This window comes from Lissotriton helveticus, chromosome 4_1 (genome assembly GCF_964261635.1).
Source record: "Lissotriton helveticus chromosome 4_1, aLisHel1.1, whole genome shotgun sequence".
NCBI lineage: Eukaryota > Metazoa > Chordata > Amphibia > Caudata > Salamandridae > Lissotriton > Lissotriton helveticus.
This window is the reverse complement of record NC_136063.1, coordinates 356259796-356403974: the sequence shown is the minus strand read 5'-3', so window position 1 is coordinate 356403974 and position 144179 is coordinate 356259796.

Here is a 144179-nt window from a genome sequence, read left to right as displayed (position 1 = left end):
ATGATGGTCAAGATAGTTAGAATAGCTTAAGCCTAGACTCTATCTGTAAGTGCTATGCTCTCTCTTAAGTTACAAGCATATAAACAGGCTGCGTAAAACTAATTGAAAGCAGCAGTGCAAAGTAAAGAAAACTCCTTCAGGCATTACTTTTGATTAGAAAAAATAGTAGGCGAGCAGCCGTATGCTCCTCATTAGTTGCTTATTCACCCAAACAATCCAAATATCGATTCATCCTTTCATTCTAATTTACCCATAGCCACCATGTTTAAGCTTGATGTTATCCTATCCAGTCTTAAACCAACATATCCAATACATTATCCACACATGCAATACAAAGCAACCCTTTCTTCAAACCATCTCTTTTCCCATCCACCGCGCACCCTTTAACCCACCCACCCTTTCGCTCATATACCATTTCCTTTCTTTTAAGTTACCTTCCGTTCTTTCATGTCTCTCTCAAAACATCAAAGCTCTTTATGTGAGATTTTGCTGCATTGCAGATAGAAGAGGCCTTAATAATAACTCAACCACTGATGTGGCTGGTAAACCTGGGGGTGTTTCACTTTAGAGTTATTTTTTAATGATGACGAGTGACGCCATGGCAATAGCTAGTGAGCATTGTAATTGCAAGTAATTATGTGACTTACCAGTGCCACTTCTTCTTCTTCTTCTCCCCCTCCAACCGACCAGACACTGTCTCCTCCTGCAGCAGCACTGGAGCCCGCAACACTGATTTTCTGTGTGGCTTGAATAAAATATTACACATAATTTGGATCCCAGATAAGCAACTCCAAATACAACTGCAGTGCAGCACTACAGTGCATATAGCAAATCAGTATCTTCCAAATATCACCCCTGGCATTTGACTGGTTGGGTCAGAAAGTTAGAAAAGCCAGGCGTGGAATAATGGTCAATGAAAGACATATGGTGCTGGTTGGCAAATGCAGCCTGAGTGGTATCTCATACCTTTTTTCCAGCCTTGAACTGTGTTAGAGCTAGGCATCAGCAGGAAAAGGTACGTCTTCTCAACAAACATACATGTTGTTTTTATTTAAAAAACTGACTTACTTGAGCCTGCTATCTGAATCTTCACAGACCACGATAGACAGCACCAACATTCCAATACACCAAGACCCAACCCTAAGAAGTCTCCAACAATCATAAAGGACATACTGGGATCAGCAGAGCCCTTGGCGCTGGTGGTTGAAGCCAGCTGACCAGCTTGTCCTGGACCCTCCGAATTATCCCTTTTCTTGCCCTTGGGTGATGATGAAAGAAATTAAGAACATATATCAAAATAGATTAGTGATTCGTTTAATATGCTCCACAAATTCTTTTATGAAAAGCAAGTGCAGTCGCTAAAACAGATCACCTATAGTACTATTAGCTTTGACTTGAGTCTATCAACTGTAGTTTAATCCATATTCCAAATCTCCTAAACAAAAACTACATTTGGAAGTAATGCCTTTCAAAGAATGATCTTTGATTCTATCTATTCACATTTCTCAACACCCTTGATGAGCCAACTAAGTCTCCCTTTTTTGCAATGCATAGATGCATCCTGCACATCATCACTGTGAACTCAGTTAAGTAGCCTGCAGAACACAACCACAAAAAATAGTTAATAATCACGTGCCCTGGAATCTCAAGGCCTAGCAGGTTGAGCGGGTCCTGTTCACGGTCCAAAATGTCAGCCCAACGGTGCTTCAGCTACTGGGCAGTGTGTTGAACATGACTGGTGTGCCGCACACACCGGCGTACCAACCCCCAGTGCCGCTGACTCTCCTGAAGGGTGTACCCGCTACCGCGTCTGCTGTCTGCAGCCAGCATAGAGGAGAGGCGGCGCTGCACACAAAAAACTAGTGCTGCCACCTCTTCCTCTCCAAAGATTGCCCAAGCCTGCACACCTGGGTAGTGGTGCTGCCCCTCTGCCATGGCGCTGGGTGGGAAAATAATAAGAAGGAAAAGGAAGGGAAAGTAAAGAAGAAAGAAATAAGGAAAGAAGGGGAAATAAACTAAGTCAAAAAGTAACAAAAATGCGAAAAACTTTACGCAAAAACATAAATAACACAAACACAAAGACACACAAACACAAAGGCACACTATTATAAAAAATGAATATTCGGTGTAGAAAAGTAATAAAGGAGGATTACAAAGATTATGGACTGATTAATATTTAGGCCCAGCACTCTAACAGACAGCAGGAAAACAAAATTTGTGCGCCTATAAGCACTGTTTGGTGCTGTCTGTGCACTGTTTAGAACATGAGCACACTTAAGAACTGCACAGTGTAGTTCACATGTGGTTTTGGAGCGTGCAGACACCCTCCGCATTTACAACGCAACACGAACAGGCGTGCCAACAAACTCAGTCCAAAAGCCGACCTCCGCGAGTTTTTTTTACACTGGCGAATTCCGCGTAGTAGGACTCAGCGAATTCTGACCCTCATTACTGTTAATGCAAGAGGTTTTCCCCACTCACTCCTTTGATTTTGCATTCATTTGTATGCAATGCCTGAGAAGCTTAACCTTGGATCCTAAACTAATTGCCTCCACACAAATGTCCATACTAGAACTCACCATTTGATCGAAGATGTAATATGATCTGTGGAATACGTATGTTTGTCACTGATAATTGTCATTTGCCTGCTTAACATCATATACATGCACTCAATACTTATTTTCTCATGATTATGACTTAACAGCTGGCTGCAGTTTCCTTTATACTGTACCTAGCAAGATATGCAAGATATGCTGTAACCAGAATCTCTTCACAAATATTAAAACCTCAATGAAGAATATTTAAATGAAATCCAGGGGCAATGGGAAGCAATAACATATATTCATGGGAGAACAGAAAAGGAAAAAACTGAGTTCTTATTTGGTAGATATATTCCCAAAAGATAGAAATTTAAACATAGACATTGGTATACAATTTGAAGATAATTTGTATTCCAAGGAGAGAGATGGGTTGCCATAAACTATCTATTATTCTTTTTTCATGCAGGCAATATGTGGCCATCTATAAAGGTTAAGGGGAGAGGACATCAAGAAAAATATCTGATGGTGATTCCATACCACTATTACTCCAAAGTCTTTTGTCAGAAAGCAGAATGCATTAGTGCATCCAGTATGGCCTTTGTGCAGAAAGGAATCCCTTTCACACAATAATTCCCACACTCACCATAGCATGAGAGATTTGCAGGCATTGTGCTCATCTACTGCTTAATGGAAGGATACCATTTATGTGGATCACTTTCATTTAAATATTTTACGGGGTTGTTGAATGTGGCTATGATAAAAAGCAGGAAAGCCTAGTGGCAGAAGAGTATGATGGGAGCAGGTAGAAAAAAGTAACAAGGTAGAAATAAAGTATAAAGCACCGCAAGTGAAAGAACCTGCCATGGTTAGAAAAACAAGCAGCTGGCCTGACAGCATGCATTGTAGAAAATAGGTTAACTTGGTAGCCTGGACAAGCATAGACAATAGGTCCTGCTTTTGGAACCTTGTAAGTGTTTAGCCATGCAGCACATACATACATGGTGTGGCCAATCGCAGACTGACACACACTTCCGTAGGCCAAAACTGAGGAGTGTAGAATTGGGGAGAAATGGCTTTTCTGCGAAATGATGATGATGCAAGAGGAATTGTGCTGGGCAAGAAAAGGACCCGATAAAAACAAGTCGTCATTAATATCTATGGCTTATTTAAACAAATAAGAACAACAGTAACATCACATGCCTTGCATTCTCTTAGGATCCTCATAGCCTCAGGCTGCATCCATTATTAGTAAAAAAAAACAAGAGCTTAATTGCAATTGTATTTATATAACACTTAATACATCTGACGATGTGTCGAAGTGCTTTTCAACGATTAGCACAGCACTCTGGAACCCAAAAAAGGATTAGTGGAGAATTACTATAGAGAAGCATGAGTTGATTTGCGCGGTGGACTTGTGAGTCTGTTAGTTGAAAAGGATAATAAAGAGATAGAAGAGAGAAGAGTCTAGAAAGTGTAGATGAGGTAAAACAAAATAGAACTGGTAGAACCCAACATGCCAGAGGGAAGATGGGAGGCAGGAGTACTGACAAGAAGTCATTAAAGAAGGTGTATATGTGAATCACACACAGATAGTTACCCACAGTGCTTTCCCGTTAGTCCTTGTAACAGATAAAACATTGAAATCAGACACACTAATTTACCCAAACCCTTATCTTCACGTCTGGTAAACAGCCACAATGAATACTTTGCCTGATCAGTTTAATTCCAGCCAATCCCAACAAGTGCTAAACCAAACTCAGATTTACTCTGTCAAGAGCAAAAGTAAAATGAACTCTGTACAATCTATATATAATGGCATCCCAATTTTAAGTAAAACCCAAGTCTCAATCCTCTTTAATTTTATAAGAGCCTTTCTTATAGCCAGTTACACCATACTTTTTGCCATGCTTTTTGACAATTGTTCTTTGACTGCCTAAGCTGGTAACTTAGCTCAAGGGTTAATGCCCCTGCTGGAGAAACCAGTGAAGTACATGCATGTCACAAATTTGAATTACAATGGGACTGATTCAGCCTCAGTGCTGCAATAGAGGAAGACCTATCCAAGCTCCTGAAGTTATTGTGGAGCGAAATCTGCAATGTAGGTCAGCCCCAGAGAGGACTACTGCATAGCTGTCAAGGTTCCAGATTGCATATGTGTGACATAGTTGTAGTGTATTTGTAAGTGACATTTAACATCCAAATGTGTGACACCTATAGTGACACTCCCTCACACGCAAAATCAAGCAATGAAGTCCATGGAAACACGTAAATATTATAAATTACACCCATTTGAGCAAAGAGAAACTCTAATATTTTGAAACTGCTGCAAGGGAGCTGGAATGCAAGGGAACTAACCTATTGCCATTTTAAGCTCATCGTACTGTAAAGCAACTGTGTAACCATGATATTAAACAATACATTTTTCAGAGACAGTACTTTAAAAGAAAAGAAAAGACACACAGTTAAATACAAAAAAATACTTACTGGATGTAAGAGAATGTCACTTCCATAATAAAATAAGCAATGTACTATGAAAGTTATATGTACAATTAAGACCGAGTAAAACACCTTCCTAACCGGACAAAACTATCAATGTCAAACAGCACAGTGATAGACAACACTGACTCACTTTTTCAGAGCTGGCATTAGAGCACGTGGTGTCCAGTGCAACAATCTTTTTTTGCCCCCTCCGCCTGTAACCTCCTTCATCACAGATTCCCTTATTGCCAGTCTATAACAGTGCCCCTCATGTCTCCATAGCACCTGTCTCACACACATACTTAATTTGTTTTATAGTGCTGCTTATACCTGTGCGGGGTGTCACAGCACTATATATCACATCTGCGCTATACAGACAAGATCAATTATTCATAGGTAATTTATTCTAGGAAATGTTATATAAAACATTGAGGATTAGGGTGTGGAAATTACGCTATCCGTACAAGAAGTCAGTATATTTTAGTAATGTTTGGTCTGGAGAAGCAGAATCTCAGGGCCTCATTTACAAAAAATGATGCAGCATGACACCGAAAGCTATTTTGATGCACCGAGCTGCTTCATTTCACAAGCACAGGGATGCGTCATATTAACAACAATATGACACATCAGTATGCTTTCCCCTGCGCTGGCACAACTAGCTGCTAATCACCAGCACAGGCACCGGTGCATGATTTTGCAGGTGCCTGTGTTGCTGGGACGATTGTTTTCGTGCAGGAAGGAACACCTTTCTCCACAAAAACAATAATTGATGCCATTTTCCTCTTTCTATGCATGCTGCACAATGCAGCACGCATAGACAGGGCAAGAAACAAGGGGAATTAAAAGTATTTTGCCCTTGCACCACTCCTACACCTCTCCTGGGGAGATGTACGATTCTGATGCATTCCCAGGTTTACAAAACTTTGTAAATCTAGAAATGTGTCAGGTTCCATGGATGTTGCATGAGAACACCCACAGAAAAACCCATGGAACACCCAATTCAAGCTGAGTAATGTGTGAAAGGGGCCCATATTTAAAAGGCCATGAAAAGTCATGCAGCGTGACTTTAAGTCGCCTTGTATACATGGGCAGGCACACTGTGACACACCAGTGGCGCAGTGGCCTTATCTCTGTGTCAAATGCAGTTACCCAAAGAATTGTCCACATAACGTGGGAGGAGTTTGAGGTGGGGAATGGCTACTAATGCTACACGCAGCGTGGGAGCGGGCACTCTAGCTCTCGTGCCGCTACCTTGCGGACTGTTGTTTTTAGCGCTCAAGATCATTTTTAGACATTTTAGAACTGTCACGGAAATTATTTTGTATGTGTATTTTGGGTGAATAACAACTTAAAATACCTTTGGTCACATCCTTTCAGTGGCACTGGCTCCCTCACACTCTCCCTCGCACACCCCTTGGCTGTGGCCAATCACGCCGAACCGGGGAGTATTTTGAGGCGGGGAACGGCTACTAATGCTACACGCAGCATGGGAGTGCAGCGACCGCACGCAGTGGGTGCACCAAAGGCAAGCCCATCTGCGCCCGTCCGTGCCAGGACGGGCCCAGGGGCCAAAACATTTTGCCCAAATCACCACTTACTCATCTGAGGAACTCAGGAATCTCCATCAGGCGGCTCTCATGCTCTGCGCTGTTGTCTGCACACGTCTCAAGCACACAGGAATCCTCCAAGCACTGAGATCATTCCAAGAGATCCTGTACACTATTCCTCGCCAGTGTCAGGCACCGACTCCTGCCCATGTTGAAAAAACTGCACTACGCACACTCTACCTCAACACTCGCTCTCTTGTCAAGCACCAGTTAGACATTCTCTTACTCCTACTGTCGGACAAACCTGACATTTTCTGCGTCATGGAGACATGGTTAAATCTTGACTTCACCCCTGACATACTGGCTGCTCTTCCTCAGGACTATTATATCCTATATTTAAACCGGCAACCAGGAAAAGTGCGTGGTAGAGTAGCCGCAATCATCCATAAAGATCACAAATTCACATCCATGTCCTCCCTAAATCTCCCCGCAGTAGACAACATGGTCATTAAGCTTGACTCCAGCACAGGGCCACTAATCTGCGTCCTGATATACAGACCTCCGCAACATATGCCATTATTCCCCCTCTCATTGAGCGAACCATTAGCCAATCTTGCTACGGATTATTCAAAAATACTTTTATTAGGTGACCTTAACTACTGGTGCAACGACTAACTTGGCGGGCCCCATTCTTTTGAACTGACTGAACTACTATCTAACCTCAACTTCACCCACCACATCTTCTCAGGCTACACACATCAAAGGTCAACCACTGGACCAGGTATGGACCACTAACCTCACGGTCTCCACACCCACAATCTCATGGTGTATCTGGTCTGACCACCATCTAATAAAATTTACGGTTTCAATTCCCATCTGCAGTAAGACCCCCACGGTCAAAGGGGGCATGATCAGGAAATGGAGAACTCTCAATAAACAGGAATTCCAGGACAGCCTAGCCAGCTTCACCCCCGCATTTGATCTAGATGTGGATCTCTTTGAAGCCAACATTTCAGCCTGGCTATTAGCAGCCAGCAAGAAATATGCCCCGCTTAAAAAACTCAAACTTGCATGCCGTTCTGAAGCTCAGAAATGATTCTCCTCTGAGCTAAGAGCTCTAAAACTGGCTCTCCCACAAAAAGAGAGTAAAAGGAGACTCACCTACACCCCTGAAGGAAACATCATTACCTGATTGCCTGTAAAGATTATAAATAAGCCATTATTTCAGCGAAGGCCGCCTACTTCTCAGCTAGAATCACAAACTCCAATAATAGATCGAAGGATATCTTTGCTATAGTCAATGAGCTATCCAAAGCATTCAAGGACGCAGTCATGGTCCCCCTTCTAAAGAAACCGGGAGCTGTCCCTCAGAACTTATCCAACTATAGGCCCATCTCCCTGCTCCCCTACTTTGGCTAAGGTCCTTGAAGCTCATGTGGCAATATGCTTGTCCAACTTTATCGAGCAGTCTGAATACTTAGACCCTCACTAAGTAAGGTTCCGCCCTGCTGACTCTACAGAGACAGTGATCCTAGCTGTACTGGATGCCGTACGAGAAAACTCTGATAAAGGCATCCCTCAGGCCCTGGTCCTCCTAGATCTCTTGGCCGCATTTGACACGGTCGACCATGTCATCTTAATGGACCATGTCAAACAGGCCGGCATCCAGGGCTCAGCTCTTGGCTGGATTCTGTCTTTCCTCAATGGCCGCACCCAAGCGGTACGCCTAGCCCCATTCACTGCACCTAAGCTAACCACTACATGGGGGTCCCTCATGGATCCTCACTTTCCCCCTTGCTGTTCAACTGGTATCTTCTATCCCTGATTCAGTCCTTGAAGGAACGAAAGACTACCACCTTAAATTTTGCGGCTGACCTATAGCTCATCTCCACTATAGACACCTCCCCTGAAACAGTCCTGGAATGCCAGGGTACCATGCTCCACATCTGCCAGTGGATGGACCAAAACCATCTGAAATTGAATCCCAGCAAGACCGAGCTAGTCCTGAATGGGAACAATCAAATCCTCTGGGGCTAACATAATTGGCCAGAAGCAATTGGCTCCCCCCATCCCATCGATCTCGGTCAAGAGTTTAGGGGTAATCATTAACAATGACCTATCTCTAAAAACCCAAGTAGGCACAGTGGTCTACACCTGCTTCTTTTAGTTACGCAGGATCAGGAAGATCAGCTGCATGCCCTTCACTCGACATTGATACAGGTCGTGATAGCCTTGGTACTATCACACCTAGATTATGCCATTTCTATATACCTTGGCCTACCACTCTTCCTTAGTAAACGGCTCCAGCTAGTCCAGAAACAGGTGGCGAGACTGATCCATCAGAAACCCAGATGGCAACCTGCCAGACCTTGCTAAAAAAACTCCACTGGCTCCCAATCCCCCAACATACAGCCTTCAAGACGGCCTGTATCATCTTCAAGTCTCTCCACGGCCAGAGCCCCAAATTTATCAAACGCCTCCTACCTAGGTACATCCCTTCCCGCAGCCTTCGATCTGCCAACCTTCAACTTCTGACCACCCCCTCCTTTAAGCTACAACATCAGGGTGGAAGCAGGACTTTAGAACTCCCTTCCACTAGAGATCCGATCTTGTACCAACCTCCTGAGCTTTAGGAAAATGCTCAAAAATGGCTGTTTACACAGGCCCATGCCTAAAACTTCCAATCGTTCCAGCACACGCTAGAGCCAGCACCATGAAACCTCCCGGTGAATGTGCACTTTACAGGAAATTGATAACATAACATAATATAGCATAAAATAGTATTTAGTGAAATGCAGAAAACATGTTCTTTGCAGCAGGAACATTAACCCACTGTGCTGCTGGTGAGTCAAAACTTGCAATAGACAAAACATATATCTCTTTTCATTTGGAACATTAGTCACCATCTCTGCTTTGACTTACCGAAGGAGTCACTAACAGTGCTGGGTAAATCCTGCTTGCTTCCTCAGGCTGGTAGCTGCACCTGCAGTCTCTGGAGTCATTCACTGCAGACAGCTAATCTGACAGTGTTGGGATGTGCTGGAGACAGGAGTAAGTCACCAGTCTGTGGAAGACAGACTGGCACAGTGAAAGAGATGAAGCTGACACAACTGCAGTTATAAATTGAAATCAAGGTGAGAAGGCATGGCGTGGCACACTGTCTTCAGAGTTCTGCCCTGCACCTTTAGACACTGGTGCCTGCTATCAGCATGAAAGGCACAGCCCAGGGGATCCCTCAAAAGCAGGGGAGTTCAGCACCTTATGATGGTCATGGAGGTCCTTTATTACTAATTCTGCCAATGGTAGCAGCAATTTGTAGGGGACCGGGCTAGCTGCATCAAGAATTTGTAAAGAAAACATCCTGTTGCCGCGCAGCTCGCACTTACCAGAGCCTTTTAGTGACAGTCAAAGACTGCCACTGTGCCTGTCTACAATTTCGGTGGCTGTCAAAGTTAGTGAGGGGCGTCGGACGGGACTGCCGTCCTTTAGAGTGCAGTGAAGTCCTGTTTGACCTGAAGAGTACCCTTGGATCGGCCACTCCAGTCACCTGCCCAGCTGGTGAAACTATGATATCTGAAGACTGGCACACCAAGTGGGCCAAGAGACAGCATCCGTTGATTCATGATGGCATAGACAGAATCTGTATTTGTGTGCCTGAGGCTGAGGCTATATATAACAGCAGATTTGTTATTTCAACAGTGTACTGTCCCTTACGAAAATATAGTATCAAAAAGTAAGTTCAATAAGTCACCATAACAAGCTTTACAGAAATAAGAAGGCGGGAGGTTACTTGTCCTGCTATTCCACTCTTAACAAATGGCTTCGCATACACCAGTCAGTCCAGAAATCTAATGCTCCTCGATTATTCATGTTGGTGTGTAGATTGCTTCCTGTGGACTTGATATTACCTCATCTAATGCCTGGTGTGTGGATGTTGTGAGGGCTGGCAGATAGGGGCCCTGAAGGAGAGACCTAGGATCCAATGCTCTTTAATTTAAAGTCAAAGTGCTTGTTCTACCATTCTGTGTAATGAATGAAATGACCTTCCCATGTGCTCACTGGTGGGGCTCAGGGAAACAAATGGGAGGAAGGGATTATGGGTGGGTGCATGGTAGAAGGGTGACTCAGTGAGGGAAATAGAGATGAAACCCCCAATAATGCAGATTGTCTTGGGGAGAGGATGTGGTATAACATCCAGAGCTGCCAACTTTGTTTGGTCTCAACGTCAGCAGCATTTCAGCACAGATGAGCCATGAAAAAAAGGTGCGCCAAAAGTAACAGAAAAGAATAGAAGCTAACTCCCACATGTCATAGGGCCACCCACATGGGAGGGAACCAAGCACCCAAAGGAGGGACAAATGCAACTCATTCACCAATAAAAAGCCAGCATTCCTGAATGGCATATAAAAGAACAAATGTAAATTGATGGGTGTGCTTGAAGCCCAAATAAGTTATACAGCATGTCTTGCAGACAGTAGATGCGTGCTGGCCAGTCTCAACCTAAATATTATCTCTAGCATCCTATAGTGCATGCATAGACTGACAACACTGTAGGCATATATGTTTGCACAATGAATATACACACACTAGCAGACGTAAGCACAACACTCACAGGCCAACAGGCAGCATGACTACATGCATCATAGAAGCATTGCATAAATATATGTGCTTCTCTTTGTCTGCCTGTGTAACTGTGTTCCATGTGTGTATATTCTCTTTGTACCTATATGTTCTTTTAGAGTTGGAATGCGAACCTTGTCAGCTTTGTTATTACCATTTGATTATTTGTTTTGCATACATACGATAATTTATTAGACATGTTTATTATTTATAAAAAGTTATCCTTCTAAATTAATAAATAATTTCCAACACAATCTACCTCTTTCTAATTATATTTGAAGTGCTTGAAAGATTTTCACTTTATAAAATTGTTTTATTCTGCCTTCAAGCCTCACAAGTCACTGCTTCTGTTACAGAAATGTCATGATGTTGTTCAGCTATTCCCCAAGCTCAGGAAAAAGGCATCCTGCTAATAACAAAAGATGATTAATTTTGCATTGAAGTGGCCAGGAACTTAAAAGGCAGATACTTATTCATGAGCTCATTTCCCAAAATGAACAATAAATAGAAGTGATAAAATATGCTTAGGTGTTTATAAAAAGCAGCATTTGTTCATTGATGGCTGATTTTAGGTGTAGAATGTATAGCCGTGAACAATTAAATTGAAATATTTAAAACACTAATTAGCAGGAAAATAATAGAAGTATAGTTTGGCTAAAACAATAGAAAAATAACAAGAAACATTGAAGAAAATAGTACTTACTAAACTTGCTATATTTAAAGGAAAATGAAATCATGGCTATAAACTCAATTAAAATAGTTAAAAGAGTATGTGTGCCCTAAAAGGAATCATGGAAGGAGAGAGGGACCAAAAGAGGGGAGGGGTGGTGGAAGAGAACCTTGGGAAAGTAATAAATTAGTAGGTGAGGGTAGTGGGTCTCTGGAATCGCAATTTAAATATTGCAATATGAGTGACAAGAAGAGGGAAGGTAGTGAAAGACAAATGAGTTTGTTTCAAAACTTGTAAAAAAAAAAGCAATTGAGAGAACACATTTTCAAAATTAATGACATGGACGTCTTCAAAAAATTATGTTATAAGCAGCTCTATGCTCTGCTGTGCATTCGTTTTACGTTTTTTCCACCGCTAAACAAGTTAGGCGCTCGTAAGTAAATCAGGAAAAAGAGTTTGTGTCGATTTGCGTCCCTTTTGTGATGCAAACATTGTGTAAATCTTAGTAAATTTCTCCCTTTCAGTTTAACATACTTTAATTTACAGTTTGGCAGATGGAACACTCCATCACAAACGTAAGGGATGTCCTGTCCAATGAATTTCTAGTGCTATTTACTATAATACAACTGTAATATCAGTGGACGCGATATCCCACCCATCAGGTCCACGCAGGTTGATGTCATTCAGGATGATTTACTGTAGTTAGTTACAGGATTTGTAGATCAGATAGATAAGACCAGTACAGGTCCTGAACTAGCTCCACCAGGAGCAGACAGCATGCTGTTCAGCCCATTCTTAACTGCGGCTTTTCTTCACAGACTCTCAACATTCCATAATAAATCATCACAGTAACATTCTGCTGGCTGAGCATGTGGTGGAAAATGGTATACATAAACATGAACAGGAAACTAGGATATTACATATCCCACTTTCTTATATAACAAAAACAAATAAGATGGAAACTGAAAAGAGAGAACCATAAATGAGAAAAGAAAAATAGGAATTAACGATGCAAAGAAGAGAACAACAAGGAGAGAACAAAAAGAAAAAGTGGGAGTAAAAAAGGAGGAGGCGACAGATAAAGAAACAGATAAATGCAACCCATCTTCCCTTCTATAAATAAAACAGCAAAGGATGAAAAGACACAGCAAAAGAAAACAAAAAGAAAAAGAATAGACGTGAAAGCACCAATCACTACCCCAAAACACACCTACTGGCCAGGCAGACATGCGAAGAGGCAAAGCATAGAACAACACAACAGAACACTGGACTACATCGATACACACACACCGTGATGAGGGAAGAGCAACCAGAAGAGGAAGAAAGAACCCAAAAGACACACTACGGTTAGGGAAAGACAGAGAAGAAAGAAAAACTATCAACAAGAAACAAGAATCCACAGATGAAAAAGGGAAAAGACATCACAAGGAGAACTGAAAAGTGAAAAAACAAAGAAGATGAGAGAAAAACACCATAAGATCACTCATACATTCCCGTTATAAAATTAACATTGTAGTATAATATAAACCTAACAATGCATTGCAAAATTGACAATAATATTATAATAAAAAATTTACGTTGAGTCAAATGGGACTGGAACCCACAAGACAGACTCTAAATAAGACTAAAGACGTAACCAACGTATGTGAAAATGGGAGGACTATAACACAAGACCAACCCTACCAAGAGGAAAAGGGGTCAAAATTATTACGAACGGGACTCAAACCCATGAAATGATAGCCCTTGTAAAAATAACTTCATGTAGAAAACACAGTGCAGTGTAGTAATGGGACTAAAACCCATATGACCCAAGTGAGAACTATGGGGCAAGAACAACTGACCTAGTCTAAAACAAAAAGGAAGTAAGATATAAATAAGAAATGTAAATGGGTAGTAACCCATAACCAGTCCCTTAGGATAGAGCTGGTTATATAATGCAAAAGTACTAAAACCCATGCATAGATACCCTGAAAGAGGGTAGGAACCATAAGTAGCTCTTGAAGACAAAAGTATGTTGAGCAATGGGACGTACAGTAAGACATGGGACTGAAACTCATTCGCAGCGTAACACGTACAGTAAGGACATGGGACTGAAACGCATTTGTAGTGTGACACGTACAGTGAAAACATGGGACTGAAACCCATTTGTAGAGTGACACGTACAATTAAGACATGGCACTGAAACCCATTTGTAGCATGACACACACAGTCAGGATATCGGACTAGAACCCATTGTAACATGAAACATACAGGGAGGATATAGTACTGAAACCCATTCCAACGTGAAAGGGAACAACAAGCCTTAAGCCAACCCTCATGTAAGGGATAACTGTGAATGCCACCCACGAAAACACATGGCACCCCAAATGTATGTAAGCATAAATCATGACATCGTTAATCATGGCATCACAAAAAATGAACATTACTTTCATAAATATGCAAAAACATAGCCGATAAAAGTACAATTAAAAACTGTGCCCCACGCCAGTCAGCGACCTCTCACCCAAGTTCTACACGACAAAAAAAACCCACCCTTGTTGAAAGGGAAGAAATGGTAAGCAATCCTAACTGGAAAAATACTGTAAATAGTAAGCATGACACATAAGTGCAAAAGTAAAACCTATGCAATAGACTAAAACAATTTCCACAATATATGCACTTATAAACAGCCCCAAACAATGTAGCTCCAGACACAGTACATTGCAAATTGGAGCTTTGAGCTTCCAACCTGAGACTTACTAACTCCATAAGCACGGGCAGTAAAAGAACATGGTATGCCTGTCTCCGGGATAGTGTGTGACACATTTTTATTAAAACAGCAAACAAATTTCACAGCAAAGATCAGTGTGATGCCAGCCAAAGAGAAGAACAAAAATCAACTGCCATTCACCACTGAAACTCCAGAGCGCGTCGTGTGGCCTCTGTGCGTCGAACCAAGTCCTCAAAAATCATAGTATGACCCTATTGTGCAGCAGAAAACGTGGAAACAAATTAGTGTCAGGACGCAGGACATCTCTTCGCACCGCAACTTGCTGCCTTTCTGCCTAACAGAAACCGTTAAAGCACAGTTGGCATAAGTCAGTGATAACAAAAAAGAGCAGAAGTAGCCTACCTCAAAATGGCGGCACGTCGTCAACGTTGTGCTGTATGGCTCAAGGCACGTTTGAGCACCAAAGCGGTGAAAAAAATAGCTGAACTGCCACGAACGTTACGGCTGAAAGCTCCTTGATTGAGAAAGAAGTGCGTCACTGAAAGAGCCAAGCATGACCCCATGTTGAAGGTAAGAGAGCTTGCGCAATCCAATTTAAAAAGCACTGCTGCCGTTGAACTGTAATCCTGGTTTCACCATGGTGAAGGCTGTTTTATTAAAAATTCTCAGAGAAGAAACAATCAACTGTTGCCATAAATAACTGCTCATAGTTTATCAAAAGTACCTCAGCTGCCCATCCATATGCTGCCAATATGTCAGCATGAGAAACACTTCCTTCTTCGCTGACCTCTATGGGCCATCTCAATAAAGAAGCATGTGTCTGGAGATCACAGGAAACCCCAAGTTTAAAGCAGTACGAGACAAAGCAGCATTATGTCCAGCACACAACACCCAAAAGGAAAGGCAATGTCTAAGGGTGCATAGTGGTCCCAGTAAAGAGGGCCTCCAGCACAGCTCATCTGATTCTTTAATTGCTGTTTATTTTCTAGGGCAGTGTACAAAATGGCAATGGCAACCGTGTCAAATTCATATGTCGATGTCTGGAGAGTAGACGCCCTACACAACATGGGCAGCTCTTTAATGTTGCACTTTTCCAGACCCCTTAGCCACGTAAGCAGAGGTGAAACTTCTGTCCCAACATGGTTGGAGTCAGGATCAATACAACGTTTTATCACAGTTGCAGTAGGCATATGAAATTGAGCAGAGACACTGCAGCTCTTGTAAAAGGGAAGCAGAAACAACAAGAACAACAAAAACTGGCACACGTGGGTTGTGGGCTTCTGATGGCAAGGTCACTGGTGGGGCTATGGGGTCCCAGTTTGCTTGTGATACGTAGCTGTTCGATTAAAGAAGTTATTTTACCTTGACGTTTTTCCAGGTTTGAAATCTGTGTAGATAATATTTCCAGGTTCACAGGTTCAGGGTGCCAGAGTCTTAGTTCTAATCGTAGTTTGTAATTTCTTGTTGCTTCTTTTCAAAATCTTGACTTCTTGAACAATGACTTCTTTTGTTGAGCACGTAGAACAAGGGTAAGTCTCCAGATCTTAGCCATAAAATTGTAGTAATCAGGTCCACGCCGGTTGATGTCTTTCAGGATGATTTATTGTAGTTAGTTACAGGATTTGTAGATCAGATAGATAAGACCAGTAAAGGTCCTGATTTAGCTCCACCAGGAGCAGCCAGCATGCTGCTCAGCCCATTCTCAACTGTGGCTTTTCTTCACAGTCTCCCACATTCCGTAATTCATCATCACTGTAACATTCCACTGGCTGAGCATATGGTGAAAAAAGGTATACATAAACATTAACAGGAAACTAGAATACTACACTCTTAAGTGCGAAAACCTATAATTACCCCTGGTATCAAAATATCCTGAACAAATATGAGCAGGGAGTTTCTCACTCAGCTAATTGTGAAGAATCTGAAAGAATAGAGGGAAAAGAGTTTCCCTTGGTCCACATCTAGACACCTCTTGACTTGCACCTTCCTTTTGCTCTCATGATGGCATTGATCGTAGTGACTGTACTCCGGTCTAATCATTATGGCTTGACATACACTGAAGACCTGAAAATCACTGGTATTTTAGAGATGGACTACTCATTCCTCCACCCTAAATGGATAAAACATTCACCTTTTGCTGCTGTTTACTATTCGATTTTGAACCTTTGTGTCATTTTGCCTCATCCCGCATCCTACTATAACCCCCCTTTTCTATCCTAATGCCATTTCTATTTTGTGGATGTTGATTACTAATGGCGATATTAAGGTATTTCACTTGTTTCTGTAATGAGTTTACACTTAGTTGTCCTGACAGCAATTTGTTCCTTCCCTCGGTCTTTCAGTTTAGGTAATATATCCTCAATGTTGCACATGCTCTCGAGTATTATTAGTAGGACATTTTTCATCTTCAAATAGCCTACCTTACATTTAAACTCTTCTGTCAGATAATGGAAGGGCACTATTTATGAAACTGAATTACTTAAGATTGATCACCCTTTATCAGCATCCTTTTACCAGTGGCAACTTCTACCCATGCTCACTAGGTTTTCCTACACTCCACTTAAACAACTCACATTTTTGAACAATGAACTCTTCACATTCAATATTAAAATAAAAGCATAGTTGCACATCTTCTCAATAAATAAGAAAAGATAATTGTACAATCTATTCTCGAACTACAATATTATATCAAGATTTCCTTTATTCCAATATCAGATGAGAAAATTATAAATACAAAGTCAAAAGCATCACTTGATTAAAGCGGCACAGCCAACGCGATTCGTCCATGAAGCGGACTTCTTCAGGGCATTACATTTTTCACAATTATGAGGGATGGTAAACAGGCAAAAGTGTAGATCCAAGCGCAAGGTGTCCTGGAATCAACTATACGGTACGGGGTGCGCAAAAGCTAACAGTCACATCCGATCACGTGCCTTCTATATGTGAAGGACAAAGAATCATCATTATTTAGGCCCGCAGTCAGAAATGCGCTATCAGGCAAACTTTCCAGTGATCATCAAAGTAACAGGCAATGTAGCCGACGAACGGAATAAGGAAGTGATAGTTGATTCCGCTGTGGACAGCCTATATTTGGACTCTCATGACTGAACCTCTGCTGTCCAGGACACCTTGCGTTTGGATCTACACTTTTGCCTGTTTACCATCCCTCATGATTGGGAAAAATGTAATGCCCTGAAGAAGTGTGCTTCATGGACGAAACGTGTCGGCTGTGCCGCTTTCATCAAGTGATGCTTTTGACTTTGTATTTATCATTTTCTCATCCGATATTGGAATAAAGGAAATCTTGATATAATATTGTAGTTCGAGAATACATTGTACAATTATCTTTTCTTGTTTATTGAGAAGTGGTGCACCTGTGCTTTTATTTTAAAATTGTAGAGTTCCGTCAGGAATAACATTGTGACAATGGGTGTGATACGGTGTACACACATATCCCCATGAGTATATATGAGGTTTAAATTAATGGAGGGATATCGACTCAGGTGATGTCTTGTGTAGGGTTCCACTGTTAGGCGTTTTTGTTACATCTTCACAGTCAATAACCTGTAGTGAATTTGTTTGACTTAATACGTATTCTGTTGCCCACTCATTTGACTTGACTTATTTAGTCTGTTCTGAGTGGCTGAATTTAATTTCCCAATAAACAGTATTTATTTTTAATTTTATTTTTAATTTAGACATTTTAAACAAAAGTAGTCAAATTCATACTACATTAAGTAATTTAATTACCAAGAGTTAAAAAGAAGAGAAAATGGTAACAACAGAAACAAGATTTCTGGTTGATAGAGGAAGAGGGACAGAAACCAAAAGATTGATAACAATAATCATTTAATAAAGCCTAAAATAATGATAATTACAGCTGGACCTAACCAGCCCACTGAAGTCTAGTTAATATTTTCTCAAATTTCTTGACTGAGCGCAAACCCCGGACTTTAGCGACTGCTCGTTCTCACTCATATATTTGCCGTAACAATGCCCACTACTCACTGGCCTCAGATGGATAGGGATCGAACCAGGCCCGTACTATGCATAATGAGACACTAACAATTGCAATTGTAACTAGAGCACTGAGATGTCCATTCAACCCCCCTTTATACCCTAAGAGAAGATCTTTTTTTTTCAGTCACATCCAAGCCGATCTGTAAACGTTTGGATATCATCTCCCCACTATGTTTTGATCAGAGGACATTTAACGAGCATATAGGATAGATCGACAGGTACATAGTGACACTTTGGGCAAAATGACTTATCCGAGGCTAGGGTCCGCGACCACTGACAGATGCAACTAAGTGTATAATATCTCATATATATAGTTTTGAATTGTTATAACTTGAGATTGACTGGACTGACACCATTGATCGATCTAGTACCACCAGAGCCTCCTGAATCTCAGTAACAGGTGCTACAGTTGCTAAGAGTTATGTCTACTTTTAAGCTATACTCTGACATCATCTGAGACATACAAAAGTCATTTCTGATATACTTACTAATAGTTACTGTATTCAGTAATGAGTATTGAGTACAGAGAGGTGAGAATTCCAGGTGGATCATAGTCAATAGTCAGGTTAGAGATACACTCTAAGTAATCCCTTTCTTGAAGATACTTAAAAAAAGGTATGTTGTAGTCCGTACTCTTCCAGCAATGAGGTGAAGGTCCTAAGTTCTTGAGAATCATATAACTTCCCAAGCTTATAGAACCCCTTTTGTTGCCAAGCCTTTCCAACCCCATGGTGAAAAATACCTGGGAGTTTAGGATTATACCATAGGGGAATATATTCATGTAAAGTAGGCAACAAGTACCTAAAGCTTATCTTCAGCCAAATCAGGGCTATGTCTCTGACTACCTTAAACCCTACCCTTTTAAAGTAGTTAGGATCTGTCATTTGTTGGAGTGTAAGTCGGATATCTAGACCAATAGCTAACTGATAATCAAGCATAGCAATGCTAGCCTCAATTCCTGTCAGAAACCTCGGTATCCCATCAGAAAATGACGCCCCAAAATATAATGTAAAGTATGGTAGATTACTGCCCCCCTGCCTGTACTGAAGTTTGAGAAACTTGATAGCAAGACATGCTTTCTTATATCCCCAAATAAAACTGGCAATAATGCCCTCAAGCCATTAAAAAAAAAAATCCGGGACACGAAGAGGTATGGCACAAAGTAAATATAAAAATGTAGGTAATATATTAATCTTGGTGCCATTACACTGCCCCAAGATACTAAGAGGTAATAGAGATAATTTTGCAGCTACATTTTTCAACAAAGGCTCTGAGTTAAGTGACATAATCTCTTCCTTAGATCCATTTTCCCGGACACGCAAATAAGAGCCATCTGTACAACTACTGGCGACTGAATTAGTGATTAAAAGTTCAATATAATCTGTGTTTTAGACAGATTAAGCTTGTACCCAGAGAAAGAGTCAATGATTCCACTTCCCTTGATATACTCTGCAATAATGACAGAAGGTTAGTGGCAAATATTGCAATGTCTTCAGCATAAGCCATGGCTTTTAACTCTACTTAATTCAAATTTACTGATTGCATGCTGTGATTACATAAGAGATGCCTATTATATGGATCAATATATAGAGTGAATAATATAGGAGATAATAGTCATCCCTGATGTGTGCCTCTATATGTAAAAAATTGAGAAGAAGTGATTCCCCCAACAATAACCTTAGCAGTGGGATTTGTATATAGCTCCTGAATCATTGCAATATCCTGGATACCAAGCCCAAATGTTTCCATTATTTCCCACAGTGCTTCCCAAGTAACTAGCTTGAAAGCTTTTGCAGCATCTAGCATGATCATGCTGATTTGCTCTTTCAACTACCCTGCCACATCAAATGCTTTTATCACCATAGTAATGTGAGATCTGCCTCTTTGAGCCCGTTCCAGACTGACCAGGGTCAGGGCCAGAAATGCTGCCCATTTTCACATTTAGCAATACCCAGCCCACACCATCCACATCCATAAACGTATGGTACTTATGGATCTATACATTTATCACTTTCTTCTAATTTAGCATTTCCAATGCACTACCCTATTCCTCAGCCTATACATCTATCAATATATCCTCTAGATCTACTCTCATTTATCCCAAACCCCATGCCACTACTATGATCCCCAAAATAACCCTTTCCTGACTCTCTCCTACTCTACCCCTTCTTGTATCATCTGACAATCTCTTTCTACTATACCTATCCCCAAAACAAACCTTTCTAAACTCGTACCTCTGACTCCTTACCTCCAAAACTATTTTTTGCTCATCCAAAAACCTCCTCCTTCTGCTAAGACCTAAAAAAAAAATTAAAAAAATCCTTCACTCTTTTATCCCTCCTCTATCCTTTTCAATCAAAATTAATAGGCTAACATGTTCACTTCTCAAATTCCATCTTCAACTATACTAATTCACCAAAAATCATTTATGGGTTCCAGAGTGGCATACTTCAACACCCCATCAGGGGTAACAAGTGGTATATGAAAGCAAACTTTTCTTCCCCTTTTATCCTTCTGCTATCCTTCTCACTCCAAATAATTGACTAATATCCACCACTGAGATTACTTTCATATTTCACCATACTAATTCACCACTAATCCTTTATGGGCATCCGGAGTAGCGTGATTCAACAACCAATCAGGGGTAACAAGCGCTATGTAAATACAAACCTTTTTTCCTCCTCTATCCTTCTGCTTTCATTCCAAATCCAAATAACTGACTAACCTATCCACCATTTAAAATGTACTTGCATGTTTCACTATACTAAATCAACACTAATCCTCTATGGGTCCTGGAGTAACGTGCTACTTGCCGAAAAGCGCTTTGACACCTCGTCAGGGGTAGTAAGCGCTATATAAATGGAATTACAATACAATACAATTAATAGATGCAGCGGGAATGTAAATTGATGGCGGGTCATACACCGCTCCTCTGTGCAAAGGACCATCAAAATAATCGGGTTACCTCTGCTGGTATTTTATGCTGTGCTTTTATGGATATTTATATACGAATAAAGATTTATTCAATTGAATTGAATTGATAGGGTTATGATCAGAAGTGATCTTCGAGCAAACCTCTACATGAGCATCTTTCACTAACGGTTGCCGAACAAAGATCATGTCTAAGCAAGAATAATGCTTATGAGTGTTTGAATAGTACGTGTACCCAGGTTCGGCGGGATGCAATATTCTCCATGTGTCTACTAATCTATTTCACAACAAAAGGTAGGTAGTAGTGTTCCCTAAAAGAGAAGCGTCCGCACATTCGTTAACCAATATGTAAAGATTGACGTAATATAAATGTGAGATATATGTATTATACACAACAATTTTAGTATGGTTGCTAGATTCGCCCTAAAAACACCTACTACCCAACGGTGTTAACCGCACACAAAGTGTGCATCAATCCAAGGAAAAAGAAAGGGCATTGACAGCACATCACTTATTACACTCTAGTCATAAACATATATGTCATATTCATGGCATGCGTAACCCCATTCAGTTCAAATGTAGAAAAGTCTCCAACAACATTAATCAAAAATATAAGAATCCAGGATATATAACAGTCTTGTTCTTTGATAGTCTTTTTATTCCAAAAAAATCAAATTTCTTCATTAAAAGCTCCCAGCACACAACTTGCCGACACGTGTTTCGTCTTAACAAAAATACTTTTTCAAGGCATAGAGAGTTTGTATACCACAGATATCTGGACAGTAATAAGGACCCAGCCTGGTCTCATCTACAATGAAAAATTCAACGGTCGCTCCCTGTAGCTGCGATCTCACGTGTTCAGTAGTATGTCAATAGGACTTAATTAGTAGGACAAGTATAATCCAATTAAATGATCCGTAATGAAAGAAAACAAACTCCTTTTCTCAAATTCAGATCTGCGAAACAACCAATAGTACCCAGAAGTTACCTGGATTTCTACTCAAGTGCGTCATAGAAATCATCCCATTTGACAAGTACGAAAAGGACAAGGTCAAACCATGATAAGCATTGGCCTCCTGGCCAGCACAACCCGCAGACGTATCGCGTTCTTCCGAAACCGTCTACTAATCTATGTACGCGTGTAAGGTTAAAAATAGATGCCCGAGTTTTAACCATTCTCACCTGTGCTCTAGAATTTGTAGTATAAATATTATATTCCAATATGCAATTGAAATCCCCATTACTATTAACTGACCCCTATACTGGAGTATCTCCAGGCTTAATTGATAAAAAATACTAGAATCATCAGTATTTGGGCCACACACTACACATATAGTAGACTTATACCCCATAAATGTCAGCTGGGAAATGGTCCACCTTCCCTTGGAGCCTTCTGTACTTTTCAACAAATTGACCTTCAAGTGTTTAAGCTTCATTATAGCCACTCCCCAAACTGAAATTGATTGTAAAATATATACTAAGATATCATACACCAACTGGTTGATCAAGGCCTGATGCTTATAAGCAAGATGTATTTCAATTACCCCAACATATGTGGTTTAAAAACTTTAATTTCTTCTTTAACTAATAAATTTTTCTTGACCTGATTAAGACCTGCAGCATTCCAACACATATATTTTACCGTAGCTATTCTTACTTACAGTTATATGATGCAAACGTCCCTCCAAACTTTTACATGCTAATTGCCACAAGTTTTCATCTTTCAAAATATATTTCACTGCTACATTCGAATACCATAGACTCAAGTCTTCCCTCCACACCTCTTTACAATCAAGGCATTCCTGCCTTTTGAACCCCTCCCACATCAATCCACAACAACTCTTTATAAAGGAATCAGCTCCTCTATGACTGTCCATGAAATGACAGCGTATTGGGAGCCCCCCTGAGGGACTCCCCTACAATCAACTCCATTGTAGCAAAAAAGAAAAAAAGGAAGAGTTAAAGGATAATAAAAATGTACTTAAATAATGAACTAGAAAAAGAAAGATAAGCAGAGGAGAGAGAAACAGCATTAGGAGTCCAACTTAGAGAAAATCACGAATGTATTTGTGAAGCGCTAGGTTTCCATTGAATTAAGGCAAACATAGCCTTCTGTTCAGTATGAAAGAACTGAGATCACCCATCTTTAATGACTTCAATAACTTTAATGACTTTAAGATGCACCGGTTCTTGTAGAAAGACCAATGCCCCAACAGCCTTCCAAGTATCCATTACTTGATGAAGCCTCCAGCGCCTATCCACCGTAGTTTTACCGAAGTCCAACAGTACAAAGGTAGATAAGGATCCAGCAGCAATTGGTGTAGCAGGTCAAGCCTTCAACAAAATGGCCTTGTGTAACAAAAAAATCCCAATAAATATAAATATGGGCCATGGATGTTAGGTTTTTGCCTGGACCCTTTAATGAAGAGAGGCACTCTGTGAGCTGATTGAATATGTGAATCCCAGTCCCAGTCTGCCAGATCTGGTAAAGCCTGCCGTAATAGATTTACAAAAAAGCCCTGCAATCCTCCCCTTCCTTTTCTTCTGTTGCACTGAAGATCCGTAGATTGTTACATCTTTGCCTCTTCTCCATGTCTTCCGTTTTGCTCTGATTCAGTACAAATTGTCCCTCCTGCATCTTGGTCAATTTTCTTTCTCAGTCTCTGCAAAGTTCAGTCATTTCTGAAGACAGTATTGCAACCTTACTGGATACCTTTTTTTTTTTTTATTCTTTTTATTGGCATTTTCAAGACATAACATGTCCGAAATAAACAAACATACAGACCATCATGCTACTGCATCCCGCACCCAAGAACCGCTACTCTTTGTATGCGTAGTACAGACACGATACCACCCATTACCAATAAGCAGACGAAAACAGTAAATAGAAAACAGTGCAATACATCATTAATCCAGTGGGTTAGTGCACAAATATTCAACCAAGTATGTCCAGTAATCTCGTGGGCGCGATCCTGCCGGTAGTTCCTCTTTGTAGGTGGTGAGTGTGTCATGACAGTAGGCCATGTCGCGAAGCCACTGGCGAGTTCTACGTGTGTTTTTACTATCCCAACATAGTGAGACTCTACACTTAGCCAGAAGCAAAGCAATCATACAATACATGCGTTTTAAAGCCCGAACATTGCATAATAGCCCCAGAAGACAGGTGCGGCTAGAGCAAAGAATTGACACTCCTATCATGTCACTCAATATTTGTGTAACTTTTACCCAATAGTCCTGTATTAGCAAACAGCTCCAAGCAAGATGCCAATTCCACACCGTTTACATCTCGCATCTGGACGAAGCCCATATTTGTGGAGCCTAGCCGGTGTATAGTAAGTTTGGTGCAGATATTTGCAATGTAGTATTCTTAAATTACCGTTAGGTGTTAACATTTCCGTTAGAGAACAAGCCACTCTCCACTCCTCCTCTGTAAGGGGAGTGTTGAGCGCCTCATTCCAACTTGTCCATGCCTTGTGTGTCGTGTCAGCTATTTCCTCTTGGATTGTGGTGTAGAGTCGTGATATTAGTCGTTTGTTACAAGAGGAGGTTATTATCAGTTGAAGAGCTTGCAACTTTCGGCGGTTCTGCCGGATATGTAGGGTAATGCTGTTTGGTCGCTCCCTGGATTCTATGGTATGTGAAACGGAAGAGTAGAGTTTGGTTGCTAATATAATCCAAATCCTTTAATTGCTGAAACATCCCATTTGTATAAAGATCACCCATCGTGGCAATCCCTACATGCCTTAACAGTCCCATTCCCACCTTTTCTTGTGTTACAGATAGATTTGGGTGGTGATGTAATGAAAGGGCAGGGGCATACAGTGGTAATTTATTTGTCAATCTACCTATGTGACACCATGCAGTGTTGGTTGTGTCTATCGTTTTGATATATTTGGCATGCAATGGAGGCCTGTGATGAGTTATTATGGCAGTCAAGGGGACAGGTAACACGTCACCTTCTTCTATTGCTGCATGCGTAAGGTAGGTCTTTGGATGATACCAGTGGTGTGCGTACTGCGCTTGTGCACATAAATAATAGAGAAAGAAATCAGGAACTTTGAAACCACCTCGGGAATATGGCAGGGTTAGAACTCGCAATTCAATTCTAGCTTGCTTTCCGGCCCAGATAAGTTTGGTCACTAATGATGATATTCGACGGAAGACTTCCGACAGGGGCGTAATGGGAATGTTGTTAAAGAGATACAGGAATGTTGGCAGTACCACCATTTTTACAATCGCTAACCTGTCAGCCAGAGACAGGGGTAATTGGATCCAGCGATCAATTTTATCAGTGATAGTGCTAATTGCCTGCCCATAGTTCGTACAGATGACAATTTCCGGGTCCCGATGGTACCACACCCCTAAGTACCGCACTGGGTCGGATTGCCACTCCAGAGGAAACTCTGGGGTGTGCGGGTGCATGGAATCTGTAAGGGGGATAACAATAGATTTGTCCCAATTATTTGGAGGCCATAATGTCTCCTGAATTTGATATATTCCCTCAAGAGGGGGGTTAAATGAATTTCCAGGTCACACACATATAGTAACATATCATCCGTGTACATTGAGATATGTAAAGGTCGCTGTGGGAATTGCAAAGCAGAATAGTGATGACCCTGCCTGATCTTACAAGCTAAACGTTGGAGCGCCAATGCAAATAATAATGGGGATAATGGACATCCCTGCCTTGTCCCACGTGCTATGGTTATACTGTCCGAGATATAATTATTAATGTGAATACGGGCCACAGGCTTTGTGTATAACAACTGAACCCATTGCAAAAAGACGGGGGGAAACCCATCCTCTTAAGTACTGTCATGACATAAGGCCATTGTATTGAATTGAAGGCCTTGGCCGCATCCAACATAACTGCTGCTGCTCTGGTAGTAGGTACTAGGTAGTGAGAAAGGGCAATCAGCATCCGTGTATTGTGTGCTGTTGGCCTCGTTGGTATGAATCCCGACTGGTCCGGCAGGAGCAGGTTAGTCACAAGGTGCTGCAATCTTACTGCCAGCAGCTTGACCAATATTTTAGAGTCCACATTTAGGAGTGACAGCGGCCTATAGGATTCACAGTATTCGGTATTCTTTGCGGGTTTTAAGAGGGCGACCAATACAGCTTCGCGTATGGTTGGAGGGAGGGTTCCTTTGTCAAAAGCGTCACCATACATAGCCACTAGGTGAGGTGCTAGTAAATCTGCAAAGGTCTTATAAAACTCACCAGTGAACCCGTTCGGGCCTGGAGCCTTCCCATTGGGAAGTGATTTAATAATTTCTGTGACTTCTTCTAGCGTGATTGGTAGGGAGAGAAACTCCTGTGGGTATCTGAGAGCCAGGCGATGGCCACATCCTCTAGATACTTCAGAATCTCATCTGGGGGCGCAGTGTTACGTGATTCATATAATGCACCACATGTTTTCATGAACTCTTGCAATATGACATGTGCAGTGGTCTGCACTGTCCCAGTTTTGTCTTGAACCTGCAAGACCGTTTGTGGGGCGCGGCCTTAACAGATTTTAAATGCCAACATACTCCCCGGTCTGCCGCCCTCATCAAAGGCTCTGGCCCTATCCCGTTTTGACCTGTATCGTAGTTCATCTTCAGCTAGAGATTGATATTCAAACATGACCGTCCTAATGTCTCCCAGTCTCTGTGGATTCTGTGTCAGTTCATAGTCACGCTCTAAGGATTTCAACTGATTCTCACATTGAGACAATTGTCGGCGAATATCTTATAAAGTACCTGCAGGGGTACTGATACAGACGCCACACAGCGTGGCTTTAAAAGCCTCCCACAGCAAGCATGGGTCATCGGTGGAGGGTTCATTTAACAGGAAGAAGTCTGAAATGGCCGTGGTAATCGCGTCTGTATATGCCGAGTCGGATAATGCTTTGGCATTAAAGCGCCAACTATAAGGGGGCGGTATGTAATGCGATATCGTAACAGTCAGAAGTACGGGGTTGTGACCTGACATTGTCCGCGGGAGGTGTTTGATAGTATTAGTCCAAAGCAGAGCATCTTCTGTACCCAACCAATAATCGATTCGGGACCAGCTATTATGCGCCACTGATGTGTGTGTTGCTTCCCTACATGTTGGATGTTGAGTCCGCCAGATGTCATGCACCTGCATATCCGACATACGGTCGATCATTTTGGACATAGCTTTCCTGTGTGGTTCTGTAGTAGAGCCCGACATGTTGAGACAGTCATTGAAAACTAAATTAAGGTCCCCTCCCCATAGCAATGTTCTATCTGCCATATTATGTAGTTTCTGCCATATCTCATGGTAGAATTCGGGGGCTTCCACGTTCGGACCATATGTGTTTATAAGTACCATCCTCTACCCACAAAGGTTGCCTACAACAAGGACATACCTCCCCAACGGGTCTACCATGATAGTGTCAACAGTGACATTCATACCCTTTTTAATAAAAATGGTAACCAACCTGGAGTATGAGGAATATGTTGAACTGTGAAGAGTTTCAGCCCAATTGTGACCCAATTTGTAACCAGAACGTGGGGCGATGTGTGTTTCTTGAAGCAATTTGCAGACGGTCAAAATAAGCAAACATGTGACGATTTTGTTTTAGGATTATTAAGTCCCCGTATATTCCAGGTAAGGAAATTTAGAGACACGGGTCTCACTTTATCGTGAACCATGGTACCACTTAGGTGACATATCCCAGTACCACATTGTAGCCAGTAACTGCACCACCCTATGGAAAAATAATATGTTTTTAGTAGCACCTGTCATGTATTGTATAGCATCTGTATCCTGGAGTGCGGTGCTGCATCTCAAGCACTTCGGTCTGCAGAACAGTTTCCTACCCTCACCCACACAACCCCCACCCACTTTAGCATCCCAAACATGCCAAAGACAAATCCTCTCATAAAATCCCAAATAAACCTTGAACAATCTGGGGAACCCCCGCTTGAAGGTCCGCCATTGGCACACAACACCATCCACAGTAGTGGATGTGGTCAGGTTGACAATATGAATGCAGTATTAAAGTGATCAAACATTAAATGAAATGACTTGGCTAGAATTCAAACAATTTGTGTAAATGCACATATTGTGACCGCAGTCGGCCCTCTTCATATGCTTATTGTTACAATTACAGTAAGTAGGTCCCATATGGTCCAATAACCCATGACAGGCTGCTCAATACTCACAGGCAGCCACTGTGCGTCTCTGGCAATACGCCCATAACTCATGCCATAGTGAGCTCCTTCAGTTTCCACTCCCTTTCAATCGCAAACCGTGTCCAAAACCCTCAAGACTCAATACAGTTCGCACAAGGTATACCTCAAAGCAGGACAGAGTTACAGTCAACAATAAGTTCAACCCCAGACCTCTAAACATGCAGGGACCGCACCACCACATACTTCACCTGATATCTTGGGTTCCCTTCCATAGCTGAAAGATACACCAGGGAAATGAAACCCGTGAGTGAGAGTCAGAGAGGTCTCCTCTTCAACAGCTGGAATACTGCCCACTCCACCCCACCTCAGGACTATTGGAAGGACAGTGCAGCACAGAGCCAGACTGCGATGCGCAGATGTCACGTTTCAATGTCAGTTCCACAAAGTGTAGGCTAATCCTGCCGGAACCTCTCGGCCCATCCAAACCATGCACCACGTTGATGTCCTATTCGGGTTCCTGGGGTTGTTCACCACGCCTATTGTCCCTGCGTTTTGAGGTTAGCTTCTTGATGAATTCCTGAGCAGACTGTAGAATTGTCGATCGTCCTTCCCACGTTACCTTCAGCCTAGCGGCATAAAGCATTGCATATTCCCCTTTGAGCTCCCGCAGTTTTGATTTAGCCTGGGAGAATTCCCTGCGAGCCTGTTGGACGCCATAGTAAAATCAGGGTAGAATTCCAACTTGTTACCTTGGTACGTTACTTGCTGCTTCTCCCTGGCCAACCTCAATGCAGTATCTCTGTCCCTATAGTTTAAGATTCGAGCTATAATGGGATGTGGGGCTGCCCCCGGAGGTGGACGTGGTGCAAGGGACCGATGCACACACTCCACGATGAGGACTGCTGAGAAGTGTTCTGCTCCAAAAACGGACCGATGCATCTCCTCCACGTACGTCTCGAGCTGGCCAGTATTTGTAGACTCTGGAACGCCTGCTATTCGGATGTTATTCCGGCGCGACCTGGCTTTTAAGTCCTCAGCCTTACGCTTTATAACATCTAACACCTTTTCCATGCCAGTGCATTTGCTGGCAGTGGCATGTGCTTCATCTTCTACAGTTGCGATACGGGTCTCTGCGTTGTCCAATCGCTCGCCTTGTTTATCCAATTTTGCAGCCATACTATCCACTCGCTGGGTGAGGTGGTCCAACATCCCATTGATGTCCTGCAAGCTTGACTGACTTGATTTAAGGACAGCCTACAGCACTCCACCAACTGGCGAGTCCGCCTCTAACTCAGTATCCGAGTGAGATGCCGCTCCCCTTGGTTGCTTTTTTGATTCAAAAGTGAGTTTTGGCTGCTGTTTATCCAGTTTGCCCATGTTGCCACTGTTTGCTGCAGTTGAAATAGAGCAGCCGCCAATTTATAGTGCACTGTTCAAATAATAGCTATGTAACAGAGGGCCCAGACCTGCCCCACTATGCTCCGTGTTATGATTAGGTGTGTGCAAGTGCACATGTGATAAGGGCAAAGAGCAAAACACAGTTAGAGACGCTGAATCAATTAATAAGGTTATTGGTCTCCTGGGAGCAGCGCCACTATATTTTAAAATGATAGCATAGCGTTATTAATGATAGGAGGGTGCAAAACCGCCCTCCACTTCTACGGCCTGCGCAGGAGAAGTCCTCCCTCATCCATGTATCCCAGGGGTGAACAGCTGTGCGGATAGATTATCACAGGTGGCAACCAACATCGATCTCTGAAGCAAGCCCAACGCAATTAATGTCCATCACGAGGACTCTGCCCCAGTTGCTGCCTCCATTTTATGAGCTGGCAATGTCGAGAGCAGAGCGCTTCAAGGTGCCAGCGCGCTAATGTATTCCTAATATTCTGCCTTTTATTATCAATGGAATGCAGTCATGGCATGGACATGTTAGAGCACTTTTTATACTCCACAGTAGCGTTGCCGCAGATCAGCCAGAAGTCTCCTTAACGGCAGATGGTTAATTTTGTGCACGGAGGGAGATATACCCCGACAATCTCCGCAACCTCGTTGCTGTACCGCTATGGTCCCCCTGCTGCGTCCGCTCAGTCAGCGCGCTGCACTCCGATCCCAGTACTCCCGCCCTCCTCCGCTTACCACGACATCTCCTTCGCTCTTCCGGCACCAGGTGGATGATTACCGGTCAGTCCTCCTCATTAGCTGCAGTCAGGTACTAATCGGGGATTAAGGCGAATCGCCGGCACAGCCCCGCGCAGATGTGATTTCTCCGACCTGGCGCAGCCAGCCACGGCCCACCTACGACCCGTCAGACAGCACTGCGGAGAGCCGTTACCTGACGGCTGCCATGTTGTGGACCACGATATCAGGGCCGTTCATAATAAGAGTCCATTACAGCGTTGTCCGCATCACGCTTCCACTTGCAACTGCTCTCCCGCTGGGCACCGCTACTTCCAATGCTCGAATCAGCCAGACGTCATCAGGATACCAAGCTGCTAGCGCTCCATTAATGACGATTCTTTCACCTGACCAGCGGAGCTGTCCTAGCAGGCAGCCATCTCGCAGTGCGCCCTCTAGCGCCCCACCTTACTGGATACTTTGATTAGTGATTGCAGTCTTGCTGCTGCAGGAGTTTAAGAACAGTAGCCAGTGAGGGTTTTTTCACTTCCATAGTTATTGACTGACTATTTGACCCGGATATTGCGAGAGGCCAGGCAAGCTCTCCCCCAGAAGCCAGATTTTCCATTCAATCCTGAGCTCATATTGTCGACTGGACCAAGATTGATACTGAAAATTGAAGACTGATCAATATTCAGAGCCACAGGTTCTGGAGGCTCGAGAGGTACTGGACAATCGTGAAACTATAGCCTTATCTTCGCCCTTAGCTGTCACCCATTTCTGCAGGGGGCTATCCTTAGCATCTCCTTTTAGGTGAGTTAGTACCGAAAATATCTTGATCAATGTCATGCCCTCCATTCTTTTTTTTGCATCCTTGAGTTTTCTATGTCTTAGCTTTATTCTGCTTTCTGCTTGCATTCTCTTCTCCCTTATCCTCCTAATGTAGCTCAGGCTGTATTGATATTTTCACTTCACCCGACTATATATCTGATCCCATCTCCAATATGTCTGAGGGTTTTTGCTGTTCCTCCAGAGTGAGACATCAATGTTATTGTGATAGTTTCTACGGCTTCCTTCTGACCTCCACTGCTACCATTCACAGGCTGCACCAGGGTAAGTATTTTACCTATGCTGGGTGTGATAGATAATCCAGAATCTGCTTGTCCTCCACCTAGAGACCAACTCGACAAAGAAATCCCCCCAGACTCAGCCCGCCAGACTCAGCCATTGTTCTCTGATCCTTGTCAGTCACACTTTCAAGGTCCTCCAGAGTAACATCTGAGGTGAGTCGGGAAGGAAGATGGGAGATTGACTGCTGCAGGAAGCCCTCCAAGGGTCACACCTATTTCTAAAAAACTTCTACAGTTTTCTAGAAAATGGTCCGATGCAGATTTATGTACTTTGTGATGGACTAGTACCAGTGTTTTACTAACTGCTGTCTCCCTACATGATGTGGAGTCAGTTGCTTTTTAGCCGAAGAAGCCAGCTGCTGAAGCTTCGCGCAGCCAGGTGGTGGAGTGGCTCTGGCTTAGGGTAATTGGACTCAGTTGACTAGAGCCCCTTGATACTTTTGCTTCCATGGCTCCTAGTAGAGGCCTGGTGCTGCATGGAGGACACCACAGCCTGCAGATCAGTGATGTTGCCAAAGTTGCTCCCATTCCTGATGTGCATAGTGGAGGGCACTCTATCCAAGGACACAGCACGGCCAGGCTTAGCTCCCGTGTTGGGAAGCCAATCTACAGGCTTCTCCACTCTGGGAAAGTCTGAGAGTTCCTACCTATACCTGGAGATGACCCGGCAGCGTTGATCGACGTGCTTCAGACGCCGGAGGAGATGCCTCACATAAATTAACAGTAGTAAAACCCCAAATCCCTGCTATTTTGATCACATCAATTAATTTTCTAGCTGTCATATCTGTACTTCGATGATGCATTTTGTTAATATGATTATACAAATGAGCTTGTTCAAAACTACCTCACATTTTTTTTATTATTAAAACCTTTATTTTTGTATTTTCATAACAACAGACAACACAGCGGTACATAACTCAATTTCAGTTCTTATACATAATGATTGGAATCATCATCCAACATAACATATTGCAGACCTGTGCATCTCCATCTTCAAGTTACAATTATGGCAGTATACAATTTGACCCTGATTTTCAGTGATAAATATTATGCTCTATAACAGTAGAATGTAGGAAAGCCTACACACAGCCTGTCTCCCTTACTCTTTTAACATATCTCTTTTCAACTGTGTTTAGATATATGTCTTTAGCACAGTTGCGACTCAGAAAGGTACCCCTTTCCCCATTCTCAAGCATAACACACCATTTCCAATACTATCTGAGGTGAGGGCCTTACAGCTTTCGGTGGGCAGCTATTGCATTTCCCTTTATTTACATGCATTCAAGTAGGTGATCAGTGGATCCCATAGGTCCCGAGGGAAAGAAGAAGGTGGCAATAGTTCAGCGTATGTGTTGAACTGGTCCCTGCTATGTATTAAATTATTAACTCAATCTTTGAATTTGGGGGAACGCTCCCTTCCCCATCTATAGGCAACTCTCCTCTTTGCCAGCAGCAGGCCCAATGCTATGAACTTTCTGTGAAGCGAGGGAGTTCCTCTGTATACCCAAATATTGCAACTATGAGTGACAGGGGGAGTCGACTATCCACCATCTCGACTGTAGCCTCTATTACATCTCTCCAGTATTTCTGTATTGATTCACACTGCCATGATAAGTGCAGGAAGCCGGCGCCTTCTTGGCAATATCTATCGCAGCGGTCGTCTTCCCTTAATTTGTATCTATGTAGGCGTTCAGGTGTGCAATATGTTCTTTGTATGATTTATGTGCGCATGATTGCAAAAAGGTCAATTATGGCATCCAACTTCTCGTTCCCCCTCTGCTGTGTATATATGGGAGAAGGTTCACCCCAGTTTTCAGGCGCATGGGTGTGAAAACGTCCAACACAGCACCCAACGTGCTGATCCGGTCGCCGCTCCCCTGCTGTGCCCGTCTCAGGGGGAATGTGCAACTGTCGTGTTGGGGTTGGGCCAGCCGCTCAGCACCTCCTGGGCCTTCTGTGGTAGTGACGGCAATTGGCGGATCGGTCTCCCCAGGTGATGGCGATCGTTACCTTAGGCAGTCGCCATTTTCCTAGTCGCCACCCTCTCCTTAGACAGATTGCCTCTCAGCAGAATCAGAGTCAGATTTTGGGGCCAGCAATCTATAAGCACAAACTTGCTCTTCAGATCGGTATGTAGATTTATACAGCTTTTATCTGGTATCAGATGTTTTCTGGATTATCTCTCTGGGCCGCAAGAGCCTCACCAAAGTGGGGCCAAGTTGCTGGCTTGCTCTCTAGCTCCCTCAACTACCACGCATTCTTTGTAATTTTCAATTTTTCCAGTTTCTCATCATAAGCTCATATCTGCTGTCCACCTCTACTTTGAATACTTGCATCACAAGTGTCACATAACTGTACTTCAATCTGAGTTTTGGCAAGTGACACAAAAATTAAGCAATTCTTAGAAGTTTGAGCAATTACTATCCCTCACTTTTTTTGTTTTGTTTAATATACTCATCTGTAATGTAAACATTTGAACCCTCATTCATTAAAACAATCGCAAAGTACATATTACAGCACTTCCAACCTCCCTAGCTAGGCTTCTGCTACGGGATTACTAACAATCTGAGCTTTTACACAGTGGCTGCTTTCTGTTCACATTTTCAAATCTGTTCTTTTCTCCTCTGATTGTCCTATTCTCCCAAAATGATGACCTCTTTGGTTTCCCAAATTCTGCCACCCTTCTTGATTGAGACAGTAGTCATATCCTAGTGTTCTTTTTATCTGCTAATTTAGTTCCAAATGTGACATCTCCATGGTGACTTACATCATTTTACGCAATTGCGATTCTCCTGATACTATGACCAGAGAATCTGGATTTCATTAAAGACACAGAGGCTAACATTATGCATTATTCTTTTAATGCAACTTCAAGCAGCCATTTTGAAGCTATGCATCATGAAGCAAATATCTAGAATAGAATGCTTATGTCTCTTTTAACCTCTTCAGCGCTCATGACAAGGTCAGCTGGTCATGAGCTGCGGCGCTCCGGTGCTCATGACGAGCTGAGCTCGTCATGACCGCGCCCGTTACTTGGAACGCTCGCACGCTGGGCTGATTCCCCTGCTGTGCTGAACGGTCCATTGGAACGGGCGCGGTCATGACGAGCTCAGCTCGTCATGAGCACCGGAGTTCCGTGGCTCATGACGGGCTAACCTCATCATGAGCATGGGGGCGCTGTACACGCCCCTCTGCCCCCCAGCACAGCGGGGGAATCCTGCCAGCGGCGAAGGGGTTAAATGCGATGAAAACAAAGTTCAACTATAAACAAACCAAATGAACTTCTTCTAGTATTAATTGGTAAATTCCATGTGAACAATATCACAATGCTGAAGCTTGTTTGGAGGGAAGAGAAGGCAGTCTTGAATCTTCAGTGGTAAGTTCCTATGGGTGGATCTTTGTAGAGGAACCATTTAAGTTGATTTATCTGAAAAAGGACAAAGTATCAACATTTGCACTATTAAGCCCAATGTAAAAGGGAGAATATTAAGCAGTGCATTATTAAAAACATTATACAAAGAAAAAACTGAATTGTTTCTTCATTTCGTCATTTCAACTTTTTATTTTTTTTATTTTTTAACTCTAATCTTCAAATTAAGGCATTATAAATACCTTATTAACATATTAAAAGTGTCCACTTCTGGAAGGGAAGGGTTGGTATAATGTTAGCCCCGTGTCTTTCATGAAATCCAGGTTCTCTGGTCATAGTAATAGGAGAATTGCAATTTAATTACAAGACCAGAGGATACCATTTTGCATGTTGGTAGTCTAGCAAAACTAAATCAGACATGTGTTCAACAGGTTTACAGTAGTGTTTCGCAAAGGTATAGGAACTGGACCAGTCGGCCACCTTAAGAATATCATCTTACTTACATCCTTTCCAAAAAGATTGGCTGGGCATTGCACCTCCTAATGAATGTGCTTGAAATCTCTGGAGGTCAATGCCTGCCAGTTGCATAACTAGTTTAACCCATCTAGCAAATAGAGGTAGAGGAGATGGGTTTGAAGGGTTTAACAAATAAAATAGGAAGCTGGTTTACACCAGCAGTGCAATGTTTTTCATCCTTACATCATACTCCTTCATACAATCTACCACACACAATTTTTTGCAAGCATCAAATTTTGGGTGAAAAATCATATCAATTTTCGGTCTCTTGATAATTTCAAATCTGACACCGAAGGCATCATAAGATCTATTAGTTATTTATAATGCCTTAATGGCCAATACTGTCTGATAGGATATTAGGCATAGGAGAGAGGCTAGTTTGATGGAGAGTTGTTTTTATTATTTAGCAGACTGTTTTTATGCCAGTTACAAAATAGGTCAAACAATAATTTCACATTCCATAGTGTTTCGTTTTTACGTTTAGGAGGTCTTTTAAGGCAAATGATTTTCATAATTCTACATATTATTGAGTTTTTCTCTATAGTTCTTCCATTTAAAAGGGAGTGACCCAGTGAAATATCTGATTGATAGCAGTTAATTGATCTATAGGTAAGGCCTCTTTCAAATAGTTCAACAAGAAAGTTTGCTACATGCACAATAGGAGCCTCCATAGAATCCAGGTTCCTTTCCAAGCACCAACAAACCGATCTTTTCCAGATGCCGTTGTATCTATAGTGTGTGTACCTTGGGCCCAAGATTATTGGAGGAGAGAAGAAGCCTGTGCCAAACGTTCAGTGATTTCATGGGCTCTCCTGACACTTTCCAGGCAAGAGGGTTCAAAGTCCCGCTCTGGAGTAGGAGATGTTCCAAACCGTCTATGTGTCTTATGAGACCTCGTGAAGCTGGGAGTAGAAAGGTCAGTGATTTCATGGCCTCTTCTGACACTTTCCAGGCAGAAGGTTCAAAGTCCCACTCTGGAGTAGGGGGTGTTCCACACCGTTTATTTTTTTTAGGAGGCCTTTTGAAGCTGGGAGCAGAAAGAGAATTTAGTAAGCTAATTACAAGGTTGTTGGAAACCAATGTTGGGATGGCCAGAAGGGTGGTATTAGGATTATTGAACAGTGTTCCTTTCTCAACTTCTGTAGGATGTGCATTATCATTGCAAAGGGGGGAAAAGCATATCCTTGAATCCCTTTCCAAGGTTGAAGAAAGGCATTCACTTCCAGAGCAGATGAGTCTGGTATCCAGCTGAAGTAATTATATAGTTGGGACATCAGTCTGCTCACAAAGAGATCTACTTCTAAGGGACCCCAAAGGTGATCTAGTCTTTTGAAGATGTTCACGTTCAGTTTACAGTCGGTGTGATCCACAAGGAATCTGGAATTCCGATCGGCAAAAAAATAAATTTTGCCTGCAACATATTCTACTCTTAATGATTTTTTTGTTTTCCAGGTAGTACATCCATAGCTTTTTAGCTAGGTTGGAGAGGTATGGCGACTTGGTGCGCCAAGGGTATTGTCTTTAGGCTACGAATGACATCTTGTCCATCTTGAGAATGACTGATCAGCCCTGAAGGGATTGCTTGACACTTATTAGGGCGTGGAGCCCAGCGATCAACTCCAAAAACATTATGTGGTGTGTACTCTCCAAATAGGACCATAAGCCTCTCATGTTCTGATTCTGAAAGCAGGCACCCACTCCATGAAGGCTCACATCTGTTTCCAGGACAAATTATGGGGAAATGCCAAATATGGCTTTGCCATTCCATACGTCCAAATTTTCTAACCACCAGGTCAGCTCTGTCTTTGCTTCTGTATCTAGACAAATGTTGTCTCCGTACCATAGACCAGAACAAAATGCCCTGCTCTTCAGTCTTTGGAGGGCCCAATAGTGTAACGGACTCAGGAAAATAGCTTGAATGGAGGTTGAGAGGAGGCCCTGGAGTCTGGCTAGTTCTCTTAAGATTAACAGGTCTTGGTTATCTTTTTCGGAGGGAGTAACAGCATAAACTTCACTGTATTGACTGTGAAGCCCATAAACTCTAGTGACCTTGAGGGAGTCATGATTGATTTTTCTCTGTTTATTATGCAACCTGCACTCGATAGCAAACTTACTGTAGTATTCAAGACTTTCAGTATTTGAGAGTGGTTTTGAGACATGAGGAGAATAACATTTAGGTAAATTATAAGGCTAATTCTTCTCTCTCTCTCAAAACTGAAGCGATGGCCCTCATAACCATGGTGAAGCACCAGGGGGCAGTGGATAGACTGAAGGGAAGAGCTTGGAACTGGTACCAGTGATTGTTCCAAGAAAATTGGAGGAAGGACTGGGATTCAATCAATCAATCAAGCGTTTGTTAAGCATGGCTACTCACCCTTAGGGGTCTCAAGGTGTTGGGGGTGGGGTTGCAGGCTCCGGTCCATCAAGGAGGCGGTCTGTCGAAGAGCAAGGTCTTGAGGCCTCTTGCGAAGATGGGAAGGGATGTTGTCTGTCTGAGGTGGAGCGAAAGGGCGTTCCAGGCCTTGGTAACGAGGAAGGAGAAGGAGCAGCCACCCAATCTGTTTTTTGTGGTGTGTGGGACCACGGCGTAGGACAACTTGGCTGATTGTAGGGTCCTTTGGGGTAGGTGGAATTTGAGTTGGCTGTTAAGGTATGCTGGCCCGGTGTCGTGGATGGACTTGTGTGTGAGGGTGAGCATCTTGAAGGTGACCCTTGCCTCAATGGGGAGCCAGTGGAATGTGCGAAGGTGCTGGGAGATGTGGCAGTGTTTCGGCAGGTTGAGGACCAGTCTTTCGGCAGTGTTTGGATGTTCTGTAGCTTGGTGGTGAGGTTTTTGTTTATTTCAGCGTAGAGTGCGTTGCCGTTTTCAAGTCTTCTTGTCACGAGGGCGTGAGTGACGGTCTTTCTGTGCTCGAAGGGGATCCATTTGAAGGTCTTACGTTGGAGGTGGAGGGTGTGGAAGCATGAGGATTCTAGCACCATTGAATTTGTAAAGAAGGCGTCCTTTAGGTCTAGTTTCACTGACCAGTCTTTTTCCAAAAGCATGTCCATGAGGAGATGGATACCTTCCATCTTGAAATGTCTGTAGGTAAGAGATTTGTTCAGTTCTCGGCGATTTATTACAGATCTCCAGCCTTTGTCCTTCTTCTCCTCCAGGAAAATATTGCTCAGGAAATTAATACATTCCCACAGGACCTCTGCAATTGCCCTCAACATGGAGTTACCTTCCTCTGCCACAATTGTCTTTTGTTCTTAGGTCAGGTTTAACACTTTGGGTGTTGTAAGTTGTATTGGTTTTTCTATGAAATATATTTTGAAACCCTGAAGAGTTTCTAGAACTCACAGGTATTGAGTAATTTGTTCCAATGTGTGAAAGAAGTGTTTTAGCCAAACACCCACTTTCCCTCTTAAAAGGGAAGGATGAGGTGAGTTGTTACTTACTTTAAGTGTTGGAGGAGTTTTGACCTCTAGCTCTTAAGCCTCTTGAACGAAAGAGTATTCCTCTCTGAGGATAGAAGAAGGGGTTCATGTGGTAGGGCTGACCAAAACCCCATTGTCTGAGGAAGGGCATTTGTTAGGGATGGCCAGCAGAGCTACCCCTTCTGCCAGCCCTGGCAAACACACTAGGATTAAAAATTCTGCGCATGTTAGATTGTGCCTTATCCAGCACAGTGAAGGTTGCCACATATTTCCCTAGGCTCTTAATCATGTCTTCCCCAAAAACAAGTCTATTGAGGTTGACGGAGGGTTCCTTTTTGACCGTATCACAAAGCTTAGGGTCTATTTTGGGTAAGACAACTTTCCTTCGTTCAGTATTAATTGTGGCATTGGTATTCCCGAGAAAGATTAGTGTCGTCTGGCTCCATCCCATCAGTAAGTCGAGGTTTGGGGAAGAGCCATTAATGTGGCTATCTTCGATTACATCAACCATTCTGCACAAGGGACCTAGCATGTCAAGCATGCAGTTCTGGAAAGTCTTGAGAGAGAACTCCATGCCCTTCCTAGGGTCCCTGTCTAGTTTGAATGGAACTTAATAAGTTCTGGTTTTAAGTTTGGAGTGTGGCAAATTTTGTCTTGGACCTCTGAAAGAGTAAAATCTGGGTCGTTCTCGGCTAGATCTAAATCTAGGATATATTCGTCCATAGGCTCAATTGCTCCTTGATCAAGGTCAACTAATTTGGGATCAGATAGAGTACTTTCGTAGTGTGTGCAGCTTGGGGCATCCTGGTAATTTGTGTCGCTAAGGATGCCTCTGGCCTTTAGGGCACATAGGCCTCCCTTAGAGTTTGAGGTGCTTAGTCCTCCTTTAGAGTGTGAGGAGCGTAAGCCTTCAAATAGGATTGAGGAGCTTGGACTTCCCAGTGTGCTCAATGGACTCACCCTTTCTATATTATTGTTTTTTCTTGACCTTTAGCCCCCGTATTTAGTAAAATTGTCAATATGTGCTCCTTGGAGTGCAGAGGAGTTGTTTCCCTCAGATAGGGATATTTTGCCCCCAAAAATGTGGCTGATGGTTTCTCTCATGCATGAACGCATTTATTTTTATATTAATTTTTTAATAAGCTCCTCATTAGCGTTGGGAGTGTGACCGAGGCTTGGGAATCCTCTGAGTTCTAGTGAGTTCCCAAAGGGGTAACTCCTTACTAACTTGGTACCCAAGGGGTTAACACCTAACTAACTTAAATAGCAAGGAGCTTGCCAAATTATAAATATTAATTATCCCAAAGAATAGAAACACTTGTCTGTTGGGAACTGGGGCTGGTAGAAACAGTTGCCAGCCCCTGGTTGATAGGCAATGTTAAATATCAGGTAAAGTGGCAAGCAGGATTTTAATTTGCCAAAAATGTGTCGTGAGAGTGAGGAGAGACTCAGCTGTTCGCTTGTATACCAACCGTCAATATACATGGAGACGGGACAGCGCAAGTGATCAGCTGTTCCTTTGTGCGTTGCTAGTCAACACGACTGCCACTCGGAAAGATTCTCTTGTTTTTTTTCCCTTTTTTATTTTGTAATTTATTTGTACTGGAGGCCTCACAGGGCCTCAGCAACCAGCGTGATGCGTGTGCAGTGCACGTCACATCATGGTTGCTAAGAGTTTTTCATTCTATACAGGGGAGTTTCTTCGTCGGAAAAAACCCTGAGTCCGGAGTGAGCCGGCAAGCTCCCAAAGTCAGCTTCTACCAGCGAGGCCGGACTCAGAGGAGTTTCCTCGACGGAGGAGGAAAAAACTGAGTCCGGATGGAGCCGGCAGGCTCCCAAAGCCAGCAATTATCAGCAGGCCCCCATCTCCATAAATTGGAGCACCCAACAGGGCCACATTGCACAAACAAAAATGCTACGCAAAATAGAAAAGAAAACACGTCGAATGAACAAACGTGCAAAAAAAAGAAGAGGGGAAAAGGTGTCCCAGAATAGTGGCTTGACATGGCCGTAGAAGCAACGGTCGGCACGCGAAAATGGGCAAAACAGCATAACAATCAGCAATAGCAACAGTACTATACAGATAAAAGCGGCAGGCCATGCAACCAAATAAAAAGGTAACTATAAGTATCAACAAAACATGCAAAAACAAAACAGCTTAAAAATATCAATCTAGAAGTCAGTATCAGAGATTAAGCTAGTAGAATATATCTGCTTGAAACCGCATTTAAAAGAGGCAGATCCATCTAGGCATGTCTCCATTGTAACACATAAGCATTCTATTCTAGATCTTTGCTTTATGATGTATAACTTCAAAATGGCTGCTTGAAGTTGCATTAAAAGAATAATGCATAATGGTAGCCTCCGGTCTTGTAATTAAATTCCTTTTTCATGCCACCTTTACTCTTTTCTGAATGGGCCACCATAGGAATCGTTAAAAATCCAAGGTCCAGAATGCTAACACATTTAAAGTGAAATTATTTTAATGGCCATGGTATTTTCTTCTCAAGTGTAGTTACATGTAAATAATATCAGGGATTGGAAACAATATAAAACAAAATAATATGTAACACAAAAGATGACATTCATCGTAAATGACAGTTGTGACAGGAAGAGAACTGCCATCATCAAAGGGGTTTTAGGCCCATTTGCGACCGCAATAAAAGTGTGGCCAATGTACCAACCCTATTTTGCGAGTCGCTAAACAATTAGTGACTCGCAAAATAGTGACTCGCTATTAGGAAGGGGCGTGTCTAGGGCGTCACTTCCTAAAAGCGTGTCCAGAACCCATGTATAAATGTTTCGCAACCGCAATTGGGGTCACAAAACAATCGCAGTTTACCACCCTTTTAAGAAGGATGGTATGGCACTCACAAATGGGAAGGGGTCCCCAGGAGACCCCTTCCCTTTGGGAATGCATGCACAAATATTTTTTAATATGCCTTTAAAAAGTGAAATTGAAAAGTTTCATGTTAATTTTTTTAATGCGTCCCATTTTCCTTTAAGGAAAACGGGCTGCATTTAAAAAAAAAAAACGGCTTAATTAAAAAGCAGTCCCAGACATTATGGTCTGCTGTCCCCAGCAGGCCACCATCCATGGGCCTGCTAGCCATTCCCAATGGGTTCGCAAATTGCGACAGCCTCATTAATATTCATGAGGCATGCAATTTGCGCCCCATTGGGAATCGCAAGCAGTGTCTCAGACACTGATGTACATAGTATTTTGTCTCACAAAATTGCGATTCGCAATTTGTTGCAATATGCGAGTTGCAAAATGTTATTACCATACATCTGTCCCCTGGTCCTCTGATCATGCAGTGTTCAACCATTCCATCATAGAGGACTGTCTTAGATCCATGTCTGCATTTCAAAGGAAAGCTCTTAAATTGAAAAGCCTATCACTACTTGAGGAATCAAGGCTATCCATAGAGATTATGAAACCTTCTTCCTTGAAGAACCAGATTGATTCTGACCAGCTCCAATATGCAATTATATTTAGTTAACGTGCACACTCCACGCCACCCATTTGTGCTGACCCGATTTTGGCTGGACATCTTCTCATTTAACCAGTTTTCGTGCCATCAATAACTAGTTACATGACCCTCTGAAATGCCCATGTGATAATATTCCTATGCAGAGTACCATTCATATTCTTTTTTTTGCAAATTCTGTTCAGCCCGAGAAAATGTTTTATTAAGCCTTTGGTGAAACAACTTGGATTTGTACAATGTCAACCAGCCTTTATTTTTCTGCAAACACTTCTGAATTTGTATATATGTGCTGCATTGTCTAATTTTCTTTGGCTGTCATAAGATGTAGTAGGCAGCTGAAGAAACCTTTTTGATTAGGAGTGGTTGTCTGTTTTTATCTACGCTTGTTTTTAGTCTTGTGTTTTTATTATCTTTTAACTGATTTTTTACCATGATATTGTTATATTTTTGTAGGTTTTAGGAAACACTGCCTGATTTTGAATAAAACTTATTTTTACTTGACTTGACTTGGCTCTACCCTCTACACCTTAGGATAAGCTATGTTTTAAAATATGTCTAAAGCTGCTCAAATTACCCAATTCTTATTTTTGTATATATATCAGAGCCCTTATCAATCCTATTTTTATCTCTATACGCTCTCCCTCCTCCTCATCCCTTTGTTGGTCCTGTTCTTCTCCCGGGTCTCTTCTTCATTTGCTTTACTACTGTCCCAATGTTTTTAAATTTTGGGAAACAATTTGGTTAAAATGTTTAAAGAACTTTCACTGTAATATTCAATTATCAATTCATAATGTTTTTCACCAGATTTTGATTCTGTCTCTCCTAAACCTCTGTTGTTTGATCTCTTTGTTGCTATTGTGTTTAAGGTGATTCTTTCTTGTCGGAAAGATAATTCCAAACTATCTATGTCGACTTGGTGGAATTTCATTTGTCATAAACGTAGAATAGCTAATGTCTCTAATCTCTTGTTGTATCAGAAAATCAAATCCGATGGACTATGGTTTCCTTTCACCACATATATTTCCTCTAACTCACTAGTCTCCTAACCCCCCTTTCTTTTTTCTTTTCTCCCTATTTTTCTTTTTCATCTCTCTGATTTTCCTTGCTTTTGTCCTGTATAAAACATTCCTGTTATTTTATTTCTTCTCTTGCATTGTTATATTTCTCAATTTGAATAGTGTTATTACTTTGTAAAGTTAATAAATATTGTACACTATTGCTGTTATATTTGATTGTTTGACATTTTTTATGTTCTTGATTCTTCAATAAAACTTATTAAAGAAAAATAATCCTTGACTTTATCCCAGTTGAACAAAGGCATCTCACTTTAAGTAGGCTCCCAAAAATATGTCATAAAGCTACAGGTGGTCTAAAATTCGGTTACAAGGAACCTATACAAGATCCCTAAATTCTCCTCTGATAAGGAGGCCATGGCTTTGCTACATTGGCTTCAGATTGAAGAGAGGATACCGTTAAAAATACTCTGCTTGGCACATAGAGGCCTTAACTTTAAGGGCTCCCCCTTTATCAGGGCACTTCTGACACCCTAGCTGCCTTCCAGGAATCTAAGGCCCGCCACAGGATGGCTCCTGAAAGTGCCCAGAATTGAAAAAATCCAGATGACATGGCTCTTCTTCCATTAATTCCTTCCTACAGTCATTCACCCTACGCTAATTTCTCTCCAGAACTGGGAAGCCTTAAGGTTGCCATGCACTTTAAAAATCTGAATAATAATAACACTAATAATTAGATTCACCCTCGACTTGAAAATCCCTCTCAAAGAATACAGTGCCAAGAAGACCAAAACTGCTGTGTTCCAACTCTCCTACAAATTTGAAACATTTTCTCACTAGAGAAGACTTCAGATGTCGACCTGGGCATAATTTTCGTCACAGTCAAATAGTTTGGCATAACCTCAGGACATTTGTAGTGCAAAAATGTCATGTAATGTCTGTGATTATGCCACTATGCCACCTTGCATAAATGAAATGAATGTTAGGGGAAAGGTCCGCTCACTGAAGCACTGAAAAAGGGCAATTAGCACGTGACAACCATACTATTGACTCAAAGGTGAGAAGCATTTATTTACCAGGATGTTAGAAATTGTACTTCTAATTGGCAGAGGTATGCACCCAGTCCAAGCAGGAACCAAATTCCTAGCCAGAGATAACTGGCATAGAGCAGTCAGGCTTAATTTAAGGGTCTATGTGTAAAGTATTTGTGCAACACTTCAATGGTAACACACTGAAAACACCTCCACACATATTTAGAACAATAGGGAATATTTAGAAGAGTAAATTATGACCAAATGACAAAAATTCAATAAGTAGTTTGAAAGTTAAGAAGTTTTAAAGAATAAACCAAAAATATTGCTTAGAAGTCAATAGTGCTAAACGTTTACTTGAGATCACGTTAGATAACAGCAGATCCAAAGTTCAGGCTGACCGAGATGGAGGGCAGGCTAGATACAGGACTCAGATAGGTCCTGCTGATAAAGAAGACAACCTTGGATGGAGCAAAGCGGCGCAGACTCGAGAAGCCACAGTGTCATCGTCAATCTCATGGATAGAGGCAAAGCATAAGTGCTAATCTGCGCAGTCAATTGAAGCTTCGGACTCGAACCCCTTATGTCGTGCCACACTGTCGTTCTGTGTTGAGAAGCGCAGTCTGATGTGGGGATGTTGTCGATTAGCTCCTGAGTCAGCTTCCAAGAGCATTGCATCTGTTCTAATCCGTGCAAAGTCATCCCTGAGTGAGATGGGTCCAGTCTCTGTCATCAGCAGTGCAGAGATCAGCAGGGTGCAGGGCAGCTCAAATCCAAGTTACCAGAGAGTGATCAGAGGTTATAATGTAGTGTGTACTTAGTTTACCCTGACTACAGTGGTGGCTTCTGCCTGGCCTGCATGCATACCTCAGCCAACCAGGAATCGGATTTCTAACATCAGTTACCACAATTTAGGGAGAAATCACAAGCTCTTTAGCACTGATTAGCAGTGGTAAAAAGGCACAGGCTCCTAAAGTCAACAAAAATGAATTCAGCAAAAAGTGGGAGGGTGAAGGCAAAACGTTTGGGGGTGACCCTAGAAAAAAGGCCATTTCCAGCACATGATGATGCCGTTTATTCGTGACTTGGTTATACCAGCGCGTTTTTGCCTAGACGATGTCTCCACGCCAGTACGCTCTTCACTTTTCTGAAAATTGGCAAGAATAATGAAAGTGAGCTTTTTTACTGAATAAAACTGGTCGTGAGAAAAAGGACCACTCATAGTAACGTCCTGCTTACAAAACGCTGATTATCCAGACCAGCAAAGACTGTCACTGCAAGTCATTTTTTATCTATTTCGTTGATCCTGAAGTCAGAAAGGATTTTGAAGAAGGGGTCATAGCTACATTAGTCCTGAAGATGGTCTGAAGAATTATTCCATACAAGACCGAAACGTTGACCACAAAGTCCATTTCCTTGTCTGCTTTTCATTATTCATGTGATCTATATTTCGGCAAAATAGGAGTCACTTGTCTTTTTATTTGCACTCGTTTGGAATTTTTACACAAATGAATTATAGGAATAAGTTTGTATTTTCTTGTTCATTTGTTTGCGTTAAGATTAATTCTCATTTGTACCCTATGAATTTTCTTTGTCTTGAAATCAATATAAAAGAAAATACTTTTTCATATAAAAATTTCCCGTGTTGCTTTCCTTTTATTGTCTTCTTAAGTAGCGTTACAATAAATGTTTCAGACACCAATTTAATTGGAACAGATTTATATAGGTATTCAAAAAAACAATCTGTGATCTGTGATAAATACCTTTAAGCAAATTCCCTTGATGGCACTTTTTTATAGTTACTTTATTTCCAGCACATGGCAACTGATAAAAAACTTGAAAGATCATTATGCGTCTTTTTTATCCAAGTGGACTGTTCGGGTAACGCATAAATGCAAAACTTTTTTTTTTTAAAGATATTTTGATTTATACATAGGAGGTTCCTTAGATAGTGAGGCTGGCTACTGTGCAGACAGTATCAAGTTCCTTTTCTGTCCTGAAGGCTTCTCCCTGCGATTTGTCTAGCGCTTGGTCATTTTGGGTTTGGAATCAGAGGGGATCTTTTGTCTGCAATCTATGCTTCATCATCAGCCCATAGAAATTGTAATCTGTACTTTGGTGAAAATCAAATAAGTTGAGCCCAGTTCTTTACAAAACGTGTATGCACACATGTACCACTGTTTTTGATCTTCTTTTTCTTTTAATCTTATTTGCTTACTGATGATTTCTAGAATTTACTTCACAGATGATACAGGCAGGCCCGTGGAAAGATGGGTGGAAATAAAGCTTTGGAGACTTAAGCATGGATTTTGTTTTAATGGTTATTTGTATTCCTTTCACATGAACCGAAGAAAATAACATTATCTCCTGTTATACATTGAGTTGTCTTCACTTCTTAGAGCGTTATGCATTTTATCCTTTTGTTTTTTTTCTCTTTTCTAGCTTTTGCTGGTTTCCACCACCTACATCCTTTAGGGTAAAACAGATGGAATACATGCCCACATAAGTTTATATTTTCTGGTTGAAGTAATTTTCTCTATCTCTACATTTTTGGCCTTTGCTTTGATTTGTGTTTCCTCTTCCCTGTCACATCCTTATGTGTCACTCTCTACAGTGTTGTCACTAGTTTCTCCGGTGTGCTATGTTTATAACAAAAAGAAACCCGGTAGGTAGAAAAGAGGAAAACACTTGAGTTACTCAAAGACCAACTGGGTGTATATAATTGAAAGGAAACAGTCATGATCTGTATTCAACAGTTGTCAATACACTGTTAATGAAACAGATTTTATATACTTCCTTTCATTTATACTACTTAAGTTCTTGTAGCCCAATTATAATCAAGGAAGAGGAAAGCCTTGCAGGCTGTCACCTCTGTAATCAAATCATTCACCCAGGATTCCATAGTGCTCTGGGACTGCAGCAGGATATAACGTGTTGGCTGGAGATTTACAACACACTTCTGACCAGGCATCTCCCTCAACACTGTCCTGATCCTCAGGGTCCTCCGCTTCACGTCTCTTGTCATCTTTTAGTTCCTCTTGAGGGTATTCTCTGGCCAGTTTCGCCATATCCTCCCCCTTTTCTTCATTTCAATCTTCATTCCTCATTCTCACTCCTACTTCCCACTCATCACTTCCTTTCTTCATTTTATATTGATTATGCCTTCTACCATTCTCTGCCAAAGAAAGTTTGTCATAAGTTTGAATTTCCTTCATGTTTACATCACAACCCCTTTGCCTCCGATGTTCATTTCACTTGTCCTTCTTTTTTTTCAGATCTATTCTTTAGGCCAGTGTTTTTTCTCTTCTACTTTGTCATATCTCACCTCCCTTACTTTCTTTCTTCTTAGAAGAAATAGATCTTGTGGGTAACTGGTCAAAAATATCAATATGTCTGTTCTGTTTTTTCATCTATGAGAAGAGAAAGAACAAACAGGACTGCAGGGCTAAAATCTATCTTAGCACTTGGGTGTAATTCCCTTTACTTTCATGCCATCCATTTCACTTAAATATATCATTTAGAATCCCTTTCTTCAAGATAGTATTTTAAGTATTGATTGCCCACTTGATAGTAATGCACTCCAATTCTACCATGGAATAAATCTGTTATTTCTGTGAATATACAATAGGGGTCTCTTTTTGATCTCCTTGTGATGAGACTAACCTGACACCTGCTCTTGAGCTATCCGTTTGTATTACAAAGTGTTTTTTAAAGTTAGGGGAATGTAAAACTGATTCTGGTTATGTTAGATCTGTTTTCTTTAGGGTGGTATTTCCCCCAACTTTGCGCCTTCCTTCTTCATTTGTTCTAACCTCATTCTAGCTGAACTTAGGACTCTGAGCACTTACCACTGCAAAACAGTGCTAAAGTGCATGTGATCTCTCCTCTAAACATGGTAATGTTGGCTTTTATCCAATTGCAGATGAGAAGACGATGAAGCCCTTGTAAAGAGAAAAGAGGAAAGAAAAAAGACGCCTCAAATGAAGGAGAACACAACAAGATGCCAAGAACATAAAACTGATGTAAATGATTCCGGATTTCGTTCTAAGCATCGCCATCTCGGTCACCTGTACTGTCCTATTTTTCACTTGTCCTGCCCTGAGGAAGACCTTCGACCAATACTGATTGTGGGTCGAAACGCGTTGGCTTTTTTATCTGGAGGCCAAGAGTAACAAGATTGAATTGATACAATACATGATGTAATGCATGCGCCTAAATAAATAGGCACAGCTGGAGAACTGTGTATACACATATTCTGACCCCCATAAGAACTTAAAGAAAATTCATACTGAGGACTTGAAGATATAGGTCCCAGTTCACTTAAAAAGATAATCGGACTGATAAGTTCTGATGATTTAGTTTGTGGTTGATGAATATGTGCATTAAGTACAGCAGATCCATTAGTGTACAATGTTTGTTGATTTGTCCTTTTGCTTTATTCAATTTGTTCTTTGTGAATATTTTAGTATTGGGAAGTGCACTGTGTATATATATATCTCTGTTTGTTTACACTGTCAATGTAAATATCACTAATTATCCAGAGGTGTGTGTCTTAAACTATTTTCAGAAAAAGGGAAAAAAACATTTCTTGTTTAAAAAAACAATAAAAAAAAACAATAAAAACGAACAAATAAGTAACTTTTCTCAGATTCAATAAATGTAACTTCCAAGTTAATTTGAAGTTTTGTCTGATTATTAGTTGGAGAGGTAATTTGTATATTGATGGCTTTTACCCAATAAGCATATTTAATTTACTTGTAAGTCCCTCCTAAAGTGGCACTATATGTACCCAGGGCCAGTAAATTAAATTCTACTAGTGGGCTTGCAGCACTGATTGTAACACCCACTTTAGTAGCCCTTTGGGGATTCCTCAGGCCAGCTATAACAGAGCCGACTCCATCATCGCACCCAAACTTCGGGACATCAACAACTCCTTCATATCCGCCACCTTCCCGGAGAGCTGGAAGCATGCACAGATCAGCGCCCTCCTGAAGAAACCCACCACAGACCCCTCAGATCTGAAGAACTTCTGCCCCATCTCGCTCCTCCCCTTCCCTGCAAAAGTCATCGAGAAAACTGTCAACAAACAGCTGACAGACTTCCTGGAGACGAACAGCTTCCTCGACCCATCGCAGTCCGGATTCCGAGCGAATCACAGCACCGAGACCGCCCTCATGGCGGCCACCAACGACATCCGGACCCTGCTGGACAACGGAGAAACCGCCGCCCTCATCCTGCTCGACCTTTCGGCTGCGTTCGACACGGTCTGCCACCGCACCCTGACAACCCGACTCCGCCACGCCAGGATCCAAGGAAAGGCCCTGGAATGGATCACCTCCTTCCTCTCCGACAGAACCCAAAGAGTCCGTCTCCCCCCCTTCCTCGCAGAAGCCACCAAGATCATCTGCAGCGTACCTCAAGGCTCCTCGCTCAGCCCCACCCTCTTCAATGTCTACATGAGCCCCCTCGCGGCCATCGCACGCAAGCACAACCTCAACATCATCTCCTACGCCGACGATACCCAACTGATCCACTCCCTCACCAATGACCCCACCTCCGCCAGAGCCAGCTTCCAGGACGGAATGAAAGACATCGCAGACTGGATGAAGCTCAGCCGCCTGAAACTGAACTCCTGGTGGCCCCCTGCTCTGGGCCCCCCACCCAAGCCCACAGACCACGCACGCAACCTGGGCTTCATCCTTGACTCCTCCCTCACGATGGCCAGGCAAGTTAACGCCGTTACCTCCTCCTGCTTCAACACACTCCACATGCTCCGTAAGATCTTCCGCTGGATCCCCACTGGACCCAGGAAAACGGTCAACCAGGCCCTCGTCACCAGCCGTCTGGACTACGGGAACGCCCTCTACGCTGGGACCACCGCCAAACTACAGAAAAGACTCCAGCGCATCCAGAACACCTCAGCACGACTCGTCTTGGACATCCCCTGACACAGCCACATCTCTGCCCACCTGAGCGACCTGCACTGGCTCCCCGTCAGCAAGAGGATCACGTTCAGACTCCTCACCCACGCACACAAGGCTCTCCACGACTTGGGCCCCGAATACCTCAACAACCGCCTCACGTTCTACACGCCAACCCGCCAGCTCTGCTCTGCCAGCCTTGCCCTCGCCACCGTCCCACGGATCCGCAGAACCATCACCGGAGGAAGATCCTTCACCTACCTTGCGGCCAAGACCTGGAACACCCTCCCCACCCACCTACGACTCACCCAGGACCATCTCTCCTTCAGTTAGCAACTCAATACCTGGCTTTTCGAGCAGTAGCAGCCCCCTCCACCGCCTTGAGACCCTACCGGGTGAGTAGCGCGGTTTACAAATACTCTTGATTGATTGTGTGTACAGTCTAAACTGCTATTTTGACCTGGCAAAATAAACCTTTTACCAGGCTCAAGCCTTCCCTTTTATACATAGGCCCCCACTAGCGTAGGCCCTGGGTAGCCCATAGTGCAGGGTGCAGTGTGTTTAAAAGGTAAGACATGTACTTTTAAGTTTTAAATGTCCTGGTAGTGAAACAATCTTAAATATATTTTTCCCTACAGCAAGCCCTGGCACTCCTGTATGATAACATTAGAGTTACTTTATTACGCTTTTTAAGGGTAATTTCCAAATCGGAAAAGATAACCAGTTTATGTTTGGTGTTTTTGGAATTGAGGTCAAACACCCTATTTATTGGTGAAGTTGGGCTTTCTATCACAATTTTAAAAATGCTGCCTTTAGCATGTTGGCATTTTTCTACTCTTAGACTTTTGTGTCTATAGCCTGCCCTGGGTCACATCTCTGGGCGTAACTGACAGTTAGACTTGGTGAATTTCTATGAGACAGCCACACAATAGAGGAAATGTTTTTGGAATTGAGGTCAAACACCCTATTTATTGGTGAAGTTGGGCTTTGTATCACAATTTTAAAAATGCTGCTTTTAGCATGTTGGCATTTTTCTACTCTTAGACTTTTGTGTCTACAGCCTGCCCTGGATCACATCTCTGGGCGTAACTGACAGTTAGACTTTGTGAATTTCTATGAGACAGCCACACAATAGAGGAAATGTTTTTGGAATTGAGGTCAAACACCCTATTTATTGGTGAAGTTGGGCTTTCTATCACAATTTTAAAAATGCTGCCTTTAGCATGTTGGCATTTTTCTACTCTTAGACTTTTGTGTCTATAGCCTGCCCTGGGTCACATCTCTGGGCGTAACTGACAGTTAGACTTTGTGAATTTCTATGAGACAGCCACACAATAGAGGAAATGTTTTTGGAATTGAGGTCAAACACCCTATTTATTGGTGAAGTTGGGCTTTGTATCACAATTTTAAAAATGCTGCTTTTAGCATGTTGGCATTTTTCTACTCTTAGACTTTTGTGTCTACAGCCTGCCCTGGATCACATCTCTGGGCGTAACTGACAGTTAGACTTTGTGAATTTCTATGAGACAGCCACACAATAGAGGAAATGTTTTTGGAATTGAGGTCAAACACCCTATTTATTGGTGAAGTTGGGCTTTCTATCACAATTTTAAAAATGCTGCCTTTAGCATGTTGGCATTTTTCTACTCTTAGACTTTTGTGTCTATAGCCTGCCCTGGGTCACATCTCTGGGCGTAACTGACAGTTAGACTTTGTGAATTTCTATGAGACAGCCACACAATAGAGGAAATGTTTTTGGAATTGAGGTCAAACACCCTATTTATTGGTGAAGTTGGGCTTTGTATCACAATTTTAAAAATGCTGCTTTTAGCATGTTGGCATTTTTCTACTCTTAGACTTTTGTGTCTACAGCCTGCCCTGGATCACATCTCTGGGCGTAACTGACAGTTAGACTTTGTGAATTTCTATGAGACAGCCACACAATAGAGGAAATGTTTTTGGAATTGAGGTCAAACACCCTATTTATTGGTGAAGTTGGGCTTTGTATCACAATTTTAAAAATGCTGCTTTTAGCATGTTCTAAGTACACAAATTGCCAGCCAAACACTTACTCAAATCCTCTATTTTTGAGGGAACAAACCATAAGAGACTTCCTGGTTCGTTCGGGTATATCACTCAAACCCTTTTATTATTTATTTATTTTTTGTCTTTTTTTTAAAGTATTGATGTATGAAAGGGACACCTTATCGTTTGTACACCTTATATACAATTATTTACAATTCGCGATTATTTACAACACAAACACATACACATACACATAACTAGTTGTATTATACAAAGTGAATTGCTCTGATATATATACACTCAAATATTCATACTATGAAGAAAAAATCATCCGTAATTCCATAAAGACCAGAGTCAAAAGTATAAACTTGATGACAATCATAAATCAATGAACTACAGCTGAATGTAGGCAGTTGAAATAAGGAAAAATAGACTCCAAATTAATTCATTCAGTCCATTCAACCAATAAATGGCTAATCTTTTTACTACAAGTAGGTCAAAAACCACGTTACAACATGGCTGCCAAACTAAGTGAATGAGAGCTTTCTTTAGTGACCCCACTCTAAGATGGCCGCCAAGTAAGTAGCTGTAAGTAGGTCCAAAGCCATGTTACAACATGGCTGCCAAACTAAGTGAATGAGAGCTAGATGCCGAGTCACAGCTTTTTCAAGTAAGTCTAGAGCTAACATGGGTTCAATTTGCCACTAATTTTGCAGTAGCCCCTGATACCTAATAAAACGCTGTCATTTCCTCTAGGGAAAGCGAGCGCAAACAATAAGGATTGAGGAAAGCGGTGCCCACATGGTCAGAAAGCGTTTACCGCTGCAACCGATTAGAACACGAACAGCCCAAGCGAGGAATCCCTCAGAGCAGGTATGCCGAGTAGAGTTACGAGTGCCATACTCTCTCCGTCTGTGCATAAAAAGCGCGTAAAACGTTATTCTCATTATTTTCAGGCTGTAATACAAGACTGAAAATTAACTCCCATTTGGTGGAAACGTAGGATCACGAGCATGATCCAGTAAGGTATGTTAATAACATATGTGCCCCATTCTGGTCTTAAAAAGTGAGCAAGAACAGGTCATGATACCTGCGTTTGTTTTTAGATCCCGAAAAGAAAAGAAACTCAGTCAGAACTAATACCTTACCCTTGACCGGCGGCTGCTGGTTCAACAGGTAATATGAGGAATCCGAGTTAAATGTAGTTGGAAGCTAAACAACTGTCAAAAATGTAGCTAAAATAAGTCTTATTTTATACACTTGCAGATATCCCGTATTAAGACAGAGCCCTGATGAGAATCCGTAGAGTTGACATACCGGATTCGAAACGCGTGGCGTAAAAAGATTAGCCATTTATTGGTTGAATGGACTGAATGAATTAATTTGGAGTCTATTTTTCCTTATTTGAACTGCCTACATTCAGCTGTAGTTCATTGATTTATGATTGTCATCAAGTTTATACTTTTGACTCTGGTCTTTATGGAATTACGGATGATTTTTTCTTCATAGTATGAATATTTGAGTGTATATATATCAGAGCAATTCACTTTGTATAATACAACTAGTTATGTGTATGTGTATGTGTTTGTGTTGTAAATAATCGCGAATTGTAAATAATTGTATATAAGGTGTACAAACGATAAGGTGTCCCTTTCATACATCAATACTTTAAAAAAAAGACAAAAAATAAATAAATAATAAAAGGGTTTGAGTGATATACCCGAACGAACCAGGAAGTCTCTTATGGTTTGTTCCCTCAAAAATAGAGGATTTGAGTAAGTGTGTGGCTGGCAATTTGTGTACTTAGAATTTATATTAATGGTCCAGCTAGCCCCACGTCCCTGGACCTGACTCCCCCATTCTTCAAGCTTTTAGCATGTTGGCATTTTTCTACTCTTAGACTTTTGACTTTTGTGTCTGTAGCCTGCCCTGGGTCACATCTCTGGGCGTAACTGACAGTTAGACTTTGTGAATTTCTATGAGACAGCCACACAATAAAGGAAATACGTGGGCCTGAGTGGGTACTTTACTGACTAAATGAGAGGGCAAAACTGAGCACAGCCCCAATTCTACCTGAATAGCCTATGCTCTGCCTTCACAAAAAGGGCCTAAAGACCCTGCGTTATTATCACTTCAGCCAGCTAGAAGGCAGGGCAGGGGAGTCAAGAAATTCCATTTGTTTCAAAGCCACTATCTAGAAGCTTAACCCATCGCCCAGAACCAGGGTATAAAAGAAGGACCTTAGACACCAAGTCTCCAGTACACTTCTAGACCTGTGATTTCTCTGCCAGGAAGAAGGCCTACGGCCCTGCTCTAAGGATTGCTACTTCCTACTCTGGTGGACTTTTGCTCTGAGGGAACTGCTGCTCTGCTGTGCTGACCTGTAGAAGTGAGTGATGAAATCAGCTTCTCCAGTGGAGTTCACTGAGTTTTGTTACTCCACTTGGAGCACCGGTGGAACAGATTTTACCGGCAAGCTCTCATCCCTAGATTCCATGTGCACAGTTTACAAATGTCAGATGAACAAATACAATGAATGAAACTGGGCTGAGCTGTTCTGGATTGCACCACAACACTATAAGTCAATAGCCCCTCAAAAGGCACATTGAGTATGGAAAAGTAGAGCCAATGGTGAACCACTGTGTATAACTCTGGATTTGTGGATAATACAATAAGGTACAGCATTTTTCACGCGACAAGGTGTCGCTCAATCTAAATAGTAAGTGACTGACTGCTGACACAGAATACACACGATCACCTGACTGGAGAAACAATATTTACATTTTCTGGTAAACCAGGAAGTGAATTGCTCTCGGTAGGACGGGAGAAGCCGCTCTGGGGAACCGCTGACCTTTGAGGTGGCAGAGCAGAGTGAAATCCAGGAGTGAAGTTTCCCCAAAATATGGAAGTTAGAGGACGGGATGAGGTGACCAAGGTAAGAGAAGGGAACTGATAGCCTAACACATGCATAGATATAAACAAATACAAATAATTTTTCTTAAATGAATCAGTGATATTTTTTATCTCCTTTGATATTTTGTTATTTCTTCACTTGAGTCGTAGGTCTAGCTATTTTTCAGCCATATTTCAGAGACAATTCTGTGATTTATCTGCAACCAGCCTCTGAGAGGACCTAAATGGGGTTTTGCTGATATAGTCCCAGATCACGTGTGTATAACATATGGATTTATCCAGGATATTATTGAGCGATTTTCCACGTGATCACAGGGAAAGTAGATACTCAGTCATCCCTCTGTGTATATACATTTTTTGCAGGGGATTCTGCTGCCATTCTTCCCGTACCTATATTTGTTATTATGATTGTTTTGCATTTATTTTTGAGCACTTGAGCACCATTATTGCATATATTAATTTTATAAACACAAGAGAGGCACCATTGGGAAGAATGCAGACTCAATATATCATACTGGTTGAGTTTTCAGTGTGGACTATGATGATAGGAATGAGCATTCAGCTATATGTCATCTTCATTTAATAGGAACTGAAATTTGTATCAGTTTTGAAATTGAAAGATATCTTATTCCAGCGTATTTGCACAGCGATTGTTGTACTAGTATTATGACCCATCTCAACGTATTTGCAGATCCGTATTTGCACTAAAAACCAGGACTTTTCCGGATGAATTGGTTGCACAACAAGCATGTGTTTTTTAACGTTTTCATACCTATAGAGTCTTTCGTTCATTGAATCGCATTTACTTACAAATGTCCTGCATGCAATTTAAAATAAAGTTTTTTATTTGCATTTGATGTATATATAATGTTTTATAACAAGGCACCTAGGGCCAGATGTAGGAGAGCAAATACCGGTCGGTAACGGCCGATTTCGGCCGTTACCGACCGGTATTTAGGAATTGTCATGTAGGGGCCATTATTTTACAGAATCGGTAAATTTACCGATTCGGTAAATTTACTGATTCTGTAAAATACCTTCACAGCCCATAGGAATCAATAGGAAATACCGATTCGGTATTTACCGAATCGGTAAATACCGAATGTTACCGATTCGGTATTTCTATTTAAAAAAATACCTACATCTCCCAGCTTCATATTTACCGATTCATAAATACCGAATCGGTAAAATTTGGTATTTATGAGTCGGTAAATGTCCCTCACCTACATCTGGCCCCTAGCACTTTATATACGTATGCATTTGGACATCGCATTATGTAAAATGCATAGACTCATTTGCATTGGAGCGTGAATACCAATTGCATGTGCTGATTTCTCTCTTAATAATGAGATTTATTGGTCATTATGCATGTTATACAGTTGTATTAATACATTTGGAGTCAAATCGCATTTTAACTAAGTTTTACGTTGTGAAGATAGACTAAAAAGAAGAAGTCTGCTTACTTACAGTATTGTTTCCATGTCCATGATGTTAATTGACGTACCTGGGTGGCGCCAAATGTGTGTTTAAAATTGCATGTTTATGCTTCCCGTTTGTTGAGTGAACAAGGACACAGCCCAGTGAGGCAAGCACCGTTCCATCACAGCAAATTAAATAAAAATAAAAATCTTGCATCGGCTATTTTTGTGTCTGTGATCCCGTTTGTGCGAGGAGGCACTAGAGAAAAGAGGATTGGATAAACAAATACCTATACACAACTGTTAGGGGTGCAATATTTGAGTGTTGTTCAGCTAGTGGTCTGCATCTGTGATCAAGCATGCCCCATCCTTGGTGGAGGTGCCTCTCTTAGGGTTTTGCAATTGGGTAAGAAGTGGAAAGAAATGACTCTACCTGGATGTCCCCTTATATATGTATTGTAGCCTTGCTAACTCAACCCACTTGTGGAATTCTGCAGAATTAGGCTGAGTTATTCAGTTACTCGATCAAATTTTGTGGAGTAAAACTCCGCGAGCTCTTCCCACCACTACTGACCTGCTGCCTGCTGCCATCTTGTCTGGGGAAGAAGAAATGGGTCTGCAATTTCATCTTGAACACAGGACCCTGGAGAGACTAAAAGGGCTAGTATTCTGTCCGCATGAACTGATCCTTGGGGACATAAAAGGCTACCCAACTGCTCCTGGACCCCTCTATAGTGCATTCCTGACTGCCCAAGTGGTGCCTAGCAAGTCCTGAACCCATGGTGTGGCTCACAGGCTGGTTAAATGAAACTTTTGGGCTCTTCCTGACTACAAATGGGTCAGTTTGCACCAAGACTGTGCTGTTATCACTCAAATCCACCGTGAGCTGCCTCCAGCCCAGCTCTTCACACAAAATGCTTCGATTGCCCACAGACAACCACCAATACGAAGCACTAGCCTACCCATCCACAATACCCAGCTTACTCCTCATGCCACACCGACCTCCACCCACAATGCTCCTCTTGCTCCGCAAGGCCCTCTCCAATGTGAACACAGCTCGTGGCACAAAACCTGAGAAGGTAAATATTCAGTTGGACTAATCTGGGACTGTATTCGACCGGCGCTCCATTGTGGTCTGCTTGAACTTTTGAGTTTGACACGCTCTAGCTCAACTTGATAGCCACAGTTGGTGCTTTCTCCTTTTAGATGTTAATTTACATCTATAAAATTCATAACTTCTGTTGGAGTTTTGTCATGTTGGTCTTGTTTTATGCATTAGAATAAGCTCTATGTTTTTAACCAGTTGTGGAATCTTTTGTGTGGTGTTTTCGCTGCTTTACTCTATGAAGGGCAGCGCAAATACTTCAAACATTGCCTCCGAGTTAAGCCTGACTGCTCTGTGCAAAGTTATCAAGGGGTTGATGTTGTGTTTGCATTCTTAAATGTACTGTTGTTTCTTTCTTGTGCATGTGCCAGTTAAGTCACTGCTAGAATATGGAATGTTATACATGTCATGATACTGTGCATCATTTGTAAAGGACAGTTGTTCCTGAGATGCTGAACTTGCTGGATGACATGCATTGAGCTCTTCGACTAATTAAAGGATACTTATCTACATACCCTGAATTTATCCTTAATTTCACTGGCTTAGGGATTCGAAGAGCAGAACCTACGTGAGCAACTCGAATTTACTTTATTCTACTTAAATTCCGGAATATTTTATCTACATCTTTCAAGCAAGATTGGAAAGAAAAAGAGTTTAAATACTCTCTCCGTTTGGCGATTTTATGCTACGATTTACTTTGGTATTTTGGATTCGCAGTGCTGAGACTTAAGAAATTAATTTCTTCTATCGCTGACAGAAATGTAAACCTATTTCACGAGGAATTGAATTGGGTTTTGACATTGTTGGTTGCGCGATTTAAAAGAAACATCGCGTTTTGTTCTGACATTGTCAATCAGCTTATCAGCGTATCTTTGTGATAAAAAGGAAACAGCTTTATCTTACTTCACTTTGTTCCGTTACCAGCACGCACCAATATTTCAAAGGTAATCGCCTTGTGGGTTCCATCTCTGACGGACCCTGGATTCTTCTTCTGTGGAATTCTTCCTCTGTATCCAGGATTCGACATTCCGGAAATGCATTGTGGGTACGCTTGCGTGTGACGTTACACGTATTTGGCGGCCATCTTTGTTAAACGTGAAGTCTTCTAACAAGACGTTCTTCACCAACGATCCTTCGTGCGTTCTTCACCAACGATCCTTTGTGCGTTACCATCATCGGTGATTCGCACACCTCTCATCTATTTTTGTGACTTTATACTATTTATTCGTTGATTACTATTTTTTTTATTTTTTATTTCTTAAAACAGCGATCCTTACTTTAAGTGGTGAGGTAATTATAAAGTATTGACTACTTTCACCTTGTTTATCATACATTGTTGACATATGTAATCCAGTATTTGTTCAGTGAATTTCAATTTTATTAAGGTATTATTGTCCTTAACATTTTGACTATATTTACTTAAGTTAACTTTGTTCACTATGACTCAACTATGACTCAACCTAATTATAATATTAGTGCACCTCAAGCCTTTTGGGTTTCAGGCAGTGAACCTCCACTTAAATGGTTGGAGTGGAAACCGTACTTCTGCAACTATATTGACGCATTGGATGAGGAAGGGAAACTGTCTCATGCTAAAAAAAAAGACTTCTTTTACATTCCTTAGGTCCTGTTGGATTGAAAGTATATGAGACTATGACTAAACCTTCCTTTCCTGGAGATTTAAATGTTTATATGTTAGCGTTATTGCATTTAGACACTTACTTTGCTCCTAAGGTTTGTATAGGTGTAACTAGGTACAAGTTTTTTTCTAGAAAACAAGCTAAAGATGAAAATATTGATCATTATCTTGCTGACCTTAAGAAATTGTCGTTAGATTGCAAATTTGGTGTGTTACAAGAAGAACTTGTTAGAGACCAAATTGTTATGCACTCTTACCATGCTTCCATACAGGATAGATTATGGATTAATGGAGATTCTCCATTAGATGATATTCTTGCTAATGCACGCAAAGCGGAAATGTCTGGCAGGTGTGCTAATGTAATCAAACTTGATAATAGTTCTTTTACTAATGAGGTTGTTGGTAAAGTAAATGCTGTTGATAGAAAGAAGTTTAACTATAACTCAAAGAACACTATGAGTGCTAGTAACAGACTATTTTATGCTAAACATTTCCAAACTTCTTCAAATTCTAGGCTTAAGTGCTATAGGTGCAATAGTTTGGAGCATTTAGCAGACTTTAAAGGATGCCCTGGCCTTAAAGCAAAATTCACTAGTTGTGGATTAAAAGCTTCTAACAGGAAAAAAAAAGTTAAGTGAATTTTGTGAATGACATGGATGAGGATGAAACTCTAGAGAATGATTTAGAGGACAATTTAGTTATGAATTTACATGACAAGTTAGTTTTGAGAATCCGTGATGAAGATATGGTTAACAAACCCATTTGTTTAATGAACATTGGTGGGGTGGATGTTAAGATTTATGTGGATTCTGGTTCGCCCTATACAATTATTATTGAGGAGATGTGGAAGTCTTCTTTTGTCCAACGAGTGGGTGAAAAATTATTATCACCAGATATTCATCCTAAAGGTTATATGGGGGAACCTATTGCTATCCTTGGTTTCCGTTGGTTTGTATTTAAATTCAAGGGCAGAGAATGTAGAGGGAAATTATACATTGCCAAGAAAGGGCCACCAGTGTTAGGGTGGTTCGACCAAAAGCAATTGCACATCATTCTGGATCCAAACAGCCGTGAACAAGTTTTGGTTTTGGATGGTAGTACCACTGTCACTAATGACATTTTACATACATTTCCAAAGGTTTTTACTAAAAATTTAGGAAATTTAATTGGATTTGAGCACAAGATCATAATTAAGGAAGACGCTTGCCCTAAGGTACATAAATGTAGAAATGTTCCCATTTTAGTGAGAGATGAAGTTAGTAAAGAATTAGATAAGTTAGTATCTACCAATATTATTGAGCCAACTGAAGCTAGCGAATGGGTTTCTCCGATTGTCGTTGCGAGACGGAGCAACGGAAAAATTAGGTTATGTGTAGATTTAAGGTATTTAAATAACAACATTGTGGTTGACAAGTTCCCACTTCCAAAGATTAATGAAATGGTGTCTAGTCTAGGCAACGCATGATGGTTCTCGACCATAGATCTATCGTCGGCGTATCATCAGATTTCCTTGTGTCCTGAGTCAATGAAATTCACATCCTTTGTAACACCTTTTGGTTGCTTCCGTTTTAAGTGGATGCCTTTTGGTCTAGCTTCGGCGGCCGCTGTTTTCCAGCGATTAATGTATCAGCTTTTTAAAGAGGAAAAGGGAGTCAGATTTTTCCAAGACGACATCCTTGTTTTTGGTGATGATGAGAATGAACATTTGTCAAGGTTGGGAAGAGTTTTGAGTATTCTTGAAAGCAAAGGCCTTACTGTAGAGCATTCTAAGTGAAAATTTGCACAAAGGAGCGTGACATATCTTGGTCATATTATAGATGAAGAAGGCGTAAGACCTAAACCCTCTTTGGTTTCTGCTATTTCAGAGGATGGCATCAAGTCATTTTTAGGGATGGCAGAATTTTGCTCAAAGTATGTTCCCAATTTTGCTAATGTCACCTATAATATTCGGCAACTTCTAAAGAAAAATGTAAAATTTGAGTGGTCTAATTCTTGTGATGAAGATTTCGAAAACATAAAGCTAGCTATTGCCAAGGCCACTGCTCTGCATAGTTTTGATCCATCTTTAGAGAGCGTAATTACGACAGATGCTAGTAACAAAGGTCTTGGAGCTGTTTTAGTTCAAGTGGATAAGAATGGCATGGACAAAGTGATTGCTTACGCTTCAAGATCTTTGTCCCCTTGTGAAGAAAAGTACCCAATAATAGAAAGAGAAGCCTTAGCATGTGCTTGGGCATTGGAACATTTTAAATCTTTTGTTTGGGGAAAATGTGTATATTGCGTAGTGATCACAAACCTTTGGTGAAAATTTTAACAACTGAAGGTGTGATCAATGCTTCAGCGAGGTTAGCTAGAATTTCAATGAGGTTGCAAAATTTCATTTACAAGATTGTTTATGTTCCAGGCAAAAGTAATATTCTTGCTGATTTTTTGTCCAGAATGCCAGTCATGTTGGAAGAGTGTGACAATAATGAATGGAATGAATTACAAGTTGCTTTTGTTCATGATGAGGGTCTTTCAGCTTTCAGTAAGGAAGAATGGAATAGTGAGTATTCTACAGACGATACATTGCAAAAGGTGATTTCATTTACTGTTAATGGTTGGCCAAGTAAAAAGGATTTGTTTGATGATGCCATCAGACCTTTTTGGGAGGTTAGGTCTGAACTTTCTGTGGCACATGAAACACTTTTAAGAGGTGAGAGGATAATCCCTCCTATAGGATTACGTGAAGGGATTATTGAACTCTGCCACGAGGGTCATCCAGGAATTGTGAGATCTAAGTCATTGGTTAAACACTTGTTTTGGTGGCCGGGTTGTGATTCCCAAACGGAAAAGGTTGTTAGGAATTGCGTTATTTGTGCTTCTGCAGATAAGACTTTACGTACCTTTCGTCCTCCCATGTTAGAGTGTTCTTTTCCTGAACATCCTTGGGAGTGAGTAGCAGTTGACATTATGGGTCCTATTCAGGAGCATGATGGTTCCCATCATTTTTTGATTGTTCTTATGGATCTTTTCTCGAAATGGCCTGTTGTTAAGGTAGTCGAGAGGGCAGACACAGATTCAGTTCTTTCTTTTCTTGATGAGACTTTTGTTATGGAGGGAATTCCTTCCTGCATCCTCACGGACAATGGAGTTCAGTTTTTATCCTTAAGGGCGAAAGCGTATTTTAAAAAGTTAGGTATTAAGCATAAGACAACATCGCTTTATAATCCAGGTGGAAATGGCGTTGTTGAGCGTTTTAATAGAGTTTTGAAGAATACCATTCAGTTGTCAATAAGTAATAATTTAGATTGGCCTACACAAGTTGGGAAGGTTGTTTGGAATTACCGTATCACTAATAATGATTCTACTGGTATTTCACCATTTTTGTTACTGAAAGGTAGAAATCCACGTTCTAAGACTATTCCTGCTTGGTTATTTTCTAGTGATGTGGAGCCTTGGTCTAGAGAATTGGTTAAGGCACGTATGGAACTAGTGCATGATAAAAGTAAAAAATATCATGATTTGAAGCATGGTTCTAAAGAGGTTCAGATTGAGGTTGGAGATTGGATCAGAGTCAAGAAGCCCCTTAAGGTTAAAAAAGGTGATTCACAATTTTCTGAGCCCTTTCAGGTGGCGGAGGTTGCAGTTCTCACACTTTTTGGAAACCAGAGGATTTGGATGTAGAAAGTTCTTCTAAGAATGATGAGTTGCAGGTTAATCCTAAGGAGGTTAATTGTCCTAGTTTAAGTGAGGTTCCATCTGCTAGTTGTGGTATGGATTCATCTAGCGATGTTTCTGAGGGATCAATTATGGTTCCACAAGAAGAGGGTTCTGTTTCTGAGAGTGAAGACTCAACTTTATGTCGTCATTCCTCAAGGAAGAGGGTGCTTCCTCTTTGGCTTAAAGATTACATTATGAATAATAAGTAGAAGAGAGAAACAATCTTTTATTGGTTGTTTTATTGTATTGTGAATATTTTTAGAGTATAAATTATATCGTACAATGTTTTATAATTTATATTGTGTTTTAATAATTTTTCCTTCCTATTTTTTTTTTTTTTTATAATTAGGAAAGGGGGATGTGTTGTGTTTGCATTCTTAAATGTTCTGTTGTTTCTTTCTTGTGCATGTGCCAGTTAAGTCACTGCTAGAATATGGAATGTTATACATGTCATGATACTGTGCATCATTTGTAAAGGACAGTTGTTCCTGAGATGCTGAACTTGCTGGATGACATGTATTGAGCTCTTCGACTAATTAAAGGATACTTATCTACATACCCTGAATTTATCCTTCATTTCAGTTGAGCAAAGGTCAATTCGGGGTTTGGTTGTGTTAACCTGACAAGGATTGCAGTTGCTGCTTGACCACGGCTAGCACTTCAGTTAATCAGTAACACAATTTTTCACAGCTTATATCTTTTCTTTCAATGTTTCAAAGTGTGTAAGAAGTATTGTGGTGGAATTTTTTTATGCCCCATCTGTTTCTCAGGTTTTCTTAAGTAGGTCAGTTAGGGGAGAGGCCCATTGTGAAAAATGAGAGATAAAATATATGTAATAACCCACCAATCCCAGAAATGCTTGTAGATCCTTTCTAATATTTAGGAAAGGGGATTATGTGATGGCAGCCACATTTTTTTCTTGGGGTCTTAAAAGTCTGGTTCCTCATAAGTATCTTAGATATTTAATCTGTTTGCAAGCTAAGTTACTTTTTATTGGGTTATCTTTTAAACGGATCACTGACTAAATATCGAGGGACAAAATATAGACTGCCCAAAATATAGATGCCAAAATATCGACAAACAAAATATCGAATTCCTATCTACAAACAGGTAAGTACCAAAATATTGAATCCAAAATATCGTTTAAAAATATATACTTTGTAAAAACATCGAATTTCTTAAACATAATGTAAAATTAAAAAAATATTAAAAATAAAGAGCTAAAATATACTTAAAAATACTTAAAGTACCTTAAAATTATTAAATAATTAATTTAACTTATAAAAAAAAACATACAATCATATATGTTAAAACCAATATATGTATATTAACATAATATTAATACAAAATACACAATATTATTACCGTAGGATAGCAGGAGTGTAAATATTTTCCATTCCCACTCCAGGAAGTGCAATAGTAGGGAAAGTGTTGGATAGCGTAGGTGTAAAAATTACTATTCCCACTCCAAAGTGTGCAACAGTAGGGAAAGCGTTGGATAGCGTAGGGGTAAAAATTACTATTCCCTCTCCAGAGAGTGCAACAGTAGGGAAAGCGTTGGATAGCGTAGGGGTAAAAATTACTATTCCCACTCCAGAGGGTGCAACAGTAGGGAAAGTGTTGGATAGCGTAGGGGTAAAAATTAATATTCCCACTCCAGAGAGTGCAACAGTAGGGAAAGCGTTGGCTAGCGTAGGGGTAAAAATTACTATTCCCACTCCCGAGAGTGCAACAGTAGGGAAAATGTTGGAGAGCGTAGGGGTAAAAATGACTATTCCCACTCCAGGTCTAAAAGGTAGAGTAGTGCATTTGACATTAAATGTCAAGAAACACATTTAAACGGTAGGGGTAGTTAGAGATTTAGAGGAAGGACTAGTAATTCTTGTAAATGGTGTGCCTACCAAGAACAAGAAGATATGGAGTTAGTAGATGTTACCAAAGTTAGAAAAGCAACTTTCTATCTGGTATTAAAAACATTGAACAGGTAGGGGTAGATAGAGACTTAGAGGAAGGACTAGTATTTTTTGTAAATGGTGTGCCTACCAGAAACATGAAGATATGGAGCTAGTAGATGTTACAAAGTTACAAAAGCTACTTTATATCTGGTACAAAACAATGTTTATTACAGAAATGTGGAAAGCCTACGAGACATCACACCTATGTAGGATCAGACGTTTCTGTCAACAGGTCAGATTGAACTGGTGGATCAGTGCAGAACAGAAGTTTAAGAACATTATAGCATCCACCCTTTGCATTCGAAATAGGGTAGTGGTGATGCCATTGAGCTGTTTAAAAGGAAGGAAGCAAAAGGAGCTCTATTAAGTATGTGGGGGAAAATTCGAAGCTTGGTGTTTCCCACATATTTTTCCTACTGAAGTAGGTAGCAGGTATGATGAGCGGCCTGTGCCAATAACTAAAGCTGAGTATAGCTGTAGTTGACTTTATTCAGGAAATCCTAGATTTCGTCAGTGAATTCCATACATGTATTTCACCAATTATTTGAAAAAGACTTGTCTGGCCTCTCATATGCCCTGAATCATAGTCTAAAAACAGGAGTTAATTTGCATAATATATCAGCAAGAGAAAGGAAAAGAGGAGCATTTGGAATACAATTTAATAAACCAAATGGCATGTCAGTATTGAACAAATGAATATTATTATCAGCGTCATGGTGAACTGAAGTGTATGTTGAGGAACTTTGGAGAACCTACTTTGTTCCTGATGCTGAGTTGTGCTGAATATGGCTGGGATGACCTGCTAGAATTCTTGGAGGAGGCAAATTAAAATCTTAAAGACATTCATCTGAAGATGCCAGAAGAAATGTCCTCCTTAGACCGTGCACATTTTGCACATATTTAATCACATATTTCAAGCAATGATGTCTTTCTTCCTGAAAACAACAAAACCTCAGCTTCGTGAAGTGATTGACTTCTTTTGGCGTAAAGAGTATCGGGCCAGAGACGCTCCCCATATTCACATGCTGTTGTGGGTAAAGGTTGCCCCAAAGTTTGGAACAGACAGTGATGAGTCTGTTTTGTCTTGTATTGAGCAGTATTTAACTTGCTATATCCCAAAGGAGAATAGTGACAACATATTAAGAGAACAAGTTCTACGATTCCAAAATCATAGCTGAGGAAACTATTGTCAGTGAAAATATAGAGAAAAAGGGAATTTTTATATCAAATTCAAATTTATTGTTTGATTACTAAAACCCATAACAAAATGTTAAAACCATGTGACTCATGAATACATATACTGTGAACTGCACTGTTTCCCTTGAGATCAGTGTTCCTCCCGGGCACTCTTGTAAATCTTTCCTTAATTTATTCAATGAAGTTAGTGAAATTGTCTTTTGAGGTTGATATCATTCTTTTATTTGTTATTTTTGTTGTAAATTCATCACATTATTCTTTTTCATAATGTTCAGGCAAATGGCCCGGTGGCCCAATGCATTTCGGGCATAGCCCTTCTTCAGGGGCCGTGTAAATTTCTGAAAGTAACCAAGTACAATGTCAAATCAAACATTCATTCAAAATACATATTGTACACACGTTAACTCTGTATCATGCGTGTAAACTCATGCATAAAGGTAAGTATAGGAGATTCCAAGGTGATTCATCAAGTGTAACGCGTGTTTACATCGTGCTTGTCAAACGGTAAGGGTGACTCAGAAACGTGAATCAAAACAGTAATGAAATTGGTGAAATCGAAGTGACGTCGATGTGTCATGCGGTGAAAATAAAAACGTTAAAGTTTAGTGTCAATGCTGCTCGTGAATTTGTGTACCCAATTTAATAGTAAAATATATGCCGCGTATTCGTGCGTTTGTGTCCCGTGCAGCACCGGCGTACGCCAATATCTTTATGCACTATTTTGAGACCCAACACATTCTATCTAAACAAATATGGCTAGATCACCTCATACTGTACAAACGGTTCATTGACGACATTTTCATTCTTTGGAATGGATCCACCACTCAATTACTGTCAGCCATTCAGGATTTGAACAACATCAATGAACGAATTCAATTCACATACAACATCAACGAAAGTCAATTACCTTTCTTGGATGTGTTAGTCATGAAAGAAAACGACAAGTTACACACAACAGTATTTCAAAAATCCAGAGACAGGAACAATCTATTACACCCTCAGAGTTTTCACCAACCATCATTGAAAAATCACCTTCCATACTCCCAATTAATTCGAATGAAAAGAATCGCCTCCTCTCAAGAAATGTATGAACGACAGAAAGAAAACATGATAAAAAAATTTAAGGATCGCAGATATCCAGAAACCACGCTGAAACACGCTGTGGACAGACTAGAAACTATGAACAGACAACAACTACTAACACCAACATGCGTAAGGGAAGAAAGGAGATCAGTATTCGTCTCCAAATATTCCACAAGAAGTCAGAAAATAAAAAGAATCATTTTGAAACACTGGCCGCTACTAGCTCTGGAAGATGATTTCCACGGAATTTTCACTCTTAATCCACGGTTTGCTTATGAAAGAACTCGAAATCTTAAAGACTTGTTGAAACCAAAATCTACCTCACCTCTCAAAAGATACAATGGTACGTTACCATGCCACAACTGTGGAAATTGTAATTTAATTATTAAAGGAAATGAAATCGATCATCCATCAAGTGGAACTAAAATCAAATTAAAAGTCAATGGCACCTGTGACAGTACAAATTTGATCTACATGTTAAAATGCCCGTGTGGTCTTCCATACGTTGGAAAAACGTCAAGAAAAATTAAAATCCGATTAACGGAACACAGAAGCAATATCAGATTGAAATCCACTAAATCCACAGTTGCAGTACATTATAATGAACATCAACACAACCCTAGTCAGTTAAAATATTGCATACTTGAAATAATACCTACATTGCCAGGAAGAGACAATGACCAACATCTTTTGAGAAGAGAACTTTATTGGATACATAGACTTTCATCGACTGTGCCAAGAGGATTAAATGAACGGCTGGAATTCAGTTGCCATTTGTAAATAAGCCACTGGATTTAACCGTCCGGATTCAGAATATGTTCACCAAGTCATAATTTTTCTAACTTTATTTGTTATTTGTATTCAGTATATTTCATTGTGATCATCAGGAATGTAATATTTAATTGGAAATGTAACGTGTTCACATGTACCAGGTAGACACACTGAATGCCACCTATTGTTCATTACACATGGCGTCTTGTTCGCTTTTCAGCTTTGGTAAAGCTTTCAATACTTTCATTTCACCGGGTAAACACGTGATCGGCTGCGCTGCCAATCACAGTCGCGACATTCTCCACAAACTGGAGGTATACAGGACATATCATTTTCAAAGCTAGATTATCATTTTTTGCCGACCATCATTCGGATACACACAGTTTTAAAGGTGTACACTTGTTCGTTTTATCACTTACGCGAACATACATGATGACGTTTCAACCAACCAGAGCACGGTAAACATAACCCGCCTCACATGATGCCTCATATCCTATTAGAGCACGGGACACAAACGCACGAATACCGTCAGAACCCTGAACTTTTCGAATTCACAAGCGCGGAACAAGAATAGTTCTTTCACTTTCCGGTAAGCCCAAGAATTTATTTAAACCAGACAACATGTGTCCTTCGGGACAATACAGCAAATTCGCCACCACGTTGAACTGTTCATTTAACTTAGTTTCAACTGTCTTTACAGCCTCGCTGTAACTCGCAGGAAAGAACAAGATTCACATTTTGAATCAGGTTAGAATCGCTAAATATCAAACGCGGCATATATTTTACGATTAAATTGGGTACACAAATTCACGAGCAGCATTGACACTAAACTTTAACATTTTTATTTTCACAGCATGACACATCAACGTCACTTCGATTTCACCAATTTCATTACTGTTTTGAATCACGTTTCTCAGTCACCCTTACCGTTTGACAAGCACGATGTAAACACGCGTTACACTTGATGAATCACCTTGGAATCTCCTATACTTACCTTTATGCATGAGTATAAACGCATGATACAGAGTTAACGTGTGTACAATATGTATTTTGAATGAATGTTTGATTTGACATTGTACAGGGTTACTTTCAGAAATTTACACGGCCCCTGAAGAAGAGCTATGCCCGAAATGCATTGGGCCACCTGGCCATTTGCCTGAACATTATGAAAAAGAATAATGTGATAAATTTACAACAAAAATAACACATAAAAGAATGATATCACTCTCAAAAGACAATTTCACTAACTTTCATTGATTAAATTAAGGAAAGATTTACAAGAGTGCCCGGGAGGGACACTGATCTCAAGGGAAACAGTGCAGTTCACAGTATCGTTCACCCCAGGTAAAGGGGGAGTTATTCCACGGGCACCACCCACCCATATAGACATTGACTATATTCATTTACCAGGTGTGCGTCTCCTACAAGCCGCTTTTGGATTAATAATCATGAATACATATACACATATTTAAAAAGAGGCATTAAAGGTCCCCGGTTAGTGCAACAACAGTGCAATAACTTGCAATAAGAATAGGTTGAAATGAAAAAATTGTCCGAATATGCATTTCTCTTTAATGGATCAGACTCATTGAATAACATAACAGTCACAGAATGGTTTTAACAAGATCTAAATAAAGGGACAAATAAATATCACTCCTAGTTTTAAAATGGTGAAAACAGTGTCCAGGGAGGCCTTGCTGAAGGGGTCTGCCGCCGCTAGATTTTTTATTACAAAGAAATGGAAAGGCCAACCGGTGAAAGAATTGATGCCTTCCCTTTCCCCAGCATTTTAGCAGCTCTGATGACAAACTTGATGAACCAAATGTTCGACTTTGTATTTTCTTGCTTCATAGCCACTATTATGGCCTGGCGACATGTGCGAGCTCCTAGTTTGTTCCACTCCGCACACAATAAAGTCCTTCTGTCATTTAGCAGAGCTGGGCATGTGCAGGCTACGTGCTCCAAGCTTTCGGAGTTGTAGCCGCATTCCCTGCATTCGATATTGATACTGAGGCGCCGCCATTGTGGTAAGTACTTTAAAAAAGGACACTCGCCTAGCCTTAGGGCCATGAACTTAACCTTCCAAAAAAAGTGAGTATGTGCTTGATAAATATGGCTGACCCAACTTCCGGTTTATAATCGAAGACAACGGCCCAGGCATGTTTCTTTCTGGATTGGAGTGGAAAGACCAGAGCCGAACACTTCGCTTGATTACAGTCTTCAATGCCTGTTGTGGTGGATTTGTTCCCCAATACTTCGTGACTCCGAGTAGCTGTAGGGAGTGGGCCATGTGGTGCCGATATTTTTGACTAAATGCGCTGGTCGATATTTCATTCCAGAGTTTGGTGTCAAGACTGCCATCACGGAAGTGGCGCAGTCTATTGCAGAACCTAATAAAAACACCAGCCTCGACGCCGTTGTGATCTAGTAGGCCGAGTTCTAATCTGATTTGTGCTGGATATGAAGACCTCAGCTGGCGCCATGCTCCCTTAAAGATTCTGGTGGTTGATTTCTTTAGTAAGATGTTTGTTGAGCCCATCATAATCTCATGTATGTATGATAAGGAATTGGTGATCATGGCCTTCCTCACCTTGAGCAGAGGAGTTAGGCTTGGCCGTAGTAAATGTTTTGAAAGTTTTACCAACGGTGTGGCGCCGCGGCCAGGGCGACTGACGCTGGAATCTGGGGACCACGGTTCGATCCCCGGCTCCGGCGGCAGGTTAGCCCAGCACCATGTGACTCTGGGCAATAGCTCGCTTAATCTTCCCGACGGCCCCCAGCGCCTAGAGACCCTTACGGGTGATTGTGCGCTTTACAAATGTGGACTTTACTTTACCAACGCAACCTTCAGCGACAGTGCTTTAGCCTTGAGGGCATCTTTTTGTTTGATGAAAGAACCTCTGCATTCAAGTTCCCAAGTATTTATAGTGTGGCACTGTATCAATGCTTTTCTTATTGAAATAACACCTGCTTTTCCGCTGCTTCTGTTTGCTAAAATGAATCATTTTTGTTTTTGTCAGATTCAATTCGAGGGCATTATCAAGTGTGTAGGGAAGGAGTTTGTCAAGAAGCCCCTGCAGGCCTACCTTTGTGTGGCTCAGTAACACAAGGTCGTCAGTGTATAACAAATTGCTGATGCAGGTTCCATCCAGTTGAGGCGGATGGGAGTTAACCGTGTCAAGTATGGGAGATAGTTCCGAGATAACCAGGTTAAAAAGAAGGGGCACCAAAATGCAGCCTTTCATTAACACCGCTTCCTGTTTGGATCTTTTTTGAAACATGGGATCCGTCAACCAACTTTATCCTTATCCAGGTCTGTGTGCTGAGTTGGATTATGGCTTGTAATTTTTGCCACAGGAGGCAGCGTGGCACCGGATTAAAAGCCACCTTGAAGTTGACGAATAAGCAGTATAGTTGCATACGATAAACGTCTGCCTTCTCCATCAATACAGTTAATGTCAATAGGTTGCTGCCTGAATTAGCTAAGAAGCTGGTTTGGTTGAAAAGGAGACACTGTGTTGATTCAACCCAGGTTGACGGTTCTTCTAGTAAAATGCTGGCATAGTATTTGGATTTGATATCAAAAAGGGCTATCATTCTGTATTTTTTTGAGTCATCTCTTTTACCACTTTTGTAGATGGGATGAATGATGGCACCTTTCCAGGAATCCAGGAAGTGGTCATTGCGCCTGCAATGTAAAAACCGTGGTGCAAGGAGACCTGACCACAATGTTTCGTAGGACTTGAACGAGGCCTGAGATAGTCCGCTGGGGTCGGGGGTTCCGTCTGACCTGCCGTTCCTAATTATCTGGGCAATGGTGTTTATTAAAACTCAGTGTGTCATCAGCTTCTCTGGGTTTGAATCGTTTTATGGCTCTTTTTGCTCAATTATTGGTGTATCCAGGATGCCTTCAACTGTAGTGGTGGACCCGGTGTTGCCTGTGCAGTGGTCTTCGGTGAGTGGTGGCCAAAATCTGGATGTTGAATGGGGGCTGGGGTGCTCTGTCCTGCTTAAATGTTCTCTAAAATGATTAAATAGTAACTAAGTCCAGTTGCCAGCACTTATGTTTGCGCTGCTGTGTCCCCTGCCTCCTAAAGTTCTACATAATCATAAGACTGCCTACTTCTCATCTAAAATCTTAAACTCTACCAATAAGTCGAAAGAAATTTTCAGGATAGTGAACGACTTATGTAATGATGACAGAACCTCTCCTCCGGTAGTTCCTACACAAGCACTATGCAACTCCCTGAATGATTTTTTTAGTGAAAAGACTCTATCGATCAAACAGAACATCTCCACACTTCCAGCTTGCGCCCCTGTGGACGACATCTTTTTTAATCCCCTAACCTTACACTCTTTTCCTCCTATTGATTTGAAAGTTTTCTTAGAATTATTGCCCAGAGTCAAATCAGGCTCCCCTATGGATGCCTGTCCCCCCCAAATTATGAGGGAAATTGGTCGAGCCATCCCCAACAGCATGATATCCTTGCTTAACAACTCTCTCACTTCTGGGACAGTGCCCAGCAGTTTTAAGCAGGCCTTACTGATACCCTTGACTAAGAAACCTGGTATCGACCCGTTGGACCTCACAAATTATCGGCCTATATCCCTGCTTCCCTTTTTATCCAAAATGTTGGAGGCTCATGTTACCAACTGCCTCTCAAACTTTGTGGAGGAATCGGGCTATCTTCAGGATTTCGGCCTGGTCATTCTACTGAGGCAGTAATACTGGCCGTCCAGAACACCTTGAGGTCCAACGCTGACAAAAATCTTCACCAAGCCCTGGTGCTCCTTGATTTGTCCGCGGCATTCGACACGGTTGACTATTCCATTCTGGTCAACCGTGTCGAACAGGCGGGCCTCAGAGACTCTGCCTTGGCTTGGCTAAAATCGTTCATATCTGAACGCACCCAGGCTGTTTGCCTAGGATCCTTTTTGGCTCCTAAAATCAATTCCTTCTGTGGGGTCCCCCAAGGCTCTTCTTTGTCTCCCTTATTGTTTAATTTGTATATGCGGCCCCTTCTTTTTGCTTTGAGAAAGCACAAAGTCACGGTATATAATTATGCAGACGATTTACAGCTAGTCTTTGAACTCAACTCTCCAAATGCTAAGGAGGACTTTCAGGCAACCATGACTCTAATCCAGAGTTGGATGTCCTCAAATCACCTTAAATTAAACCCGGGGAAAACCGAGCTGATTCTGCCCGGTAAGAGCGAAATCAGCTGGAGCCCTAATTTCTGGCCTGTTGATATGGGTCTCCCCCCAAAAAAATCACAAACTGTAAAAAGCTTGGGGGTAACCATCAATGAGGACCTTACTTTAAAAACCCAGATCGGAACCGTGGTTTCCTCCGGATTTTTTCAACTGAGGAAAATTAGGAAAATTGCACACTTCCTCACCCACACTGCCCTAATTCAGGTGGTCATGGCCTTAGTCCTCTCCCATATGGATTTTTCAAACAGTCTTTATCTTGGCCTACCTGTAGGCCAACTCAAAAGACTGCAGTACTTGCAGAACCAGGCCGCTAGACTGATATGCAATGTACCCAAGTGGGAATCGATTAAACCTGGTTTAGAGACCTTACACTGGCTACCTGTGGCTCAAAGAGCCGAATTCAAAGCTGGGTGCATCATTTTTAAGGCATTGCAAGGCAAGGGCCCCTTATTCATTAGGCAGCTGATTGGAAGATACGCTCCCTCACGTAACTTGAGATCAGCCCACAAAGACCTACTTGAGGTACCACGCTTTAAGAAGAAACGACAGGGTGGCAGCAGTTTTCATTTTTTAGCAGCCACCTTGTGGAATTCTTTGCCACTAGCCCTCAAACAGGGTACGGATCTCCTTGCCTTTAGAAAGGCATTTAAGACTCACCTTTTCACACAGGCATATTTGAAATAGAGATTTTCGTTGATTCACCTTCTGTTATGTTTTTTCTTTTATCTCTTTCCAGCGCCAAGAAGCCCCTGGGCGTATGCGCGCTTAATAAATTTTAAATAACATAACATAACAAATGGGGCTCTGTTCAAATGGGACCAGAATAACTTTGTGTTGGATCTTTTTCTGGCGTAGACTAACTTCAACCAGAACTGGCCTGGTGCTGATTGTTTGTCTCTGAGCACGGATGCCTTGAAAGCTTTTTGAGCAAGCTTGTAGTGGTTGAATAAAATTACGTTTCCCGTGCTTTTTCTGGCCCGATGTAGAGCAGCGTTTCTTACAAATTTTGACGTTTTTGTAGCAGGTGAAATGCAAAGTTGTGGTGGATCTTGCCGGGGGTAAGATTTAGATGGACATTCATTTTAGAAACTATTCACAAGCGCATCCCAGCCATCGATATTAGGCACATCTTTTTCACATTGTAAACGTAGAAGGTGACCACATTTCTCCATTACAGTGGTGACAAAGCTGGACAACCATTTCATTCCCCTTAGATTCTCACTGTGACTGTCTGGTATTGTGTGAGAAAGTGCGTGATGGTGAGGAATGTTGAAGGATAATGTTATTATTTGAGGTCCATGGTTACTTTCCCTCAGTGCTGCGATGTGATGGCACTCAATTAAGTTGGAAGTGTAAAGAAGGCTCTGGATCACCACAGCCTGAAAACGGTGCACAGCCTTATGGACGACAGTGGAGTCGTCTCAATATTTGTAAAGATCAATTAGATGTATTCTTTCAAAAAAGTTTCACAAAAAATGTGCATGCATAAGCTTGTTCTTTTATGTAAACATTTTAAATAAACATTTATAAACAACTAAGGAGTATCCATATATACAATTTTAACAATCATCAGTCATGTGTAGACATAATTCATACAACAAAAGAGATAACTCTTTATAGCAGGCTTGATTCTTCTTTTGTATTTTATTTCCTTTGTTCACTTCAAGCGTGATTGTTCAAATGATATTTCCAAAAGAAGATTAAACGAATTTATCCAATTCAATTGCCGATTAAATTTATCACAAAACAGCCTACGCGTTTCGTCCACATTTGGACATCATCAGGGCTGTAGAAATAAAAAGAAAAAAATATGACTAACCATTCCAGAAACAATATTATACATTTCTAAATTTATAAAACAACTTATAAAGTCTAAATTTATAAAACAACTTATAAAGTACTTAAATCTGTAGAAAAATACTAGTCCTACCTATATAACAATCTACATACAATGCGAAATAAAGCCTGCCTATTTGACATTCTGTGCAAAGTATTTATCAGAACAACTCATTCTAAATGTGACAGTAGACTTCTCAACCTTCCATTCTAACTACGAAATTAAAAGACTTTTTACCTTGAGTCAAATCAATCTAAGTTCGCATTGACAGAAAATATTTTAACCTTCCTTTAAGATTAGCAAGATGAAAAACATTTTCACCGCAAGACAGAATAATCGAAATCAACATTGACCCTATAACAGATATTGGCCTCTTACACAAAGTTCAAAATTTGTATATGTGCTCACCTAAATTTGTAATGTGACAGTAGTAAAATTCTTTCAATATGGTCAAGTCTCCAATTTCTCTTAGCAATCCATTCTTTAATTCCACTAATCAAAACAAGGGAAAAGAAAAACAAATTATAATGAGGTTTTACAAATTGTGAATAGTGACCTACTATGTTTAAAAAAACTACATCTGGAAAAACTACACCTAGTAAAGCCTATTATTACTGTGTTCCTCCCTGGAGCACTCGATAAATACCCCAGGTCAGTAATTAAATTACATTATCTCAAACGTTAGGTGAGCTATTTTGACTATTCTATTCTACAAACACTTTTTTTTTTTCTTTTTTTTTTTTGGTAAGACTTTATTGGTAATTGCCAAAAAATACAACGATATTCAATAGAAGCCGGTGATTCATCGTATATAAAACAGAGAAATTTCCTTCATGGGTACACAGCTATTCAGCCGACAACCTTCCGGTCCGGCAGCGTTAGTAGACGTTTTGTGTCAGGCTTCCGCTTAATATATGTACAATATGAGTAGTCTTACATTTTATTTTTATACAACAAAACTTTAGACTCATTAAGTGCAGGTAGTTATAAATGTCGAAGGCAATGCATTTCAGGCATCTCATGCTGGCCGTGAGACCCACTCAACCCCCCCGTAACCCATTCCTGCCCTATACCCTGTCAGAACTTAGATGAATGCGCATCCCAGCCCCTCACTCAATTCTACTCAGCCATCCTCTAATGTATCAGTCCTCTATCCCTTCTTCGTCCCCTGAGCTATCCATGTCGTCCTCAGATAGAGGTTCGCACAGATCTCCCCTATAGCTGTTCCATGCTTGCCATATCTTGTTCCACTTGCGAGGATTAGCTCTCATTTTATAAACTGCTCGTTCGACCACCATAAGTCTGTCCATCCCCCTGCACCACTGTGTTAGTGTCGGTGACTCTGCTATCCCCCACTTCTTCGCTATATCTCGCTTGGCCACCATGACCCCAATCGTAACCCATTGCTGCCCTCGACGCGTCAGATCAGTCCCTTCCCATACATTCAGTAAGCACACCCGGGGATCTGGTGCAAGTGATGTCTCAAGGGTTTGGGAAATGGTGCGCATGATTTGTCTCCAATAGGCAGCGATAATCGGGCAACCCCAAAGTGTGTGAAGCAGTGTCCCCTCCTCGCCGCAACCTCTGAGGCAGTTCGGGTGTTCCGCTCTGTGTATTTTGTGTAGGGTTGTTCTGGTGTAGTAAACTCTGTGAAGTATTTTGAATTGTATCAATCTAAATCGCGCTGAAATACCTGCTTCCCGTGGGGATGCCAATGCGGCATTCCAGTCAGTCTCGTCCATGTCCCCCAAATCAGTCTCCCACTTCTCCTTCAATTTAAGTAGGGGGTCCGGAAGATTATTCAGTAGCTTCCGATACGTGAGTGATGTGGCACCTGACTGTATAAAGTCGGTGAGCAGACGGTCTTCTAGCGGTGAAGATTCGAGGACTGTCGACCCTGGTTCGATAACTGTCATCAAAGCATGCCTTATTTGCACGTATCTGTAGGTTTCATTGGAGCCCAACTCGTACTGCTGCTGCAGTTGTGGGAAAGGGATCATCCCGTTGCTAGTCCATAGGTCCCCCACTGTTGTTATTCCAATATTATCCCACTAGGTAAATCCCTTACTAGATCTCAGGCAACCGAGTTGCTTTGCGTCCCACAATGGTGTAAGTTTAGTAATAACCCCGTTCCATTTGAGTCGTGTCTGCGCCTTATGCCAGAGCTGCACCGTGTGCCTGGTTGGGCCAATCAGCTTCGCCGTGAGACCCCGGTTATATAGCGGGGCTAGGAGGCTGTGTGTACCTAATTGCGCCCTGTCCGCTAGATATGCCGGGTCGTTTTGCGGGGCATGGATCCACCGATTTATCACCTTAAGCTGTGACGCCCAGTAATATAGTTGTATATTTGGCAGGGCTATTCCCCCATCATACCATCCTCGATTAAGTTTTGCATGTGCCACCCTGGCTGGGCGCTCTCCCCATAGTAAGCCTGTCATTGCCGCAGTTACTGTTCGAAAATAGGAAGGCGGCACCATATCCGGGGTGTTTTCTAATATATACAGGAGACGAGGTAGCGCCATCATTTTAAATAATGCCGCTCTCCCCAGCAGAGTTAGAGGGAGGGTTTTCCAGTGTCTGACGTCTGCCTTTAGGCGAACAAGTGGTGGTAATAGGTTTAGTGTATAGAACATCTCCGAGTCTCGAGTAACGTGGATTCCCAGATATTTAAACGATGTATTTGCAATCGTCAACGGACAGTCATTAGGTAGGGTCGGGACAGGACCCCGTAAGACGTAGATGACCGATTTCGACCAATTAATCGTGTACCCGGAGGTTATGCCATGTGTATCACAGAGCGCCAGTAATCTTGGGATACCGGCCTCCGGGTCAGACAAATAAATGAGCATGTCATCTGCATATAGGGAAACCCTATCCTCCCAATAATCTCCCCACTGCACTCCTTTCAGTAATGGCGTCGTCCTAAGGACTGTTGCCAACGGTTCTATGACCAACGCGAATAGCAGGGGTGAGAGTGGACATCCCTGTCGCGTCCCTCTGGCCAGAGGGATATCTCGGGAAATGTGGCCATTGGCCGCTACGTGTGCGACTGGTTCCGTGTACAGTAGTCTTACCTAGGAAGTGAACCTGGGGCCAAAGCCCATATGTGCCAGGACCGCGAAGAGGTAGTTCCACTCCACCATGTCGAACGCCATCCTGGCATCCAAAGAGAGTATGGCCGCCGGGTCTGCTAGCGTATGTGCCCTAGCGAGAGCGCTGTGCACGCGCCTGAGGTTTAAAGCCGTGCTTCTATGTGGCATGAAGCCTGACTGGTCTGGATGGATCAAGTGTGAGAGGTGAGGCAACAGCCGATTGGCCAGAAAGTTCGCCAAGATTTTTGCTTCGGCATTAGGAAGAGAAATCGGACGGTACGAAGTGCATTCTGTGGGTGGTTTCTCTGGTTTCGGAATGGCCACTATGGTAGCCCTTCGTTGATCCAAAGGTAACATGCCTCTCTCCCGACTCTCCACAAACATATCTAGTAAGGGCTTGCACAGTACATCTGTCATAGTCTGGTACCATTCGATCGGGATCCCATTGGGGCCCAGTGCCTTACCCGTATGTAGCGCGTTAATTGCCGTCCGTATCTCTTCCACCGACAGGTCAGTTTCCAGGTCGTCAACGGCCTCCTGTGGCAGGGTCTTCGTCCGCACATCAGTAAGTGCCACTACCGCTGTTGCCTCTGTAACCTCCGCTTCCGGGGTGTATACCCCCTGGAAGTGATCAGCCAGGATGTCTACAATTTCCGCGGGGCGTGATTGCATCCGCCCCTCCGCGTCTCTCAGTTGCAGTATAGCCCTGCTGCCTTCCTTCTTTTTATCCAGCCATGCCAGGAGCTTACTAGCCTTGTCCCCTATATCATATATTCTGTGTGTTGTCGTCTCTATATTCTCTACTGTCCGTCGCCGAAGGTGGTCGTCATGTAATTGTTGACTGATATGAAGCGCATGAAGCGCCTCCTCTGTCGGGTCTGCCATATGTTCCGCATTAGCCCTTTCCAACTGTAGTTCCAAATCTATCAATTCCTGTTGTTGCGTACGTTTATGTCCTGCTATCGTTGCTATCGCCTGTCCCCGTAGCACTGTTTTGTAGGCCTCCCACAAAGTCGAGGGTGATGACACCGAGTCTGCATTTTCTGAAAAGTAATACTTGGTCGTTGTTTTCAAGGCCTTACGGATATGTGGAACTCTGAGATACCCAGGGTGAATTGGATATACTCTTTTGCGTGTACTTTCAGAACATGACTAAGTGAGCGTCAGTGGGGAGTGGTCTGATATACCCCGGGGTCTAATCATCATGTCACTAATTATGAGGCGGCCCTCTCCCAGCGTGAGGAAGTAGTCAATACGGGATAAGCTATTGTGGGTTGCAGAGTAGTAGGTGTATTGACGGCCTTCTGGGTGAAGATGCCGCCATTTGTCCCTTAGACCCTGTGCCTCCATAAATTCACTAAAGCGAGATGGGCCAGGTGCCTGGGTTCTGACCGGGAATCTATCCTGTGTGTTGTTTGTTACAGCGTTAAAGTCTCCCCCCACCATTAGATCACCCTCCGGTAGTTCTAAGAGGAATTTACCCAGGTCCGGAAGTGCGGTTGCGTGCAACGCCGGTGGAATATATACAGATACTACGTTGAGGGGCGTCCCTTCCCATTGGCCACATGCTGCTGCAAAGCGGCCATGGTCATCAGTTTTAACGGTCTGTAGTATGAACAGGGATGACTTTTTCAGTAAAATCCCTGTCCCCCGGGACCCTGAAGTGAAGTCTGAGTGGACTATCATGTGGTAGCCACGTCTATCTAGTGCCTTGGTAGTGTCGCCTATTAGATGTGTTTCCTGCAGGGGGACCAGATTATGATTTAGCCTTTTAACACTTTGCAGGACTAACCCTCTCTTTATCTTGTCCCCCAGCCCCCTCACATTCCAGGACATCAATTGAAGTGGGGCCACTGGGCCTGAGTGGGGATTCCCCCCAACACTTTTTAAATCCAAAAAAAAGGCGTCCAAGGAAGTCCTAACCTTTTAAACCTGTTTATGCTGTTAGTTCAATTAATTTTTCAAAATCAGCAGTTTGTGTGTTCCAGACACTATTGTCGTAGCGCTAAACGATTCCCTATAAAACAAGAAGGCAAAGGGAGACAAGGAGACAGAGACAAAAACTGTTAGCGGTCTCCTTCCCACAATATCAAAGTCATCCCCCATCTGCACCGAACAACTATCTACCGAACGCCTACCTCCATAAGCGTGGATTAATTCCTCCCGCGTCCGTCTTCCTCGGTGACTTGCTTGATAAAGAGTCAGCCATTCCCCAAACGTTTCTGCTTCTATTTAAGTCCTCAACGGGCCAATGAGACTATATAAAAAAAACGCGCCAAAAACCCTCATCTTTTTTGTGTGTGGAATCCAAGTTCCCTAATACGTCCGTTATCCCATGTGACCGGAAAGAAACGGAATGAAAACTGTGCGGAAAAAATGCTGCTAAGCCTCAAAAAGTGTAATTCGAATAAGTTTATAGTGATTTGGTGATCAATAGACTATATACACTTTCTCGTTCTTTAGTATTAATCACAGGAAGACACACATAATGTGTCTTAATAACTACCATACTACGTACGTTACGTCGTCTCTCTACGGGAATGGTGGAAGTGTTTCCGGTGTGTATCCCTCTCCTCAGTGATTGGTTCAAGATCAAGTCGTCTTTGAGCCAATCACTATTCTTCATTCAGAGCGTGGCCTCACAGTGTTAGGTCAGAACCTACGTTTCTTGGTTCATGTTCCCTCCAAGGTCCGCATGGCGGTGTAATGTAGATACCGCACTCCAAAATTTAGTGTAGCACGAAATACACTAATTACTACTGGCTGCTTGTTCGTTTTATTTGTACCATTTTTAACCAAAGTGGTTTAAAAATATTTCCGGTTTATTTTCCTCTCTGTAGAAAATAGTTTAAATAATTCTGTCAACTTAGAGCCAATCACGATTCCTAGTTTAAAACGTGATTTCACAAAGTTAGGCCATACATGTCAAGCCCACGTATCTTCCTCCCGTTCCCAACGCAGGCCGCATAACGGTGAAAAATTCATATCGTGACTCATCTTGTCTAAAGAGACAGGATACAGTTTATTGTATAAACAAAGCTACTTATTATTGTTTAGATAGATTTTAGACAAGGCAATGTTTAGTTAGTAAACATAACGGTATGTTAGTTACGCACCCGTTGTCTAATCAATGAAATATTAACAGTTTACAGTACTAAAATCATGATTATTTATAAGTACTAAACAACTTGTCAAGAATTTATTTTATACAAAAATGATACGTGATGAAATGAGATAATACACTTATTTACAACGCATAAATTAAATATTCAAATAGAGTTAACATGACTAAACTCAAGACTTGGATTCCAACCATAGAAGTTCTATCCAAATTAGCAAAGATAGTTTGATATATGTTAATCAAACTAAAAATAGAGACCACAGTAATGATGTCATCTAATGAAATAAATCCAGCTTCAACTACTACATGCACTATTTATTTTATAGAAAATGATGCATTTCTGAATCGCTATTAAGCCCCTCCTTTACTGTTCTACAACGACTGATCCAGCGTGCCTCTTCCTTCCTGATATTCAGTTCCCAGTCTCCACCTCTCACATGTGGTTCTATTTTCTGGAGACCATGAAACTTAAATTCTTTTGATCCTTCATGTGATCTTTTAATATGTACAAATATGGGTGGTTTAAGGTCCTCATTTAAAATGGCCCTTCTATGCTCTTGCATGCGTATCTTGAGAGCTCTCTTTGTGCTCCCAATATAAACTTTTTTACATGCGCAAATCAATGCATATACCACTCCAGTACTATTGCAATTAATAAACTGTTTAATTTGATACGTCCTGGTACTGTTGTATCTGAATTCCTTAATTTTGTTCACTCCCCAGGGACACATGTTGCATCCGCCGCATGTGAAAAACCCATTGGGGGTTATGGACATCCACTCCTTTCTAACTCGTTGAATGGGTTGAATGTAGTTACTAGTAACCAAATTACTGATCGTGGGACTTCGTCTATAAACTATTTTTGGTGTTTCACCAATTAGTCCTGCCAGACCCTGTACACCCATCAGTAAATGCCAATTTTTTTAAAGAATTTTGAAAATCTTATCTTTATCTGTATTATACGTTGTTATGAACGCTAAAGGCCTATTTGACACTACACTATTTCTTTTTGTTGATTTTGGTGTCAAAGTCGTGTGTCTGGCTATCTGATTAACTTTTCCTCGTGCTGTCTTCAATAGTTTATCAGAATATCCACGATTCTTTAGCCTATGGCACAACTTATCAATCTCTTCTTTAAAATCCATGTCCTTTGTACAATTTCTTCTAATTCTAACCATTTCACCAAATGGAATACCCTTAATCACTGATGCTGGGTGTGAGCTTTCTGCTCTCAAAATCAAATTAGTTGCGGTCTCTTTCCTGAATAATTTACTCTTTATCGGAACTCCCTCTACAAATAACTCCACATCCAGATATTCTATTCTTTGCAATTGAAATTTCATGGTCAAAGTTACGTTGAACATATTATTGTTCAAAAACAGTAGATATTCCTCCATTTGTTCCCTCGAACCTCTCCAAAGAATTAGGATGTCGTCTATAAAGCGACCCCAAAACAATATGTGATCTGTCCAATTTGCTGCTCTTCGACTCCAGGCATGCTCCCTCTCATACCAGCCCATAAATAGGTTGGCATAAGAGGGGGCAAACCTGGAGCCCATTGCCGTACCCCTAATCTGATGGTACCATTCATTTTGAAAGAGGAAATAATTATTATTTAGAATGAGAGAGCTCATGGCTACAATCATTTCTGAGTGTTCTACCAGACTGGCACTTCTCTTGCCTAAAAAATGTTTCAAAGCTGTTTCTCCTATATCATGATTGATGCATGTATATAATCCTACGACATCCAAAGTTACAAAGCTCATGCCATCTTCCCAAACCACATTCTCCAATTTATTTAGTATATCCATGGTGTCCCTGACATGGGACGGTAAATTTACTACTAGCGGTTTTAGAAAACCGTCAACAAATTCAGACAGGTGTTCTGTCAAGCTGCCAATGCTTGAAACAATTGGTCTTCTGAGGAAAATGACATTTTGCCTGACCAAGATGCCCCCTGCGTATACCCTAGGTTACATGTGTGTGCATGTCATCCATGCATTTCCTCGTAGTGGCCTGAATCACTAGGCCTCTGCAATCACGTCCTGCATTAAGGTGCCTGTCATCAAGTTTCCCAAAAGTTAAGCTAACATGAAGGCCCATGTATTTGCATTGCATTGTGCACTTTGAAATAAATATCGTAATGAACCCATTTTGTGGCGCAGCCCGAGCCACATTCTGAAATAAGGGTTTTTCATGACTCCTGGCACTCTGAGAGCTGCAGTTACGTAATCCCTGACCTCGCATACTTCAGGCTCAGCCGAAAGAGGCCTGCCAAGACAGTATTATGAATAACAGTTATCTGTCTGCTCTGCAGAATCACATTTCAGTCCGGTGAAAAAGGTAAACAGAACCCATCTGCTGAGATAGGGCCCAGCTTTTCTCTCTCTGTTTAAATGAAATTACAGTACTTGCATCTGTAAAAAAAGCTCACAGCCCCCATGTAATGAACATCAATTGCACGTCATGTCCAAGTTGCACACAAGTAGGGCAGAGTTCCAGCTGGTCATGCAAACTCCTCCTCTAAGTACCCACCCACCTATGACACCTACCTATCACCTACCTATGACTCATCAAAGTACACACCCTCATGCACGCCCACATGCTCTTATCTCATGTTCTGTCTTGCTCTGCCTCGAGCTCCCTATGTACAAGGAGTAAAAAGTATATATATGATGTTTTGTTATTAAATGATTAGAAGACCCTTCCTGAACCTCAGTGGTGATGGAACATATTCTCCCATGACTCGAGTTATTGGAATAAAGCCCATTTTAACTCAGATACCATGGAGTCTGCTTCTCACTTGATGCATGCTAATTGTTAATGCCTAGAAATTATGCCAGGGTAATATTTTATTTACCACATTAATTTGGCGCCCGAATAGGGACAATCCCTTTCCCCACGCGCCGGAGGTGTAGGTCCAGCTTTGCCCCCTTCTACAGCCGTGACGGACTCAAAGTGCACACGTGATCGGGATTTCCCGCTACTCCCTCAGGCCCAGGAGGAGGACGGACTGCGACCAGGCATCCATGGGAGGCGGTGAGGAACGCGGATCGTCTCAACCAGAGCCCAACCCGTGAGAGAGCAAGGTCCGAGGTCTCCAGAGGTCCACCTGTTCCAAGGCGCATGCGTAGAAGTCCGAGGCCTTCAAGTTTCAAGTCCTGCTTCCCGGTGAGTACCACTATGGGGAATGCATAAAGTTTCAAGACGGGTTCACGTTATTCGTGAAAACGGTAAAGACGGGCCCATGGTAAACGTGGGCACGGTAAAGACGTGTCTCATTTCTGAGACCGGTATGACTGTACTGTATTTCAGTGCATAAAGTTTTTCAAGTACATGTTTAGCTCTCTGTATCAGTTTAGGTTGTAACTGTTTTAGTGCTTAATATTTGTTTGTGTGTGAATGATTGTTGATTGTTTCAGTCTATTTTTGTAAATATTGGTTTCAAACATGCCACTGTTTTCAAAGTTACGTCAGATAGGGACTAGAAAAGGTATACTAGAAGAGTCAGTTAACATCCCGCCTAGAGACACACCTGGTCATTATATGTATAATAAGCATGGATTAGACGCCATTTTGTTTTTAGATTTATGGGTAGACTATACAAAGGACCTGGAGGAAAAGTATAGATGCCAATCTCGGGAACATGGGATCCTGAATGCATTATGAGGGTGGAGGAAGCGCTATGGAAAAGGAGGTCAAGACCCTCTCAGAAAGATGCCATCGAATTGTGGCGCAAAGAGTCACATAGGAGAACAGAGAAAGAATTGAATAAAGCAGATAGAACTAGACAAGCAGGGGAAAAAGCCAAAGAAAAGGAACTGCGGGAGGAGGGGGAACGGGTCAAAACAGAACAGACTGATAGGGAAAGAAATGCTGTCATTACTGGTATTTATCCCGTCCTGTCAGAAGAACTAGCTAAAGTGGACACTTCAGTAAGTCCCAGTAGGTCGCGAACGCCACCACCTGTACCATATAGAGTACGTAGATTAAAGCCGACAGCATCAGAAGCTTTCCTTTCCTCGTATTTAGATGAGTCCGCACCGGACTACATGAATGCAGGTTTCCCTCCGCCCCCACCGGCAGATCAGCTCCAGCAACTTCAGCAGCAGCTAGTAAACGATGACGTAGGTCCCGGGGCAGTGGGAGGAGTGCCTACTGTAGATGCAGCCATTCCATTTTGTGTATATGATCCAGAACCAGGAAAGGGTTCAATGGTCGTGATTTCACGTAGACTAAGACAAGCCGTTGCATATCTAGAGACATTACCAGACATGAAAGAACACCTAGATAAAATGTACCGTTTCATTAGAACAGGGGAGGGACCAGATAGTATAGCACAAGCCATGGCACAAAGAAAGGTAGGGGTTAAGAACCATATCTTACGTTTTATTATTAACTGCCTGATCAGGGAACAAGACGAAGGAGACGGAGATGTAAAACAAGGTTTGGTAGAATGGAGCGAGCACATAGATGCCGGTAGACATGATAAACAGGGACAGATAGATGCCATGTACAAGAGAATACGAAAGGAAATAATTGAAAGACACAGAAAAGAGTCTGACGAGAAGGGCGAGTCATCATCTGAAGAGGTAGAGGATCGTCAGGATCCGAAAGGCAAGATTAATTATGTAGGAAAAGCGCGACAGTTTGACAGACCCAAGTGCCTTGATTACCGTAAACAAGGGCCAGCTATAAAAGAAAGGTATTCCCTTGAAGCATTATTCCAGGCTACTGAAAAAGCACTGAAACAATGGATAGGGAGTGAGCGACCTCCCACACAACACGAAATAGAGTTGGCCCGGTCAGCCACCCAGTGGGTGTCCAATGCCAATATATATAGCAGTGATATTGTGGCGCAGACTTTCTTAAGCCTGCCACCGAACGAACAGCGTTTGGCTGGTATTTACATGGTCCAACACTTGATAACGTTGTATGAGAGTCAATATTCTGATCCTGGTCACTTACACAAATTACTAGACGACATTTTACTAGATAGATGGACAGGTTTAGGTACTGAATTAATTAATGTTATCCTGGATCAACGACATAAGTAAATAGATTCTCTGACTACATGCATGCCTCCAGTCTCACACCATGACAGACATAACGTACACATAGACAGACAGAACCCCCTACGAGAGGTTCATCCCGTCAAGAATGCGGCCAATGAGTTACAACGGGTGTATGTGTACACGCCCTTAACGAAACTAGAGATCTTAGAAATGAAGAAAATGTTGCCCTGTCATGATAAAGACCCTGGGGGGTTTCACCGTGAATTAAAAGACATCCTCCGCATAGGAGATTATACGTACGCTGACATTCTGAAGTTATTAAAAGTACTGTTACCTGCAGGGATTTATGAAAAGCTCAAGGAAAAAGACTGGGAAGTGGGTGAGAAAAAGTTAAGTTGAGATGCATTGGAAACAGAAGAGAAGGGTAGGGCCCCAGGAGTTGGTCTTGGAGAAAGAGCTAGAGAACTACCTGAATTCCTGATACAAGTTTTGCCAAGATTATTGATCACTAAAAAGGAAGATTGGGATGCTATTTCAGCTTGTAAACAAAAGCAAGACGAGGACACAAGTGATTTCTATTCTAGATTTGAGAAATGTTTTACTATTAATAGTGGCCGTAAGCCAGGTAGCGAGTCATTTCCGCATCTTTTTGTGAGCAAATTAGTTGAGAATTCCTTGCCCCAGATCAAGAATAGAGTACTGAAGGTTGAGAGTACTTGGCAAGCAAACAGCCCTTCACAAATGTTACAGATGCTACAGTATCATCAGAATAGCATTAGAGAAGAGCAGGATCATGAAAAGAGACGCATGAAAGAGAGAAAAATGAAGGTGCTGGTTGCCCAGACGGTACCGGCAAATCAAACAAACATAACACGACACCTGTCAAAGGGAACTGTAATTATTGCAAACAACCAGGTCACTTCGTAAAGGACTGTACTATTCTGAAACACAATATAGCTACAGGCAAGACAAAAGAACGACAGTACACTCCCAGACAGAATAACACGCCACAGAACACACAACAAACAGTAGCGAATTTTCCTCCACCACCGCCTGTTAATGCCACACCACAAATGTATCAGTACACGCAGTCTGACTATCCAGAATATCAACAGTTCTCATGAAACAGCCTCGAGAGGGAAGTAGGCTTGCCCCTTATTGAGGTTCCTGTAGATCAAGAGGGTCCATATGTACATAGTCGTGTTCTAGGTCAGGATCGAAAGTTCCTGATTGACACAGGGGCGAGCAGAACTACCATCAGTCATGACGAGGTTCCAGGGGCACCTCTCTCGGGCTCACAGAATGTATCCCTGGGATTTTCAGGAAAGCCTATTGTTAATGAAGTATCTAAACCAGTTTCCCTAGGGGTTGGTCCACTGTCACGTACCACTGACTTACTACTTACTAAGTCATGTCCAGAAAACTTACTTGGTATGAAGACATTAAAGATCTAGGAGCAGTTATCTGCTGCTCTCCAGAAGGAGTACGCCTGTTCTTACGTGATTTCAAGGGACATTATGTACTGACTGGTTTTGACCACAGACTCAAGAATGTGCCACAGATCCTATGGGCACAAGGACCGACTGACGTAGGTTACATGGACATAACGCCACACCATGTCACACTCAAGGCAGGAGTAGTACTTCCACGTATCAGACAATACAAGTTACCACCTGACACCGAAACAGCCTTACTGAAAATAGTTGACGAATTTATTGCACGAGGAGTAGTGGTAGAGACTGACTCTAATGTATGTAACTCGCCTGTCATTCCTATCCTTAAAAGATCTGATCCTAGTGTACTGCCAGTGTACCGATTGATTATTGACCTGCGAGAATTGAACAAATGTGTGGTACCACAATATCCAGTGGTGCCAGACATTTCTTCATTATTGACTGCTATTGATTCAGAGGCTACTTACTTTACTGTTATCGACTTGAAGAACGCTTTCTTTAGTGTTCCCATCCATCCCGACAGCCAGTACCTGTTCGGATTTTCATTAAAAGGTCGTAGCTTTGTATTTACAAGAGCTCCTCAAGGCTTTACAGAAAGCCCTAGTATTTACAGTCAGGCACTGAAAAGACAGCTAGACAGTATTCACATGCCTGCCAACACTACGCTACTTCAGTACGTAGACGACATCCTGATTACAGCACGTTCAGAAAAAGAATGCGAAAATGCATCACTGACAGTTTTACATTTTCTGGCTGACAAAGGACACAAGGTGTCCCCTTCGAAGTTACAATTCTGTGAAAAGCAAGTGGTGTATCTTGGACACTTGCTTTCCAAGGATGGTAGACAGCTAACACAAGCACGTATACAGCTCATTGCTAACCTTTCACAGCCCAAGACACAAAAGGAAGTACGTGCCTTTATTGGCCTCACTTCATACTGTAGGCAATGGATTCCCCAGTATGCCTTTCTAGCCAAACCACTCATACAGTTAACTACACAGGAGGCAGGGGGGACTGTCCTCCCTTGGACACAAGAACACACCTTGGCATTCGAGGAATTAAAAAGAGCATTATGTCAAGCGCCAGTTTTAGCGACTCCAAGTTACAGTAAAACTTTCATGCTTTTCGTAACTGAACGGGATGGAACAGCATTATCTGTCCTCACACAAGATCAAGCAGGAAAACACAAGCCTTGCGCTTACTTTTCCAGTACACTAGATCCAGTGGCCCAGGCTCTGCCTGCGTGCCTGAAATCAGTTGCAGCAACAGCCCTAGCCATAAGACAAAGTGACTCAATAGTGCTAGGACACCCTCTGACAGTACAGGTTCCACATGCAGTGGAGGTTCTCTTAAACAGGACTCAGACACAACACTTGACTGTAGCGAGACTGACAGGATATGAACTGACATTATTTCAACCACACATAGAGATCAGACGTTGTAATATTCTGAATCCTGCAACACTTTTGCCCTCAAGTACAGTAAATGCACCACCACATGACTGTGTGGAAGTAATGAATATAGTGACGAAACCAAGACAAGACCTGACAGATATTTCACTTCCAGACCCAGACCTAACGCTCTATGTAGATGGTTCATGCATGAGAACGAGTGCAGGAGAATTAGTAGCAGCCTATGCTGTGACCACTGCTACAGAAGTCATAGAGACACAGAAAATAGACACTCTGTCAGCACAAGCAGCAGAGCTCATCGCTCTGACACAAGCCTGCATAAGAGCCAAGCACTTGAAATTAAACATTTATACTGACTCACAATATGCTTTTGGTGTTGTTCATGATTTCGGGGTACTTTGGAGGGAGAGAGGTTTCTTGACCTCCCATGGGACCAAGATTCAGCACGGCCAGCTTATCCAAGCCCTGTTAGAAGCCATACATTTACCTACAGCCATTTCTATCCTGAAGTGCAAAGCTCACACCAAAGTTACAGACACCATTTCCCAGGGTAATGACCTGGCAGACCGAACAGCTAAACTTACAGCCCAGACACCAACAGACACGACAAGGACAGAGGTACAGTTGCTGACAAAAAGTATGACAGTCAGGGACCCTACACATGATGTACTCGACATACAGACACATGCCACTACAGATGAGATAAAGAAGTGGACTGAACAAGGAGGGGTCCAGACTGACCAAGGTTGGATGACTAAGGGAAAAAGTACATGGTTTCTGCCTGATTCTATGGTACAAGTAATAATCAACACAGCACATAGTCCAGCACACTTGGGAGAGAAGGCAATGCTAGACAGCTTACAGAACATTTGGTTTAACAAGCACATGCGTGCAGCAGCGAAGCAGAAAGTACGAACATGTATGATCTGTTGTCAGTTCAATCCAGGTAAAGGCATTCCGGTGGAACAAGGCGGATTTCATCCTCCTGACCACCCTTTTGAGGTTCTCCAGATGGATTATATCCAAATGGACAGATGTAGAGGTTACAAGTATGTCTTGGTCGTTGTGTGTGCACTATCTAGATGGACAGAAGCATATCCAGTTCCAGATTATACTGCTGTGACAACAGCCAGGCAATTAGTGCGCGAGTACTTCCCCAGGTATGGATTACCTCGGGTGGTCTATTCTGATAACGGTCAGCCAGTCTCCTCTGAATTAATGAAACAAGTGTCACTTCTGTTAGGTTATACATGGAAGTTCCATTGTGTCCGACACCCAGAAGCAGCAGGCCTTGTACAAAGACATAATCAGACACTTAAGACAAAAATTGCCAAGGTCTGTGCAGAAAAAGGCGTGGATTGGATGATAGCCTTGCCGGTTGCCCTCTTTTACATGCGTATGGTAGCCCATTCCAGAACAGGCCTATCTCCGTATGAAGTAGTCTTCGGTAGACCGCCAAATATGTGGGGTACGCCTATGCCTAAAAGAATTACTGATGTTGACAGTAACATGCTGACAGATTACCTGGCTTCCTTGATGTCTGCACTACTCTCTTGTCGTTCACAGGTTGCTGCTGCCTTCCCTGACAACACCCAGGTCAAGGAGCATGCCATAGCACCAGGAGACTATATTCTTGTGAGGAACTTTGACCGATCAAGCCCCCTTGAGCCGCGCTGGAAGACGCCGAAATTGGTACTTCTGACCACGAGGACCGAAGTGAAGGTGGAGGGACGCAAGGGGTGGATTCATCTTCAGCATTGCAAAAAGTACTCTGGAACTTTGATAGACCATAAGGACCATACAGACTTTGCGCCACTTGCGCCTCCTGCGCCGCCCTTGCTAGAAAAGACTCCCCAGCAGGAGTATAAATCCAAATTAAGATCTAGTAAGTCAGACGTAGTTTAATTGTCTAAGTCCACTCGGTGGTGAATCGGTTAGACTAGATTTCTGACATGTATAAGATCACATATGAGAATAGCAAGAAGAGAGATAAGAAAGCAAAATACTGCAAGATATTACACAGTAGATGTATAGTTACCTTGATCATTCTTTTTATTCTGTGCGTTGTTATAATCTGTGTCAGTTTATTGCTACATGTTTTTTTCCCTATTTCCTCACATATACACTCTTCCAGTAATAGCACCGCAGAGCATACATTTAGTGACCTGCCACCTCATGAACTGTCATATCGACTAGCACTACGTAACAATACATTCATTCGTATGTTACACCATTCTCACCAGACCAGCAATGCAACTGATTGCTGGGTATGTGGCCAACTGCCACCCTATCAAGAAACAAAGGGAGTTCTGCCATTATATTCTCTACCGTTTTCACACAATGGTTCATGTGGAGCCTGGTTTGCTTTAATGACCTCAATTGATAGAAAGTACATAGCTTATCCAGGTGGCTGGATATATGGAAACCTGAATAAAGTAATGAATGAAGCATGCTTTCCAGACAAAGACGGATTCCCCCAAAGGAAGGGAACCGATCTAGAAAATGAAGAGTATGAGCAGGGAAATGCATCCGTTAATTTTATAATGTTAAATGTTCAGCCCAAGCAAAATACAGGTCCACCGTTTATTTCAGTTCTACCAGCAAAAGGTGATTTATGTGTTAGTAAGAAAGGCTCAGTACATATGGGACACAGCGAGTGTAAAGTTGTAGTAGAATTTAATGATAAAGGACTTTCTTCTTTCAAAACATCACGCCATACCTATTTCATTTGCGGTCAGACAGCCTATGTACATTTGCCCTTAGACTGGAGTGGGACATGTTATATAGCATTCTTATTGCCACCTGTTTTTCTGGCCCCATCCCACTATCATAGAGATTCACGACTAAAACATGTTAGAGTAAAGAGAGAGACAGATGCTGCAGGGATTGATCAGACTGAAACAGCATGGGAGCAATATACAGATTTCAACAAAGGTTTCTTTTTCTTTGTTGGCCCCGTCCAAAACAGTAAACTGATACGCAAATTAACAAGAACCCTGGAAGCAGTAGTGAATGTGACTGCATCTGCCCTGGCGAACTTGACGCAGGAGCAATCTGCTATGAGACTTGTTGTTCTTCAAAATCGTCTTGTCCTCGACGTCATCCTGGCGGATAGGGGCGGAGCTTGTAGCGTGATCGGGTCTAGTTTTTGCATTTTCATCCCAAATAATGCGCCATCTGTGTACGCAGCGATAACAAGGCTCCACAAATTTGCTCATGCCATACATCAAGACCCAGGCACATGGACTTGGTCCAGTTGGCTCTGGGGTATAATATCTGCTTGGGGATGGAAAGTGTTGACCTTCCTAGGAATGATCCTACTTATGATATTTGGTTGCTGTCTCTGTCTGCAGTGTGGCCCGGCCATTTGCGGCCTATGTGCAACTGCCTGTATTCCACATCCAAGTATACAAAGGGTTAAGGACGAACAAATGATGCTGTATGATCAACTATACGGTCTCATGAATATAGATGTATCCTAAAGGGTTACGTAGGGGACAAGGAGGGAATGAGGAAAATGACATTTTGCCTGACCAAGATGCCCCCTGCGTATACCCTATGTTACATGTGTGTGCATGTCATCCATGCATTTCCTTGTAGTGGCCTGAATCACTAGGCCTCTGCAATCACGTCCTGCATTAAGGTGCCTGTCATCAAGTTTCCCAAAAGTTAAGCTACCATGAAGGCCCATGTATTTGCATTGCATTGTGCACTTTGAAATAAATATCGTAATGAACCCATTTTGTGGCGCAGCCCGAGCCACATTCTGAAATAAGGGTTTTTCATGACTCCTGGCACTCTGAGAGCTGCAGTTACGTAATCCCTGACCTTGCATACTTCAGGCTCAGCCGAAAGAGGCCTGCCAAGACAGTATTATGAATAACAGTTATCTGTCTGCTCTGCAGAATCACATTTCAGTCCGGTGAAAAAGGTAAACAGAACCCGTCTGCTGAGATAGGGCCCAGCTTTTCTCTCTCTGTTTAAATGAAATTACAGTACTTGCATCTGTAAAAAAAGCTCACAGCCCCCATGTAATGAACGAAGAAATATATGCCTTTTATTATTCATAGTGATGAGCAACCTTTGCTTCAGATAATACATTCCCTGACTCTAGATATCAGTTGTACTAGATGTGCTGGTCGCCTTGACACAAGAGATCTCTCTACTAGGTTGAAAGTCAGCTCTCCTCCCAGTTACACGTCAATTGCACGTCATGTCCAAGTTGCACACAAGTAGGGCAGAGTTCCAGCTGGTCATGCAAACTCCTCCTCTAAGTACCCACCCACCTATGACACCTACCTATCACCTACCTATGACTCATCAAAGTACACACCCTCATGCACGCCCACATGCTCTTATCTCATTTTCTGTCTTGCTCTGCCTCGAGCTCCCTATGTACAAGGAGTAAAAAGTATATATATGATGTTTTGTTATTAAATGATTAGAAGACCCTTCCTGAACCTCAGTGGTGATGGAACATATTCTCCCATGACTCGAGTTATTGGAATAAAGCCCATTTTAACTCAGATACCACGGACTCTGCTTCTCACTTGATGCATGCTAATTGTTAATGCCTAGAAATTATGCCAGGGTAATATTTTATTTACCACACTTCCTGGCGGATTTGTTCTTGATTTATGTATTTTTGGCAGAGTATATATAAAAGGATAGGTAGGATTCAAAATTCTCAAATACTTATACTCCGCCTCGTCCAATAACCCTGCTTCTTTCCATGTAAATAGACGTTCTGCAATAATCTGCCCTGCCTGTGATGTGGGATTCTGACTGAGCTTACGATAACACTTCTGATCAGACAATTGGTGAATAATTTCACTACAATATTGAGTTCTATCCTGCACCACAATATTTCCACCTTTGTCCGCCTCTCTAATTATAATTGTATCATCGTTCCTTAATCCCTTGATGGCCAATCGCTCTTCCCAAGTCAAGTTATCACAAACCTTGCCAAATCTTTTGGGCCGTTTGTCCCTGTCCTGTAGTTGATGTAAATCGTTCGACATTTTTTGTGTAAATATATCAATTCCAGCAAATTGAGTCCCCTGAGGGGTGAATTTAGATGCCAAACGTAAACCGCTTGTTAGATTATGGTTGGTTTCCACTCCCAGTAAACCTGCCACATCAGTTATACTCAGACCTTCACCTTCAGTAATTGACAATAATAATTGTACCTCACGTAAATGTTCAATTGTCATTTCAGATTCTTTAATCACAGTTTTAGGGTGAACATTTTTGTTGTACATGGGAAAAAACTTTTCAATTTTAACAAGCGTGAGAATTTAAACAAATCAATTTCCATTTCTGTAAAGTCACAATTCTTACGTGGACAGAAAGAAAGGCCCTTTTTCAATACAGTGATTTCTGCAGTGGTTAAATTTCTTTGTGATAGATTAATAACTTCTAGACTTTGTGCCTCATCTACAAAAATTGGATCTATTTCCTCACAAGATTTTGGCTCCTGGTCCCCATTCTGGTACCGCCTGTGTTTCCTCCTCCCTCTTTTTGCACTGATGGGAATTTTCCTTTGCCTTTTTTGATCCTGTCTATCTCCTCTAAAAAAGAGGATGTACTTGTGGATGGCACTGGTCCACCACCCCCAGCTCCAGCCTCTTCTGTAGAAGAGATGCTCGAGCTGCTAGCATTGATAGAGCTTATATCGGAATTCACTTCTTCATTACGTGCTTTTTTGGGTTTACTGATCTCATCAAACCCTTTAGCAAAAGTGAAAATACGCCCTTGTTTGTAGTCACGTTCATCTCTTCTTATTTTGCTCAATTTCTTGTCCTTAATCTGGATCTGGTGACGATTAATCACCTCCTTTAAAATACTGTAATTCTTTTCGGTTTGATCTTTCATATTCATATCTGCAATTGCTTTTTCCACTTCTGCAATTTGGGATTTTAGTTTCTCAACTTTACGTTCCGAATTTTTTATCAAAATGTTCATCATAGTGAATGAAGAGGCATAGAGATTCTCTTCCCAATCTTTTAACAAATCTGGGTCGAGGTCGTAAAATGTAGGGAAGATTAGGATTCTTAATCCCCTCGGAATACGTCTCTGGTCTAGGTAATTTTTTAGCGTCATCCCGTCCCACCATTTTGAGAGTTCTGTTTTTTTCAATTTCTCAAGCTTTAGAAATAGACTCCTTAAGCCATCTTTTGCCACTGGTTTACTAATCGTTGCTCCATTCTGAATCCCCTTATTTTGGAATACCTCAGCGGCCCATTTTTCACGATCATCCTCCATGATATTTTTAGTGTTATTCTCACGTGCTATAGGTACCCTTAAACTTGAAACAACTACGCTGTGTGGTGAGGGTGCCCTAAGAACCAAGAAACGTAGGTTCTGACCTAACACTGTGAGGCCATGCTCTGAATGAAGAATAGTGATTGGCTCAAAGACGACTTGATCTTGAACCAATCACTGAGGAGAGGGATACACACCGGAAACACTTCCACCATTCCCGTAGAGAGACGACGTAACGTACGTAGTATGGTAGTTATTAAGACACATTATGTGTGTCTTCCTGTGATTAATACTAAAGAACGAGAAAGTGTATATAGTCTATTGATCACCAAATCACTATAAACTTATTCGAATTACACTTTTTGAGGCTTAGCGGCATTTTTTCCGCGCAGAGTTTTCATTCCGTTTCTTTCCAGTCACATGGGATAACGGACGTATTAGGGAACTTGGATTCCACACACAAAAAAGATGAGGGTTTTTGGCGCGTTTTTTTTATATAGTCTCATTGGCCCGTTGAGGACTTAAATAGAAGCAGAAACGTTTGGGGAATGGCTGACTCTTTATCAAGCGAGTCACCGAGGAAGACGGACGCGAGAGGAATTAATCCACGCTTATGGAGGTAGGCTTTCGGTAGATAGTTGTTCGGTGCAGATGGGGGATGACTTTGATATTGTGGGAAGGAGACCGCTAACGGTTTTTGTCTCTGTCTCCTTGTCTCCCTTTGCCTTCTTGTTTTATAGGGAATCGTTTAGCGCTAGGACAGTAGTGTCTGGAACACACAAACTGCTGATTTTGAAAAATTAATTGAACTAACAGCATAAACAGGTTTAAAAGGTTAGGACTTCCTTGGACGCCTTTTTTTTTGGATTTAAAAAGTGTTTGTAGAATAGAATAGTCAAAATAGCTCACCTAACGTTTGAGATAATATAATTTAATTACTGACCTGGGGTATTTATCGAGTGCTCCAGGGAGGAACACAGTAATAATAGGCTTTACTAGGTGTAGTTTTTCCAGATGTAGTTTTTTTAAACATAGTAGGTCGCTATTCACAATTTGTAAAACCTCATTATAATTTGTTTTTCTTTTCCCTTGTTTTGATTAGTGGAATTAAAGAATGGATTGCTAAGAGAAATTGGAGACTTGACCATATTGAAAGAATTTTACTACTGTCACATTACAAATTTAGGTGAGCACATATACAAATTTTGAACTTTGTGTAAGAGGCCAATATCTGTTATAGGGTCAATGTTGATTTCGATTATTCTGTCTTGCGGTGAAAATGTTTTTCATCTTGCTAATCTTAAAGGAAGATTAAAATATTTTCTGTCAATGTGAACTTAGATTGATTTGACTCAAGGTAAAAAGTCTTTTAATTTCGTAATTAGAATGGAAGGTTGAGAAGTCTACTGTCACATTTAGAATGAGTTGTCCTGATAAATACTTTGCACAGAATGTCAAATAGGCAGGCTTTATTTCGCATTGTCTGTAGATTGTTATATAGGTAGGACTAGAATTTTTCTACAGATTTAAGTACTTTATTAGTTGTTTTATAAATTTAGACTTTATAAGTTGTTTTATAAATTTAGAAATTTATAATATTGTTTCTGGAATGGTTAGTCATATTTTTTTCTTTTTATTTCTACAGCCCTGATGATGTCCAAATGTGGACGAAACGCGTAGGCTATTTTGTGATAAATTTAATCGGCAATTGAATGGGATAAATTCGTTTAATCTTCTTTTGGAAATATCATTTGAACAATCACGCTTGAAGTGAACAAAGGAAATAAAATACAAAAGAAGAATCAAGCCTGCTATAAAGAGTTGTCTCTTTTGTTATATGAATTATGTCTACACATGACTGATGATTGTTAAAATTGTATATATGTATACTCCTTAGTTGTGTATAATTGTAGTAGTAGTTTTGACTTTTTGTGGTGGGTCATTAAAAAACTAAGTTGAGTATCGGAAACAGTTGTAAATTTTGTTCAGCAAAATAATTAAATCTCATTAAGTGCTTAAATTAGGGCACCCTCACCACACAGCGTAGTTGTTTCAATTTTAAATAAGCAACTCAACACATATGTCTTATATGCTGTAATCACAAAACAATTGCATGTCAATTTTGTGCTGTCATAAATAATTGTTTCACAAAAACATTACAATCAATATCCAAAAAGTTGAAACTAGAACAGAAATAATAATAAAGGAAAATAAAGGAAAATCCCAATGCCTTTCGGGTTCTAACACATGAACCCTTCTTCAGGGAATAAACAAATGTAGTTCAGAATCCAGCAATGTGTTCAATAATATAGTCTACAGGAAAACCTGCAACACAAAATTCAGTGTCTATCAACTCGTTACTTGATGTCCTGCAAACATTCAATCTACTGAAACATTCACCTGTAACATGGTTCTGAGATAGAATTTGCACTCACGACGTTTAAAATTAAAATTGGAATAGACAGCAAAAGAGAAACAAACGAGTCAAAAGGAAAAACTATAATGCAGTGTGTTTGTGGCGTGCGCCTACAGAATACGGTGATATTCAGTAATATTCAATTCAATTCAATTCAATTTGACTTCATTCGGTTAAAAAGATAATAACCATAAAAGTACATTTAAAAGCAATTCATAATAATACATTTTCAAAGCCAATACATGAAAACAAAAAGAAATTTCTGATAAAACATAGATTAAATCTAAGTGCAAATTGATTTACGTGTTCTAAAAATATTGCTAAGAAATTCCGAGATGCAGGCAACATTGAAAATAACATCTAGTTTCTGAAGTTCCAGGAAGGCAACCCTACAGCGTCTCACCCCCATTTCCCTTAAAATTGGAATAATCAATCTTTTCCTGGGTAAGGTATAGTATTTACAAAAAAAAATAAGATATGGATGTCAGACTGTTCCGATTGGTCGTCACATGGGCATTTAGTAAGATTTCGGGACCAACAATTCATTGCGGGGAAGCTTAGGGCCCTAAAGAGGATGCCTAACCTGAATTGGGTCAAGATGAACCGAGAAAATTCTGTCAAAGAAAGGGTTAAGTATGGTTGGATTTTCCCTTGAATTGATACAGGCAGATGAGACAAGACAGTTTTCTTCTCATGTTCCACTGTGATTCTACGATCTTCCAGGTGTTTCATACATTTTATTTTTAATGCTTTTCTCGTAATGTTACACATGGACAGGGGATTGTTATAATAGCCCATACAGCCAACATCTCCAAGGAATTCCCTAATATATGTAAACCACCTTATCCTCCCAACATAGTCCAAACTTAGTCCATCAGTTAGGATAGCACGGTTCAACTCACATCCATCACTAGTCCAGGCCCTATGCCACAACAATATTGGTTGGATTCTAGTTAAATCTTCAATATAACATTGGCCCAATTCCATATGACAAATGTAACTAGAGGCACTCTCAGGTACAGCTAAGATGTGTCTCAGGAATTTATTTTCGACCACTTGTATAGATTTAACATTTTCATACCCCCACAGTCCCGCACCATAGACCGCAATAGAAACACAGGTGGCATTATAAATTTTCAGAAGTTCTACCGTGGGTTTTTTCCCCATCTTTTTCGCAAAAGTTTTGAGGGCAGTAATAGATTTACAGAACAGGGCTTTCCTTACTTTTATCGCCTCTGCCCAGTTCCCTGCTTCATGAAATAAAATACCAAGGTAAGAAAAGGTGGCAGTATAGTCTATAGGGCTTGCATTGATGAACATAACATGGTTCTGAGATAGAATTTGCACTCACGACGTTTAAAATTAAAATTGGAATAGACAGAAAAAGAGAAACAAACAAGTCAAAAGGAAAAACTATAATGCAGTGTGTTTGTGGCGTGCGCCTACAGAATACGGTGATATTCAGTAATATTCAAAATGCTTATAAAGTCAAGATCTCGGTGCACGTGCCTATGAGTGACTTCATTAGGAGATGGTGATGATAGAAAACCCTAAAAGAACGTTTAATATGACGCATGCTTACCAATCTATGCGATTGGTGAATCAGTGTCGAGGGAATCCCTCTGCAATAACGTCAAGGCGCTAAAGTGTCATGCCGGTAGCTGAAGCCGGTTCATGCTCTGTAATCCCAAATGAAAAAAACACTCAGGATATGCTGATTCAAGTCTAACCATTGGTTTAAACAGAGCGATGTGGGACGCTTACTGCTTTTAAACAATGTGAAGCTCCCCATCGATGTCAGATGTTTACAAACAGCCCCCACACGTGGTTGGTGCTCGTTAGTTGAAACGTCTAGGATTTGAGTTTGCCACCTTCCTAAACTCGAAATGCAAATGAAAATCGCATTTCAGGAATTAAACTAAAAAGAGGGTAGACCTTCCGTTCTGGTTAATTAATATAATGCTGTAGAATAGTATTTACCGTGTGTCTCCCGGTTATCCTCTCTGTATGCAGTAACTGCTTCTTCGCCGCATTGACTGACAAGCTATCCCAGCGTTCACTGCGTTCTTAAAGACACAGTGTCGCTGTTACGCCGCAACTGGCAGGGTTCGAAACCCGATGTATTCAAAACGGTGTCCATAGTTTGTAAAGAATAATAATTTAACAGCAGTGCTGCCGTGGGCAAACAGATCTGTTAAAGATTGCTGACCAAATATATGCGGTGTCTCATATTTTTTAACATACGATCCTGTAGAGGATGTCTTCAATAAAAACTTTATTAATCTAAAAGGACCCTGCGTGAGCGAACAGAGATCAGTGAGTGCTAATATGGTAGGTCTAATATGTAGGTCATCCGTGACATATATGTGGATAGAAAATGATTATAGTGTATGAAAACCCTGTATAAGGAGGGGAAAAGAAAAATGGTGATAAAGTAAAAGACGAAGAAATAAATGAATTGATGAAAATAATGCAATGTTTATGGCTAGTCCTAGTAATCCTGCCTTGCATAAAAAATATATATGAGATAACGTGAGTGCAAAATCTGTACAAAAGATGCATATTTACAGTCAGCTGTTTATGATTGCCTCACAAGAAACACAACATTTCATAATGGTCATTTAAACCTGCCGGTGCCACTGTACCTAACAGTTTAATCCAATGTGTTTCTCTATGTGCTAGGGCTGTGTGAATGTCTATTGCAGACTGTGGAAGAATGCGTTCTAATACTGTAAATCGAAGTTGTGGTATGGAATGTGATGCTTGTATCCAATGAGCTGCAAGTGGTGAAGTTGTGTTTTGATTGCGGATGCGACTTTTGTGCTCCACAATTCTGGTCTTGATCTTAAGGCTTGTTCTTCCAACATATACCAAACCACAAGGTCATTTAATGGCGTATATCACCTGATTCGTGTTGCAATCCGATGTATGACGTAATTTCAACTGCTTGCCCGTTTGTGGATGTGCGAACATATTTCCCAACATCAAGTTGCCACATTGTCCGCAATTGTGGCATTTCCTCATCCCTATGTGTTTGACTGTTTGTTTCTTCATTGGTTTGAGTAGTTCCCTTAAATTTCTGGGTCTGGTGTGAACAAAAAGAGGGGGACCTTGGAATAAATCTTTGAAATCCGGTTCCTGATCAATGATATCGCATCTATTTCTTATGATGTTCTTGATTTTAGTAGCTTCAATTGAGTGCTTTAATACAAACACTTCACATTTCTGGATGGCTCGTGGCTGTGGCTTTAACAGTTCATCCTTTGATTTAGATGAAATATTCGTGACCGCTTTTTCCAATATTGTTGGGGGATACCCCCTTTCCTTGAATCTAAGGCATTGAGCCTGTATTTCTTTGTCACACATGCTGTTGTCTGATGTTATTCTTTTTATTCTCATGAATTGAGATAGAGGTTGATGTTGTTTCAATGTCATAGGATGTGCACTCATGAAGTGCAGAGCGTTGTTGACGTCCGTAGGTTTTAGGTAAACAGATGTCATCAGTCCCTCATCCGTTTTTATAATTTCTATGTCCAGAAAGTGGATACGTTGTCTTTGTATGTCAAACGTAAATTGTATTCTTGAATTCCGTGTGTTCAGAAGTGCGATGCTTTCTTCTAATTGCGATTGTGTGCCTTTCCAGATGACGAGGATGTCATCTATATATCTGTTAAATGCTACTGCGTGTGACTGCCAAGTGGGGTTTGTGAGGATGTGTTTTTGTTCAAAAGAGGCCATGAAAATATTCGCATAAGATGGGGCTCCAGGAAAGCCCATGGATGTGCCAGTGCAATGTAAATAAAAGTGATCCTTCCATTTAAAAAAACTGTGAAATAATGCGAAATGTAGAAGTTCCAGTAGAAAAGTTGAATGTTCAATGTTCATGTCTGAGCTTAGAAGTCTCCATTCAACCGCCTCCATCCCCTCCGCATGGGCTATGGACATGTAGAGAGCAGTTAAATCGATGGTGCATAAGAGAACATCTTCGAGAGAGGCTGTTATCCAGTTTCAATAGACAGTCAGTGGTGTCTTTCACGTATGTAGTCCAAGTTTGCACCAGAGGTTGTAAAAAGTGATCTAGATAATATCCCACAGCTTCATGTATCGAATTACACCCAGCCACAATGGGTCTAAAGGGTGGTCTTTGACTGTCTTTATGCATTTTTGGGATCATGTAGATCTGTGGAATCTTAGGTGTCTCATTCACCAGGAATCGTCCTGTTTTATCATCAATGATTCCGTTCTCAACAGCTTTAGTCACTTTGTTTTTTAGTGTTGTGATTAGCTCTCTGGTTGGATCCGTGTCTAATTGGATGTAGGTGTCTTGAACAGCAACGTGTCGACTAACATTCTCGTCGTAAAAGTCTCTGTCTAGGACCACCAGGGCTCCTCCCTTGTCCGCTTGTTGAAAGAGGATGGATTCATCTTGTCTTAGTGAGTTTAAGATTTGAAATTCCTTCCTTATCATGTTCGATTTTGTCTTTCTGTTATACTTGCCTTGTTGTAAATCCTTCTTGACTAAATGTTAAAAAATATCCAAAGATTTGTGTGTAATAGGCGAGATGAATCGACTCTTGGGACAACACTTGTTGCTTTCCTCACCCATTTCTTCACTGGTAGGTAGAGTGGAAAAGAACCACTTCAAACGCAACTTGCGTGTGAATTTGAATAAAGAGACCTCCGTCTCTAAACCATTAGAGGAATACGAGGGCACAAACAAGGTACCTTTGTCCAAGACTTTGGTTTCTTCATTACTCAAATGTCTCCTTGAAATGTTCATTACCAGGGATCCTATTTTTTCACATTCCTTACTGGTCTGCCGTCTGGTTTTCTTTGAAGCTGTTTTTCCCCTTCTGGTGCGATTTCTTGAGCGACCATGCTCTAAGTTGAGCATTTCACTGTTTCCTAATGTAAAGTCCAAAAATGAATTGGTTTGGCCGTTAGTTCTTGTCCAGGTCAGGGGGGTATCTGTAGATGAGCGACCATTTATTACTATATAGCCTATGCTGCTGACTTGGAGGACTGCATATTCACACAATTTAGACGATCTGAGTCCTGGAGGTAATGTTTGTGTGAAGCGATATGAGGGAACCGCTGGAAGGATAATCTCTAGATCTTCAAACTGGTTGTGAAAGAGGTTGGTATTAAAGTCTCCAGAGATTAAACATGGTGTACAGCCATCTGTACTTAAGATGTTGCATAAAATTTCAACCAGGCATTCCAGTTTGGATTTTTTCTCACTGGTGCAAGGAGATATGTAAACATTTAGCAGTAGTAGCCTGCTCCCTGATGGAAAACGTTCAACCACAATGCCAATGACGCAGTCAACTTCAAATTTTAGCTGTTTGATACGTGCTGACAGTCTAGTAGCCACGTAGATAGACAGCCGACCGCACAGTCTGCCAAATTTGTGGCTGGTGATAAAAAATCCAGGTATCCTTCAATTGGGTTGCTTGTTGATAGCCAGGTTTTCTGGAGGAAAATAATGTTGTGTTTTTTTAAAGAATCCAAGTGTGTCTGGAGATTACAGTTTCGATGAAAGACCATTGATATTCCAGGAACAGATTGTTAGACTGTGTTCCAAGTTATTTCAGTTGATCCTACATTAGGATAGGGCTGCTGGCAGCTATGACCAGTCTGCACTTCTGGTGGTCTGCTGGTCTTTACTGCACTCTCACTGCCGACTGAAGAGCAGATTCTGGCTGACTTTAGAATAGAAAAAGGGGTGTGGCTTGTACTTGCACTGGGGCCTGGCTAGGTGCGAATATTGAAGGGTACCGGGAACTCAGCTGTTGCTATAACTATTCCCCAGTTTTTTAATTGGTCAGTTTTAGATTGAACCGGATCCCTTGTGGCTTTAGATGCTAGTGTAATTAGAGTTGATTCTCCAGTTTGGGGGCCAATGCTAGGTTTAACTTCAATGGCGAAGATGTCTTTTTATTCCAGCTTGCACAAGTGCGGAACCGCTTTGAAGAGCTAGATTATGTTCCCGCGATTTAATATGTCATGCAGGCCTTGAGAGACATACTCTAGTGTTAACAGTAGTTTGGTTTCATTGGTGTTTATGGCTGGGTTGTGGATTTGAGCTGGTATCGACTTAGATGGCTTAAGCTTAACTTCTAATGATCGTTGAGAAATTGATATAAAGTGGGAGGGGGAAGCTTCCTCACTGACTTGGTTTGTTGATGCTGAGGTTAAAACCTTTTTGCTCTTACCCACCAAAGGAAGTTGACTGGATGAAATTATTGGAAATTGGTGGTCCGGTTCTTTGGTGGGGTTTGCTGTCTGATGTGAGCCTGGACTGTTAATCATCGATTAAGGTGGGGAATAGGGTTTGGTGGTTATTGGACGCTTTTGAAAGGGCGTGGTTGTGGCTGACCTGGTAACAGTTATTAGTTCTTCATTGGTTTGTAATTGCCTGTTTCCGGTGTCTCCAATTGTATCCTAAAATGTTGGGTATGGAGAGTGCCTTGGGGCTTGTGGTGACTTTTAAGAGTCCTTTTTGGGACGTTGGGGACTGGGCTGCCTGCGTCTGACTGGTGGGGAGAGTGAGCACTGTGCTCAAGGCCTGTGCTATCACTGGTTTATTGTTTGTAAAATAGTTACGAATTGTTTTTTGGACTCTTCTGTGAGCTTATTACGGGATTTCCAAAGTCTTTTTTCCCCGTTTTGATAGTCGATGGGCAGGTGGGGTGATTTGACATTAATAGTTGTGTCTGTAGGTGCATTAGAAACTGCTGTTGCTTTGAATGATCGTGAAGAGACAGGTGATAATTTATCAGACATGTTCTCGGGATCCAGATGTTTGCCCTGTAGAAGAGCCAGTGGCGTGGAATCGGGAAGACTGGACTCTGGGATCCTCTGAATTTGTGTTAGTACTGATGACAGTAGTTGGGGCAATAAGGATAAAAAGTTGATGATGGGAGAGCAGGCAGCATACTGATTGAACTAGTTGCACTTGAGATTGGGCTTTAATTATCAGCAAATTGAGCGCCTCCATTTTGTGATCAATTAATGCGGTGTACTCAACAAGAGTGTTTAATAGATCCACCTGTTTATCCATTTTGTCTGAGTGGTAGTTCAATGCTGACTCTGTAGATTGAAGGGTTTGGAGAAGTTGTGACCAGAGCTCATTTAAGTCTAGAGATGAAGGGCTGACAGTCGATCTGTTGGATTCTTTGGTAAAGAAGGATAAGTCAAGGTGGGTATTGTGCATGGTGTTCTGGCCCTAGCCTGTGTTAATCGTTTGTTGGCAATTATTGGAAGTTGGTGATGAAATTGGTGGGGATGACGTTGTGAGGTTGCTTAGGTGTTTGTTTGCCTGGACTGCAACTTGCGGGGTAAGAACTTTAGTAGTTGTTGTTGAATGGGCCTTGAGGGCTTGGGGCTTGTTTGCTAAGTGAGAAAATTGGCTAGGAATACAAACGGAGTAATGATCAGGTGAGGTCAACTGGCATCTAGTGAAAAGTGGAGGGGAGACAGAAGCAGATGCGTGAAGGTTATTGACTTGTGAGTCGAAAGAGGACCCGTCAAGAGCCTGAGCAAGAGCACGAGGAGGTGGAGTAGCCACTGACGCTTTTTTTATTAGGAATCCGCACTGGGAATGATGAACTGAGGTCTTTCTCGCTGGCATACATATGGATCACGGGCTGAACCAGTCTTTGATGCTGGGCTGGGGCTGAGACTGAGGATGAACAGCAAAACACACAAAATGGTCAATGGAATGTTGCACAATGGCAAAACATTCACCCCAGTCACAGATCTGGGATATAATAATCCATCGTTTTTTTGCTCACCAAGCCACCCCAGATCAGACATGGCCATATGCAAATCAGTCTTGACCCTGTGCCTCATGGGAACAGTCCAGCCCGAACTACCAAGCCATGTCTTCCCTGGACCGGAATCAAGAATCCTGAAGATGAGGCAATTGAACCAGGAGTCCAAGGAATGTCAAGTGAGCTTGATCTTGACTTCAAAGAGGATACAGAACTTCTGAAATAGTTACTCAAAGACATTTTTTGTTGTTGAAGAAACTGAGAGGGTTGAGGATCTTAAATGCGTATCTTTACGGTTTTGATTTTCCTTGAGCACACCGACTCCGCCAGCTCCACTTGTTGTTTGTTGGACGAGGGGAGGCTGAACTTGAGGTGAAGACTGAGGGGGTTGTAACTCGGGTGCAGTAACCATGGCAGTATCTGTGGCAATACCAGATTGTAACTGTGAGTCTGACAATTTTGCCGGGTTTTGAGGTATCGATTGGTCCGCTACTAGTGGGCTCAGGTTCTCATCATCAGCACAACCTTACCAAAACAAAAACAAAGATAATGTGCAGGTATAGTGAAAGAGTAGTAAATCAAGTGGTGGAAATCCTGCTGATGTGAGCACTAGTATGTGTCTCCCTAGTGCTTATAAAGTCTGACCCCAAATCTCAAATAATGTGGAACCTGGGACTTTAGGACCACGTTATTTAAAATTTAGAAACAAGCTAAACCTACACTCGCTGGTGGATGATTAGGATACAGCACTCTTACTAACCCGTCTGACAGAAAGTAGCACTGGGATTGGACCGCTAGAGTGATAATGAAGGGGGTCGCCGGTATGCCAAAGTTGGGCATCAAAGTGGTAACTACTTACAGATGAAATGAATGCAGAGTGGTGAAAACTGACCCTTGCCCTGAGGAATTGCCTAAACACAATCCATGGTAATGAAACATGTTGGCCCTCTATGGAGATAGAAGGCAACAGAGTGTCTTTTAACGCGAGCAAACCCACGGCACAGAATAAAAGAGGATTATCTAGTATAGGTTTAGCTAGTTTTTAATTTTAAATAACGTGGTCCTAAAGTCCCAGGTTCCACCTTATTTGGGGTCAGATTTTACAAGCACCAGGGAGACACATCCTAGTGCTCACATCACAAGGATTTCCACCGCTGGTTTTACTACTCTTTCGCTATACCTGCACATTATCTTTGTTTGTTTTTGTTTTGGTATGGTTGAGCAAATGATGAGAACCTGAGCCCACAGGTGAGAACATACCAGTGGACTCCCATGGTGTTACTTCCGTGAGGCACTCCATACCTTTGCACAAATTTTTTCATTTATTAGAAGTTGTGCTGCACTACACGTTGGGTTGCACATGGAGGTAACAGAACAACAAATAGAACAGGGATTCATGGTGGAAGACAGTATATGAATAACTGCCAACGTAGCACACAAAAATTGTGGGAGCTAAAGATACGCATGAAATCCAAGTGAATCTGTTCTTGAAGTAGGGTCAGGTCTTATTGTGCTTTGAATCATTGAGTGGGGGGTTGACCTAATCCATACAGAACCCCTATAGCTACTTGTTGAGTAAAGTAATGCTAAGCCACCCAGGTTTGTATCCAATTGTAAAACGAGAGTTTAAGTCTAGAAACCTTCTTATTCCACATAAATTATCTTATCATCGAGTCGAACCCTTTAAAATAGCTAGCATTGATCTTAATAGTGATACCAGGGAAATGAAAAATTAAAAGAGGTAATATGGACATCTTGATAAGCGCCACTTGACCTATCAGAGTTAATGGAAGACTTGGCCATTTTTCTAGTAGCTTCTGAATTTTACTGCTGGTTGCCTCGTAATTCAATTTCACGAGCTGGTCATAATGATCTGTAACAAAGATCCCAAGATATTATATAGGATTTGCGTTAATCGTCTGCTGTTGCAAATTATCTGCGGTACAAAAGGGGGTGGTGATGGACGGAGCATCTGAATCAATCAAACACTCACACCCAGTCAAAAGATCTGGGTTTAATCCATCACCGTTCTTTAGCCCACTCTGCCACCCCAGTTCAGACATGGCTATATGCAAATCAGTCTGACCCTGTGCCTCATGGGAACAGTCCAGCCCGAACTGCCAAGCCATGTTTTCCCTGGACCGGAAACAAGCTTCCGAGGACCGGTTTCTGGCATTCCAGCCGTCTTCAGCCCGGCTTGCTTAAATCCAGTGGCAAAGTGAGCAAGGGACTCACGTCTGAGCATACCCTGCCACACTTATGGCGGCCAAAAGCGGTACAAAAGGGGTGGTGATGGACGGAGCATCTGAATCAATCAAACACTCACACCCAGTCAAAAGATCTGGGTTTAATCCATCACCGTTCTTTAGCCCACTCTGCCACCCCAGTTCAGACATGGCTATATGCAAATCAGTCTGACCCTGTGCCTCATTGGAACAGTCCAGCCCGAACTGCCAAGCCATGTCTTCCCTGGACCAGAAACAAGCTTCCGAGGACCGGTTTCTGGCATTTCAGCCGTCTTCAGCCCAGCTTGCATGTATCCAGTGGCAAAGTGAGCAAGGGACTCACGTCTGAGCATACCCTGCCACACTTATGGCGGCCAAAAGCGGTACAAAAGGGGTGGTGATGGACGGAGCATCTGAATCAATCAAACACTCACACCCAGTCAAAAGATCTGGGTTTAATCCATCACCGTTCTTTAGCCCACTCTGCCACCCCAGTTCAGACATGGCTATATGCAAATCAGCCTGACCCTGTGCCTCATGGGAACAGTCCATCCCGAACTGCCAAGCCATGTCTTCCCTGGACCGGAAACATGCTTCCGAGGACCGGTTTCTGGCATTCCAGCCGTCTTCTGCCCGGCTTGAATCCAGTGGCAAAGTAAGCAAGGGACTCACGTCTGAGCATAAACTGGATTCAAGCAAGCCGGACCTGTTCCAACACTTTCGGGCTGTGGCAAATTCCTGAGTAAGGTGTATATCACCGAGTGGGAGGCACAGCACTATACGAGACAACACTTGCACGGGCCCCGCTGGCTCACCTGACTCTCCTGCTCCTCTGGTGGCCCTCGCGTGAGCCACTGAAGTTGGGCCGCCAAATTGTACATCTCAAAGTCTGGGACCGCTAGCCCCCCCTCTGCCCGGGGTCTCATGAGCGTCTTGAGCGCTACCCTGTGTCTGCCCGACCCCCATAAAAAGAATTAACCTTCATCTGGAGCCTTCGGAAGTAGCTCACCGGTATCCAGCCCGGAAGAGTCCTAAAGAAGTAGAGCAGTCTCTGGAGGGTCACCATCTTAAGGAGTGCCACTCTGCCCATCACAGATAGCGGGAGTGTGCCCCAAAACTCAAAGTTTGCTTTGGCGCTCCTAATCGCTTTCCCCAGGTTCCCTTCTAGTATGTCCCCCCATCCATGGTAAATCGCCATGCCTAAGTAGGGTAGGCATCTCGCCTCCCCGGTCACTCCTTTAGAAGATTGAGGGCACATCCTGCGTTCTCGAGTCGGGAATAGACACGACTTCGTCCAGTTGACCTTTAATCCATCTTCCTTACTCTGTGCCTGCAGCAGGGACTTTGCTCCCCGCAGGGAATCTCCCGTATCCGCTAAAAACATCAGGAGATCATCGGCATAGAGCGCTATATGATGCACCTGTCCGTCTACATCCAACCCCTGATATGCCTGGCCCGATCTAGCATGAGCTGCCAAAGGCTCCACCGCTATAGCAAATAATAAAGGTGAGAGGGGGCACCCCTGCCGTGTGCCCCGACTCACCACACATGCTTCCGAAATCACTCCCCCTGTTCGAACCCTGGCCGTTGCATCCTTATATAGTAGAGCCGTCCAACTCACAAAATCCGGGCCCAGTCCCATCCGACGCATAACATGAAAGAGGTAGTCCCACTCTAAGCTATCAAAAGCTTTTTCCATGTCGACGGTAAACACTGCCGCTTCGTCTACCTCATAGGTGTCGGCATCCAAAATGTGCAGGAGTCGTCGTATATTAAGCGCAGTGTTGCGGGCAGGGATGAACCCGGATTGATCTACATGAATCAGCATGGACATATGGGGGAGCAACCGAGTCGCCAGGATTTTGCTGAAGATTTTATAATCTAGGTTGAGCATGGACAAAGGGCGATATGCCGACCTATCCCAGGGCTGCTTGCCCGGTTTCAACAATGGAATAATAATCGCCTCCCTGGTAGAGTCCGGCAACCTACCCAGCCTCTTAGCCTCATTGTAGAGCCACGTCAGGCAGGGCGCCAGGAGGTCGATGTAAGTGAGATAGAACTCCACCGGGAAGCCATCCGAGCCCGTTGTTTTGTTCCTTGCCATACTTTTGATAGCTGCCTCACCTCTCTCACCTCGATGTCCGACCCAACAATTTTGCATCTTCCTCCTCCAATTCCGGCAAGCTCAAACCTCCCATGAAGCTCTGCAAGTCGACCTCCGATGGGAGCACCCTGCTACGGTAGAGCTCTGTATAAAAATAAAAAATCAGCTAATTTATCCCCAGCTGATCAAAACGGGCCCCACCCGAGTGATCTCTCAGTTCTAACATAACTGAGCCACGGCGAGCGGGGTTGGACAGCCAGGTCAGGAGGGTCCCCGACTTATCTCGCTCTGAGTGCGCCCTTGTAAGATAGGATTTTTGGTCAAAGCATCAGAGGCGTTCTACTGTTGCCACAACTGCCTCTCTAGCCTACCCCACCCTATTTAATGTCTATATTTCATCACTGGCTACAATTGGTAGGAAGTGGGGCATTGGTATTTGCTCCAATGCGGATGACATGCATCTGATGGTGGCCTTGGATGAAAAACCAGAGATTACTAAATCAAAACTGCATAATTGTCTTACAGAAATGGCCCAATGAATGCACATGCACTGCTTAAAGTTGAATGCAGGAAAATCCGAAATCTTATTGTTTGGTGGCACCAAACTAGTGTGGGGCGCTATCTGGTGGCCACACACTCTTGGTAATGCGCCAATTCCAAAACAACATGCTAAAAATCTGAGCACCATTTTTGATGACGCCCTGACTATGAAGGAACATGTGCGGTCCCTTTGTGGCAAAGGTTTTGCTATCCTGAAACTTCTGGCCAGACTTTTTTCCTGGATACCATTGGACTGCACAAGATCTGTCACGCAAGCCCTGCTGGTTAGTCTGTTGGACTATGGGAATGCACTATTTGTAGGGATGTACGACATTACAACGCATGCTTTTTCCATACATGCTTTTACATCGCGAGTTTTACAACGCATACCATTACAACGCATAGTGCTTTGGGGCGCTGGATAGTGAATAGTTTAATTTACTATTCCAACTCCAGTCCCCGTGGATAGTAGGGAAGGTGTTGGATAGTACATTAAACCGATTCCCTATGCTAGAGCGCTCACCAGCGCAATGCGTTGTAATGGTTTGCGTTGTAAAAGTTGAGTCGTAAAGGCACTGCGTGGTAAAAGTTGCGTTGTAAAGGATGTTTCCCATTTGTAGGCATGAATGAGCACCTGTTTACACGATTACAGGTGCTGCAGAACGCTGCTGCTAAACTTGTCTGCAATATGGGTGAACTCGATTCTGCCTCCATGTGCTTGAAGAAACTGCATTGGTTGCCTGTGCGCCAAAGAGCAGCATTTAAACTACTTAGTTACACTCATAAGGCTTTGCACAGAACAGGCCCTAGAATACTTCAGGAGAAAATTAAGTTCTATGTTCCCACAAGGAGTTTGCGGTCACTTCAATTAGCCTTAGCCAGAACAAGGTGAATTAAGAGAGTGAGGACAGGAGGACAATCATTCTCCTATTTAGCAGCTAAGAAGTAGAATGAGCTACCCCAGGACCTACGACTTACCTCTAACTACATCCTGTTCCGAAAAAAAGTTAAAAACACCTCTATTCCCTAAATATTAAGATATAGTCTTGCAGACTTACCAGGACATTTGCTTTAGTGCCTTGATATCCCTCGGGATGAGTGTAGCGCTTTACAAATAAATAAATAAATAAATAAATAAAAATAATCTATTTAAGATGGTAAACAGGATAGATGGAGTACAATGACATACATGTGACATTCAAATGAAGACTACCCAAAAAGTTACCAAACAAATATCTGCTATTTTTAAACCCAAAATTCAAAGGAGAATCAATGATAAGAAAAGGTTGTATATATGGATTTTGTGTTTCTGAGACATTAGTCAGCCTGTTGAGAGTATTGTCTACAGCAAGCTTTTATAAATTAAGTGGTCTTTTTAACTGCGGGAAAGGAATTTATAAAACATTTGAGGACGACATTGTGTTACTATAGATAAAAAGTAAATAGAGGTACTATAATACCAGTAGCCTTAAGTTGCATGTGAAAAGACTCTTCACCACAAAAAAAGTTCCCTTTGGTTCCTGCTACAGCAACTTCTACGTAGTACTATGAGTTATGTTTTTCATACATGCACTAAGAACATTTTAGACATTGTTTGACCTAACAGGGATGATGTTTTACAAAAGGATATGCAAAAACTAACACTGCTTCATGTTTGTTGGACATTTTTTACCAGATATCAAAAATATTAGAAACAGTTTTAACATATAGTTGCTTTCATTAAGGTAGTAGCCTATTAGCAAGCCAGCATTAAACAACTTGCAGTGAGTGCAGTGAAAAGCATGACATAGTTGTAATGATCTACTGTGCACATTTGTTATTATTTTTACCATCCATTGATAGTTTTTCCCACTGTTTCAGGATGAGTTTTCATACAGAGCACTGTTGAATGTGAACAAGCATGAAAGTTGAAAACAGAAAAAGATTTATCTACATTGAATTAAAGTTGTGGTTAAAGGTTATTGTATATTGTTTGGTTGCCTGGTGTTTGAAATGAAGTCCTAATACATATTTGTCTGTTTCTATTTTTCACAGTGGTTGGAGGTTGAGATATATTATGTGTACCAAATCACTAATTTAGTGATGGATTCATTGAGTTCCTACTCATGTACTCATCCCATCACCCAGGTACAACAGTTGCACTTGCCCAATCATCCAGCCACTACCTAAGCAGTCATCATTGCAGTAATGCAATCGAATGTATCTAATCTCCCAGCCACTACTCAGGCTCTCATCCAATCACCCAGGCAATACCCATGCACTATGCAATCATCCAGACACTATGTATGCACACATCCATCTACTGAGGTACTACCCATGCACTCATCCACTCACCCATGCACTACTCATGGACTCATCCAATTACCCAGGCAGTAACCATGCACTCATCCAATCACCCATACACTATCCATGCATTCACCCAATCATGAAGGCAGTATCTATGCATTCACTCAATCACCCAGGCACTATCCATGCACTCACCCAATCATCGATGCACTACCCTTGCACTTATCCAATGACCCAAGTACTACTCTTGCACTCATCCAATCACCCAGGCACTACTCTTGCCCTCATGCATTCACTGAGGAACTATCTATGCACTCTCCTAATAACCTAGGCGGTGTACATGCACTCATTCAATCAACCAGACACTACCCATTCACTCATCCATTCATTGAGGCACAGCCCATGCACTCATCCAATCACCCAGGCAATACTCATGCACTCATCCAACAACCCAGGCAGTAACCATGGATTCATCCAATCACCCATACACTACCCATGCATTCACCCAATAATGAAGGCAGACGTTTGTTCTTGTGCCACCTACTTGCTGCAGAGACCATCACCAGCCTGTCACCGCCCAGCTCCATGCTCCGGTTCTCGCTCTCCCTCCGCCGCCGCACTTCTAAGACCTTGAGTGCTGCAGCAGAGTGGGGGAGAGCGCGAGGGGGCCAAAAGACTATATTCCCTATCAGCCCCTGCGACCGGAAGTCGCATCACGCCACATAGCGCCAGGAGGCATTTAAAATCGAGCCTCATTTGCGGCAGAGCAGGGACGTTTGTTCTTGTGCCACCTACTTGCTGCAGAGACCATCACCAGCCTGTCACCGCCCAGCTCCGTGCTCCGGTTCTCGCTCTCCCTCCGCCGCCGCACTTCTAAGACCTTGAGTGCTGCCGCAGAGTGGGGGAGAGTGCGAGGGGGCCAAAAGACTTCATTCCCCATCAGCCCCTGCGACCGGAAGTCGCATCACGCCACATAGCGCCAGGAGGCGTTTAAAATCGAGCCTCATTTCCCACATCGCGGGAGCGCGCGGGGCAGCGCCGGGCTAAGCCCGGGCAAAGGGTGCGCCGTCCGGGGCCGACCAAGGCCGGGCTGGGCCACATCCCTAACAACCATCCAACCAGACTATAACCATCAACACTACTGTAAGTGGAACTTTGTGGGGACCTTGCTGATATACTAGTCAAAGTCACCTAAAGGCTCCATGGGGAAACGCAAAGCAATGGAGGGGGGAAACGGATCTGGTAATCCCTCGAAGCTCCGTAAGGGGAAGAAAACATCAAACAAGTCAAGCCAGTCAGCCGGAAATAGTGTAATGGACCGTATTGATGCTCTTGTGGATGAGTGCAGGGATATCCTTGTGGCTGAACAAGGAGGTACTAGTGAGATTGCCACGAGTCCTAAGGGAGGGGTTGCCTTAAAGCAAGTAAATGACCCCGTTGTACTCCCAACAACAATTCCAGATATGTTTAAGGCAAAAAGGAAACTTAAGGATAGTATGATTAATCTAACTCGGGATTGTTTTACTCCATCTAACGAGTCTCCCAGTAATGATGATCTGACTATCCACCTTGACCCCGAGAGCGAAAACCCGCTACCGCCACCCACTTCCCAGGTACTTCTTGGTTACAGGTTTGCGGTTCTGGCCGAAATCTACAACAAGCTCCATGCCCCCTTAATTACCGATAATAGCAGGGACAAGGCAACACCCGTGGAAGTTGGTGCTCTGACTAACCTTGTTATACGATTACGGGATGAAATAGAGTCCCTGAGGGTATTGGTCATTAACTTAACCCCCATGGTCAATGACAAATGTGAGGGGTTAATAAGATCCACATCTAATATCATACCTGCAGCACGAAATTTCTTCCCCATAAAAATTCATGAAGCAAGTAAAGTACCCCTAGCTAAAAGCTTGAATAAGCGCAGTGACCAGAATACGGGGAAAGTCACTGGTTTTAGTCCTGGCCCTCCACCCCCGAAAGACAGGAAGGAAGGGTTTCCTATCCAAGCCCCGGGAAGAGAGGGAAGTAGACAAGAGTCAAGGCAAAAAACGATTGGTCTAGCTAGTCTGCAAGCAAAATCATCAGGGGTGGCTGTGGGCCCGACAATTGTAGAGGCCAATAACCTCCGGAACAAGGGGAACACCCTCTCTAACAAAGCTCACTATATAAGGAACACAATTTATATGACCAATGTTCCTAAACTAAGGTCTTCTAATTTCGGTACGAGCGAGCACCCGGATTCTCTAACCAACAAAGCCATTCATTGGCTACGCTATGTCAGAGGATGCCGCTCGGTAATTAGGGAGGATATCTTAGAGGCAAAAAGGTTAAGTTCCCCGAATTTCACATGTGACTCAATAGAGTTAACTTTGAAATCTGCATTCCTTGCTGACAACCTCTTTACATTGGAATTCAGATCCAGTGCCCCATCTCAATCACAGATCCAATTAAGGAAAACATGTCCCCATACTTTGTCGCCCATTTCAAACACCACAGGAAAAGTAAATGTGAGGAATTGTTCTGGGTAGACAAAAATGATTGACAAACAGCGGTACTACTGATGTCAGACAGCGGAAATTTGGTGGTCCCGAATGGTGGGGAATGTATGGAAGCCTCAGTAACAACAAAGGCAGCAGGGATTGTATTGCGGGATGTTGCCTCTCCACTGAGCCTTAATCTAGTGAGTGATACCAGGAGTAGGGTTGGTTTTAAAACCAATTCACATGAAGGGATGCCATGTGTATTAGAACAAGGTCAGTCTACAGTTACCCCTGTAATTATTACATCAAAGCCGCCTGATTGTAACAAGGATGGTCTGGGGAAGTTAGTTTCATGGAACATTGCAGGGTTGCGTTCCAAACAAGATTCCCAGGATTGGCTAAGCTTTTTTAACAGTTTTGAATGTGCATGTTCCAGGAGACATGGCTATGTGAACGATCTTTTGCCGAGGGATACTTAAATTACTCTGTGCCTGCATCCAAGGGTACAAAGGGGAGACCTATGGGTGGCCTAACCATTTGGGTCCGCCAGAGACTTCCGTTAACTGTCAAGGTCATAGATACCAGAAACAGAGACATTCAACTTATTAGAGTAGACTCTGGTATTTTAGGTCTTCTTGATATCTACAATGTTTATGTTAGGGGTAGCAGGGGTGGGAGGTCAGAGGTTTTAGCGGCCTTGGGTTCCCTCCTTGACACCCATTCCCAAGATAACAATATTGTGATTGCTGGTGACCTAAACCGAACCTTTGAACTCTTGTCAATCGACGATGACTTCCTTGGGGACGAAGAGGATAGGCAATGGGGAGTCCCTAAATTAGAGTTGAAATCATTTTCCCGTTGGTCCGAGGATGTTATCTGTCTGAATGCCATATGTTATGAAAAGGGTCTGAGAGCATTAAATGGGAGGACTCTGAGCGATAAGGTTGGGTCCAGTACATTTGACAATGGGCGGCACAGAAGTAGAATTGATTATGTTTTGTGTAGTTTAAAGATATGGTCCCTGGTTTGTGACATGGAGGTTAAATGGCGGATCGAGAGTGACCACAACCCACTGTGCGTAGAGCACAAATCGTGGTCTTCTACCAATGTGGTCACTAACACTAAGGGGGCCCTTCCGCCTCCGATCGTCCCTTCAAACGACATGCGCAGGTTAAGATGGGCACATGTTGTGACTAACCAACAGGCTATTGCTAGCATTAACACTGAAGCTGACAAAGCAATATTGGCCATTAAACAAATTAATTTGTTCAATCCAGGATCAAGCAGTGTGGCTGCAATTCATGATACCCTCTTCTGTACCATCAAGAATCATTTTTTAAAACCTGTGAAAAGCAAGGGAGAGGGACCCCGTAAGCAGGCAAAATGGTAAAATACCCAATGTAGGAAGGCCCGTTTAGCTCTAGGAACTGCTATTAAAGGGAGGCAACCTATGGCTATACGATCTGCCAGAAAGGAATATAAGGATAGTGTAGCAAAGGCAAAGAAAGCATGGGACGAGCTCCACTGGTTAGAACTAAAAGCAGCCAGTGATAGGAAAGATTCCAGGTATTTTTGGAACATCGTAAAATGGGGCAGAGAGGTACTACCCGAACCACCCAATAATAATGTACCAGAGGAGGAGTGGGTCAAATCTTTCAAACCCCAGTATGCTGAGATTCAGCATGCCACTGTGGTGGTCGACTTAAGTCCCGTTTACTATAAAGATGACTCTTTTAGTATTAAAGAAATAATGACGGCCCTTAGCACAGTGTCCAGTGGCAGAGCCCCAGGTTTAGATGGTGTTCCAGCTGACGTCTTTATTAACGATAAAGAGCGATGGTGCAAGTATATTCATCTTCTTACCAATGCAATCGCTCGGGGCACAACCATACCAACATCCTGGCAGGGAGCAGTAATAATACCTGTGTTTAAGAAAGGTGACTGATCCCAACCGGGCAATTACAGGCCCATAAGCCTTATTGATACCATTCAAAAGGTAGTTGGGCGTCTAGTTGTAAATAGGCTCCTTGACTGGGCCGAGGAGAACAACGCCCTGTCCCCATTCCAAGCAGGATTTCGAAGGTCTACTAGCATGGTGGACCAGGTGTTCCGCTTCACCTTACTACAGTGGAGGACTGTGTTGCTGGGCGGGGGCAGCCTGTACGCAGCTTTTGTCGATTTGCGGGCTGCCTTTGACCTAGTACCTAGGTCCAAGCTGTGGCTGGTGTTGAGGAATCAGGGCCTACCAGAAGAGCTACTGACAATGATAATGAGGCTTCACGAAGCAAACTTCGCTAAGATCCAGTGGGGGAGCCAGGGAATGGTGACTGCAGACTTCCCGGTGGAGCGTGGCGTCCGGCAAGGGTGTTCGATGGCGCTCACACTTTTTACACTATATATCAATGGGGTTGTTGCTCGTATGTTGTCTTCGAATATGGATGCTCCCTCATTAGCTGGCACAAAAATCCCAATTTTAATGTTTGCAGGCGACACGTTGATTTTATCTAAGACGCTGAGTGGACTACAGCGTGCTCTGTCTATTTTTGACCAATTCTGTGGGGAGCATGGCCTAGAAGTTAATGTGCCCAAAACAAAACTCATGATTTTTAACCCTCACCGTAGTTTTAAATCTAAGTTAACTATGAATGGTCGTTCTTTAGAGGTAGTGGATGCCTTTACATATCTGGGAATTCATGTATCTAACGATCTCAGATGGTCCCAGCATATAGATATTGCTACATTAAGGCATAGGCAATTGGCTGGCGCTCTTGGTTTAGAACACAGAAAATCTTTGACTAAACCGATAAAGCCAGCATTGCAGGTATATGAAGCAAAGTCTCTCGGCTCTGCACTTTATGGTGCTGAGCTGTGGGGATTCGAGAAGGTAGCAGCACTCCAAACCTCGGAAAACAAGTTCTTCCGGGCCATCACTGGTGTCCCCAAGAGTATCCCACTGGTGCCTCTCAGGTACGATCTGGGCAGAAAAGCGGTTGCCGATTTGGTTAGGCTTTGTCCGATCTTGTATTGGCGAAGGCTCTGGACTACGCCTGAGCTTTCTCACTATGCCGAGGGGTTCCTAGATATCATCAAAAGGGATGTGTTCCACAAAATGGGATGGCTTAAAATTCTTAGTCTAACCCTGAGTGAACTTGGTCTCCAGGCACTTTGGGAAGATCCAGCGGGAACCCCCTTTTCAAAAAAAAGAATCATAAAAGAAATCTTTTGGGAGAAGGTAGCCGCTCCGACCTGGAGTAGTTCTAGTGCAGCGTCTATGGCTGGAGGATTCCTAGAAGCCAAGCTATATCCTTGCCTCGAACCGTACTGGGACGCTATAACTAGACCAGGTGACAGAAAGCTCCTCTTCCAACTAAGAGCAGGTGCACTCCCACTTAGATCACTGACAGGATGGTGGGGAGGCGGATTACATGATAGCTGCCCTGCTTGTGGTGCCACTAAAGAAACAGTTGGACATTTTTTATTTTCCTGTACAGCCTACTCTGACTCAAGACGTATTTGGCTAACACCAACGTGTAAAAATCTGGGTACCACCCGTATTACTGTAGCTCTACGTATCATATGCACGAGCACTTTAATGCCTTTAGCGATAGCTACAGCTAAGTATCCTGGATGGGCGTGGTCTATTAGACAGAGACTGTTAGCCACTTGATTGTTTTTCTTTTGTTAGTCGGTCTGCATTTTATACGGTCATTTTTATCTAAAACTTTTTATTCCAAAAACTTTTTATCCTGTACCTTTACAAAATTTTATGCATAGAATTTTACTCTGTAATTGTATTTAAATTTTAATCTACCATCAAGTCTTAATTTTAACTGAAAGTCTTATTTTTTAACAGTAATGATTGTTAATCGGGTTTTTATATTGTTCTATGTACTTGCTTTAATGAGTGAACCTCGAATAAAGCATTATTTGACTTGACTTGACTTGAATGCAGTATCTATGCATTCACTCATCAATCACCCAGGCACTATCCATGCACTCACCCAATCATCGAGGCACTACCCTTGCACTCATCCAATGACCCAAGTACTACCCTTGCACTCATACAATCACCCAGGCACTACTCCTGCCCTCATGGATTCACTGAGGAACTATCTATGCACTCTCCTAATAACCCAGACACTACCCATGCACTCATCCATTCACAGAGACACAGCCCATGCACTCATCCACTCACCCAGGCACTACTCATGCACTCATCCAATCACCCAGGCACTACTCATACTTTCTTCCAATCACCCAGCCTCTATCCATGCACTCACACAATCACCAGGCACTACCCTTGCATGCATTTATTCATTCAGGCACTATGCATGAACTCATTCTTTCACTCAAGCACTAACCATGCACTCATCTATTCACCCAGGCTCTAACAATGCACACATCAAATCACCCAGGCATCACCCATGTACTGATCCATTCACTCAGGCACTACCTACACATTCCTCCTATGAACATGGTCCTATGCTTGTACTCATCCGTTCACTCAGCCACTACACATGCACTATGCAGTCACCCAGACACTAACCATGCACATATCCAATCACTGAGGCAATACCCTTGCACTCTTCCATTCTCACAGGACCTACCCATGTACTTATCTAATGGCTCAACCTCTACTCATGCACTCATCCATTCACTAAGGCACTACCTATGCACTCATCCAGTCACCCAAACACTATCCATTCACTCACCTAATCCTGCAGGCACTATGCATGAATTTACCCAATCACACAGGCACTACCTATGCACTCATGCAATAACCCACGCACTACCTTGCACTCATCCAGTCACTCAGGGATGCCTTTTTACTCATTTATTTACTCAGACGCTACCGATGTACTGATCCATTCACGCACGCACTACCCATGCACTCATCTAGTCCCTCAGGTACTAACCATGCACATATTCAATCACCCAGGCACTACCTTAGCTCTCATCCATTTACATGGCCACTACCCATGCACTCATTCATTCACACAAGCAGTTCCTATGCACTCATTTAATTACTCAGGCACTATCCATGCACAAATTCCATCAGCCACAAACTATGCATACACTCATCCATTCACCCACGTAATTTGCTTGCACTCATCCATTTAATGAAGTGCTACTTATGGACTCGTCCAATCACCCAGGTGGTACTTTTTACTCATCTAGCCACCCAAGTGTTACCCACACACTCATACAGTCAACCAGGTCCATGCATGAATCCAATAACCCAAGCAGACCCATACACCCATCCATTTACCCAGGCACTACCCATGAAGTCATGCAATGAACCAGGCAATACCCATGCAATCATGCATTCAATAAGGTGCTATCCATGCACTCACCCAATCACACAGGTACTACCCATAAACTCATCTAATTGCCCAGGTACTATCTATGCAAACATGCAATCACCCAGGCACTACCTTTGTTCTCAGACACTACACATGTGATCATCCATTCATGCAGGCACTACCCATGCAGTCATCCAATGGCTCAGCCACTACCTGTGCACTTATCCATTCACTGAGGCACTAACCAAGCACACTCCCCTTCCGCTGTCGCACTCCCACATACACAACCTTCCTCCACCGCTATTCTCTCTGACATGCCGCAGAACTCTGACATCCTTCCTAGAATTTCTCTCCCTCGTCACTTGGACACTAGTCCCACTTCTCCTCCTCTGAACTCCTCAAATGGGAACATTACAAATCGGGCTCCCTGCGTCCAACCTCTCCCCTCTCCTGATTCAAGGGACCCCACAGGCACTCCCCACTCTACCCCTAATATTCTGAACCCTCCCTCACAATCTTCCCCTACCACCTACACAGATCCTGTTCCCCCAACCCCTACTTCCCCCTTGTCTAATGTCATTTCCTATCCAGTGGTCTCTCTCCCCCTTCTACCACTGCACACTCCCCTTCCGCTGTCTCACTCCCACATACACAACCTGCCTCCACCGCTAATCTCTTTGACAATGCCTGGAACTCTAACGTCCTTCCTAGAATTTCTCTACCTCCTCACTTGGACACTAGTCCCACTTCTCCTCCTCTGAACTCCTCGAAAAGGAACATTACAAATCCGGCTCCCTGCGTACAACCTCTCCCCTCTCCTAATCCCAGGGACTCCATCCAATCCTTGACGCCTGTTCAATCTCCCTCCATAGACCCAAGTCATTCTCGACTCCTGCCTAAAACCTTACACTTTTTCAGCTCAATAGCACAGCAACTGAACAGAATGGAGCTGAAAATGAACTCCCTTACTGCTGATTTCCTTTACCTACAACAAGACCTTCTCAACAGGACCAAGCCACCGTGCTCCCCCCCCCCGGGTACTTTTGCTCCTACCCCACTCAATACATCTCCCATAGCCCACAGAGCACCCCTCGACCCTCCAGTTCATCAACGAGTCAGGCACTCAGACCCAACTGGGATAGCCAAACCTTTTCGGTACCAAAACCAGATGAGATCAACAAATCTTACCTCGCTTTGAACCAGAAGTCAGCCCCTTTCCACATCCCTGTTATTATTGGCACTAACAGAATCCCTAATACTGTGCACTTGCCTAGACCTCCTGCTCAATACTCCTCTATCCACCTAATTCCCCCATCATCGAGGCTCCCCGTCCTCTCTCTTGCATGCTCCTAAACTGCAGATCAGCAGTACAATATGCCACAGACAATGCTGAAGCTCTACTCGCTGAAGAAATTGACATCGCTTTCCTCACAGAATCCTGGCTCAATGTCCACTCCACCCCCATTCTTGACATTCTCACCCCTCCAGGGTACAACACCATCAGACAAGACAGGCCGATCAAAACTGGGGGGGACTAGCCATCATTCACAAAGCTGGAATACAGATTACCAAACTCAAACCTGCAGAATACCTATCGTTTGAATACCTGGGTGTCAAACTCACTGCCAAGGGCACCCCACCGATCACATTCCACACCATCTACCATCCTCCTGGAGAGCGTACCCTTTTCTCCGAAGAACTAACAGACCTAACAACACGGTTTTCTCTAACAGACACTAAAGATGTGTTCTTGGGTGACCTCAATATCCACTGGAACGACCCAAAAGAATCCACTGTCCTGAACCTATCCAACCTACTGGAAATATATAACCTCAAGCAACTCTGCAATAAACCAACTCACATCAAAGGTGCAACACTAGATGCGATCATTACCAACAACGAACTGGTCTCTCTAAGAGCGATTCCTCCCATTGTCTGGTCCGACCACCACCTCATTCTGCTCAGGATTGACACACTTGTCAGCCACATCCTATTAGTGATGTCAAACCTAAACTCTTGAACAGAAACCTCAAAGAAGTCCCTTTATCCGAACTCGAATCCAAGGTTCATCCCCATCTTCAACTCGATCCCTCATCATGGATGGCTGATGACCTCACTACACTCTTTAACTCAAAAGGACAGAGGTTTTAGACCAAGTAGGTCCTCTCAACCTCAAACAACTGAGGCAAACCAAATCTAAACCCTGGTTTAACGTAGAGCTGAATGATGAACGGCATCAACTCAGACAAACGGAAAGGTCTTGGAGACCCCTCGACCTTACACCTAACGCAACTTAGATCTGCTCGGCGGGCATACAATAAACACATTTTTGGTGAAAAGGCATCTTTTTTCTGCAGCCAACTAGATCTGGCAAAAAACAGACCAAGAGAACTCTTCAACATTGTCAAAAGCCAAACTAACTGCACTACCTCTCGAGAAATCGAAGCCACCAAAGAGCAATGTGAAGAAATTGCCACCTTCTTCACTAATAAAATCGCCAAAATTGATCAATCCTTCATACAAACTGCTAACCCTCCTTCCTTATTAACCTGCCCCCCTTCAACCACCCTTGACCACTCTTAACAAGAACAATCAGACCTGCCTCCAGCTAAACAACAATGCGCATTGGTCCGACTTTGAGCTAATGTCGGAAAACAAGGTCTTCAATATCATTTCTAATCTAAAACCTTCCTCCCACACTATGGACCCCCTCCCATCCACAAATATGAAAGAACTCAACCACACCATTTCCACTTTCTGGACAAAAATCATCAATGCCTCTCTCACCTCAGGCTGTGTCCCAGACTCCCTTCAACTAGGACAAATCACACCCATTCTCAAGAAACCTGGGGCCGACCCTAATGATCTTAACAACCTCAGACCTATCTCTAATCTCCCATTCCTTGCAAAAACATTGGAGAAATGTGCTCTCCACCAACTCAATAAACACATTGATGAGTTCAACCTCCTTGATGCCTTTCAATCTGGAGTCAGAAAAGGCTGTAGCACGGAAACAGCTATACTCAGCATCTCCGACAACATTCACAAGGCCTTAGATGAAGGTGATGCCTGCCTACTCATCCTTATTGACCTATCAGCGGCATTCGACACAGTAAACCATCCAGCTCTTCTGGAGACCCTGTCTAAGCATTCCTTCAATACCCTTGCAACAAATTAAAATCAACTCCTGTCTCTCGAAGCCAACAAAAGTCACGCTTGGGGTCCCACAAGACTCGATCCTCTCCACGTTCCTCTTCAATCTCTTCATGGAGCCCCTAACAATCATCTTGAAAAAATCTGGAGTGAATTACCAACTTTACGCGGATGACACGCAAATCTATTTCAGAATCAAGTCTCCCAGCAACATCCAACACCTCAATACCACTGTAACCAAGATCCAAACTTGGTTCCACATTCACCACTTAAAGCTCAACCCAGATAAAACAGAACTAATCCTATTCTCTCCAAAAAGCAACCCCCGTCCAATCCAAGAGTGGCTCAAGAATCTGGTTGCCCTAAACTGCCCCCACGTCCTATCCAACTCAGTTAAGTCTCTAGGCATCACCCTTGACAAGAATTTATCAATAGAGGCCCACATCAAAAACTCAGCAAAAGTGCTCTTTTCTCTCTAAAACACCTCAATACATTGAAACCTTTTCTTCCCCATGATAACCTTAAGACAGTAGTCCAATCCCTAGTTCTCTCTAAAATCGAATACGGGAACGCCATCCTTACAGGGACTCCAGAAGTGCTGAACATGTCAGCTCGACTCGTATCTCGAGTAAAAAGATTTGAACACATCACTCAAGCTCTCAACTCCCTCAATTGGCTTCCCATGGAAGGGAGGTGTATTTACAAGCTGGTCTGCATCACACAGAAATCCCTTCACTCTCCGGGCCCCAACTACCTAAACAACAAACTGGTAAGAGCAGTTCAATCCAGAACAGTGAGAAGCTCCAACTCACTCCTTCTTATTCCTCCAAAACTGAAAAAGAAAACCACCCAATACCAATCGTTTTCTAGCAACGCTCCCAGGATGTGGAACGCTCTCCCTGAAGTCCTCAGATGCAACCCCTCCTTCTCCTGTTTCAAAAGGGACCTGAAACTCCATCTCCTTAACAAATACTTTCGTGGCCAACGTCAACTGACATAGACTTCAATATCCGAGTTGACTTCTCTCTCTCTTGACATTCAAGCATAGTTGGTGACCGGACTATGTTAATCACCTTTTTCTTTTTATTGTTCTCTCCCTCTCAGTTGCACTGTTTATCTATTTCTCATGCTGTATTTTTTATCTTTGTTTTGCTTTGTTACTGCTGCCCTACTATGTAATGTAATGTCCTTCTGTTTTTCACAGTGTGTATGTAAAGAGGTCCGATACCTACGGGTCAAGCTGGCGCTATATAAAACTTTTAAAATAAATAAAAATAAAAATGCAGTCACTATTCGTTAATTCAGCCAATCATCCAGGCACTATCCATGCACTCACCCATTCACTCAGGCACTCCACTTGTGCTCAGGCATTGCCTTTGTACTCATTCATTTACTCAGGCACCACCCTAGTCCCGATCCATTCACTCATGTACTACCCATGCACTCATCTACTCACCCAGTTATTAACCATTCACATATTCAATCACCCAGGAACATTTGTATTCAACCATTCACACAGCCACAACCCATGCACTCATCCATTCACACAAGCAGTTCCCATGCACTCATCCATTTACCCAGGCACTACCCATGCACTCATTGATTCACCCATGCACTACACATGCATTTATCCATTAATTGAGGCACTACACATGCACTCATCCAATCACCCAGGCACTACTCATACATTCTTCTAATCACCCAGCCTCTATCCATGCACTCGCACAATCACCAGGCATTACCCTTGCACTCTTCTATTCACTCAGGCACTATGCATTACCTCATTCATTCTCTCAGCCATTATCCATGCACTCATCAATTCACCCAGGCAATAACCATGCACAAAACATATCACCCAGGCACCACCCTTGTACTACTTAATTCACTCAGGTACAACCTATACACTCCTCCTATGAACCAGGCGCTATGCATGTACCCATTCATTTACTCAAGCAGTAACCATGCACTCATCCATTACCCTGGCACAAACCATGCACAAATAAAATCACCCAGGCTCCACCGTAGTACTGATCCATTCACTCAGGCACTACCTATATACTCCTCCAATGACCCAAGCACTATGCTTACACTAATCAATTCACTTAGCTACTACCTATGCACTATGCAATCACCCAGATACTAACCATGCAAATAACCAATTACTCAGGCACTACCCCTGCACCCTTCCATTCATTCAGGCACTACCCATGCACACATCCATTCCACCCAGGCACTACCCATGCACTTATCTAATGGCTCAGCCACTAATCATGCACTCAGCCATTCACTGAGGCACTACCTATGCACTCATCCAGTCCCCAGTCACCAGATCCTGCTTGCACTATGCAATTCAATTCAATAAAACTTTATTCGGATACAAAAATTATATCCATAAAAGTACACAGATGTCAATAAAATGTACATTTTTTCTTAAAAAGAAGAATTTTAAAATATTATAAAAATGCATAGTATACATCGAAAAAGAGAATTTTGTATACACTAATACATATGTAATAAAAAGAAAATAGGTGATACAATATTATTAAGAGCTAGTGTAAAAAGTTTTCTGACCGATAGCAGCAAGAATAAATACAGGACAATCAGAAGCAGTTTACTACCACCATAATATACAGATATCGTAGGGGCACACTTGTGAAACAACAACCGTAAGATAGACCGCCGAACAGTTGTTAGTCTTTTTAGGATATCAGTCATAATATTTACGATATTTAGTGCATGCTTTTAAAAAACAGACTATGGGGTTAACGCTGTACTCGGTGTCTAAACATTGTAAGGCGAGAAGTGCTGGGCGGTAGCGGTCAAAGCCCATGTGCTTTACCAAGGGGATAATCCACTGCCTACGTGGGTAATCATAGAGGCTACAGAAAAAAACTATGTGCAAAAGTGATTGCTCAGACTGCCCATCACAAGGGCAGGGAGTAAGGTTTGAAGACCAGTCATTTATCTTAGGAAATGTTAGTAGCCGATGGTAGATGTTAAACCGGAATCGTGTCAGTAAATATTTTTTATAATCATTAATAATAAACAATAAGTAAGGCTGGATCCCCAATGAAGCTTGCACTGTCAGGAGATGAAGATTTGAGGGTCTGGAAATCTCCTTAGTTAATCGGAGCTCACGCAGGTGTGATAAGCACAGAGTTTTCAGATGTTTCCGGGGTACTTCGACTATGGTCTCGGGGGTCTTAAAGAAGGGCTCTAGATTTGCATCCATCAAAAAATTGTGAACATATGCGAACCAGGGAATGTTTTCCAGTTTTCAAAGGCTAGACAGTCAGTGATTAACAAGCGGGTCAATTTGCATTCACTTGTTTGCCAGATACGGTGCCATAGCAGTATTGGTTGGACAGCAATGATGTCAGATATGTGCTCCAAACCTAACTCCAAATGACAGCCGTATACCGGAGAGCTTTTAGGAACAGCCAGGAGGTATCGTATGAACCCATTTTCTATTTTTTGGATGACATCAGTGGTGACAAAACCCCAAACCCCTGCCCTGTAAGTAGCCACTGAACAGCATTTTGCACTGTAGATCTGGAGCAACTCCCGCGTGGGGCGCTGACCCAGTTTTTGTGCAAATGTTACAAGAGCTGTAGTGGCTCTTATGAACGCCATTTTTCTGGCTTGAATGGCTGTACGCCAGCTGGACTTATCGTCTATCAGGATTCCTAGGTAGGGGTAGGAGTTTGCACGTTCCAACTTGGTGTTATCAATATAAATACCTCCTGGTAGCTTTAAACGTTTCCTTAATTGCATAACATAGGTTTTCTTGATGTTGACTTTTAGGTCCATACTCGCCATAAAATTGCAATATCTATTAAGAAGAGTTTGCAATTGGCGGGGCGTTCTGGCCATGATGACCGCATTGTCTGCGTAAAGCAACGTGAGAATTGGACGGCGAGCTATCATGGGCAGGTCCTGGCTCCCTTCTAACATAGAGGCCTCCAAACCATTCGTGTGGAGATTAAATAGGAAGGGAGCCAGTACACAGTCCTGCCTGACTCCCTTAACCACAGCGAATGATGATGTAAGTTTCCCCCCTAGACCGTATCTTACTTTAGCTGAAGCGCCTGTATAGAGGTCTTGCATAAGGTTCACTAGGGGCGGGTCAACACCCATAGTCAAGAGAATTTTCCATAATTTGCTATGGGAGACACAGTCCAACGCTGCCGACAGGTCGACATAAGCTAGGTGCAGCCTCCCTTTTTTCGCCCCAACATATTTTCCTGTTAACAATGAAAGGTTTAGTGCCTTCTCCACGGTCCCCAAACCCTCACGAAAACCGTACTGCAAGTCAGATATTATTTGATTACTTGCAGCCCAGTTTTGGAGTCTTTGGAGGACTAGACGACCCGCCACCTTTCCTACCGCATCTAGTAGGGAGATGGGTCTATAGCAGGCAGGATTGTTGCGGTCACCTTTCTTAAAGATGGGGAGCAGAATGGAGGTTGTCCATGACTTGATTGGGCCTATTTTGGTGGCTGCTTCGAAAACCCTAGTAAGAATTGGGGCCCAGAGTTCTAAATTATATTTGAAAAGGTCCACTGGGACCCCATTGGGACCTGGGGGTTTTCCACATTTGGATGCTAACAGTGCAGTAACTACTTCCTCGTGATCAAAGTTAAGGCCTGGGGGTGGGCTTGAGATGTTTAGCGGATAACTTTTCCCCAAAGAGTCTGTAATAGGATGTGGAATAGGACACTCTGTAATACCAATAATTTTAGAGAAGTGGCTAACCCATGCTGCTTCGCCCACTGCCACCTCAATTCGGGGAATAGATTGTTGGTCAATTAAAAAGGGAGTTCTTACAATTTGCCAGAAATTGGTAGAATCCTTGAGGACACAGCTCTGGTGGAGTTTTGCCCGTAATCCCTTCTTAATAGCCTTCTTGCAGAGTTTAAGATCCTGGTTGTAGTTCTTTCTTAATCTTGTTACTTCATCTTTATCCCTAACGGAACTGGACAGAGCTTTCTTTAAAAGGGAGTGGGCTCTCCTGGTTTCGGGGTTAAACCAGCCCTTTTTTGTTTGTTTGGTGCCTTTAATTGTACGTGAAAGTTTGTTCTTAATTAGGTTAGTAATAGCAGAGAAGCTAGCCAATATTTGATCTGGTGCGGAATATGGACTGAGGCACACCTCTACTTGCGGAAGGGTGCGTCTCATTACTTTTGCTGTAATTTCTGCGGGATCTACTTTGTCCCACTTAATGGTATATCCATTCAGTTTATTCACCCTTAGTGTTTCTTGCGTTAGTAGCGTCGATATACTGCGCCGTTTAGGGGTAACAGGAATGATGATGGACATAGTATTAGGGAAATGATCGCTAAATGGATCATTTCCAGTGCTAAAGCTAGACAATTGGTCTTTAATATTTTGTGAGACTAGGTTAAAGTCAATTAGGCTAGATAGACCCCTGCCATTAAACGTAGGTGTGAAGGCAACCGGTGGTGATACAAGCTCGTTTGCAAAACCCAGGTCCAGGTTAAATATTATCTCAGTTAAACAGTTCCCTGTCATGGTGTGTGGAAAATGTGTTAACTTTAACCCCGCCTCATCAACAATTCCGCATTTATTGGAATCACTTTGCTTACAAAGAGTTAAGTTAAAATCCCCTCCCCAGACTATATTTACGCTAGTAGTGGGATGTTTATGCCGTTCCTCCATCAAAGGAAGGGAAAAAGTTTCCAGGACTGGGAGTACGTCTTGAGAGGGTAAATTATTATAAAAATTGACTATATAGTACATATGAAATGTACTGAGTATTAATTTAAGGATCTGGAAGTATGTGGCATTTATGAGTTCTTTTATTCCTACAATTGGAAGATCATTGGAAATATATATTGCTAGTCCACCTTTTGCTCTGCCGCAAACTGAAGGTTGGGCGGAAGAATGAAATGTTTTATAGCCTTGCAAATGGATAGGGGCAGTCAACCAGGTTTCTTGTAGACATAGAATATTATATTGTCTAATGCCATAAAGCCATGAAGGAAGGTCTACCTTTGTGCGCAGACCTGCAACATTCCAAAAAATCAGTTTAAGATGTAATTCGGCTTTTTCCAGATCTCCTGTAACCATATTACCAGAGACAACAGGTTGGGCTCTGGCCATAGTTCCGGTGTTGTAAGGCACAGAGGGATCCACATTTATAATAGACGTGTCTAATTGGGTTGGAAGATCGCTCACCATTAATGGTTTTTGTTGTTCAAAAACCGTACCAGTAGGGAGAGACTGAGTTTTTGGCTTTACATTTGTTTTGATGAGATCAAAAAATGTACCAGACACACACCCTGAAGGGCGGTCTGTTGTGACCAGTCAGTCGTTTTCATCTAGTCCAACAAAGGAATAAATCTGTTATTTAACTGAAAGGGGTGAGACCAGAGATACTGATCATAGGAGTTACTACAGGCCAAATTGTGGTATCGGGTTCAGTCGGGTCTACATACTCTGCAAAAACTCTCGAACACCTTAGAATAGAAGTTGGCACGGAAACTGGAAATGCAAAAGACAAGTTTATTAAGACCCCATGGGGTGGTGGTACAATCCTACAGCACCCTTCGGTAATGTAAGACGTATCACACCGAACATCGGTGTGCGACCTCTTTTATACAGTGTTAACTGTAATAAAAAGGTAGGCGGTATACTTTTGAACAGTTTAGGTACATATAAGGGCATTTTTGGAACACAGCCATCATGTGGGAGGAGTTTAGAACCACTGGTCAGTTGTAGAGAACATTCCTAAGAGATGACCGCTCAGTAGTCCAATCGTGCGAGTACGCATGCGCAAGATTGACCAGTGCTAAAAATAGCCTGTTGCTGGGCAAGGTAAATGGTCATTGGAACAGAGAAAGGACAAAAGGGCATGCTGACCACGAGGCAGCATGTTCATACAAAATGAAAGCCAGGGAATCTAAAATGGCCCCGCACGTTTTGGTCAAGTAGAGAAGAAAGTTCGTGTAGCTGAGCTAAATGCCAACTCAGGTGCTGCCAAATTACGACAGACGGCCCTTTTGGCATTTAGCTAAAGCTACCTCATAATGAAAGTAATCAGGATATTCGTCATCAATATTTATCAGCATTAAATTTGCTACCTCTTTGTTAATTATTTTCTCATTTTTGACAATAGCTTGTTTGGATGGAATGCAGGCAGTAATACATATAGAACATAAGGTAGGGCCACATTGAATACATAAGCAAAAGAAGAAAAGTATTCCAATAATCACACATAGGATCGTTAAAAGCTTCCAACCCCAAGTGCTAAGCAAAGTCCAAAACCAGCTAGAAAATGTCCATGTTCCATTCTCGGGGTGTATTTCAGCAGCAATTTTGTGCAATTTAGAAATAGCATCATACACAGAAGGCGAATTGTCGGGCACATATACACAACAACTACTACCGATAATGCGGCATGCACCCCCACGATCAGCTAAGACTACATCTAGAACCATCCGGTTCTGGAGAGTTACAATTCTGGTAATTTGAAGTTCCTCAGTCAAATTCCCTAAAGCAGAGGCAGTTTCATTAGCAACAGCTTCCACAACACGTGTTAGTCGTCTTATTTTCCTGCTATTTAGGGCAGCACCAACAAAGGAAAACAGGCCTAAATTAAAATCTTGTAAGGAGGTGTCAGTTTGATCTATATTTTCAAGTTCTAATGTTCTCTTAACCCTATTTAATATGAAATCATGATATAATACAAAATCATTATGATACATAGGTGGGGCAATAAATACAGGGGGTAACACAAAAGAAATATAACAAGTTCCTAACCACCCAATAGGAAGACGGTGGTATCCCTTATTTCCACAAATGAAGTAAGTGTTACGTGATGCTACAAAAGCAATACCATTTGGTGTATCAAAAGTGAGAGTAGTGTTACATTCACTCCTCCCTACTGGAATAGTGCCTTTATTACGTAAGCATAATTCAGCCTTAGTATCAATAACTGTAATTACATGTAAACTAGACATATTCTTAGTTCTTAGATTCGTGAAAATACGAGGTGTAGATACATTGTCCGGTCGATATTCTTCCCACTCGAATTTAGTTCCTTCTGCTTGTAGATGACCATCTCTGTCATTATAACAAATGTTATTCAATCGGAAAAGTAGTCCACCTTTTGTTGGCCATCTTAGGGTAAAAAGAAGAGTATACCAAGCATTACAAGAACCATTATGAGAGAATGGAAGAGGAATAAGTGGAGTTCCTTCTTTCTTTTGATGTCCAGGCAACATTCCACATACCCAACAGTTCGAAATGTTCGTCATATTATGGGTATGATGTAGAATCTGAATGAAACTGTTATTCAAGTAAGTCTGTCTATGTCTCTCTTCATGATAAGGCAGAGTAAAATGAAAATGTTCAGATGGGCTTGGCGTGGTAGGCAGTAAATATTCTCGTGCAGGAAGCAATCGTTCTATGATACAAGCTATTACTGCTATTACCACTATAGTCATAACAAAAAGCACAGCACCAAGAATTTTCTTGTTTCTCGTTGTAGCAGGTGCCATAGTTCACAAAACAAAAATTCTTCAAGACAAAACTAAAAAATAAAAAAAATTAGTGCTGAGAACCGAGGCTGCCGCTGGTTTCTTCTCCGAGATTCAAGACGGGTGTCGCTACACTGGACAGAACTGATCCCCCCCCCCTTGATATTCTCGGCTTCTGTTTTCACAAACCTCAGAACGGTAACTCAACCAGTCTTTGACAAAACAACAGCTTTTCTTGATCGCAAATTATACTTCGCTGCACCAGAAACAGTGTGGTCCGGGAAGGCTCCCTCCGATTCGTTAGGCGTGGCAGCTGGGCTTTTCTCTGCATCCAAGATGTCTCGATAATCAGACAGCACCGCAGGATTCACCAGATCCGGAGAAACACGACGGCAGTGAGTAGAGTGTATCCACCGCTTCTTGTTCGTAACTCGTACAGCCGTCCGAGTTGTCAGCAAGACCTGTTCAGGGCCACGCCACCTCGGCTCCAAACTGCTGGCTCTCTCAAACGCGCGGACCATAACATGGTCCCCAGGACCGAGATCGTGAGCCTCTCCAATGGAATTGTCGGGGAGCGCTTCTCGAACCTGTTGATGAATAGAAAGTAAATCATTTGTTAATCGTGCCAAATAATCGTTCATCATTATACAAGGCACATCATGTATCAAACGAGGCTTAGGAACTCCCCAGATGTTCATAGGCCTTCCAAACACTACTTCATAAGGTGTGAGGCCAGATCGGGAATGTGGCACTGATCTAATAGACTGTAATGCCAAAGGCAAAGCGTCCGGCCATTTCAAAGTCGTGGATGCCACGATCTTTGCTAGCTTCAGTTTCAGGGTTGCATTGTATCTTTCTACCAGACCTGCTGACTGCGGATGAAATACAGCATGGAATTTCTGCTTAGTTCCCAATCCTTTTAGGACGTACTCCACTACTTTCCCAACGAAATGAGGACCATTATCATTCCACAAAAATGTACAAACACCATAGCGCGGGAAGTACTCTTTGAGTAACACCTTAGCTGTTATCAATGCTGTATTATCCTTCGTGGGGTAGGCCTCAATCCACTGAAAGCACACACCCCCACTAGGACATACTTTAGGTTATTACAGCGCTCAAGCTGAATGTAATCCATTTGCAGTACTTTGAAGGGTGCAGTAGGTGGAACAAACCCTCCTTTAGGAGTATAAGTCCCTTTAGCAGGATTGTACTGTAGGCATATCAGACAGGTCTGTACTACTCTCTTAGCCATGCTAGCAATCTCAGGATGCTCCCAAACTCGTGTAAGCAATTTGGTAATTGCAAGAGCTCCAACATGTGCCAGCCCATGTGTCATTTGAACCATTGCTTGCAAATAAGCAGCAGGCAATTTCCATCTCTCCATATCTTTGCTACGCCAACAACCCTCATCATCCAACACTCCCTCTGTTGCCCAGGTTGCGAGTTCTGCTTCAGACGCTGATTTTTGTATATCTAGTATTTCTTCTCTAGCATCATGCCATCGCTCAGCCTGTGATTTCACTACATACATAGCAGAGGCATTTTGTAACATTGCAGTCTCTCTCGCTATACGATCTGCAAAAGCGTTTCCTTGTCCTATTTTATCTGTCACTTTCTTATGTGCACTACATTTGATTATCGCTACTTTCTTGGGACATATTAGTGCATTCAGGAGATCACGTACTAATACTCCATGCATAATGTGTACTCCATGCGAGGTCAGGAACCCTCGTTCCTTCCAGAGTAGGCCAAAATCGTGCACTACTCCAAAAGCATACCGGCTATCAGTGTAGATATTCACACATAATCCAGCACTTAGCTCACATGCTTTCGTTAAACTATCAGTTCAGCTGCTTGGGCCGATTTCTGCGGTATTCGTGCTGTTTCTACCACTGTCTTAAGTGTTGTGATCGCATAAGCTGCGGATGTCGTACCATCTGGCAATCTTAAACACGATCCATCAACCCACAGTTCCCCATCTACATCTGGAAGTGGCGTATCCTGTAAATTGATATGACCCTTTGTTTGTTCTTCGGTCAGGAAAACACAATCATGGTGTTCTTCCTTCTGGGTCTCAGCAACAGGATATGATAATAAAGTAGCGAGGTTTAAAGTGGCACACCTCTTCAGTGTAATATGTGGCGCCAACAGCGTTAACTCGTATCCTGTTAAACGAGCACTGGTTAGATGCTGTGTTTTCGTTTGGTTTAATAAAGCATCTACCGCATGGGGAACTAACACCAACAATTTGTGTGACAAAACTATTCCCTCACTCTGTCGTATAGCCACAGCTGTTGCTGCAACTGCTCGAAAACATCCAGGCAGTCCTCGAGCCACAGGATCGAGTACTGCCGAGAAGTATGCACAAGGTCTCTGTTTGTCTCCGTGTGTCTGCACTAAGACTGACAATGCGCACCCATCCTTCTCGTGTACATACAGTGTAAAGATCTTTGTGTAATCAGGTGTACCTAGCACTGGTGCAGAACAAAGGGCTTGTCTCAATTGTTCAAAAGCATTCTGACATTCATCTGTCCATTCAATGGGAACCGGTGTAGTTTTAGACAACAATGCTAACAAAGGTTTTATAATGTGTGAAAATCCTAGTATCCATTGCCTACAAAAAGACGTCAAACCTATGAAAGCACGAACATCTTTCTGAGTGCAAGGGACTGGCGTATCTAAAATTGCTTGAATTCGATCTGATGTCAATGCACGCCCCTCCTTAGACAAAAGATGACCGAGGTAGGTCACCTTTAGTCTACAATATTGCAACTTCTTCCTTGAAACCATGTGATTGTTCTGGGCAAGAAAAGAAAGAAGAGAAAGAGTACTCTCCTCACATTGCTCCTGCGTGTCTGCTGCCAATAAGATGTCATCCACATATTGGATAAGAGCAACCCCAGACTGTAATTCAAAAGAATCAAGCTGTCTTTTTAAAGCCTGGCTATAAATGCTAGGGCTTTCTGTGTAGCCTTGAGGAACCCTACAAAATCTATACGATTTATTATTTAATGTAAAGCCGAACAAATACCGGCTATCAGGATGAATGGGAATCGAAAAGAAAGCGTTTTTCAAATCGATTACCTTAAAGGTAGTGGCTGTGGGTGGAATCAAAGTGAGTAAAGTAGTAATATCAGACACCACTGGATACTGGGGCACTTCTAACTTATTGATTTCCCTCAAATCAATGATAAAACGATACATTTTAGTGTCCGTGTCTTTCTTGAGGATCGGCAGAATTGGACTGTTACACACATTATAAGAGACTTCCTCCACCACCCCTGCCGCAATCAGGACATTTACAATATGTGTCAAAGCAACTTCTCCTTCTCTAGAGATCTTATACTGCGCTATGCGGGGAAAAGACACTCCCTCCTTTACAGTAATGCGTACGGGAGGGATGATCATTTGACCCACATCGGTATCAGAAGTGGCCCATAAAGTGCTTGGGAGAGAAGCTAACGCATCGGCCTCCTGCATGAGGCACAATCTCTCAACCTCTGGGTAGTTCTCATTCAAAATAACCCGCACCACTTCAGGGGCACAGCGTATGGTTGTTAGAAAATTAGCATATCAAGTCCCACAATATTATCTGGTGTGTTTGTAGATAACAAAAACGGACATGGAGCGACAAATTTATCAATGTGAAACGTAAGGGGTTGGGACAGTGGGCTAAGGGAAGATGTTCCTTCGAACCCTATTGATGTAATCGTTTCGCCAGACAGGGGAGCCCTTGGAACCAAGTGTTTGGACAGAGCGCTACGAGTAGCTCCTGTATCGACCAGAAACTGATCAGTAGAACCCAAAACATGTGCTGATATATAGGGACCGCTTTGATCTACTGGTATTTCCACCGATTCCACACCCCATCCTACACAATCCTATGCATGTGTATTTTCCTGAGACTCAACAAACTCACCCTCAGCTATCTGATACTGATTCCGTCGATCAAAAGTATTATGATCAGCCTGACCACGACCTCTCGCTTCAACGATCATTCGCTCCACCCCTCGACCCTGCTTAACTATTCCGAGACCTTCCACTTCCTCGACCACGCTGATTACGCTGTTCTCGAAGCACCGGACAATCCGAAGCCCAATGTCCAAACTGTTTACAGTATGCACACTGATCTTCAGAAATATCGGAACGGGGAGAAGACGCACTATACGATCCACGTCTACCTCTATCATTCCCTCTCGACTGTGTAGCGTAAACTTGAGCCAACATCACCTTCGTCTTCAAATCCTTCGTTTTCTTATCACTACTTTCCTTAGCCTCCAATTCCTGTCGTTCATAATACTGAGCCATAGTCAATAAAGAAGCAGGGGTTGCCGTGGTCCATGAACTTTCACTAGTCTTTAAACGTTTTGCAATCTCCGGTAGGAGATTAGCCACATACTTATCAATGAACAAATGCCTGCCCGTGTCCTCTGTTAATAATTGGCCACTGTAATCGTGAAACGCTTCCTCAAAACGTGAGAAAAAGTCATAAACCGATTCATCCGGCTTCTGTTTGCAAGAAGCCAACATTGTCCAATCAATTTTCTTAGGGGGAACAAGCATTTTTAATTTATTCAAAATAGCCTCTGGAAGGTCTAAAATTAATTGACATGGTTTACACGCGGGTTCCCTATCTAAATCAGCTCCAGCTATGTCCTTCCAATCTGCACCCAAAATCGTTCGATCATCAAACTTACGAATCGCCCTTCACTTATCAGGAGGCAATATCAGCCCAAAGAACAGATCAATATCAACTAATGTCATAACACACGAAGAAATAGCACCTTCCACACCTTCATAGAAAGCTGCTGGATTTTTACGAGGATCAGGCAAAGCATTCTTAAGCGCCATAACATCTGTTCTATTCCAAGGCGTATAAACCCAATTATATATAAAATAACCCTTCGCATCTTTGGACATTTTATCATCATCTATGCCTAGCCCTTTAGGAGGGACATACAAAGGCGCGGCTTCTCGCATAGGCATAACATTAACCGCAGTGCTCTTATCTGTTCCAGAGATAGGGCACACTTTGGATACTTCCGTCGATCCAGACGCAGACGAACCCGGTGTTTTTTTCAACGTCCGTAGCCGTGACGTTTCATCCCGTAGCTGAACCAAGCGCTGGAAAAACGTATCCGCATCTGTAAGAACAAAAAGAGCTTTACGAAAATTATCACGACCAACTGATATATCCTTAGGTTCCAACTCAAGGGAATACCATCTAAACCGTTCGGCAACTTCATCTCCAAAATGATCCAAAAAATACAATCGCTCTTTTTCAGTCCATTTACCCATAAGAACATCAATCTCTGAAACAGTTATAGAATTTACATTAAGTTTACGAGCAAACCCGCGCAATTCCGTCGCTCGATCAGCCGTTAACCTGGTACACTGATTATTCTGATCTTCCGAGTCCGAGTCCTCCTCCGGGGCCGTAGGTGAAACATACGGAGGCGGGCAACGATCTAATAATGAAAAATCATCTAATTCATTAGTAAGGACAAGATAAAGAGGACGTCGAATAGGAAACTGACCATTTGCCTGTAAATTACGTTCTCGAATCTCCCTCTCTTTCTGTCCCTGTAATTCTTTTTCCTGCAACTGTAAAGCTTTGTCACGAGCAGCCTTTCGCTGCTCCTTATCCGCCAAGGCTTGTTCACGCTTCATTCGTTCACGCACCGCTTTCTACCACATACGCACACAATCAAACATATCCTGTCTAGACCTACGCTGAAACAAACACTGCTCCACATACTGAACCTTTCGCAGATCAAACGACCCATGTAGTGGCCATTGCAATTCACGATCAGTTTTTGTATATTTGTGCCATAACGTTCTATACATAATAGGGGGAAGGCCAAATTTTATGTACATTTCGCGATTAGGTGTTCCCTCTGGGGGAGCCTGCTGAGATTCATTTAATCGATAATTGGTACCATTTCCAAGACAGCACATTCCTCGGAGTGTGCTTAAAACAGGCATGTCAAAATATCACGAAAACGCGATATATATAAAAAATGGCACATAATATGTTTCACACATGGTGCGCCGTTCAAACAAATACAAAGTCAGAGAAATATCCCTACATGTCTGCCTATGTGAGGTGCACTCCACATATAAATCAAATCATAGGACCAAACGTTAGCTAACTCAAACAAATTCAAAAAGCCACAGTAAGTGTCAGTAGACTACCTTACCAATCACAAGCTTACCAAAGATTCTCAAACGTCCAGGTTCCAACTGCCAAGTTCTTTAATCGAATCAGCCAAACGGGCACTGCACGACAACCCAACCGATCAGGATCTCAGTCGAGGACCGGCGCCACCTGGAAGGTCAGATCAGAAGGAAAGGAAAAACACCGTGGATGCCAAGACTCGGGTCACTCAGTGGCAGCGTACGCGTCCATGGCGAGTTTCCAATCCTTCGTCGCGACCATTCCTTCGGGCATCCGAGTCGCCGATGAGTCCCTTCGTGGTCGCCAATTTTGTGGTATCGGGTTCAGTCAGGTCTACATACTCTGCAAAAACTCTCAAACACCTTAGAATAGAAGTTGGCACGGAAACTGGAAATGCAAAAGACAAGTTTATTAAGACCCTTTGGAGTGGTGGTACAATCCTACAGCACCCTTCGGTAATGCAAGAAGTATCACACCGAACATCGGTGTGCGACCTCTTTTATACAGTGTTAACAGTAATAAAAAGGTAGGCGGTATACTTTTGAACAGTTTAGGTACATATAAGGGCATTTTTGGAACACAGCCAACATGTGGGAGGAGTTTAGAACCACTGGTCAGTTGTAGAGAACATTCCTAAGAGATGACCGCTCAGTAGTCCAATCGTGCGAGTACGCATACGCAAGATTGACCAGTGCTAAAAATAGCCTGTTGCTGGGCAAGGTAAATGGTCATTGGAACAGAGAAAGGACAAAAGGGCATGCTGACCACGAGGCAGCATGTTCATACAAAATGGAAGCCAGGGAATCTAAAATGGCCCCCGCACGTTTTGGTCAAGTAGAGAAGAAAGTTTGTGTAGCTGAGCTAAATGCCAACTCAGGTGCTGCCAAATTACGACAAAATGGCGATGATATACGGGCACAGGACGTTCATTATGATAGCTGGTTAAAGGCCTAGAATTGGGCATGTTTGCCGTTATGGATCTAGGATAGAAATAGGTTAGCTCACGTGATGGGATACCGATACTCCCATTATCCAGGAAATCATCTAGGATATATTTAACAGCTCTACGGTCTCTAAAATTGATGATAATAGTGTCCCCCGTTATATATTTTCTTCTACAGCCCAACCACGGAAGGAGCCTAACATGTAGAATTTCACCATTTATGTGCGGGGGAAGGGGACGGTTGTGTTTGAGCCAGAAGACAACTTTGTTTTTAAGCTGAGAGAAATTTTCTCTTTTGCCTTCCTCTAGTGTTGGGACACCTGTTGGAACCACCACGTATGGAACCGCTTCTGGGGGCAGTTCTACCTGGTGGCTCTTATGCTGTGTTGCCTTAGCAGATACTCCCCTATCATCTTGGTGTTGAACAATAACTGGGGTAGTAGATTTCCCTCCCTCCGAACCTTGTTTACCCTAAGTGAAGGTTTTTGCCGAGGTATGTTTGGAGCACTAAGTTTTAATGGATTTGGCTTAGTGTTGCAATTGCTTTTTCCTCCTTCCATTAGGGCAGGGGCAGTTTGGGATGGTACAATAATTGAGGGTGCTGGAACCCCTTCCTTTTGAATGGTGGAAAGTAAGGATGGAACAGTAATTGAGGGTACTGGTACAGGCTTTGATTGTGCCTTTGTTATTTCTTGAATTTCCCTAACTGCCTGTTCCAGGGTCCCCAACTTGAGAGCTATCCCCTTCAGCCTCTCAATTAAAGGTAAGATGAGGGACCTAACTGTTTGTTCAATGCTACCCACTATATCAGGGTTAGAGTTTTCCTTAGTTAGGTGATGCTGAGGGATAGGCAGGACCGGTGTCATAGGTGCATTTGGTGCAGGGCCTTTGGAGGGTTTATCAGTAGCGTTTTTGCTTTTTTTCGTCAACGGTGTTCCACTCCCCCCCTTTCTCCGTTTTTTTGGTGGCGGACCTTGGTTACGAGTGTGCTTGGAATTTTTAACACTTTTTTGAGCGGTCTCTATTAGAGGTGATGACGTGGCCGCTTCAGTTACAACAACTGGTGGCGAGTTACAGATGGTGGATGAAACAATTATGCTTAGTTCACTGATTGTGTCTATTATGGAAGTTCTATCCCGCAAAAGCAATGGAATGCTATAATTTCTAGATGGTTCAAGGACCGTTTTTTCGGTCGGATTCCCATACTGCGGTGAGATGGCTGACTGCATTGGACCCAGGGATGAGCGCTTGTTCTTAATAAGCTCAACAGAGCGGCGTCGATCATCCCGGCGCTCAGCAAGAGAGAATTCCCTATCTAGGTCAGAGGCGGGCCTGATTACATAATTATCCAATGTTCCTCTGTTTTCCCTTCCTGCCGAAACGGTTTTTCCCTTCGAGGTCATGGTGCATACTAAGTGCAAAGAGAAACGTGGCAAAGCCTTGCCCAAACTTAAGGGATTTAAACAAACAAAACAGTATACAGACGGCGTAAACACATATAGTTAGAGTTGTTACTTGAACTGTCCGCGGTGTGGATGTTAAAGGGACGTCCCAGGCCAGCCTCTTACAGCCGCAGACGGCCCGCCCTTTGCCCGGGCTTCACGCGGGCTGCTCCCGGGCTGCTCCCGCCCGTGTCCCGCGGCGCGGTAGGAGCACAGCTACTTTTGTGCGCCTCCGGGCGCGTCCAATGGCATAGGTGGGCGGGACTCAGGGGGATTGTGGGGGCTGTAGTCCCCCCGCTCGGCGGCCGCGAGTGGTAGGCGGCGGCGGGGGGGACCAGGTGCCCAGGTGACAATGATCCCGAGAGCCGAGCGCCCAGGTCTGCTGTTCCCCAGAAAATGGGCGGCAAGTGGATTAACAAGATGCTCCAGAAAAGTCTGGTTCGTGGATAAAGGCTCAGAAAATAATGAGTTCTACCGCGTTTAAGGGTGCAGTCTCTGGAGCGCTATCTGAGGCCCCCCAACCAGCTCAGTCAGCAAAGTCAGTTCGGAGCACTCCCGCTCCAGTGAACTGTTACTGCAGCTGATCCAGCTCGGCAGAGAACGAGAATGGGTTTTACTCGTAATCAAGGCGCTCCGTGCTCCCTGCTCCGCGCTCTTCTTCCAGGAAAAGTCTCTCCCTCTGAATAGAGGAAACTGACACCAAAAGCTGTCCACGAAGACACGAAGGGGACCAAATACAGCAACCGCCAGGCGGAACAGCGAGAGAGGGCTCAGACGCCCGCCCGCCAGACGCAGAGCAGCTCCTAGCAGAAATTGAGCACTGCAGTGGGTAAAAACCGAAGGCAGCCGCGTTTGAACGCCACAGCCCGACTGCAGCGTTTCTCACCCGCTGCCCTCCAAGGACGAAAAGTTTGGTTTTAGGGCTTCAAGCTCCATCGGAGGGTCAAGGCAGCAAGTAAACTAGGAATATATCAGCAGATACTTCGATATCAGGTATGGAGTAATTATCACAATAATTGGATCCCATGTATTAACAAACTTTTTTGTTGGAATTTGGACTTGGACTTCTTGAATCCTTTTATCTTGGATTATTTAACATTATAATTTGAGAAGAAAGAAGAAAGAAACTCATATGGATTACAATATTTGATTTATTGCTTTTTGAAACAGACGCTCCTGCCATTATTATTTTCATTATTGGCACATGATTGGTCTCAACGGTGGGCCATAGGAAGTGGAGCACCACAACCAATATTATTCAATTGGACTACTAAAAAAATATCTCACCAGTGCATATGAAGTGCTTCCCTCATCGTTGTTGATTTGTGTACAATACCCTTGAATGCATTCATTCACTCCTGCAGTACACATGCAATTATCCATCTACTCAGAAAGTACCCATGCACTCATCCATTCACCCAAGCACTACTGATACAAACAGCCAGTCAGCAAGTCACTACTCTTCTACTCATCCATTTACCCAGGCACAACTCATGTACTCATCGATTCACCCAGACACTACACATTCAGTCATCCATTTATTGAGGCACTACCCATGCACTCTGCCACTCATGCAGGTACTACTTATGTACTCATCCAATCACCCAGGCAGTACCCAAGCACTCATTCAATCAGATGTCAACGCACTACTGAAGAAGCCCAAGGCGGACCAAGACGACCCAAAGAACTACCGGCCGATCTCCCTCCTCCCCTTCCCGGCCAAGGTCATCGAAAAAGTCATCAACACCCAGCACTCCCGCTTCCTAGAAGACAGCAAGGCGCTCTACACCTCCCAATCCGGATTCTGAAAAAATCACAGCACCGAGACCCCACTCATCAATGCCACAGATGACATAAGGTCCTTGCTCGACAAAGGAGAAACAGCAGCACTCATCCTGCTGGACCTCTCTGCCGCATTCGACATGGTATGCCATCACACCCTCCGCACACGATTCCACAACACCAGAATCCGCAACAAGGCTCTCAACTGGATCTCATCATTTCTCACCGGCAGAACCCAGAGAGTCCGCCTTCCGCCATTCCTGTCTGAGGCCTCCAAGATCATCTGTGGCGTCCCTCAAGGATCCTCCCTCAGCTCAACGCTCTTCAATGTCTACATGGCTCCTCTCGCCAACATCGCTCGGACACACCACATCAACATAGTATCATACGCAGACGACACTCAGCTGATCTTCTCCCTCACAAAAGACCCCACTACTGCCAAAAACAACCTACACAACGGACTACACGCCATCTGCAAATGGATGGACTCAAGCCGCCTCAAGCTAAACACCGATAAAACAGAGGTCGTCATCTTCGGCTCCAACCCCTCAGCATGGAACGACTCCTGGTGGCCCAACTCCCTAGGCACTGCATCCTCACCCACCACCCACGCTTGCAACCTGGACTTCATCTTGGACTCCACTCTTAACATGACTCAGCAGGTCAACGCAATCTCCTCCTCCTGCTACAACATTCTCCGCAAGATCTTTAAGTGGATCCCTGTAGAGACCAGGAAAACCGTCACCCACGCCCTGGTCAGCAGCAGATTGGATTACGGCAACGCCCTATATGCAGGAACAACGGGAAAGCTACAAACCAAACAACAACGTATCCAGAACGCATCCGCCCACCTTATCCTTGAGGTCCCACGCCGCAACCACATCTCCCCCCACCTCAGAGACCTACACTGGCTACCCGTACTGAAAAGGATCACCTTCAAGCTCCTGACCCACGCACACAAGGCTCTCTACAACACCGGTCCAGCCTACCTCAATGACAGACTTTCCCTCCACGCTCCTACGCGCCATCTCCGCTCCGCCAACTATGCTCTCGCCACTGCCGGAGGAAGATCCTTCTCACACCTAGCTGCCAAAACCTGGAACTCTCTACCACTCCAGCTACGCCAGACCCAGGACCTCCTAACTTTCAGGAAACGCCTCAAA